The following is a 110,552-nucleotide window of genomic DNA, read 5'->3' as shown; positions in this document are numbered from 1 at the left end:
ATTCCCCCCGGGACAAAAATGGATGAGCGGGTGTTTTTAATGAATGCAAATAGATCCCTGTGTCGGATAAAGATACGGTAATCCAGTTCAAGCGACGGCGTAAGGAGCTAAATGTCAGATTGATGTTTGTCACTTTGCCAAAAAGTGAAGATGAGGGATGTTCATCTCTCCGAGACAAGACGAACACTACCAAACGACGCTTGATGAGCTACTTCTACCAAGAAAAGCATATTTGCATAAAAAGAAAAAAAATGACAACATAAGTATAGTTAAAGAGACTTTGGAAAGATTTTTCCAAGCAAAAGCAGAACAAGACAAGCATATAATCAAGAACCTAGTCCGAAATTATCTCCAAGTCCAAGGATGTCACCGAGTCCATAGTTCGAGAGGAAGGAGATATGGTAAATTTCCGAATAGTGCATTTCCAAGATTCACGAATTGACTTGACGACGATTCGGGAATTATTTTGATTTTATTGCACTACATAATTTAGACTAACTTATTGAACTTTTGTACCAATATTAGATGGAGAACTCTGGAATGCACCCCCTCTAATATATATATATGTGTGTGTGTGTGTGTGTGTGTGTGTGTGTGTTATTCTTATGCCTTACATACTCGGTACATTATCCGTCTTGACTCCGTTCTCGGGGGTTTGCGTTCATGCCCACGAGGTACGGGAAGCCCGGTAGGCGGTCCGGCTCGATAGGACTCCCGATTCGACCATAGTCGGCGCGCTTGTTTTCTGGTTCGGAGTTGCAGTTCATTTTGGTATGCCTTTTTGAGATGTACATGTATGTATGGGTATGACGGGGCCCTGTCCCGTCCTTTCTACAGCTTTCTGTTCCATTAGAGGTCTGTAGACAGTTGTATGTAGTTGGTACATGATGTAGCCTTGTCGTCTCTTATTCCTTTTGTGTATAGTATATATATAGCAGTCTAGTCGGCTTACACTATTATTTCAGTATTTTGTGTATATATATATACAATTGGATATGAATCAGATTTGGGCCACCCTATTGTTATGTGATAGTTAAGCAGGTGTATGGGTGTCTGGTCATTAGGGGTCAGGCACTCGTCATGACTCATCGGCTTGGATCGTGATAGACTCTCTCTCTCCTTATCTCTTACACTTAACTGAACTCTCACGAACTTCCACTGCTTTGCTTTTGCCTTCTGTAATGTCCCCAACAACGGGTAAGTTGATAAATTGATATATTTCTTTTCTCACAAATAGCTATGTCGCATGAGCAGCTTAAACTTTGTATTTAAATTTATGACTACCATAACTTTGTTATGAATATATTTTGGAAAAGCTGATGGATTGGAATTACCCACCTATCACCTTCAACCCCCCTCCCCCCCACCCATCCCAACCCAACAAAGTGACCCTTTATTAATGTGACCCTAAATACCCCTATAATATCACTTATTTTGAGATGTATCATTAGCATTCCTAAATCAAACACTTAAAAACTTTATACTATGAAAATCTCTACACCAATACTAACACCATTGTATTAGTATAAGGGCGTTCAGTGTTTAATTTACATATACATGGGATGAATCTAAGATTATGTAACATAATAGGGATGTTCAAAGTAATTTACAAAAGATTGTATATCCATCAATGCTTTTTCTTATTTTTTATAATTATCATATTCATTGTTTTTATTACAATCATTATTACTAATTTACCTTTAATTATCTTATAAGTATCATAAAAAGAATTTACACTATCAAAATTCAAAAGGATACGGTGATTTGATGCCCCCCCCCCCCTCCAAATTTGTAACCAACCCTTTATGCATATGTAGTAGAATAGTGATTAGACAGAAAACTCAACTACCATGCAATCACCATTCATTGGGTCATTGTTTCATTGTGAGAGGAACAAAAAAAAATGCAGAAAAGATGTTTAGGTTGAGCAAATATATTTTTATTTCATTCAACAACATTTGACATAGCCTTACAAGGCAAACGTAATACGACAAACTCTACGCCACGTGTGTAGAAAATTAGGCCAGGCGAATTACAAAAATACCCTTGGTTTCAATAGTTATTGTTAAAATAGAGACAGGGACGAGAATTTAGAGAGACAAAAATAATGGGATAATTCTTTTTGCCTTGTATTCACCATAATGACTTTCTTATACAGAAGAAAGGTCTTCCTTCTCCTCATTTAATAAGGTAACTCTATTCTAATATGACTACATATTTTATATTACCATAATTACAATTTACCATAAATAAAACTATCACAATTTGACTAGAATAGGGTTCTATACACCCCCCCCCCCCTTAGTTGGATCATGAGGGTCTCGAAAGCCCAACTTGCCAATCAAATATTGATGTTGCGATTTGCCCAAAGACTTTGTGAACACATCGGCTAATTGTTCACTGGTTGACACATGACTGGAGAGTATTATACCGGATTGGAGTGCGTCTCGAACATAGTAACAGTCGACTTCAATGTGTTTAGTCCATTCATAAAACACCGAATTTCGTGCAATATACAATGCCGCTTGACTATAACAGTACATTTTCACCGGAGATTTATGGTCAACGCCCAAACTATGCAAGATTCCCTTTAGCCATTTCAATTTAAAAATTGTCATTGCCATTGACCTGTATTTCGCCTCCGCTTACGAGCGAGAGACAATGTGTTGCTTCTTGTTTTTCCATGATATGGGTGAATTCCCAAGGGAGATAAACCAACCGGTAAGTGATTTTCGAGTCAACGGACATCCGGCCCAGTCCGAATCACACCATCCGTACAATTGGATATCACAATCTTTTCTCATAACAATACCTTGTCTTGGGTTCTTCTTCAAGTAGCGCACCACACGTAGAGTCGCGTTCCAGTGTGCTTCCTTCAGTTGCTGCGTGAATTGGGGCAGAACATGCATGCAATACGACAACTCAGGTCTCGTAAAACTGAGGTATATGAGTCTGCCGACCAGATGTGGGTATGGTTTTGCATCTCCCAAAGGGGTTCCTTTTTTCAACGCCAAACTGTGATTTTGCTCCATAGGAGTATTGATTGGTTTAGCTCCCAGTAAACCGAACTCAGAGATTATATCCAAGGCATATTTTCATTGACAGAGAAATAACCCAGTTGGTCCGCGTGCAACTTTAACTCCCAGAAAATACTTCAGAAGGCCCAAATCCTTTATGTGAAAGAATGTGCGGAGATAGTCTTTGAATTGCTCAATGGCACTATGGTCATTTCTAGAGATAATCAAGTCATCCACATAGACTAAGACGTTAAGCTGCATACCTCCACGGTGCATAGTGAATAGAGAATAATCTAAGTACGGCTGTTTGAACCCATATTTCATCAAAGCACTTGACAATTTCGCAAACCAACACCTTGGATCTTGCTTCAAACCATACAAAGATTTCTGGAGTCGACATACTTACCCCGGATTAGGACCGCAGAATCCCCTTCTCCGTAAGGTCACTGTGCAAGAAGGCATTATGCACATCCATCTGATGCAACTCCCAATTTCTCACAGCCGCAGCTGCCAAGAAGGTGCGAACGGTTACTACCTTAGCAACCGGAGCAAAAGTTTCGTTGTAGTCAATTCCATCCTCCTATTTATTTTCGAAAATGACCAAATGAGCTTTATATCACTCGATTGTACCGTCGGAGTTGTACTTGATTTTATACACCTATCTACATCCAAGTGCTTTCTTATCCGGTGGAAAAGTTTCTAGTGTCCATGTTCCATTATCCTCCAATGCTTGGATCTATTGTTGCATGGCTATTTTCCAATGTTCCTTTTTCATTGTTTCCAAAAAGGTTTTTGGTTCGGTTCCTGTGGTAATTTCTGCAAAGAACCTTTGTTGTTACGAGAAAAAATTATCATAGGATATTTAGTTAGCTAAAGGATAAGGTGCACCTGAGGGTTGCTGAGGATCAGACGGACACGTTGATGGACTTTCTTTTCAGAACGTTTCAGTGACGTAGTCGTGCAACCGAATCGATTCATGCTTCTGACATTTAACTCAACCCAACTGTTCCTTCAGTGGCATTTCGCTGGCCCGGATACCTTCCGTCTATACTTCCTCAACGCTTTCACTATTTGGACCGACATCTGTCCGGTCTAATTCTGGTTGATCCGTAGGTTCGGTATCCGTTGTTCGTACTTCTTCCATTCGAGTTTCATTCGCACCTACATTATCAGTCTGGTCTTCTTCAGAATTGTGTTGGTTTATTTCTTCCTCAGTTTCTTCCACGATCACTTCTATGTTGTGAACCAAGTTACCTGATCCATCGGCAAAGGGAAACTTAGTTTCATAGAAGTTCACATCTCTTGAGACTAAGTATTCGTCCTTCTCTAAGTCATACAATCTCCAACCCTTCTATCCGTAGGGATATCCCAAGAAGACACACCTACGACTACGACTCTCAAACTTGTCCCTCATTCTTCCCTTTGTGTGCTCGTAGCAGAGTGACCCTATGACCCTTAAGTGATCATACCGGGGCGCATTCTCGTACAAAATTCATAGTGGGGCTTTCCATTCAAAACAAAAGATGGTGTTCTATTGATCAAATAACCCGCATTCAAAACACATTCTCCCCAAAATTTGATCGGAAGATGACCCTGAAATCTCAGTGCTCGCGACACATTAAGAATGTGACGGTGTTTTCTTTCGACTCTTCTATTCTGCTGAGGTGGCCCAGTGCAAGATTTTTTTAAACAAAATTCCATGTTTGAAGAAGTAAGTCTTTATACACGTGAACTAAGTTCCGTTATCACTTCTAACTATCTTCACCCTTTTTCCGAACAACCTTTCCACAAAAGCAAAGAAATTTTTCCATGTTTGGGACAGTTCTTTCTTATCAACTAAGACAAAAGATCCATACGGATCATGAACGGTCATTGTTGAGACCTAATTTTTGACCTCCCGAGATCTATTTTAAGTGCTCAGAGTCCTTAGACAATAAATAAAATTAGTTGTGCACCCCTAAAGGGGTCTAGGTAATTTTATGGAATTATTTGGGACAACATGTCAACCTTTTGAGTTGATAAAGAAACATTTAAAGTTTTTAATTTTGTGGAAATTTATTTTGAAGAAATTGTAATTACTCGAAGGGGTAAGAAAACCCCTTTTGAATAATTATTCATTCAGTTAATTAAATCAGAAAAATTAGATTAATGAGCAATTTTATTCCAGTTTTATTGTCCAAGGCATTTTGAGTGATTAAAAGGGATGACCATTTTAACCTTTCCCCCGCGCGCTTGCGTAATCGGTTAATTTTCTTAACTTAAAGACCGTTATCTGCAAAATGATTTTTAAGCATTCATTATCTGCAAAATGATTTTTACTTTTATTTTAAGGCTTGTTCTTTTAAATTGTTTAAGGCCTAATGGACTAACAATTGTTTTTTTTTTTAATTATTATTCATCTATGCATTAGTTTTTCCTACCCTCTATATATGTATGTATATACACCATGTATATATCAACATACATGGTGCATATACACACATGTATATATATGGGACAAGGCCACCTTTTAAAATGGGTAGGCCAGGCCCAGTCCAAAGGGACCTCGACCCGGCCCACTCAGCAAATTAAAAGAAAGAGGAGAGTCTATTACTCCCCCCTCCCCCCCTAATTTTTTATTTCATGCCCTAAGGGGGCCTCAGTGCAAATTAGAGAGAAAGGGGGTGCTCCTGCCTTCCACCACCTGCCCGCCACTATTTAACGTCGCGTCCCATCAATTTTGGAGCGGGGAGGAGGCAAAGCATTCAAGGCTTTGTCCTTCTCCGCTTAAATTCAGGCCAAACAAACCCAAGGTATACCCACCCCCTTTTTATTTATATGTATCTGTAGATTTGAGTTTTTGAGCCTTTGATTTTGTCTATGTGTTAGATCTGAGCCGTTTAATTTGGGTTTATGTGTGAGACTTGCACAAAACTTGCAAGTCCCACATCAAATATTTGGCAGTTTCAATGTTTTGGGGTTTCTATAAATAGAAACCCCCATTCACGAAAGAAAGAGGTCGGGAAAAAACCAAAAAACACTGAGGATTTGAGATATTAGTCTTTAAAAGTTGAAATTTGTTCAAAGTTCTTAAGGTTTTTCGATTTGCTCGAAAACCTAGTTCTAAAACTTTTTTTTTTTTTTTTTTTTGCATTCTGGGCTTGGGTCTTGGAGGAGGTGTTGTACAAATCCATTTTTGGTCTTAGCCGTGCCCACAAAAGGTAACACTTACTTTTGTTATTTCTTTCGTTTTAATTTTAGCCTTTTAATACTTGTTTTAGTTATGTCTTGTAGTTGTTATGGTCTTTGCTAGCTAATTATGATTATAATGGTGGTTTGCTTAGGTTGGGAGTTGGTGTTAATTATTTGATGACATTGTTTGGTTGATCTCTGTTTGTATCCTTGCAACTTAGTCATAGTTTAATTTGACATAGACGTTGGAAGAGCTTGTTGAACTTGGACCATTGTATCCCTTGGTTTTGTCCGTGGTTTTCTTTTGTAGATAAAAAATGGGCTTTGATGAGGAAGTGAATTTGTTTAAGAAACAGTATTTTCCTTTCTTCCTGAATTAGTGAGCATGGGACTTGTGTTTGAGCTTAGTTTAAACAGTAGGTTTGTGAGGTTCCTTCTTATGATATCTGTCTATGTCTTTGTTGGTTCTGCTTGACTGAGGCTTGTATTAGAGGCAGGCTCATGTTCTAACTTGAAATGTCTACGGTCTTTACTTTTAGTTTTGCAACTAATGGTCCATGGCTAAGGTATTCATGGTTATAGTCTAGCTTAGTTGATAGTTGACCCTTGGGAATTGGTTCTTTTATGGATTGGTCCTGGTTTGAGTTCATGTATGTCAAACTTGGTCCATTTGATTAGTCATTTGTGATGCTATTGAGTTCCTTGTTTAGTTTGGTATCATGTGATCTAGGTTGAGATTGGGAGTGCCTAGCATAGGCGTGGTCCATTTTTCTTTCCCCTCTTTCAAAATTGTGTTTACATTTGCTTGCTTCCTTTTTCCTTTAAGTTTTGTCTGTTCATGATGGGGGTCTGGTCCTTTTCTTGAATCTGCTTGATCATGTTGAGTGGATTTGGGGAACTTACTTGATCTAAATTTGCAACTGGAACTGGTTGTGTGTGTGTCTAATTAACCAACTCCCTTATTATTATTGTTTGTCTGATAACTGCTACCTTTTTCTTTCTAAAATAGCTTGATTGGAGTTTTGCTTAAATATGTATGAATTCATTCATGACCTGTTTGGACTCTTCTGAGTGGTCTAGAGTGTTTTTATTTATAAGGGGGCTGTTTCCATATCAACTTGCTCCACCTAGACATAGAGTAAAGGGGAAACTGAGGAAGAGGGTCTGAGGGGTAGATTTCACTCTAGTTGGCTTTTATTTTACTTATTTGATTAATCACTCCTCTTAGCCAAAGAGGAAGAGTCAAACCTGTTTTCTTGAAATTTTTACTAAGTGTTGAGGAGTTTTGACAAAGTTGGCACAAGTTTGGTACCTAGTCTTTTATTTGACTAAAACAGTAGTGTAAAGTGATAGTGGACTTTAAAAGATGAGGGTCTTTGCTCATGTGTGTTGTGATTACCTAAGACAGACTGCTTTCCTAAAAATCAAGTTGTGTGTGTGGGCTGGGCTATTTTTCTAATGGTATCTTGCTTGTCCCCTCCCCCGCTTTTTTGCCTGAATGTGATAAAGTCCGTCTCATTGGGATATAATCACCTAGTACACTGAAAAACTGGGAGCAACTTAGAATTAAATGAGGTTTTGTGTCACTTTGCTTGTTTTTCTTTGTTGTGATCACTTAACTAACACTAGAAGTTAAGAGAATTGGTTTGGGCCTTGACTGTTTCATTATCTATTCTTGTCCTCCCCTTTTGTGTCCTTTCATTTAGTCTGCATTCACAACATAATCAGGCTGTTTAAGTCAAAATATTGATCAAGTTTGAAAATTACAAGAAATAGTTTTCTTAGATATTTGCTTTGTTATCGAACTTTCAAAAAAAAAAAGAAGTTGTTTCTTCAAACTTGTTTGGTTGACAGACCTTCTTGTGATATCTATGTTCTTTGAACCTACCTATAGATTAATCTTGAGTTATGAGGCTGCCTTACTTCAGACTCCCCTTTTAGATAAAATCTTGGCAAAAAATAAATAAGTCCTCACTGCCATAGGCCTAGCCTAGACTGTAAGTTTCTCCTTTTTTCTGAAAACTGGTAAGTATTGTAGCTTTGTGATTTGGTCCAAGTTTGGTTTGTGTCATGAAGTTTAGTGTCCTTTCTTTACACTTGCTTGACCTCACTGCTGTAATAAACTAGTCAATTAGGCTGAGGTTTCCTGATGATTGACCTTGCTTGGAATTTGGTGAAGTCTCATTGAGGTGTTTGTGTGTACACTTTAGGCTGGAAAGCCATATGGCCTCACCAAAGGGTAGGTTAGTTCTTGCATTTTCCTGGAATAAAACTATGTTTTTGGCTTGTGCTTTTCTCCTACTTTGCTTGTTTTCAGTCTAAAGTTTCTCCTTGTGTTACATGGATTTACATTCTTCAAACTAAGAGTGCCTCCCTTCTTTGTTTGACTTCTTTTGCTTTTCAAAATCTTCAAAATTATCTTGTAGCGTCCATGTCCCACTTGATGTTAGATTCTGTCTTACTTGTGTGGTTTGATTCTGATAAATAAAAGATTGTGTCCTCTCTTCTAAATTCTGTTGTAACTGGAAAAAAGAGTCCCCCCCCCCAAGCCTTTTTTTGATTCAATTTAGAAGTGTTAAGACTGATTAGTTTGATCCCACCTATTTTGTGACTAAGAAAATGCTTGTGCCAGTGCTTGTATTTGGATGTGATGTCAACAATCTCTGAAACCTGAATCTAGTCTACATGAACTAGCTAGTCTGCCACTGTTTGATGTTGGGCCTCTTAGAAGTCTGGCCCTAGCATTTACCACTAAATTCAATCATCAGGAGCCTATAGAACTGGACCACTGAGTTTGTTTAAAAAGGAAGGTGTGACAGGGTTGAATGTGTGTAAGCCTGCCTATAGCCCTAGTGTTGTTACTGGATAATTAGGGTGAGTACATTAAGATGGGGGAAAGGGTTTTAGGAGAGAAAAAGGTGAACATGGGCATGAGCTGGAGGTAATGACCAGTGGGGCCCAGGATCCCTTTTGGCTAAAAGGAGACCCACGAAAAGGAGATGGGGAGGTGATGACCCCCACCCTATCTTGTTTCCCTTTCAGGGGCCTGAAACTCTTACTTCCATTTTTTTTAACCTTCCCTTCATGATCTTGGGACTCACAGAGGCTTCAGGTAGGGGAGAGTGGTTTGACTATGCCTCAAAGGGAAGGAAAAATGGCCTAGAATTGAATTCTACTGCAAATATTATCCAGGCTGGTGCTATGTGATCCCTTTTGCTCTTTCTGGTTCAAAAACCTTTGGTCTGCAGGGTTTAGGGGTTCCTGAACTTTGTTTTGACTTGAAACTGGTCTAAAGTATTGTCTGAACCTCCCCTTGTCCATGGTTGTATCTTTTCTTGGCCCCTCCCCTTGCATTGAGTTAAAACCAAGCTGTCCTAAGTTACTAGCCTGTCTCCAGCATTGTGTCCTACTGCTTCTATAACTATGTGACACTGATTTTCAAAACTTTCCTGTTTTACATATGAGGATGAAACCTTTCTTTATCATGTTGTGATTTTGTTTGGCTCTTTGCATTAGTGTGTATGATTCCTGCCCCAAAGACTGTCATGACCCAAATCGATGAGTCGTGACGAGTGTCTGACCTCTAGTGACCAAACACCCCTAAACACATATCTAAATCATACTGAACATCAAGGGCCCATAAATCGCATAAGCTGATCTCATGAAAGGAAAACATCAAAAACTCTGTACAATCTGTGTACACCCATACATACTGAAGAACAGTGCAAGCCAGCTAGGCCACTACATATACTGTACACAAAAGAATGGGAGCCGACAAGGCTACATCATTTGACTAATACATACAACTGTCTACAGACCTCTACTGGAATGAAAGCTGTAGAAAGGACGGGACAGGGCCCCGTCATACCCATCTATATACATCTCAAAAAAATGGCATACCAAAATAGGCTGCAACTCCGGATCAAATGGAGTGCACTGATCACTACTGGATAAAGGTCCTACTAAGCTGGACCACCTGCCTGTCTGCCTGTACCTGCGGGCATGAACGCAGCCCCCTGAGCAACGGGGAGTCAGTACGGATAATGTACTGAGTATGTAAGGCATAAGAACAACATATATAAATAAGAATCATGAATAGAATTTGAACTCATAAGCTGAAATAACTGTCTGCATGTACTTGTATGAACTAGTTTCTGTATGTATCTGCATGAATCTATATAACTGATAATGCCACTATGGGCACGTATTATGCATGCTCATGCCTATCAATGAAGGTCATACATCTAGATATATGTGCGTGTATAACGCCTGATATATATGTGTGTGTATAACGCATGTCAAGCCTCTATGGCATCTCATCATATCATATCAGCTCCTCTACGGCCATAATAATCATCAATATCATCATCACTGTGCACCAGCTGATCAGGCGGTAATGTGTGTATAACGCATATCTCTTTTCTCATACCCTACATATATCTAATATTCGCGTATATAACGCCTTCTGGTCACGGGTCAATGCACATGGATATATAATGAATGTAATGCATGAATAAACTGTGCACATAGAACTAGATACATAAAGCGAGACCCATGAACAGAAGGAATCATCATGAATGGGGTATATAAACGTAAAAGATTGAAGTACTCCTAATGCTTCTAAGAGTAGAGTAATATGGAAGCTCGCTTACTCGCTCGTTGGCTCATATCATAGGACCATGCCAAAAGAAAGAAAGGATAGCCCATATCATAGGACCATGCCAAAAGAAAGAAAGGATAGCCTTAACATACCTTGAAGTATATCCAATCGTCCAACTTCTACCTCTTGAGCTCGTAAGTCCACAATTAAGATTATATAGGCCTTCATTAGACTGTTTACCTTGCTTACTAATCCTCTTTAGATACACATAGAGCTTAACAAATTATAGACAATATTTTCCTTGTAAGCTCAACAACTCTTCAACTTCCTATTCAATCCAACATCAATCACAACAACAATACAACACTCATATATATATATATATATATATATATATATATATATATATATATATATATACTCAAATCTATTCCCAATCATCTCTTAAAATAACTCCAAATCACTATCTTACCCTTCATCAACTTACCACTTCCATAAGCACCCTTCCTTTACTTAAAATCACAAAAAATCTTGATAATTAACTCAAATACAAGGGTAGAAATCATTCACATACCTTGAGGGGTCTAAGATTCCAAGAATCAACTTCAAGTCCAACTTCCTAAGCTTCACAACCTTGAAGAAACCCTAGAAGCAACCTTCTTCTTCACAAATTCGAGTTTTACGGGGTTCGGATCTTGCCAAATCATCACCAATATGATAGGAAATATTGGGAGAGAAAATATTAGGATTTTTTTTATTTGGAATGGAGGAAAATAAGAAATAAGGTCGTGAACCACATATTTATACTTGGAAGCCAAAAGTTACAACGGTCCAGTTTCGACGAGCGGGTCGACGGCCTATCGACGGTCCGTCGACTTGCTCCGTCGACCTGCGCCTGCAGATGCAAGGCTAAAGAACCCTGTCGATGCTGCAAAATGATGGTCCATCGACCATGTCAACGACCCATCGACGATGACTGGTGTCTGCAGACTTCTCCAGTTCAGTTCAGGTCGCATCGATTCGATTCGTTCAACTTCTAACTTTGTAATTTGCCAAGAATACCTGCTGGTACCTGTGTACATGGGGTAAGACACTTTCTATCTCCAAAACTCAGACACGAGTCTCAATTCCAAGGGCATACCCGACTATGAATCAATAGGCCCTACTACGGTGAGAACGAGAGGCGTAACAAAGACCTATATTTATTCTATGCCTGTTGACTTCTCTAGTGGCTTGGTTTCTGCCCTTTTCCATCTCCAGTGTCAATAGTAGCCTACCACACCACTTTGTGCCATTGGTCCCCTGTGCGTTTTACAAGACTTTCTTGTTTACTTTTTGCTTGTTTTTCTTCCTTCTACTTCTCTTCCTTCTGGTGAAGTAATTTTGTAGGCTTGCTCCTGATTGATTATTTCCTTTTTTGTTCAATATTGGTGACTATATGGGATCATTTATACCTCCCTTCACTTTAATATACCTGCTGGACATTGCCAGCCTAAGTTTAATCTTGTTGAGGTTTGGATTAGTTAATCACTTGTTGGGTGTAAGATGTTTACATGAGTACATTTTGAGATTGGCTGTCATTTGGCTAGACTATTTTTGGGGGCCTATGCAAGTTTTCGATTTGTTGCATTTTTCCCTTGGAAACTGTTTGCCTCCTTTCTCTGCATTTCTGTTACAGCTGCTGGTACTGCTTGCCTTTCTCTTTTTAAAAGAAGTTGTATTTGATTTGGTCAAGTGGTGTGCTGTGATGTCTAATTTTCTCTAGGAGAATTGTCTCAATGTAGATGCCTGTACAGTGTCCATGACTGTTCATTTAAGCTATTAGTCAATTATTTGTGTACCCACAGCCTCTGATTATGTACTCTCTCTGCCCACTCTCAGTAAGGCCCAATTAAATCTAAGGCCAATCGTGGTAATTCGGGGTTGTCTTAATCTCCCGGTGTTAGCCATGCCTGGAGTTCTTTGAAACCCCTTGGACCTTGTGCGACACTGGATATACGGGATCCAGACCTAGTCCCCATGCCACGCCTAACTCTAGGATAACTTAAGCTTTGCTTAGAGTAGGCAAAAGGGGCAAGTATGGAATAAGTGTAGGCTGCCATATCTATATATGTATATTGTGTGCATATTCTACATCATCCATGTGTGTGTATTTAATTTTAGTTATTTACCTTAGTGATAGGTTCAGTGATTATAAACTAACCCATGTTCTCTTTCTTTCCTCCCCCCTCCCGACTATCACGCGACCACTCGGGTCACATGAAACCACCATCTTGGTCCTAAGACCCAAGTAGGAATACTACTTCAAAATAGAGTCCGGGAAGACAAAAGGAAGAACGTGAGGCGTGCGGAAGGCCCATTCATGGGTGAAATGACCAACTAGGGGCTTGGTACGCCCCTAGTCTAACCCTGTCTCCTTACATTTTTGTTAACTTATTTTCAATATGATGTATCTGTAAAAATGTATGCAAACCCATATTATAGTGGAAAAACCTATGGTTGGAATTAGACGTCTTAGGACAACGGTTCTTATGCCGTTTAGTCGACTTTAGGTCCCCGTGCACGTTTTCGAAAAATCATGGACTAGACATAACATTTTATATAACTGAGTATAAAATTGGAACTTAGCAAAACTGTTTTCCTCAAACAACAACTGATTTTTCTAAAGTCTCAAATGGCCGTTGTATTTTGTAAGCAAAAGTTGTTTTCAAAACTAAGTTATTAACTCAATCAGTTTTTGCCACAATCAAGAGATTTTTCCCAAACTTAGCTTTTTAATAAACGGGTCCAATGCCCCCAACTTATACATTTTTTCACCGAAAAAACAAATGGTAAATCTTTAACAAGATTGGACCCTTTTTTTTTTCTTTTTTTTTTTTTTAATCTAAAACTAGGTGCTCTTTTACAAACCTGCAAAAAAAAAATCTGTTTTCTGTTTAAGTATAAAATGGGACTCTTGAGACTTGACGCTGTTTTGCCCATAGCAGGATAAATGAGTATTTTCAGATGAGATATACTCATTTTGTAAATATGAAAACGCCCTTATAACGCATAAAAACCAATTCGTAATACATAATTCTAGACAAAGTTGAACATACCAATACAGACTAACCTGAACCAAGTGTATGAGTATAATAAAGACTTAATTTATAAACCGCGACCCATTTTTTTACAATACCTTTTATAAACATATACTCCTTACACATAAATGAGACTATTTCTACACGAATGTTATAAATCTGGAACTACGATACCCTATATATAAGGGAAATTTATTCAAATTTTTCCAAAAAAACATGATATGCATGACAGTTCTTTTTTGAGGGAAAGTAAACACAAAATAAGTAGTTTAAACAAATACTCATACACTAGAATTTGAAGGTCAATCATATAGTACGGATCCTTAATACTGGGGTGCCTAACACCTTCCCCGGGGGATCACTAGAACCCTTACCTAGAACTCTAGATTACGAAGGTTTTCTCACTGCATTTGAATAAACCCTTTGAAACCGGTTTTCCTAATTTCCTAAAAATTAGGTGGTGACTCTTTTTTAAAACAAGTCCGAAAGAGCGTCAATGAGTTCGTAGTAGCCTTTTTGCGCCCTAAACCCGCGCAGAAAAGCGAATCGTTACAGATGGCGACTCTGCTGGGGACTTAAAGGTTCTAACAATAAGGATTTCAGTATAATATGAGTATATCTGTTATAACATTCTTATGTGTTTACTTTCCTCGCAATTATTAACTGTTATTGCATGCATATCATAACTCCGCTACTCCTGACATTTATTTTACACTTTGTTCCAAAGGCGACTTCGTGGAGCACGCGGTCGTTCCTTCACTATAAAACCAAAACTTTCTCTTGGAACCGTTATGAGGCGGGGTTGGTATGCGGTCATCCAACAGCCCTAACGGTTCAGCCCCAGTTGTCCGCTCGGGTTCCCGGTCATTCGTGAAAAACCACTCTAGAAAAACTAGGATAGAGCTAAGCCAAATCCTTACTGGACTAGAGCATTTATACCTAGACGGGCCTTGGGTATCTCAAACCTACCTAAGGCTCATTAAGAATGACTACCCCGTGTTCGGACGGTCTATGACCCGAAAAACACCGCATCTCATCTATGTGTTATGTGGAAACATGTTTGTGCCTATGTGATGAACCATTGATCCTATGGGGACGGGGGGGATCTTAACCGTGTTTTGTTTTGTAGATGGAGCGAAGAATCCATTTTGACATCGTCACTGAGGCTCCAGAACTGTTGAGGGTCTGGTCTAAATGGTTGGGGGATACTCACCAAAGGACAATTAACTACACCTTAGGACACCTACCCTCTCTTATGATGATGAAAGGTCGCACGGAGCTGATAGAGGTATTGGCGAAATTTTGGGATGACAAAGAAATGCTGTTCCGTTTCGGTGATATTGAAATGACTCCTACCCTAGAAGAGATCAGAGACGTTATAGACAGCAACCTGTCTGAGGAGACGACACAAGCCGAACCACAATCTGTTGTTCCCACACAGGCCCATTGTCAGCCAGATTATGAGATTTCTTTCTCTGACCGAAGGGTCCTAGGCACAAGGGCCCACGGTGGATCTATTCGTTTCGGAGATGTCACCGGATATACCCTATATTAGAGAATTCAAGAGACGAGGAGAGTGGGAAGCTGCTAGACCTTTAGCCTTTGCCATAGCCTTGTTAGGCATTATGGTTTTTCCACAGGATGAGTCGTTGGCCATAGACACTAAGGTGATATACCTGGCCCATGCAATCTTCCACGGGATAACCAAGGATCAAGAGACGAGGTATTTTGACTTGGCACCCATCATATTGGCCGACATCTTCCGAGCTCTTGACAAATGCCGCAATCGCTTCCGATACTTCCAAGGGTGCAATATGTTGCTGTAATGGTGGATTATCAAACACCTTAACATGGCCAAAGAGGTTCAAGGTTGGAGCCGACAGAACCGGATAGACCGCCTCGTGAATTACTGCCCAAATCTCGAGTACATGTCCTAAAATTCCTGGGCTGAGTTCTTCACTGACTTGACTGAAGATCGGATCCGTTGGATGTTCCCCGACTTTATATCCGAGACTGTGGTAGTTCGAGGAAAGAATTGTCCATTCATGCCGCTAGTCGGGATTCGGGGAATCCGTCCTTACTATCCGTCCAGGGTTTTGAGACAGTTCGGCAGGAGACAAGTGATCCCTCAGGTGGGAAACCCCGAACAATTTATCATCGAACACACCGAGCAGAAAATCAGGCACGCTGGGGTAATCCTCAGGGAATGGAATGGCCGAGCGAGTTGGGGCCCAGAAACTCTGGCTCCTGATAGGTTCGAAGTAGGATGTGACCCCGGGTATTGTGCGTGGCTACAAGGACACTTGGCTCTCACACCGGCGCCAGAGTCCGCACTTCCTTAGAAATCCCAAGAAGAGGAACGCATGAAAGAATGCTTGGAAGGTACGGACGAGCATCTGGCTAGAATCTTGGAAGAAACAGACCCGATAATTGTCAGAATGGAGCTCTATCAGGCACGCCTTCGTATCCAGACTACCCTTCGAAGGGTCAAGAAGGCCAGGACGAACCAAGCCTCGACATTAGCCGCTAGAGGACCTCTTTGACTGCTGATTTTCTTTCTTTTATTATTTTTAATCCCCATGATGATTTTTTGTCATCACTTTTGTAATCCTTGTGGGAAAAGATATTATTATTATTATGAATTATGATGGCTTTTTCGGGGCAATGGTTCATCTTCACAGATGGAACTTACATGTTTCAAATGACTAGGAAAGTCTTGACTCAAGAAGCCTCAGGAACGCGAGTAGTATAAATAACTGAAAATCACATGCTTATAAGCTACGTGCTTCGCATGCTTACCTGCTATATGTACGATCGTGTATTGAGCTTGAGTATAATTGATTCAATAATCTAAACCACGTACCCGAAAGAAAAACCCTGAGGTTAAAAAACTTACCTAGATTTATCTCCACTAAAGGTTGACTTGCAATGGCAAACCAAGATGGACAAGAGGCACGGACTCTAGGAGAGACGGTTGAGATGCTTTAGGGCAAAGTGCTGCAGATGGAAAAACATCTCCAAGAAATAGGGAGAAAGATTGAGGAGGTAGATAGATTACTGAACATGGCGGGGAATTCGCCGGAAGGCATACCCCAAGAATAGTACTACGAAAATGTCCCTAAAGAGGTGAGGGAGTTGGTGCTAAACTACATACCACTAGAGAGAAGACCCGTAACTCCCAGGGAAGGAACCTGGGAGGGGACCAATGGAGAATGAGGGGCAGGGTCGGACCCATGGGTGTTCGCGCCAAACCCACAAGAGGGAGCAGAGCCCTGGGAAGAGGACCCTGAGCCCGTTGAGGAAGAAGAACCAAAGAAGAAGAAGAAGAAGAAGAAGAAGAAGAAGAAGAAGAAGAACCTCAAGACATGGAAGAGCCTGTCGACGTAGGGGTCGAAGGAGAGGAGAACCCGTTTGATATGTTCCCTGAGTTCCAGGGAAATAACGCGGACGGGGATACGGTTATTATGCCCCACGAGGAAGGGAATGGATTTCTATGAGCCTTCGCCTATGCTGATGCCCGCCACTTCTACTATGGCCTCAGAGAACTTTGGAAGGGCAAATCTCCCCGCGCCAGCTCCGTGGAGCATAGCCTTCAAGGCTCGATCTTTCCGTTCAGGGTAGCCCCACTGCCTGTCACTTGTAAGGAAGTATTCAGGAAGATGATGGCCGCCGGGATGGATTGCACTACTAGGGCTAGGTTGTCGGTCCCCGACTTGGTATACGCCTACAAAAGGTGCCCGTTTCATCTCAACCAAGCAGGACACACCTTGAACGAGTGCTTAGCTTTAAGAAGGAGAATTGTTAGTCTCATAGACGACAAAATCATTGGAACTCTATGGGGGCCGCATACTTTGCTGGTCCATGACCCCATCACCCCAGGAGAGGGAGTTACCCCCGAAACCCAGATATGGCGGTATGATTTCACTGTCTTTGAAGAATCATATGCTCGCCTCTTCTCGACTTTGGCCTCATTGAACAGAATCAGGCCTGTGGAACCTGCCTACGAGCCCGCACCGTTAGGGCCCAACAGAAACAAGTTCTGCCTATACCATACTAGGGCCAGGGGATATGATATTGAAGGATGCCATGCTTTCAAGCTCAAACTTGAAAATATGATCAGGACCGGACAGATTTTGGTCCTACTCCCACCGTGGTTCTGAGCAAAGGGAGATTCGATAGAGAAAGCAAGTCCGTAAGGACAACGGCTTGCAAGAATTATACTTTTGGGTAGATACCAGGTGTCCCATCTTTTGCACAAAGGAACTGCGCCGACCTGACGTCCCAATGGAGGGATACGTGGGAAGCCCTAGTTGGGCCTGGTCTGGGAATTTCTGTAGCTAGGATTAGACAAAGGATATTTAGGAGAAATGTATATCCAGATTTGTATTCGAACTACGTAGGGCCTGATTTCCCACGGCGGGATACGTAGGCAGTCTGCGTAAGATTCGGTCCCTTCATGTTTCAAATTTTAAATTCCCCGTTCGCCTAAGTGATAAAATCGAGGGTTCGCCGTTCTAAGTCAACCGCAAGGCCACCAAGCCAAGACCCACCCGAACATAAAAGCCCATGATATCCAAGAATTTAGAACATCGGATCAAAAGTACTCAAGCTTCAATATACGATCTTATGTGCCACTTGTATGTTTCATATCCATATTTGATATTTTGTTTTATAATTGATGCGCGGAAACTAACTCTCTTTACCGTTTGAGTTATTCTTATCTTATAGAAAGGGGGCCGATTAGTGTGATATTGAAAGTTGGCATATTTCATGAGATCCAAAGCCGCATTAGCATCCCTCTCCGACAAAGGAAAGGAAAAAATGACTGGTACTCCCGAGGAAACAAGAAATGACCTCGCTCTCTGCAAAAGAGACACCTAGGACTCGCAAGAGGCCGCAGCCCAAGAGGATGTGATCGTAACACTATTGAATACCGTCGCTACTCTCCAGGAGAAAGTAGCTAGGACACCACTGAAGGAAAAAGGGCCCCTCCTCCCTTTCCTTTGTTAAGTTCCACAGTGCCCGGCCATTTTCCCGTCTACCCGCCAGCAACCATGCCCCCGCCACTAAGCATTGCCAACCCAAACTATGCGAGCCCCTCTTACTGTATTCCACTGCCAGTTAAAAATGCTCAAGCCCCAGGGACAGCTCACTCAGGCCCCGCGTATCAAGCCCCTCGGCCGGTATTCTTCAATCAAACAAGCCAAACACATGCACCAGCCCCACCTGCCATGTCACGACCCAAACCCCGTAGGCCATGACTAGTGCCCGAGCTGGACACTCGTATACACTTGTTATCTATAGTCATACACTGCTAGCATGAACGAGCTGATATAAGTATAAGGGCAAAACATATGCAAGTCGAAGCTACTATTTCCCGAAGAGTTACGACTTATAACGATTAATATCATACCAAACACGGTGCAAGTCGTCATATATATATAGGGAACGTTCCAACAAAACATAAGCCGAGAAGGCTACCTTCATACACAGCTGTCATGACAAACATATATAGCTACGCGAGCCGACAAGGCTGCCACTACAATGGGTACGCCCCAGACACAAGTCACAACCATATAACAAAACAACATCCATACGTAGACCCACACTTGTGACCACAGACCTCTAAGAGTGACAACGACATCATATGACGGACGGGGCCCGCCGTACCACGAACAACAACGTATATATACATATCAAAAGGTTATACCACGAAACTATGCTCCGGAACAAGGAGCACTGCGAAATAGTGAGTAGATACCACTAGGGGGCGGATCTCAAGCGTGTGTCTCGTACTGCGGGCATGAAACGCGACCCCGAAGAAAGGGGGTCGATCGAAATATATGCGAGTATGTAAAGCGTGAAACACCGTAATAGAATCATATCTGAGACAAGGTGTATAGGACTCAATGCAACAACAGAGTTTCATAAAACTTGCCTTTGAACATACTTTATTTGTATCGTTATCATATCAATGTCAATATAATGCTTTATAATCAAAACTGCATAATCATTCTGTATATAACATATATAACGTGTCCCGGCCCTTTAGTAAGGGACTCGGTATTTATAATCATAACATCATAAACGTAAACATATTCGTGTCCCGCCCTTTAGTAAGGGACTCGGTAATAAGGAATATATGCCCTCCGGCCTCCATCTCCAAATCATCATATCATCACATCATCATCATCATCATATATATATATATATATAACGTGTCCGCCCTACTAGCCGAGGGACTCGGTGAATAGTATAATAGATCGGCGCACGAGAACGTACCCGGCGGGACTCAGTGAAGGATATTGCGGTAGCACGAGAAGAGTAATAAGCAACCACATAAAAGTAAAACATCTTTAAGACTCAATGAATAGTAAACTAAATCAGCTCTCGGACATCAGGACAATAACCATGTCCAATTCTTTTAAATCTCATAACCATCTACAACCGAAACGTTTCGCATTTCATGTACATTCGTATCCATTTAACATAGTGTAGCTTTTGAAAGTCAAGTATGCCTCTAGTCGTGCAATTCTTTAAGAGTAGGAACTTCTATACATCATTCATTAGTCAATCATGTATTAGGCTCGTGACAATAACATTACAGAATAAAAGAATCACAAATTATGCTTGGAACTAGAGAGTAGAGTTTACCCCAAGGTTCATATCATTTCATACCTACGTCTAGGACATGCCAAAAGATAGAAGGAGTAGGCTTTACGTACCTTTAGCGTTTAGTCGTATATAACTTGTACTTGCTGCCCAATAGCACTTATCCTATATCAAGATATCAAGAACTACAGTTAGTCTACAAAGGATTTTAATACGCACTCTAACGCGCTCAATCCCTTTCAAACATTTAGACGACGTTTCGTTCGCATTCAAACCAACTAGTGCTACAAGCTAACATTGCTACTCATTCTTTTCTTATATCATTCCAAACTTGTTTAACATGACTTAGGGAACTTGGACAGTCCACACACCCTTCAAAACAGTTCCATACACACGGCTAAACAACACACATAACGTTTTCATTCTCGCTAAGCAATTTTCCAGTTTCGACTTACAATAACAACAATACGTTTAATGACCTCACTTTCATGGTTCTTGGAACTGTTTTAGCATCATCTTCATCCTTACAACAGCCCACAATTCATTTCGCTTTTAGCTTGAATCATTGCACTTTACTTTCACAAAACACTTGCAACAAGAATCAACATTCAACACACACAAATTTAACTCCTAGTACCAAAACAAATCCACGGTTTGGGACCGCTTATACATCTCAACATGATTTGTTTCACTAACACCTTATTGCACATATTCAACATACATACAATATACCACAATGTGCATAACAACAACAATCTAAACTTGGCACAAAACAGCCCATAAATTTCCCTAAAACGATCTCCTTACACCGGCTTCCACATTACTCCAACAACTTCATAGTTTTCATCCATTTATCCATACAACGACACATTCAATTCACTTCGATACATGTACAAGAAGATTAAGCATTCTTTCATTTAATCTTATAACACACGGCTCACTTCAACTTCAAGAAAAACAGTCCAATACCAACATGCACAACCATACGAAAACTTCTTACAATTCTTGTTCATTTTCATATATTGATATACATTCAATTCATCCACAATACATGCAAAATAAAACCAAGCATGGCTTCTCCTAAGTTCATGGCTATCTCAACTTCAACCACAACAACAATCCAATAACAACATATACAAATTATACCTTCAAACCATCATACAACACATGAAAAAAAATAATCATTCTTACCTTACAATTTGCTCCTCAATCTTGACCGATCTTCAACATTATTGACATGCTACACCCCCTTGTTTCTTTCCAGCAACTACTACACGTTTTTGTGCACTTAGTAGGGAGTTGAATTGATGGGAAAGTTTATTTTTTTGATCCAAACTTTGGAGTTCATTCTCGGCCAGCCATGGCCGAGAGCTCCTCTATCAATGTCTTGGCTTCTCTCAACTTGTGAAGGTGAAAAATGAACTAGTTAGTGAAGAATGATTCAGCACCTTGCTATATATATAAGTCCTATGGGTTGGACATGTGTCCCACCCAAGGTTTAAGCCAATAAGAGTTGGCCAAATCATAAGTGGGGCCCACACGGCCACTTAGGCTCCACTAATGGTGTAATCAAGTTCTTAATCTCACTTAGTCATCCAATCTTGGTCAATTAATCCTTATTCTCCAATATTGTTCTTATACCAAACGAAATCCATAGGCAATCTTGTGCATCGAAACGAAATCGGGAGGCGAAAACCCTTACGGAACCCTAAAAGCATGCTTTTGTCTCGTAACTTGTCGCACTTAGCTTTATAATGTCCCAATGTAAAGATACGGGACATAACATGCCAGACAAAACGCCACTACCCCTTTTAATCATGTCATCCCGCAGGGGTCCTTCTTCACTCCCACCATGACAAATTAGTCCTCCCCGGGACACAATGAACTAGTTACTACGAGGAGATGTAAAGGATTTGGAGAGCTGAACAAGATAAGCGAGAGAAAGACATAAAGAAAAATATGGAGGAGTTGCTAGAAAAGTCCACGAGGTCTACAAGGAAGGCGACAAGCCTAAGATATGACGACCTATGCATGCACCCAGATCTAGACCTACCAGAAGGGTTTAAAATCCCGAAGTTCAAAATGTTCAACGGGACAGGGAACCCCAAAGCACACCTCCATTCATACTGCAACCAATTGGTCCGAGTAAAGAAGAATGAACCCCTAATCATGCGATTATATAGTCGTAGCCTGACAGTTGAGGCCACGGAATGGTTCGCCATACAGGACATGCACCAGTGGCTCCACTGGGAAGACATGGCAGAATCCTTCATGGAAAGGTTTTGGTTCAATATCGAGACCGTACCAGACCACTACTACCTTGAGAAGGTCAAGAAAAAATCAACGGAAAATTACAAAGAATTCGCCAGCAGGTGGAGGGCCGATTCAGCCTGGGTGCAGCCACCAATGAGCTAGAGAGAGCTCGTCTCCATATTCATCAGGTCACAAGAGCCAGATTTCTATGATAAGATGCTGTCAATGGCTGGAATATGCCTGCTGGACATTGCCAGCCTAAGTTTAATCTTGTTGAGGTTTGGATTGGTTAATCACTTGTTGGGTGTAAGTTGTTTACATGAGTACATTTTGAGATTGGCTGTCATTTGGCTAGACTGTTTTTGGGGCTTATGCAAGTTTTTGATTTGTTGCATTTTTCCCTTGGAAACTGTTTGCCTCCTTTCTTTGTATTTCGTTCACGTCCGCCGGCATCGCTTGTCTTTCTCTTTTTAAAAGAAGTTGTATTTGATTTGGTCAAGTGTTGTGCTGTGATGTCCAATTTTCTCTAGGAGAATTGTCTCAATGTAGATGCCTGTACAGTGTCCATGACTGCTCATTTAAGCTATTAGTCAATTATTTGTGTACCCACAGCCTCTGATTATGTACTCTCTCTGCCCACTCTCAGTAAGGCCCAAATAAATCTAAGGCCAAGTGTGGTAATTCGGGGTTGTCTTAATCTCCCGGTGTTAGCCATGCCTGGAGTTCTTTGAAACCCCTTGGAACTTATGCGACACTGGATATACGGGATCCAGACCTAGTCCCCATGCCACGCCTAAGTCTAGGATAACTTGAGCTTTGCTTAGAGTAGGCAAAAGGGGCAAGTATGGAATAAGTGTAGGCTGCCATATCTATATATGTATATTGTGTGCATATTCTACATCATCCATGTGTGTGTATTTAATTTTAGTTATTTACCTTAGTGATAGGTTCAGTGATTATAAACTAACCGATGTTCTCTTTCTTTCCCCCCCCCCCCCAATCACGCGACCACTCGGTTCACAAATGCATGAAACCACCTTCTTGGGCCTATGGCCCAAGTAGGAAAACTACTTCAAAATAGAGTCCGAGAAGACAAAAGGAAGATAGCGAGGCGCGTGGAAGGCCCAATCATGGGTGAAAATGACCAACTAGGGGCTTGGTATGCCCCTAGTCTAACCATGTCTCCTTACATTTTTGTTAACTTATTTTTAATATGATGTATTTGTAAAAATGTATGCAAACCCATATTATAGTGGGAAAACCTATGGTTGGAATTAGACATCTTAGGACAACGGTTCTTATGCCATTTAGTCGACTTTAGGTCCCCGTGCGCGTTTTCGAAAAATCACGGACTTGACATAACGTTTTATATAACTGACTATAAAATTGGAACTTAGCAAAACTGTTTTCCTCAAACAACAATTGATTTTTCTAAAGTCTCAAATGGCCGTCCTATTTTGTAAGCAAAAGTTGTTTTCAAAACTAAGTTATTAACTCAATCATTTTTTGCCACAATCAAGGGATTTTTTCCAAACTTAGCTTTTTAATAAACGGGTCCAACACCCCCAACTTATACACTTTTTTCACCAGAAACAAATGGTAAATCTTTAACCAAGATTGGATCCATTTTTTTTTTTTAATCTAAAACTAGGTGCTCTTTTACAAACCTGCAAAAAAAATCTGTTTTCTATTTAAGTATAAAATGGGACTCTTGAGACGTGATGCTGTTTTGGCCCATAGCAAGCCCAAATAAACGAGTATTTTCACACGAGATATACTCATTTTCAAAATATTAAAACGCCCTTATAAAGCATAAAAACCAATTCGTAATACATAATTCTAGACAAAGCTGAACATACCAATATGGACTAACCTGAACCAAGTGTATGAGTATAATGAAGACTTAATTTATAAACCGAGACCCATTTTTTACACTACCTTTTATAAACATATACTCCTTATACATAAAGGAGACTATTTCTACACGAATGTTATAAATCCGGAACTACGATACCCTATATATAAGGGAAATATATTCAAATTTTTCCAAAAAAACATGATATGCATGACAGTTCTTTTTTGAGGGAAAGTAAACACAAAATAAGCAGTTTAAACAAATACTCATACACTGGAATTCGAAGGTCAACCGTATAGTACGGATCCTTAATACTGGGGTGCCTAACACCTTTCCCAGGGGATCACCAGAACCCTTACCTAGAACTCTAGATTACGAAGGTTTTTTCACTGCATTTGAATAAACCCTTTGAAACTGATTTTTCTAATTTGTTAAAAATTAGGTGGCTACTCTTTTTCAAAACAAGTCCGAAAGAGCGTCAACGAGTTCGTAGTAGCCTTTTTGCGCCCTAAACCCGCGCAGAAATGCGAACCATTACAGTCATCCACAATAGTCAAAAAATATGAAACACCACAAGAGGAAGGGGTTCTATATGGATCACACTCTCTATCCAATCTATCGCCGCTCTCTTTTAAGCCTAGTACTGTAATAGACTTCGTTACTTGTGTTGAATGATGACCCAACCGTTTGTGCCAACGATCGAACCAATCAACTATCTCTGCCTTCATAACCTGTATCAGCGGCACATTTCAAAAATCGTAAAGACCACATCGGCGCTCACCCTTTCCAATCAGCTTCCCTGCGGTGGAGTCCAGTATAGAACACATAATTCTATTAAATGTCACATCACAATCTAAATAATCAACTAGTTGTGATGCTGAAATTAAATTGCATGTCAAATTCGGAACATTAAGGACATTCTTCAACCATATCCTGTCATTCAGCCTCGTTGTTCCTTCTTTTGTGGCCACCGAGCTACTTCCGTCTGGAAGACCAACCGGACACATAGGAATGTCTTTCTTATCGCTTAGTTCCAACGGATTACCTCTCACATGATTGGTAGCTCCAGAGTCTATGATCCAGGATGAGTTTTCGGTCTTACTATCCATCTTCCGATTCGGGTTTATTCTCTGGGAATTCAACATGTGAATCACAGTCTTCCGGATCTCATCCCTCAAGTTGTAAAGTCCTGTGCCGCCTGTGTTCACTGTTCTTGTCTCCACTTGAGTTCCTTCTTTGACAACTACGATATTAGCCCGATAATTGCCACTTCCACTACCGAATCCCGGTCCACCACTCTGTTGTTGTTTTTGTCCTCGTCTTCTTCCTCCGTCTTTCTCATCTCCTTTTTTATTTCCTGGCCACCAATCCGGATAACGAATAAGTCAAAAACATCCGTCCATAACGTGTCCGAATCTCTTGCAATATGTGCAGAATGCACCATCATGTTTTCCTTTACCTTGGTCATGGTAAGGGTTTCTTCCTTGTACAACAAAAGTCATGGTTTCACTCCGGCCCTCTGTTTTTCGTGTGATTCCTCTCACACGCTCTTCTTGCACCACCTTCGAATAGACCTTGTTTAATGATGGCAACGGTTACTGGGGCAGTATGTTTGACCTCACTGTTCCATACTTTCCCTCATCCAATCCCATGAGGAAAAGATGCACTTTTTCTTCTTCTCTTTTGGCTTCTAGGACTATTCCTAGATTGCACGTGCACTTTTCGCACGTACAAGTTGGGATATGTTCATAATTTGCCAATTCCTCCCACAACTTACTGAGTTTTCCATAGTAATCTACTATGGTCCTACCTTTTAGCTTGCACTCCGCTAGTTCCGCCTTTATTTGTTGCATCCGAGGGCCGTTAATAAGGGCGAACAGCTCTCGGATGCTTGTCCATAATTCTTCCGCTTCCTCTTTATGTGTAATCGTTGAGCGAAGCGTCGATTCTATGGTGTTGCGAATCCACAACATTAACAGTGAGTTTATAGTCCACCAATCTTCTAAGTCTGGCGACTCTTCATCCGGCTTCTTGATCGTACCATCAACGAAGCCGAATTTCTTCTTTGCTCTTAGGGTCGTCCTCATAGATATAGCCCATTCTTCATAATTTTCACCCTTCAATTGGACTTGTGTCACCACAATTCCAGGGTTATCATTCGATGTAATGTCGTAGGGAGAGATTGTTTTTCTTTGGGTTGTGTTTTCTTCACCGGCGATTCCTTTGCTGGTATTGCTGGTTTCTTTATTCGTCACCTGCCATGGTTTTAGGGTGTTTTGTGTTCTTTTCAACGTGGCTCTGATATCATGTTAAAATAGAGACAGGGACGAGAATTTAGAGAGACAAGAATAATGGGAGAATTCTTTCTACCTTGTATTCATCATAATGACCTCCTTATATAGAAGAAATGATTTCCTTCTCCTAGTCTAATAAGGTAACCCCATTCTAATAGGACTACATATTTTATATTACCATAATTACGATTTACCATAAATAAAACTATCACAATTAGACTGGAATAGGGTTCTATAGTTATGCCTTCCAAACTTTTTACTCAAACTTTGATAACTCTCAAGTAGTGCTGCTTAATATATTTCTCCATTCATCTCAATTTATGTGACAATTTTGTTTCTCGAGAGTTAATTGGATTAATCTTTGAAGCTAAATTGAATTAGATCAACTTAATGTTTATATTAAATTTTAGATATTCAAAAACTATACAATAAGTACTATAAATTGCAATTCTCTTCTCATGTTAATAGGAGAAAAAGATACAATTTCAAATACTGGACAATGTTCACGTATTTTAAATTTTAAAGAGCAAAAATTATCACACAAATTGAAAAAGACATGAAATGTAATTTTCTGTATAGGAAGAACTCAACATCCCACTTTCTATTGCAAATACTAGCGAGAATTCAAATACTACACTTGTATGGTTTCTGTTGATCTGTTTCTTTCAGCTCAAATCAGGTCCGAGAGGGACATGTCCTTTTTTGGTCAGGAGGGGACTGAAGAAGACTGAGAGTTTTTTTTTCTTAAAATTAATTATTTCTCATAGTCAATTAATGAATGCTTTGAAATCTGAAAACGATGGCTCAAGTTTAGGCCTGTCTCAGACCACCACCCGGCATTTGTGCTATCTCTCTCTCTTTGTTCTCTATACATAATCACTAAGTAAAATTATACGCAACCAGTACTAATATTAGCATTACTACTACCACACCCTAGCCATTTTCACTCCCTTTTCTTCTTCTACATTACAAACAACAACCAACAAAAAGGTATAGCGATTAAAGTGTTTTTAGTGATGAGCAGCTTTGAGTCACAAAGGCAAGAATCAATAAAGAAAAGACTAACAGCCTTAGAAAAATACTATCACATGAGCAGTAGTTCATCCCATTTGTTGATGAAACCAAGATTTGATGAGGATAAAGATCCACCAGCAGTGACAGTAGTACTCGAAGGGCGTTCGATTTGCCAGAGGATAAGTCTTCATAAACATGGTAGCTATCAAAGCCTTGCTAAAGCCCTTAGGCAGATGTTTGTCGATAGTGGTGACATTATTGATGCTGTTAATGTTGTTGTTGATCTTTCAAATGCTGTACCTGGTCATCTTATTGCTTATGAAGATATGGAAAATGACCTCCTCCTTGTTGGTGATCTCAACTGGAAGTAAGTAACTACTCCCACAAATATATATTTACAAAAAGTAAAAACACTAAGATGAGAGAGAGCACACACGAGCAGAAACTACTTCTATTTGTTTCTTGTGAATTAAACAAAAGAACTTTAATTACGTGAAAATTTTGGAAAAAAAGTTGATATATTTTTATGTTTCTTTTAAAAAATTTGTATTGAGGGTCTATCCGAAACAACCTCTCTACCTTTACAAGATAGCGGTAAGGTCCGCGTTCCCCAGACCCCACCTGGTGAATTATACTAGGTATGTTGTTGTTTAAATTGTTGAAAAAGTAAATTAATTTTGTCTAGTCTACTCTAAAAGTTGTTAGATCTATACTAGGAAGCTAATTATTAGACAACCACAGAAATAATGGAGTAGGACATTCTGTTTTGAAGAAAGATTCTTTTAGTTTCAATTAGCCGAAATATGCATGATCTTTAGTTAAGTTTCGTTAAATTGGGATTTCTCATACTTTTAAAGGTTTGAAGGATCCTTTTCTTCAAACCTACCTGTCTTTCATTACATAATCTACCTTTTCACTTTCAGATCAAAATACTTACTAATACTTAAACTAGGTGAAAGACAATTTTAGAAGGTCTACGAAGTGAAAAATGTTGGAGAATAATTGAATAAGGTTTGCTTAACCACACTTTGTCTGGTATTTTTTGCAAATTTCTCTCTTTAGACGTGAGATTTTGATATTTCAGAAGTTAAATATGTATTTTATATCTTGATTAAACCACCCAAAGATATACTATATAGCTTTTTCTTGTAAGAGAAAATGTGGTGAAACATATAATTGAGTAATCTTTTACCTATTTGCTTTGTCATCATACCGTCAAAGGTCATAGTCAAGACTCAAGAGTATTTGAAATTCTCCGAACCTAAGATTGTGTCCCACTTCCTACCTCTAACTCTATCTAAGTCATATGCATATATTCATCTGTTAAATTGAAGTTATACCTTTCTATTCCAGAATGATTGTTTACTTTTCTAGAAGCATTTTCCGCTAGTGCTTTCAGTATTCTGAAATGAAAGCACTCAAAATTTATATCTATACGAAAATTGTTGGTTTTTTAAGACATGGTGCAACAAAAACGTTAAAAGTATTGATTGAAAATGGCTTTTAATTTTTAGCTAATAAGCTACTTTTAAAAAGTCAATCCAACCACCCTCTAAATAGTCAACTTAAAATAAAAAATTCACATAGTTTAAAATTCAAAAACCTAAAGTGTCTCAACTAACTTAATCTAATAGAAATTTAAAATCAAATCCATCCTAAAACTAGTCAACTTGTTATGCTAAAAAATTACTTAGTAACTTAAAGGAATTTTTAACATATATGTGTGTGTGTATGTATCAAAGTACGGTTGTTTAATTTCACACCTAAAATCTGCGATATTGCCCCATAACAACCAAAAGAAACTACGTATAAAATTAGATAGAGAAAATATATGTCATATTGATTTCCTCTTTGAATGTTATCCAGAGATTTCGTCAAGGTGGCTAAAAGAATCCGAATTTTGCCGGTGAAGTCAACTTCAAGGAAGGGAAGAGTGGAGAATACTATGTAATATCTTTGGTTTTGTTTTATTTCTTTTCCTTTTATTTTTATGTCACATGGTTGAGTCTATGTTGGAATGTATCCCCAAAAGATATGCATGTCACTAAAGCATATTTAATTTCGTTAGTACTAAGTTTTACTAGTTTTTTGTAACAAATGGATGTCTCAACACTCAAACTTTCTTTTTTGTCCAATTTAATGTTTAGCTCAATAGAAGGGACAGATAGTAATTAATTTAATATTTATTTTGATATTTAACATGCCAGCTTGATTCTTTTTTCGTCTATGATTTATGAATATTTTTTTGAAATTCGAGGACCTTTAATATTGTACTTTATCCCAAAACTTGTTGCCTTCACGCTAAGCTGGATCACCCTTCCCTTTAATTTCCACCTGCAGTAATCCACCTCATCGTGTGCATTTTTTTTTTATAGAATTTAAAATGCAGTATTTCATATGTTTTTTTTACCAACTTGACAAAAAGGAACTAAATTGGTTATAAATCAGACTCACACATCTAAACATATTCTAGTAGTATATATTAAATTTAAAAGTTAAAAAGATCTAGAGTGTTATTCTTTAATGTATATATTTAATAAATTATGCTGCATTTGAATATTTGGTATTCAGTACTTGATAAATGTTTTCTATTTTTCTAGTGTTGAATTGCTCGAAAGATTATATATGACTGTCTAGCACACTTTCTATGTTAATATAATTCGATATGCAATACGCTTAAATGAGATAATTTCATAAATCTCCTTCAAGTTTGACTTTTAATCATGACCTTTTTTGTGGTTCACAATATTATGCTAATCTCTCTAATTTTCTTGTTAATAAAAAGTCTTTTACCTATTTATTTTTAACTTAAAGAATTATGATCCGACTAATTTATCATTTTAATATACTTTGTAAATGTTTTATTAATTTTGCAAAACATAAGTGCTGGAAAAAATCATTTACAGTAAAAACAACGATCGCTGACGAAATCATAGGCAAAAAGAATTTAATCAGGATCATACCATACTGAATAAACTACACAAGGTTTGTTTGCTGAAGCAATTGATAGTTGGCGAGTAAATATGACTGATTTGATCAGGAAAATGGCACTGAGAATTAGTAATGTTAAACCAAAGTATAATATAAGGGATGAAATAAAGTTGGGAGTATCAGAAGAAAAAAAGATTAGGCATTAATTTGGAAAAAGAATTCTTTCAGGTAGAGTTACAGATCGCAAATACAGTGTTAGCACCCAAATGTTCCACATTATGAACCTTGCTTTCGCATGGTTCGGATTGGAGAAGGGTACCTGGATTTTTTCCTTCCATATATCAAGTTATTGTTAATTTCTCACGAATCCAGTAGAATTCACCATTGATCATTGCTCGATTGAATCACGATTCTGTTCCATTGCATGCGATGAGAAAAGAGAAACATAGTAGAGAGAAATATTGGAAATGTTGTATCGAGCTTAAGAGATTACAAAGAGCTGTACAATCACATATATCCCATGATCACCGACTTAGATAACTGAGCAAAAGTAAATAATATTGCTACTTAATTACTAATAACAAACCCTAACAAAATACTAATAACTATCCACTGATAGTCAGTTGAGTGAGTGCACATACACACGTGCCACTAACTTCTACAACCCTTTTCAAGTTAGGGGTTATGAAGATGTTCTTCCTCCCTAGCTTGAAAAGAAGATAAGAATGTTGGTTCATGTTGAGATCCTTAGTCAGAATATCAACCTGCTAGTCAAGAGTGGCTAAGTCGGTGGTAAAAACAAGGCCTGATGAATATTCTCTCGAATGAAATGGCAGTAGATATTAATGTGCTTGGTCCTCTCATGGAACAATTGGCAACAATCTGAATTGTTGATTTGCTATCACAATACAAAGGAACAGACAACTACAAAGGAACATCTCGTTCTTTGAACAACCCCAGAAGCCCTACTAGCTCAGCAACAATGGAGGTTAGGCTTCTATATTCAGCCTTTGTTGAACATCTGGAAATGGTACTTTGTTATTTAGACCTCCAGAAATTAGGGATGATCCACACTTAACAAGGTAACCAGTAACTAAATTTATAGTTTTGGGACAAGAAGCCCAATATGCATCACAAAAGGCACTCAACTGAGCGGAAGCATCTACTGACATTAAATTCCCAAACCAGGGTCAATCTTGACATATCTAACAACCCTGAGATGAATCTCCATATGAGAGTGTCTAGGAGCATTCATAAACTAGCTAAGACACTGAACATCAAAAGCTCTGTCAGACCTTGTAATGGTCAAAAATAATAGCCTACCAATTAATTTCTGGTAAGCACCAAATTTGAGAGAAGAGGATCAGGTTGAACCTGTTCACCAACATGAGCATCAAAAACTGCAGAAGTCAACTCATATTTCTGTTCCGGAGGAGTACCAAAGGGCTTGGACCCTGAAAGTCCAAGTTCAGAGATAAGCTCAAGGCAATACTTCCTTTGATATATAAGAATGTCGGTACTACTCTTGCCAAATTCAATCCCAAGAAAATATCTCAGATCACCCAAGTCTTTGATTTTAAAATTCTTATGCGAGATCTCATTAGTCTCATGTATTAATGATACATTATCTCATGTACTGAGGAGATCATTAACAAAGACTAGTACTATAATCATACTATTCTCAGCCTTCTTAATATGCAAATAGTAGTCTAAGTGACTTTGTACTGAATCAGAAGTTATCAAAGCTATTGAAAGCTTGATATTTCATTATTTTGAGGCTTGTTTCAAGCCATAAAGAGATTTAAGTAATATGGACACCTTCTGCGGACCCTCTAGATGAGCAAAACTCTGAGGCAATGGCATGTAAACTTCCTAATATAAGTCTCCTTAAGTAATATGCATGCCTTCTGAGGACCCTCTAGATCAATATGGAGCTGGTTCTTAGGGGAAAGATTGTCAACATAGCTAGAAGTTGGTCCGTAGGGGGAAGATGCACATGAAGATTTATGAAGCTGGTAGAGTTCACATAAAGAAGTATGAAGCTGATATGGGTTTGTCATCATAATAAAAAAAAAAAAAAAAAAAAAAAAAGGAATTTGTTGAGCTGCATTGATCTGAATCTCAATTTAAGATCTTATTAAGTTTTGACGACTGATAAATAATGTATAATTGGAATCAGTATTCAAGAAAGTTGGATAAATATATACAATAACAAAGTCCTTAACAGATCTCCAAAAGGAATTGGTAAAACTGGCAACGAGGATGCACAATCGCTGGAAGAACCAGGTCCTTTGCATAAGCACTGGAGTTTGGTTGGTGTAATGACCCTCCCAATCGTTATGGAAAATCTAGGATCACCTTACCAAATAGAACCCTTCCAAGGGTAGAACGAGCTAATAGAAACTCAAATGTAAAAGTCTAAGAACTAAAAACTTGGCTTGTTTGTGATTATTATTTGATTGTGTTGAGTCCATTGGAGGGTGACGTAGGAAATTAGACCTCCATTGGGGATTCCGAGGCCACAGGTGAGTCTGTATGGTGTTTTTGCATTAATGTGCATGTTTAGTTTGTGTTTATGAGGTCTCGGATGAAGTGTTGTGTGGTAGAGTGAAAAACTGGTGGAATTAGCGAGCCCACCTGGTTCGGCACCTTTCACAAGGGCAGTGTGCACTGCCGCGGGGGGCCGTAGCGGCATATTGTTCGCCCTCGCGGACATAAGGGAAACGGGGATGTCCACTCTGGCGGACACTGGACCACTGTAGCGCTTGCGCTATGGCGGGTCCATTCTCGCCATAGTGGAGATGGACAAAAGTTAGAGGTCCGCAATTTTGGGTGATAATTTGGGCATAATGCCATTATCACTCAATTATCCTATCAATCTCATAACACTTAATGCCCAAATTACTTGAGTGATAATTTGGGCATAATGCCATTATTCGATGTGTTGTGGTCTATAATTTGATGAAAATTATGGTGAGAAGTTAATATGATCTTCTTGATAAGAATGAGATACTACTAGATAATCGATCATTGAAAGTGATGTGACATATATATATATATATATATATATATATATATATATATATATATATATATATATATGAAAAGGCACATTTGACAGGGGGTGAGGATTTGACCAAGATTATGGGCACATTTGACAAGGGGTGAGGATGTGACCTAAATTATGGGCCCATGATTCGAGGCGATTCCGAAGCGAGTGGTACATGGACACCATGGGTCCCCTGCAGGTCATAGCTATTGGGCAAAGACACCAATTAGCATGTATGTACACGAGTGATCAATGACTGAGTACGTAAGAATGTTGTGGCGAGGTTTATTCCATTGCTTGCTTCCATTGACTTGATTGATAATATCATTGGTGGACTTGATTTGTTAATATCATTGATTGACTTGGTGTTGGCTATCTAACTATCTGTTGTTGACTGGTCTGTCTATTTTATTGATTTTATGATTCATGTATGATACTAATCTTAGTCGCCCTATGATATCTACCGGTACATAGTGTTTGTATTGATACTACCTTGCTGCATTCTTTTTAGTGCAGATTGTGATCCAAAGACAGCTACTCGACCTCATATTTAGCTTGAGGCCACTCGCTGACAAATTGAGGGCGAGCTTCTATCCGAATCAGGCTGCCTGAAGATCTTCCTTTATTTATTGTCTATTCCATTCCAGACATTGATGTTTGCTTATTTCAGACAATATGGATTCTTTAGACATGTTTTGGATTAGAGTCCCTATGCGGTGACTTTTGAATTTTGGGGTTGTAATAGTTTAGACTTTCGCATTTACATTATTTTTTTTATGGCATGACTATTTTGATTTAAATCTTGCGTTTAATTTATTGTGAACTGAATGAATTGACTAAGTAAAATGGACTTTGAATGAGTTGTTTGTTAAGCGTGTTGGTTCGCCCACTAGAAGTTAGTGTGGGTGCCAGTCATAGCGGGTTGGGTCGTGACAGAGTTGGTATCAGAGCATTAGGTTCATCGATCTCCTCATACAAGGAGATGTTTAGAGTCTTGCGGATCGGTACGGAGACGTCTGTGCTTATCTTCGGGAGCCTACCGGACACTAGGAAAATTCCCTTCCTTTCTTTCTTTCGTGCTACTTGATTCCAATTGGTATCTGACTATCTTTCATTCTCTCGTAGATAGTGAGAACACGCGCGGCAGCAGCCAGCAGTAGAGGTGGAGGTAGAGGAGCAGGTAGAGAGGCAGCGTCAGTTGGGGGCGGAGTTCCAGCAGTTGATCCCGTGCCTCCAGTGGCCCCTAATGAGGCCGCGGAAGATGCAGTGGCACCAGCGCAACCAGTGGCAGTGCCTGCAGCTGCTCCACAAGATATGATGGCTCAAGTGCTGAATTGGTTACATAGGTTGGCACAGACCGGAGCGATACCGACCGTTCCGGCGAGTGGGGGTGCGAGATAGCGACCCTGTGTCCCGACGAGTTCGGAGCTCGGAGTTCGAAGTCGCAGTCGTGTCTCCTCGCTTGGATGAAGTTCTGAGTTTTGAGGCATTTTCGAGGCCAGTTGCAGGGCCGGTGATGACCGGTGAGGATCATGATTTATTTTGGAGGTTCACTAAGATGAAGCCTCCAGTTTTCTATGGTGCTCGGTCAGAGGATGCGTACGAGTTCATTATAGATTATCATGAGAGGCTCCATAAAATGGGGGCAATGGACAAGTATGGTGTAGAGTTTGTGACTTTTCAGTTCTTGGGTGATGCCAAGATGTGGTGGAGTGCAGGTTAGCGGGTTCACCTCCGTTGACTTGGGTTCAGTTCTATTCAGTGTTTTTGGAGAAAGATGTTCCGCGTACCTTGAGGGACAGGAAGAAGGATAAGTTTGGTAATATCGATCAAGGGAACTCGTCTGTTGCTGTATATGAGTCCCGCTTTCATTCCTTGTCCCGATATGCTCTTCAGTTGTTGCCCACTAAGGACGAGAGGATCAGACGTTTTGTGAAAGGATTGAACACTGGACTTCAGCTATCAACTCTTCAGCTTATAGCCACTGGGGCTTCATTCCAAGAGGTAGTGGAACATGTCCGTGTTGTTGAAGGGATTAGACAAGATGGTTATGCAAAGCAGGCAGAGAAGAAGGCCCGAAAGGGTGGAAATTTCAGCAACTCTTTCTCTAGGGGTCAGTGTTCTCAAGTGTATTCAGGGCGTCCGGTTTAGTCCGCTATGCAGGTGTCTGTTGGGGGCCCATCAGGGGCCAATTATCATTCTTTGGGTCATCATGGGGGCACGTAGCCCCGTTACCCAGAGCATGGGGGCTATACCGCTTCATCAGCTTTTGTTCAGCGACCTACGCTGGACTGTTCTTGTTACAAGTATGGTGAGCGAGGGCATCTTAAGAGATTTTGCCCCAGACTCAGACAGGGTGGTCAGGGGACTTAGTATCAGGCTTCCCGAGCTCCATTCGCACCAGATAGGGGAGGCAAGGATCTTAAACAGGCAGGGTGGGGCAGCCATACTGCGAGTAGGGGTGGCGCTCAGCCTAACCGAGGCGGTTCTCGAGGGCGATCGAGAGGTGGACGGCGGCCGGCAGGGGCGGGGCTCGGGACCGGACGGTGGTAATCACAATGGTTCACAGGCTACAAGAAGGCGCGGTCACTTATACGCTTTCCCAGGCAGACCCGAGGCTGAGGCCTCTGATGCTGTTATCACAGGTACTATCTCAGTCTGTGACCGAATGGCTTCTGTTTTATTTGATCCGGGTTCTACTTTTTCTTACGTGTCTTTATATTTTGTTGTGGGTTTGAATGTGATTTGTGATACACTTGATGCCCCTATCCATGTATCTACTCCGGTTGGGAATTCAGTGGTGGTAGACAGAGTTTATCGTTCTTGCGCTGTCACATTTATGGGGTATAGTACTTGGGCGGATTTAATGCTCCTAGACATGGTAGACTTTGATGTCATCTTGGGCATGAGTTGGTTATCCCCGCATTATGCGATTCTAGATTGTCACTCTAAAACAGTTACCTTAGCTATGCCCGGGGTACCTAGACTTGAGTGGAAAGGTAACCTTAGTCCCCTCCCTAAGAAAGTTATATCCTTCATTCGTGCTAAAAAGCTAGTAGAGAAGGGTTGTTTAGCTTATTTGGCACATATCCGTGATACCAGTGCAGATACTCCACCTATTGACTCAGTTCTAGTGGTACACGAGTTCGCGGATGTGTTTCCCGCGGACTTGTCAGGTCAGCTGACCCTGACATTGACTTCCAGATTAATTTAGACCCAAGGACTCGTTCTATCTCTATTCCACCCTATAGGATAGCGCCAGGAGAGTTAGGGGAATTGAAAGAGCAGTTGCAAGATCTATTGAGTAAGGGGTTTATTCGCCTGAGTGCCTCTCCTTGGGGTGCTCCCATGTTGTTCGTTAAAAAGAAGGACGGGTCTATGCGCATGTGTATTGATTATCGTCAACTGAATAAGGTTACCATCTGAAACAAGTACCCCATCCCCCGTATTGATGATTTGTTTGATCAGCTTCAGGGAGCTTCTGTGTTCTCTAAAATTGACTTAATGTCAGGGTATCACCATTTAAAGACACGGGCAGAGTGTTGGCTTGTGTTGAGGCTAGGTCATCATTTCTGGAGCAGATTAAGGCTAAACAGTTTGAGGATGCTAAGTTGTGTAAAATTCGTGACAAGGTGTTGCGTGGTGAGGCCAAGGAGGCCATGATCGATGAGGAGGGGGAGTTACGGATTAAGGGGCGAGTTTGGGTCCCACGTGTGGGTGATTTTAGGGGTGGGCATGGTATGGTAGATAACGATTACCATACCGAAATCGAAATTTTTTATACCGCGGTTTCGGTATTATGGTATTTGGTACGGTATTTGGTATGCATTTTTAAAAAGTTTGGTATTCGGTACGGTATTCGGTATTCATAAAGAAAATACCGAAATACCGAATACCATACCGAAGTATATGGTTACATATACAGTTCATAGACCTTAGCGTTATAATACGAACAAATATATAAACTAGTATTATTAGAAAACTAATTGCTTAAACTTTGGAACTTTATCAACTCTATCTTGATTTAGATGTCTTTTTTTGTGTAATTGATTTACGAAGGGGATTGTTTGTATTTTCTTTTGAATATTTTTGCATGTGTAAAGTGTTAGTACAGTATAATTGAGAAATTTTTTGAGTACCCAAAGTCATAATTCTCTACGATATGAGTATATGTAAGTCGAAGCTGAATAAACTATGGTACCGATTTACTGTATCGCAAAATACTGAAATCGAACTTAAAAATACCAAACCGTACCGAATTAATTTGGTCTGGTAATGGTATAGTACTTTCAGAAATTGAAAACCAAAATTACCATACCGAACTATCAAATATCGTACCATGCCCACCCCTAGGTGATTTGATCAAGACTATTCTAGCAGAGGCTCACAGTTCGAGGTATTTCATTCATCCTGGCGCTACTGAGATGTATCGAGATCTGAGACAACATTACTGGTGGACTAGGATGAAGCGTGACATAGTGGAGTTTGTTGCTAAGTGTTTGAACTGCCAACAAGTTAAGTATGAACATCAGAAACCTGGGGGTACACTTCAAAGGATGCCCATAGCTGAGTGAAAGTGGGAAAGAATAGCAATGGATTTAATGGTTGGTCTTCCAAAGACTTTGGGGAAGTTTGATTCCATATGGGTTATCGTTGACAGGTTGACAAAGTTTGCTCATTTAATTCCGGTTCAGATAACTTATGACGCTGAGAAATTAGCCAAGATCTACATTCGTGAGGTTGTTAGACTACATGGGGTTCCTATTTCCATCGTATCCGATAGAGGCACGACATTTACATCTCGATTTTGGAAGCATCTGCATTTGGAATTAGGTACTAGGTTGGACCTTAGTACAGCTTTCCACCCTCAGACTGACGGGCAGTCCGAGCGGACTATTCAGGTTCTTGAGGATATGCCTCGGGCTTGTGTGATAGATTTTAGTGGCCACTAGGATCAGTTCTTACCATTGGCAGAGTTCGTATATAACAATAGCTACCACTCGAGCATCGACATGGCTCCATTTGAGGCTTTGTATGGGAGGAGGTGTAGGTCTCCTATTGGTTGCTTTGATGCATTTGAGGTGAGACCTTGGAGTTCGGACCTTCTGAGAGAGTCATTAGAGAAGGTGAAGGTGATTCAAGCAAAGCTTTTGGCAACCCAGAGTAGGCAAAAGGAGTATGCGGACCGAAAGGTCCGAGATCTTGAGTTTATGGAGGGAGAACAAGTTCTGTTGAAAATTTCACCCATGAAGGGTGTGATGAGGTTTGGGAAGAGGGGCAAGCTTAGCCCGAGATTTATTGGGCCATTTGAGATTCTCAAGCGTGTGGGGGAGGTAGCTTATCAGTTGGCTTTACCTCCGGGCTTATCAGGTGTTCATCCGGTATTTCACGTTTCGATGTTCAAAAAGTATCGTGGCGACGGTTCATTCATAATCCATTGGGATTCGATCTTACTAGACGAGAACTTGACTTATGAGGAAGAGCCTATTGCTATCTTAGATAGAGAAGTTCGCAAGTTGAGGTCGAAGGAAATAGCCTCCGTGAAAGTTCAGTAGAAGAATCGCCCAGTTGAGGAAGCTACTTGGGAAACAAAATCGGATATGCGTAGCAAGTATCCTCAGCTTTTCGCCGAGACAGTACCTTTTTCCTAGATTTCTCATCCTTGTCCGTTTGGAGACGAACGGTGTTTTAATTGGTATTTGATGTAACGACCCTCCCGGTCGTTATGGAAAATCTAGAATCACCCTACCAAATAGAACCCTTCCAAGGGTAGAACGAGCTAATAGAAACTCAAATGTAGAAGTCTAAGAACTAAAAACTTGGCTTGTTTGTGATTATTGTTTGGTTGTGTTGAGTTCATTGGGGGGTAACGTAGGAAACTAGACCTCCGTTGGGGATTCCGAGGCCACGGGGGAGCCTGTATGGTGTTTTTGCATTAATGTGCATGTTTTGTTTGTGTTTGTGAGGCCTCGGATGAAGTGTTGTGTGGTAGAATGAAAAACTGGTAGAAATAGCGAGCCCACTGGTTCAGTGGCACCGTTGTAGCGGTGTGATGTTCGTCGTCGCGGACATAAGAAAAACGGGGATATCCGCTATAGCGGACACTGAACTGTTGTAGCGCTTGCGCTATGGCGGGTCCGTGCTCGCCATAGCGGAGATGGACGAAAGTTGGAGGTCCGCTACAGCGAGCCCTTACCCACTATAGAGAGACCGCTGCAGAGACAGAACAACAGCCGCAGCGGTCAACGGGGATAGAATCTCGATTTTTAAACACTTAGTTTTGAATTCTTTATTCATAAAACTCCAACACAGTTTCCAAGGAGCACCTTGGGCGAAATTCTAAGGCTAGGGCAAGAATATTCTTGAGAGGTAAGTCTCAACGCTTCCTTCCATCATTACGCATTCATCTCTAACATTATCATCATTCTAATAGGTCTAAATTGCTGAATTGAGACTAGTAACCCTAGAACTTAATAGACCTTTAATAGTTGGTGGGTCATGAATACTATTGTGGGGTTATTATCTAAAGGCTTGGGTTATCACCTTCTAATCAAGAATTGAACCATTAGAGACATGAACTAAGTGAATTGAGATTTAGGGTTTCATAAAGAAGGTAGCTTGACTAGAAACTGCTTGTAAGAGATAACTTGAATGAATAACCTTATGAATTGATAGTTATGGTTGCTAAGGCCAATGTTACGATGATTTATACCTAGAAAGCATTCACCCATTAGAAAGGGGTAAAGTGGAAGGGTGTTCATTGAATTAATATTGTTGACTAGAGTGATTGTGACTTGTTAGCATCTTAATAGCTAGACTTCGAGCGTTCCGAGGCATTACGGAAAGGAAAGGCTATAGCGGAGTGATTCGCGTTGTTCCAACTCTGCAGTTGAGGTAGGTTACGGTTTACTAGAGTTAGACTTTGATTAGTTGATTGTATGTGTTATGAGATTGATAGGAGAAAGCATGTCTAGTCTTCGGGCATAATGTGTGGTTGAAATTCCTATATGCTATTGATTGAGTGATAATGTGGGCTTAATGCCATTATTCGATGTGTTGTGATCTATAATTTGATGAAAATTGTGGTGAGAAGTAAATATGATCTTCTTGATGAGAATGAGATACTACTTGATAATCGATCATTGAAAGTGATGTGACAATATATATATATATATATATGAAAAGGCACATTTGACAAGGGGTGAGGATGTGACCTAGATTATGGGCACATTTGACAAGGGGTGAGGATGTGACCTATATTATGGGCACATTTGACAAGGGGTGAGGGTGTGACCTATATTATGGGCTCGTGATCCGAGGTCAGTTTCGGAACGAGTGGTACATGGACACCATGGGTCCCCCTGCAGGTCATAGCTATTGGGCAAAGACACCAATTAGCATGTATGTACACGAGTGATCAGTGACTGAGTATGTAAGAATGTTGTGGCGAGGTTTATTCCATTACTTGCTTCCGTTGACTTGATTGATAATATCATTGGTAGACTTGATTTGTTAATATCATTGATTGACTTGGTGTTGGCTATCTGATTATGTGTTGTTGACTGGTCTGTCTATTTTATTGATTTTATGATTCATGCATGATACTAATCTTAGTCGGCCTACGATATCTACCGGTACATAGTGTTTGTACTGATACTACCTTGCTGCATTATTTTGAGTGCAGATTGTGACCGTAGACTGCTACTCGACCTCATATTTAGCTTGAGGCCACTTGCTGACAGATTGAGGGCGAGCTTCTATCCGTGCTAGGATGCCCGAAGATCTTCCGTTATTTAATATTTATTTCCATTCCAGACATTGATGTTTGCTTATTTCAGACGGTATGGATTCCTTAGACATGTTTTGTATTAGAGTCCTTGTATGATGCCTTTTGGATTTTGGGGTTGTAATAGTTAGGACTTCCGCATTTACGTTATTGTTTTATGGCATGACTATTTTGATTTAAATCTTGCGTTTAATTTATTGTGAACTGAATGAATTGACTAAGTAAAAATGGACTTTGAATGAGTAGTTAGTTAAGCGTGTTGTTTCGCCCACTAGGAGTTAGTGTGGGTGCCAGTCAGGGCGGATTGGGTCGTGCAGTTGGTCTATGCAGGAAAAGTTGTTCAACGCACAGAAAAGGAATCCTTGGAGAATTAGTATGAAGGCTTTATCCAATTCTACGAGGAACACAAGTTCAAGACATGAAAACATTACCATAGTTAAACACATGAAATAAGAAGCGGATAAGGCCGACGTGGTTCGAAACCAAGTCAAACTTAGTTTTGGTTGTTGGATTTCTTGAACCTATTTTACTAGGATTTGGAGAATAAGAAGCAGGTATCCTACTCCTGTATAAAACATCTCATTGATGTTGAAGACACCATTACAAAGATAGAGACTCTAGAGCCTATAGATAGAATCTTTTACGAGTGTCTTCAAGTGAGGGAAAATCAACTGCAACGAAGAAGAACATGTTCCTATCAAGTTTTATTCATACAGTTCTTTGAGTTGTAATAGTAAGATTCTTTTGGTCCTAAACTATAACCTTTTATATTCATAGTGAATTTGTTTTAGGTGTTGGTTTTGAGTTGTAAAGGGCTTCTTGAACTGAGTAGAGTGGTGCCTACAATTAGTGAAGAATTGTAGAGGTGAGGGATAGGTACTGTAGTGGTCAGTTTCTTAAGTGTATAAGAGTTTTCACCTTAAAATTGCTTGAGTTATAGTGGAGATTTTGGGAGATCCTATTGGAGATAGGTTGTGGTTTTTGCCTCTCTTGAGTAATGAGTTTTCCACGTAAAAAATTCTTATGTTGATTTATTATTCCGTAATTTACTTTGTTGTTGACGAACTTGGTTCTTCAATTTATAGGTGACAGCATAAACTATCAATAGGTATTAACACATAATTGTCAGATTTAAATAGAAACCCTAACTCAAAAACTGAACTCAGGAAACCTTAAACCAATTAGCCTCGAACCCTAACACATACAGAGAATAACTAATATCAGGTATCTCAACACGTATTTTCAAGATTTACTAAGAAATTGAAATTCTAAGTCGAAATAATAACTCAAAAAACCCAGTTGTGATGCTCGAACAAGAGCCAACACAGTGACCCGATTTCTTTGTGTTTTTTAATACTGGTTCAATGATTCTTTTTCGAATGTTGTTTGTGGGATATTTGGAGAGATGGGTTTTGGGCATGGTGTTTCAATGGAGGAAGGAGATGAAGAAGGTTGGGGAGATGGGTTTTGGCTTCAATTTAGTGGGTATTGGGTCGGGTCAAAAAATTAAGGTGGGTCCGAGTCTTAGGTGGCATGTTGACTAGGTCCTATGTGGACTCATTAATTGACATGGCAACGCAGTGGGCAGCCGTTAGGGATGGGGGTAAATTTATATAGTTTGTTAACGGTGAGGATATGGGCTAGTCGTACAAATATTTTCTCAAAGTACAAGGGTAAATCTGACCCTTGTCCCTACTTTTAAGTTGTAAGATAGGATTGTTACTACTCCCTCCGTTTCAATTTAAGAGAGGAAAGAAGATTTTTGTATCTTGTGGTCTTAATTAAAGATATGTAGAATGTATCAAAATACAATTTAATCTTGTGGTCTTAAACATATAATGTGAAAAGTTGGAATTCAAGAGTTGCCAAAAAAGGAACGAAACATCATTTATAAAACAGATTAATAAATAAAGTAAGACAAACAAATTAAACAGGGGAAGTATCATCTAACTCTCTCAAGGTAAACGTGTCGAGATGGGTTGAAGTGAATCAACCCTATTTCATATGCAGGTTGACTTTACCCGTTCCGAAAACGACGTGACAACCAGTTTTTATTCATTTTCAACATATAACCCACACGTCATTATAAATGAGTAGGATTACATTTGAGGCTTTTGACATGTAACCCCATATGACAAGGGAGAGATAACCTACTAGGGAAAAAGGGCCAATTGGATTACGCTTCAATTCATTTGTCATTGTCTGACTCGGAACGAAATTTAAGAAAATAAAGAAGGCTCTCGAATCTTGTGGTTTTAAACTAAAAATATGTGTAATGCACCAAAATGTTATTTGAATCATGTGGTTTTAAATATGTCGTGTAGGAGGTTGGCGTAACGAGTTACTCCCTCCATCCCAAAATAAGCGTTGCTCATTATCACCCATCAAGAAATACGTGTAGTTTACTAAATTACCCTTAATAAAGCTAAATTAATTTTTCCCTCTTAAATACTATGCATCTTATTAATCATTTGACATTGAAAAACACTCTTCACAGATTCCAACTATATCAAATTACTATGTGACTTTTCAATCATCATTTTGATATATTAGGAATTTCGGATGATTGCAGGACTTTGACAGGTCTAAATTTTCATTTTCAACTTTACCTTGATTTTTAAACTCTCTCCATTTTTCTCAATTGTTTATACTCATACAACTTGAGTATATTTCGTTCAAGAATCTTATCGTAAAAGAAACTATTCATAGCATGAGATAAACAATTGAATGTTGAAAAGACGAATTCCATATGGTGTGAATGGTGTTGGATCTCAAATTATTGTCATAATTCCAATATTTTGACTATTAAATGTTTTTGAGAATTGAGCACTATTAAGAAGCGGTTCTTCAATATAACGTATAGTTGAAAGTGACAATCTTTTTTTTTTTTTAACAAAATAAAAAGGAAAGTAAGACAAACAAATTGAAACGGATGGAATATTTTTCTGGACAGTATCATGCTGAGCATACATGAGTTGCAATACAACGAATCCTCAATCTCTTCATTTTAACAGCCAAAATAATGAGTAAAGCAGAACAATATATGAATACCAACTGGAGGCAAACCCCAAAACTCTGAATATATAGGCTCCATTTGGGAACTTAAATATCATCATCAAACTAATCTAACTTGGTTGATGCATTTTTAAATGGCGGCAAACCCCAATCGGCTGGGTTGAAATCAAGTAAAGAAGTCAAAACTTGATCAGCAACTTGATGATATGAACTATCCAACCTTGCATCTGGAACCATAACCACTGACCTGCATGCATGCAGTAACATAAAACCCAAATTAGTAGATGATAGGAGATTCTGTACCTTCACATTTTGTCATAAGAACATAAGTGCAAGGAACAGGGATAAACGAGACCAGAATGCAACCAAGTAATCTTCTATATCGATGAAAATCATAGTGCAACTTCAGGACCCACTTGGCATACGTTGTTACATCTACAGAAGTGTTGGAAGTACGTTTAGGGCCCTCCATGTGGGTCAACCTAAAAGGGAATAAATAAAATAAAGGGAAAAGGGTCAAAAATTTTCTACTTTGGAAAAATTTAAAAAATATCATCCTTATTTTCAGCCAAAATACCTCTCTCATCCTTAAAGTTTTCAAATATACCTCTGTCTTGAATGAAATTATCCTCCAAACCGAAATCATTATTTAAACACGTTCCATCATTTAAACCCGACTCAACTAAATAATAACCCATAAGATCCCCTTATTCTCCCAATTCCCTCAAACTTCAAACCTACGTATTGGGGGAATAAGGGATCTTATGGGTTATTATTTAGTTGAGTCGGGTTTAAATGATGGAACGTGTTTAAATAATGATTTCGGGTTATTTTGGAGGATAATTTCATTCAAGACAGGGGTATATTTGAAAACTTTAAGGATGAGAGGGGTATTTTTAACCCAAAATAAGTTCGAAGGATATTTTTAACCCTTTTTCCAAAGTAGAGGGGTATTTTTGACCCTTTTCCCTAAAATAAAAGGAGAAGAGCACAACCCTTCCCAAAGTTTTGTTTATATTAGACTCTTCTTTTTCAAAAAGTGCGTTTTTCTTTTCTTCATCTGAAAAACAAACTATTTCTCTTCCAAAAGATAGAAAATAAACTCTCTTCTTCTCCGTGAAGAACTACGGTGGTAGATTCATGAAAGTGATCTTCACCGAATACTAGAACAATCTTTTGTAACAGGTACGACTTAGATTGTGAACTATACGACTTAGATTGTGAACTATACGATACAATTCCCGTTCTTTATACATGTGACTGTGTTGTTGACTCGTGAAACAAATAGTGAATCTTGGGCGAACTATGTGTTCTTGTGGATTGTGTGTTTTCCTTCAAGAAGAAACCCTCGTCAATGAACAGAACTTCAGGGATTTTAGTAGTTAAAGTATGTTATTGGCGTTTAATCATGCCTCATAGGACAATAGTTACCAATTTCAAAACAAAAACAAAAAAATCATGCCCCATTGGACCCAAGAAACGCAGTACTAATAGTAGCAAACAAGAATGAGGAAGTTCAAAACTCATGAAAACGGCTAATGTTCCAGACTGAACACACCTGAAGAAATCAAATTAAGGAAAAAATATAGCCTCATAATGGATAAAGCATGAAAACTATTAGGGAAAACAAAAAAGCAGAGCAAACACCAAAAAGGAACAATATTGAGAAGAAAACATGGTTCCATCACAGGCAAAACACTGGTGTTCGTGTGGGTGTCAGAGAAAATACCGGGTCCTAGTAAAGTAGCAAACAACTGAGGCAGTTGGGGACGGAATAATGATATGTATCTTTTAGATTATAGGATGACCCTGAAGGGACCAAAGAAGAATATAAATCAGACAGAAAATTAGAACAGGAAGAACTTTCAATGTTGACAGGTTGAAAGAGATTCTTGAAAGTCAAGACAAAACCCCAAAATAGGAGGAAGAAAGAAGCAAGGTCCTGAAGGAGGATTGCTCCTAGACCAAGTAAATTGACTTTTCAGACATCCAAAATGAGGAGAAAGGACAAAAACTAGCAGCTGCACATAATAAGTGCCATCAGTGCAACAGAAAGAAAACCATGCCAGATGAGATCAGGATCAAACTGAAAGGCAAAGTTTACAAACATATTTTGGAGAACATTAACTGACATACAAAGGGTTCTAAGAGTCCTTAAATATGAAGGTAACCTTGTTGTCATAGTGAGCACATAGTTCAGACATTGAGAACCAGACCAAAATCATATTGCTTCCTCAATTACTAGAAGTTATCTTCAAGAGATTTACACCACCTATGAGTTAATCAACTAAACATAGTCTTAGTGCCAAATTGTTTACATGAAGAAAATAAAAAATATATCAGCAGAAATTAAAATTTTGGGAGATAAAGACTTACATTCCAGCATTCTTGGCTGCAAGGACACCAGAGGGCGCATCTTCAAATACAAGAATCCTCTGTGAATCTACCGGTCCACCCTGTTGATGCAGGATAGAATCATTAATGGCAGAAAACAGAGAATAAGAGAATATTGCTACAGCTAAAACTAGACTACGGCTACAGAATGCTTTTGATTGATAGGTTTCCCAAATGGTATCTTACATTATATACCCACATTCTGACTCTAGCTGATTCAGCCTTAGGATTGAAATAGGATAGGATTCATACTAATTCCATAACAGGATTCAAGAGAGGTAGAGGTAGGCTGAAAAAGTATTGGGGAGAAGTGATTAGACAGGACATGGCGCAGTTCTAGCTTACCGAGGACATGACCGTAGATAGGAGGTTATGGAGGACACGGATTAGGGTAGAAGGATAGTAGGTAGTTGATCGTTGGTCTCCAACTGACATTATATCTTCAACTTGTTGGTCTTCTCTTGGATCTTGCTCTCTTCCTTGATTTCTTCGCTTCTATCTAATCCAATCTCTGAAACATACTAGGACATCATTGCGTTGCTGCCCAATGAGTGTAGGTTGTCTCCGAGCTGCTGCCTTCCTTGGCTAAATGCGTTTTCTGATGCAATAGTTGACATTGGAACATTCAGCACATCTCTAGCCATTGTTGAAAGAACGGGAAATTGCCTTCTGTTGTTCCTCCACCAATCTAGTGCATTAACTCCATCTTCGAAGGGCTCCAACGGCTATCTCAAAAAAAATTGAAGCTCATCAAGGTTTGTATTTCTTTGTTGAGGTGTTATTTGAGACCAAATAGATAATCTAGGAACACCCATGATAGGCACACTTTGTGCCTGTCTTTTAGAAGATGAAGCTTCGTTAGAAGGAACACATGGGACAGAAGTCGGTGTACCATTATCAAGTAATGTACAATAATGATTATATAATTGTTGCGCGTATTCATTTGCATCACACATAGCCTTAAGAAGAGATGGTTCTTCATTATTTCTAATTTCTAAAGAAGTTTATATAATACGGGCCAATTCTAACATAATAACATATTTAATACACGGATTTAATACAGCACCAACAAAGTAAATAGGAGGAATAGGAAAGAAATACTTTTGAATTTTACTATCATTGCAGTAACAACATCTATGTAACCATCTTTAGACGTGCTTTAAGCAAATAAGAGATATCAGCTGGATAAGCTAAAATGTTACAAATAGTAGGATAATAAGCACCGGAAAATTCCAGAGTAGCGAAATAAAAAAATTCTAAAAAATCTACAACATCCTTAATTTTGACCCAATCAAAATCATTCAACATTAACTCAGGATATCCAGTTGCAAATTGGTTAAAAGTTGCAGTTATAGGAACTTTATACGCATAACAAGTTTTTAAGAAATCATAAGTAGAATTCCACCTAGTGTCTACTTCTTCAGCCATAAATTTTGGTCTAACATTATTTTGCCTGCATTTATTTTTAAATTCTGCAAGTCGCTTCATGCTATTATTTCCTTGAATAAAACCAACTGCGTGTCTAATTTTCTCACACAGGCTCAAAGAAAGAAAGACCATCTTTAACAATTAAAATGTAAATATGACAAGCACACCTACCATGAAATATTTCAGGTAAAGGTGGAGACAACTCAGATTTTAAATTATCGATAGTAGATGTGTTGTTAGAAGCATTATCAAAAGCCATACATAAAACTTTGCTTGTAAGACCATAATATTTTGCAATGACCGTGACAGTATCAAATATAAATTGTGCAGTATGTCTACGGTCTTCGTCATATTGAAAAACTAAAATACGTTTTTGCATGTTAAAATTATCATCTATCCAATGACAAGTAACTGTTAAATAATCATTTATAATAACAGCACGACCAAGATCCGAAGTGAGAGAAACTCTACAAGGAAGATACGTCAATAAATAACGTAGATAAAACAGATATTGTCCATGAAGTCTAAAAATATCAGATCTACAAGTAGTTCTAGGAATACCGCTAAACATAGGATGATAAATTTTTTGTATATAATGAATAAAAGCATCAGAAGAAGCAAAGGTGAAAGGCAAACAACCCACAGCTATCATTTTTCGACTCTTCACGGTTCTTCATTTTATTATATGATCCACTTAATTTACCAGTCTTTAGGTCCAATCTTGTTTGCATTAATCCCCCAGCAGCACCCTGAGCTTCTGCTATCTCTTCTTTCCAATTTGGGTGTATTCTATCCAAATGTCTAGTCAATTGACCCGTCCCCCCTTTATTATCCCGTCTCATGCTTATAAGGTTTGTTACAAATTTTACATTCAACATAACCCGGACTATTTTCTATTGGGCCAAAATAATTCCACACTAAACTAGTTTTTTTTTTGGGTTCATTTAGGCAGTGGAGGACGACACTAAGCCTGAGCAATATCATTAGCGGGACTAATGGGTGTATTATTATCATCATCGTCTACTTCTACCTCAACTTCATTCTCTTCTTCTATACCGTACATTTCTTGTATTTCTATATAATTCATATCATGTACACCCACACCTATGTCGCCTATTTCACTAGGTGGTGCTTCCGGAATCCGAGTATAATTTCTAGTGCTAGTACTATCGCTACCGGATTTTTTTCTTACCGCTACTACTACCACAGGGACATAAAGTTTTTACCAACTCTTTTTAGTTGTTCCATTATGCAAATTAAAATAACGAAAATTTAAATGCAAGAATTAAAGTACTAATTAATGGAAGTCCTGAAGGTTTTTTTCAATCTAGCAGGGGTTTGAGGCAGGGGGATCCCCTGTCACCTTTCCAATTCTTATTAGCCATGGAGGGGATAAATTACATGATCAGAAAAGCCAAAACTAATGGATGGATAAAAGGGTTTGGAACCCAAACCAATAGGGGTGAAGACATGGAAATTACACACTTATTGTATGTTGATGACTGTTTGGTGTTTTGTGAGGCTAAGATTGAACAAATCAGACACCTTAGGGCAATACTGACCATCTTTGAAGCCATTTCAGGTCTCCATGTTAACTGGAATAAGAGCTTCTTACATCAGGTGAATCAGGTGACTGATCTACAGTTTCTGGCAAGTAACTTGGGCTGTCAAACTGAGTCACTGCCCACAAAGTACTTGGGAAGGCCTCTAGGTGCTAACCACAAAGCACATGAGATATGGAATGATGTGTTAGAAAGGTGCGAAAAGAAATTGACAAGATGGAAGAGTCAATATTTATCTCTTGGGGGTAGACTAACTTTGATAAATTCAGTCTTGGATGCCTTACCTACTTACATGATGTCTTTGCTTCCTATTCCTAGGGGCATAGAGAAGAAGATTAACAAAGTAAGTAAGAAGGGAATTTTTGTGGCATGGTAACAAAGACAAGAAAGGTTATAACTTAGTGGAGTGGGAGATTGTGACGCTCAACAAGCAACATAGTGGCATAGGGATTAAGAATTTGGACTTCATAACCGAGTCTACTCCGAAGTGGTTGTGGAGGTCTTTGTAAGGAAGACGGATCTCTCTGCGGAGGAAATACGAGGTATGTTCATCATTTTCGTCATCGTTGCCGATATTGGGAGCCACGTGGTCGTGATATGATATGATATATATATACATATGTTGGCCCCGTGAGGCATTGTTGGTATTTCTGCGTGCGGATTTTGAGATAGTAACAATTGCGGAGGAAACTCGCTAAAATTTTCCTAAAGATAAAAAGAAAGAATGAGATATAGGTTTGTAATATGTCTTGAAAGGTCGTGCTAATAGTAATGATAGGATTTGACTAAATTGCGAGTACCGACCTCGAGAAAATCGAAAAGTTAATTGCGGAATTGAAGTAATAGTATGATTAAGACAAGAGTACGGAGAAAAGAATTGTGATGGATAGGAATGTATTGATAAGACGACTTGCATAGATATTAAGGATAAAGTTGATCGAAAGGGTAAAGGGTTAAGTGTTACATTATAGGATTGATTACGAATAAGAGACAATGATGGATATAATGAGGATTGTATGAAAACAAGTAGAGCAGTGAGAAAGTGGAAGCTACGATGTGATCTAAGCGTAGCTAGAATATAAAGGCAAGTGTAAAACGGAAAAGCGAGCTATGGGACGAATAAGGAAGGCTTATCGAAGTTACGCAGGGGAAGTTTGGAATAAGGGTTATATAATAACTAAAATGATAACGAGTGTAAGAAAAGAAGGGGTAATTGGAAGAAGGAGATAAGAATAGCGAGATAACGATTAGTAATAGACCGTGACATATTGTAGCCAAGGACACGAGTACCGTAGTGACGGAGACTCGGAAGACTCGCTCGGTTATAGAAAGGATGAGAACGAGGGTAAAATGAGGCGAAATCGATAATGGCCGACTAATGACAGTATTTATAAGTAACGGCGATCGAGGTTGTTCATCACCGGTGGAATCTGGGAGTTGGGACGGAAAATAGTCATATCCATAGGTGAAGGGTGAATATTGAGGATTGAAAAGGGATTAAAATAGTAATTGTGGGGTCGGAAGAGTAAGGAGACCCTTTGGTCGGAGGGAGATGTGTTATGAGAACGTTTCGAAATGCAGTTAAGACTTCAACTTACCCAAATTACGTGATGAAAGTCATGTGGTGAGTGGACGCTATCGTACTAAAGATTAAAGCACCGAATTCCATCGAGTTTCAAGGTTAAGCGTCTTTGCAACAGCAGAGAAATCTTAGGATGGGTGACAGAAATGTTCGAAAGTTTTATAGATTCGGACATAAGGAGCGAATGAAGAGCGGTAGGGGTAGCCTAAGGGAAGTTAGGTATGCGGCGTGGGCGAAACCCCGAGGTCGCGTAGGACGAGGCGGATTAGGCCGTAAAGAAAGAAAGGTGCGTGCGACTCCTAGAATTAGGGTGAGTTTGAGTAGCGTTTGGGAATATTTTGTGAACGAGATGCTGTAACTATGTATATATAGAGGTGTGCGTATGATGGCCCCGTACGTAGGTATATCGGCGGATATGTGGATTCGACATCCGAACGTTGCGGTGTATGGAAGGCATTAATCGGACAGGGTAACGAAGTTCAAGTGAGAAACAATATATAGATAGCACAATTGTTACAAGGCAAGCTGATGTTGTTTCACTACGGGTTAAGTTTGGAAAATTCTAATACAATGATATTCGGAAAAGAAAGAAAGTGTGTAGATGAACGGCAAGGGGATCAGAATGTCAGAATAAAAGTGCCGCCTAATTGAGATTGAAAAATGCGGACATAGGGCAAGGTATGATCGGGTAATAGTATAAGTACACCCGCCCAGGGGAAGCGAGTGTGAATCACAAGTCAAAGATGGAGACAATCAACCTACAATATATGTGATACGGGTGCTCGAAGCACGAGGTAAGATTTTTTGTCGAGACAAGTTAGTAAGATCCAAAAGCGAGCAAAAGTGATAGAAGCTAGGATGGTAATTGAGATAGTGCCGAGAATTAATTGTGGAGATCTTAAATGATATGACATTGGAGAGTGAAGGCTTAAAGGAGAATACGACAAGAGAACGATAACGAGTAACTTAAAGAGACATTGTGAAAGATAACAATCGCTTATCTTTGGATTAGAGCTAGGCGCGAGCCCGATAGTTGTTCGCTAATGATCACCGCGACCTTATAAGTAGCAAAGAAGAAAGATAGAAGACCTCACCATAGTAGGAAGTGAGCACATCAAAGGGGTGAATGAAGGAAGGGAAAAGAGTATGTCAGGATAGGCTACCAGCGAATGTTAGGACGGAAGGAATATGTGGAGCAGAGTGAACCAGGAAAAGGAAAGGCTATAACTAAGATGGAAATACTTCATACAAGTCGTATAAGAGTGATTATGTTACCCATGAACATTTATATGCTAGGGATGAGACCAAGCGAATGTCTAATGAGAAAAGTTTGGATTCAGTAATAACAATACGGTGATAATATTTTTTTTAGAGTGCAAGAGCAAATTTAGCTGGAAAGTAAGGGCAAATATATCAAAAAAGACCTCTCTCTAAAAACCTCTCTCTCTTCTCTTGCATGATCTGACGTATGGTAGTACACCTGCGGCGGAGATAACCATGGGAAAGGGGCGACGCCGTGGAAGAGGACGAAACAAGAAAGCCACTATAGTAGCTTTTGGAAGCTCTGTGGGAGCTCGTGTGGTCATCGGAAGTTCGAGTAAAGATGCAGCAGCACCACCGCAACCTTCCTCACCGAAAGAGGCAAGTTCTGAGAACACTGGTCGAAACAATGCCAGGACAGGTTCAATTGATCCAAAAATGAGTAGAAACCCCAACGACAGTACGAGTGGTTACCCCACCACACATCAAGGCGGTAACGGGTCGCACGAGCCCAGATCTGACTATGCAAGAGGCATTGAACATGAATTTAGCACAACAATCTGCAATGGAAGGGGTGCAAAACCATGTGAGTACCAATCCAGCAGCAGATGAGACACAACAGCTCCAGAGCCAAATCTACCCAGCACGTATTCCAGATCCAGAACAAGCGGTAGAACTGGAGCCAACTGCAGCACCTTGGACAAACCTCTTCAAAGGGAACCGATTAGTGGAGAATGGTTTGTCCCTTTCTTATATTCCTCCTGCAATAGTCAATGGGAATACTGTGGTGCAGCTTGAAAAAGAGGAAGTAGATGTAGAAACTGAGAAATGGAAGTGTGCTATTATTGCGTATGTGATAGGTGAGACCCCTGGGTATAAGTTTATGCAGAAATATATTGCCCAGATTTGGAATGACATAGCTGCTCCAGATATTTTCCTCCATGAGGAAGGATATTACGTCATTAAATTCCAAACACTGGAGGATATGCAGCAAGTTCTCTATTCAGGACCATACTCCATTAATAATAGGCCAATGATTATCAAACAATGGGCTCCGGACTTTGATTTGAATAAGGAATTCCTTACAGAGATACCATTGTGGGTGAAATTCCCAAAACTCCCCTTGAATTGTTGGAGTCCTAATTCACTCAGTAGAATAGCTAGCTCAGTTGGGATCCCCTTGTATGCAGACGAGTGTACTGCCAAACAAAACAGGATCTCCTTTGCAAGAATGTTGATAGAGGTGAACGTCACTAAGACCCTTCCTCTAGAGGTGACAGTGATGGACCCAAATGGTCGACAATTCAAGCAAACAGTGGCTTACGACTGGAAACCAGAATTTTGTGAGAAGTGTAGGAAAATTGGGCATAAATGTAAGATGCCACCTCCCCCAAAGCAACGGAATGAGCAGCCCAAACCACAAAGGAGAGTACAAAAGTGGTCAGCTAGGCCTCCAGGCCCTCAAGCTGGCGTACAAATACAAGAACAACCACAAGACCAACCTAACGTGCCAGTGGTAGTGCCGGAACCTAACAAATCAGCTCCTAGGCAACAAGTGATAAATGCCGGGAAATCAATAGTACAGGTGCCCGAACTGAATCTTCAAGAGTTTCCTGAATTGAACAGCGCCTCAACAAGCAGGAATAGTTTTGGTTCGGCACAACAGGGGAATCATAGGAGAGCCACACCAATTCCTCCAGATAAAGGAGGAACAATTCCTAATAATCAATGACTTGGCTCATATGGAATGTGAGAGGCCTTAACAAGAGGTATAAGCAAAAAGAATTGGTCCAGTACATGAAATCTAAAAAGGTGCAGCTAGCTGGACTAATTGAGACTAGAGTTAAAGAACACAAAGCAAAGAGGGTGATGAAAAACATAGCTCCTAGATGGAGTGCTTTGCATAATTATCAAGGTGCAGAAAATGGAAGAATATGGCTAATTTGGGATCCACAAGTGTTTATCGTTAATCTACTCCAGGCTGATGCTCAGGTGCTTCATTGTCAGATAAGTAGCAGGCTAGATGGGATGTCTTGTGTTCTCACAGTTGTTTATGGATATAACACTGTTGAACAAAGAAGGGAACTATGGCACACTTTATCTACTCTTGCTCAAGTGATCACAATGCCATGGCTAGTAGGAGGAGACTTCAACTCAGTTTTATACCCTCAAGACAGGATATTTGGGAATCCAATCTCCCAAGGTGAAATCCAGGACTTTTCAGAATGTGTACATGACAGCTTCCTTTGTGAACTCCCATGGAGGGGTGAATATTACACCTGGACAAACAAACAAGAGGGTGACGACAAGATTTATAGCAGAATAGATAGAATATTTGGGAATGATGAGTGGCTGATTCAGTGGGGACATGTTATCACACATTATGATCTATTTAACTTCTCAGACCACTCACCAATGTTACTCAATATCCGAGCAACTACTGGGAACATTAAGGTACCCTTCAGGTTCTTTAATGTATGGGCAGAACATGATGATTTCCTCCTAATTGTGACTAGAATATGGCAAAAACAATTCACTGGATATGGGATGCAGAAAATATGGCTGAAATTAAAAGCTCTGAGATCAGAGCTGAAAATTCTTAATAATGCTGAATTCAGGAATATTACTCAGAAAGTGGAAAAAGCTAGAGGGGACTTAAAACTTATACAGGAACAAATGCATCTCCACTGTGATGAACACCTCTTTGATATGGAAAGAGAAACCTTGCTAAATCTGGAAAAATGGTCCCTTCTTGAAGAGAGTGTAATGAAACAAAAGTCAAGAGTATCATGGATCAAGCTGGGGGATTCTAATACTAAGTACTTTAGTGCTGTCACAAAAGAAAAGAAGCAAAGGAAGCAGATCCTTGACCTCACCTCCACCACGGGAACCAGACTAGTGGATCCTAAAGCTATTAAGAAAGAAATTGTAGAGTTCTATAAGGGGCTGATGGGTTCAGCTGGCAATACCCTATCTGCAGTCAATATTAAGGTGATGAAGAATGGTCCATCTTTAACCACTGACCAACAACTTGCCCTTTGTGCTGATGTTACTGAAGCTGAGATTGAAGAGGGACTCAAGTCTATTGGAGATGATAAATCTCCTGGAGTTGACGGTTATAATGCTTTCTTTTTCAAGAAAGTTTGGCATATTGTGCGGGAGGATATCATAGAAGCTATCAGAGAATTCTTTCTAACAGGCAAGTTATATAGAGCCATCAACTGTACATCTATAACACTGATCCCCAAAGTTCCAAACCCTACAACTATAACAGAATACCGACCTATAGCATGTTGCACCGTACTCTACAAGATGATCTCTAAGATACTGGCATCAAGACTACAGAGGGTGATAGCTAGTCTGATATGTGATTCACAAGCAGGATTTATCCCGGGAAGGAAGGTGGCAGATAACATTATCATGACATATGAACTTGTTCAGGCATATAACAGGAAACACATTTCCCCACGTTGTATGATCAAAATCGACCTTCAAAAAGCGTACGACTCGATTGAATGGGTATACTTGAGGCAGGTGATGAATGAAATGGGGTTTCCAAACAGATTTACTGGCTGGGTGTTAGAGTGTATGCAAACAGTCAACTATTCCATCTTGATCAACGGAGAGTCCTCAGAACCCTTTGACGCAGCCAAAGGTTTAAGGCAAGGGGACCCTATGTCCCCTTTCCTATTCGCCATTGCGATGGACTATCTCAGTAGGAGCTTAGCAGGACTGAAGTACAACAAGCGCTTCAAGTATCACCCTAAGTGCAAAAAACTGAACATTACTCATCTGTGCTTCGCAGATGACTTAATGTTGTTCGCAAGAGGTGACCTAGACTCTATTGCTGCTATGACTACGTGTTTCTCCCAATTCTCAAAAGCTTCGGGACTTCAAGCTAATCTAGCCAAAAGTTCAGTGTATTTTGGAGGGGTGACACAAAAAGATAAGGATCTGATCCTCAATCATCTCGGATATGTGCAAGGGGATTTACCGGTAAAGTATTTAGGGATTCCACTGTCCTCTAAGAAGCTCACCCTATTACAATGGCAACCCCTGATTGAAAAAATCGTCGCAAGGATCTCTTCATGGACTGCAAAAAAACTCTCATATGCAGGGAGAGTACAACTGGTGCAAACTGTCCTGTTTGGAATACAGGCCTACTGGTCCCAATTATTCATATTGCCCACTCAAGTTCTGGAAACTATTGAGGCATATTGCCGGAGCTACATTTGGTCAGGGGTTAATACAATTACTAAAAGAGCTTTGGTATCATGGGAACGAGTATGTACACCCAAGTCAGCCGGAGGATTCAATATCATCAACTTACGCTTGTGGAATCGTGCTGCTATAGCTAAAACAGCTTGGGACCTATCTCATAAACAAGATACACTATGGATAAGGTGGCTTAATGCCTATTATATAAAGTCTCAGCAACTAGACCACATGCCGGTACCAAACCAGGCATGTTGGATGGTCAGGAAAATTTTTGAAGCCAGAGCCACTGTCCAACAACTTATCGTCCCAATTAATGACAAGAAAAGCATCATTAGACAGATCTACTTGCAACTGTTGGGGGAGGCTCCTAGAGTACCTTGGAAGTGTTTGCTATTTCAAAATGCAGCAAGACCGAAAGCCCAGTTTATCATGTGGCTTGGATTACATGGTAGATTACCAACTGCAGACAGGTTAGCTAAATGGGGCATTCAGGTGAATCCTACTTGTGCTCTCTGCCAATCTCTCCCTGAATCCAGAAATCATATGTTTGTTGATTGTGTTATGACAAAGGAAGTGTGGAGGAAATTATTAGACTGGATGAAGAAACCTTATATCACAACAACAACTTGGGACCAACACATCCAATGGGCCGTACACCATGCAAAAGGAAGGACTCAATCAGCACAGATCTTCAGACTTGCCTATGCAGAACTCATCTATGCTTTGTGGAATGAAAGAAATCAGAGAATTTTTGAAGGAAAGAGCACTGAAGTGGACAGGATTGTTAGGACTATTGCTTATACATGTAATGTTAGGGCCCCTCTTGGGGTTAGAACACTTATTCAGTCTTTGTTTATTTAGCTCCTTTTTGTTTGAGCAGGTTCAATGTTTTGTGAGATGGTTGTAGGCATAGAAGATACCCTCCTGAAGGTGTGTGAGCCTCTTCTACCAAATAGCACCTAGTGGTCAGGATAGACTGAATTCTGAGAAGCTGTCTTAGTTGGAACAGCTTAGCTATGTATTTTTCACTGGTGGTTAATGAAAGACGTTAATTACCAAAAAAAAAATACGGTGATAATATTCTGGGTGCATTCAGGAAAGATGTAAAGATGGTTAAGCTAAGCCACCGAGATAGAATTGGTACTGCGGACAAATAGGACATGGCTATAGTTGGACCACAGATTTATCCCGATGCCAGTTGTAAGGTAAGAGAGGCGAAGACAAAGTAACACATAAGGATTAGTGAAGCCACGCTAAGGTATTTCTTGGGCTAATTTGAGCACCTTCGCATATTCGTGTAAGGATTGCCACATAATGTGTGTGGAAAGTTAAGAGCAAGATACGAGCAAAGGAACAATAGAAGAGTTTGAGTTAAAGATAAAGAGATGACACGAGATAATGTGCTTAGAATGTTACAAGTGGAGTAAAAGAGGATTATAAGGCGACTTAAGCGAGATGATCAGACCTAGCTGGTTACTAAAAGCTGGTGAAGTTATATGTCGAATTCTTTCCGAATTATACCGGTGATGATAGTTAGAGCAGGGACGGCTATTAACGACTCGAGTCGATAGAAGTCATATGCAGATAATCGACGTCGACACTTAGGGTTCCAGATTGGCGAGTGAGTATTCTTGAGGATATCACCCATGAAAAGTGTAATAAGATTCGACAAGAAGGAAAAGCTTAGCCCGAGATATATTGGACCTTATTACATTGTTCGTAAGGTAACGAAAGAGCTATCGTACGAGGAGAACCCTGTAATTATATTGGATCGTCAAGTAAGAGGGTTGCGTACTAAGGACGTGGCTTCTGTTAAGGTATTGTGGCGGAGCGATAATAGGGAGAAGATGACTTGGGGAAGCTGAAGAGAAGACGAAGAAGAAAGATGGTTGGGAGACGAGACGGCATGTTATAGCAATAAAAGAAACCCCCTGAGATCCTTATAAGACCTTATGAGACTAGCTTAACATTCGAGGACGAATGTTCTAAAGGGGGGAAGGATGTTATATCCCGTATTTTGTACGTTGGAATATTTTAAGCTAGTTGCGACAAGTTAAGGACAAGGCCATTTTTTTCGACTTTGTTTAATGCACAAGTGCTTATGAATTTTGTTGGATGGAAATATTAGGGAAATTTAGGGGCTAGAAGTTGCAAAATAATATTTCATGAAAATGGCCAAAAGTGGCCAAGTGGCCGTGTGGGGTATGGGTCTCACACATGACTAGCCAATTGTCTTAAGCCATAAGGGGGTGCATGTGTTCATCTTGTATTTGTAAGAACTATATATATATATATGTAGATGGTTGATGACAAAGCAAGAATTATTCATCTTTCACACTTAAGAAAATTCAAGAAGCTTGGAGAAAAAAATGAAGAAGCATTCGGCCAAGGGGCTGGCCGAATATGGTCTCTAAATTTTGATCAAAAAAAAAATAATTTTCTTCTAGTATTCCAACCATTGGAAGGTCCTTGTTAACGTGAAGTAGTTGTTGGAGTCAACAAACCATTCATTTTTGCAAGCACAAACTCTAGCCAAGTTGAGAAACTAAGTGATAAAGGTAAGGTTTAATCCTCTTTTTCATGTGTTATGGATGATTTGTACATATTGTAGTGTGTAGAAATGGATGAAAATCATGAAATCTTGCATAGTGATGTTGAGCCGTGTGTGTTGGGCTTGGCCGTGTATATGTTGTGTTGTGTAGGAGTGAAGAACTAATTTTATTTAGTATGTTTGGGTTGTTGTGTTGTGGGTTCTATGATGCAAATGAAAGTTTAATTGTTCAAATTGAAGTTATAGTCGTTTGTGTCTTGTTATAGAAGCTAATGGAATTTTAAGATAGTTTCTTGTATCTATGGGAATGATGTTGTCAACGTGTGAATTGTTGGTGTAGTTGATGAATTTGGAAGAAAGAAATGTGTTGTTGTTGCTCTTATTGGGTTTGGAAAGGTTTCGGGTGGAGTGGTATTTTGAATGGGTTGTTTTGAATGTTGTGCGGATTGTTTAAAGTGTTCTTAAGTCTTGTTTGAATGGTTTCGGATTAGTAGTTGAATGTGCGAGCATTGATGTTGACTTAATTATATGTAGTTGAATTGAATGTAAATGGAATGCCGTCGAATTATGTGGAAGAAGGTTGCTAACGTTAGAATGTGATTTGGATTGATTGTTGATGTTGTTATTAGGATTGTTGGTATTGTTGTTGATGATTTGGCCGAGTTGAATTCTCGGGGTTGTTGAATTTATAGGGGAAATGCTGCCCAAATTTCTGTAGATAAAGTGCTAGTTTGGGATGGAATTCCTAAGTACCTGTGACTAATGTTTAGTATCCAACGACGTTGTTGTAGATCTTGAGAAGCCGAGACTTAAATTCGGATTAGCTTAGGAAGCGGACGAGGTATGTAAAGCTTACTCTTTCTTTCTTTTGGCATGTCTTAGACGTAAGTAAGATATGACATGATATGAGCCTTGGGGGTAACTCTATTCTTAAGATCCAAGCATGTCTACGATTCTTATTCACCTCTTGATGTTGGCACTCTTAATATCGTCGAATTATGGTCCTTAAGTCTTATGTATGATTGGATTTCAAATGTTGCATAAAGAATTTTTGTTCGTAAAAGATTCTATGTCTAATAATGCCGTAACTTTCATAGACGGAACCGGATTGCTTTGATATGTTCGCAAATAATTCTATAACGTATAATGCCCGTAACTTTCATGGGCGGGCTCGGATTGGCTTGATACGTGTCTACGATCCCTCGCATTCCTTTTAATGCGACTTCTAATGATATTTAGAACGGATTTGATATGACTATCGTTTGATACTCGACGTTGACTTGACTACTTATCTGAGTCTTAAAAGTGATTTTTATGCATATGGTTTCTCACTACTGCTCCGTGCTAGGTTGTTATTACTTCTTTCGGCTGCGTCCGGGCCGGGCATGTATTCGTGCAACTCGGCTGCATTATTCACCGCGTCCCCCGCTAGAGGGTCGGGGCACGCACCACCGCGTCCCTCGGCTGTAGGGGCGGGCACGTTATATGATATGATGATGGCGCCGCCACGGGATGGGCCGAGTATGATTTACATGATGGAGACATGATCTCATTCACCGAGTCCTTCACTAGAGGGCCGGGTACGGTATATATATATGATATGATATGATGACATGATGTATATGTGTATGATGATTTTATTTACCGAGTCCCTCACTAGAGGGCCGGGACACGTTATATATGCATATGTACAAGATGATTATTCACTTCTGTTTCTAAGTCCCATAATGAATTGGATATGATATTGACAAGCATGATTTATGTTCCAAAGGCAAGCCTTATGATTTTCTGGTTATTGTACTGATTTTCTATACTCCTTATTTCAATATGATCCTGGTTACTGTATTTCATGCTTTACATGCTCAGTACATATTCCGTATTGACCCTTTTCTTCCTGTGGGTCGCTGCTTCATGCCACGCGGGGTGTATGCGGATGAGTAGAGGATATTAGTAGAAGATGTTCCCACCGGATTGGCGAGCTCGATTCCTTCCGGTGAGTCTTTGCCGAGTCAGAGTATCTATGTTATGGCATCTTGAGTTATGTTAGAGGCTTTGAAGACAGAGTCACGTATGTAATAAGTCAGTCTTGTAAGCGGCTCTGTAAGCCGATGTATCATTATGCATTATATTACAGTTTCATATGTTCGCATTTTCCTCGATTTGAGAAATTTAAAAGCATGTTTTTTTGAAAAAGTTTACATTGTGCACTCGTTTCATGGTTTAAGGGCCCGGTATGATTATGAGTAACACGAGAGTCGAGCGGGTTCGCTCGGCCACAAGTAAGGGTCGGGTGCCCGTCGTGCCTATCACGTGTTAGGGTGTGGCAGTAGCTACCGTAATCTTAAAACTTTATTCCAGGACTTACACATTCTCAGTCTCCAAAAAAATGATAAAATATCCCAAATGTGGACAGCACAAGGGTGGAATCTTTTGTTTAGAAGGGTACTAAATGATTGGGAAATAGGGGGAGTCACAGATTTGCTTTTGGTACTCAATTCCTTCATAGGAACCACTAATGTTCCAGATAAACCAGTTTGGAAACTATGCAGCAAAGGGAATATCACTGTTAAATCAGTCTATTGGGAGAAGAACAAGGTTGTAAATCCATCTCTGGTTTGGTCATGGAAACTTATTTGGAAAGTTAAAATTCCATATAAGGTTTCTACTTTTGTTTGGTTAGTTTTGAAGCGGGCTGTCTAACACAAGAGGCTCTACAAAGAAGAGGTCTTCAGATATGCTCAAGATGCCTACTTTGTGGGAAAGATGCAGAAACAAATGAGCATTTATTCCTACATTGTCAGATAACTGCACATCAGTGGCACATGTTCTTTTGTATCCTAGGGGTGAAGTGGGTGTTACCAAGATCAACTCTAGAACTCCTATGCAACTGGAAAGGAATTGGAAGAAGGAAGGCGAAGGAAGATTGGTGGCAGTCCATTCCAGCTTGTATTTGGTGGTCAATTTGGAAGCAAAGAAACTCAAGACAATTTGAAGATAAAGCTAACTCCATCCAGATAGTTAAAATGAAGTGTCTTAGTTTCTTTTATTTTTGGTGTAAACAAGATATAGTGGGGGAAGTAGGTGATTTGGTAGATTTTCTAGGCAATGTGTAAATTGTAACTAGCATCATTACCTTCTGGCCACTGTTTTTGGTGGCTTTACCTGTAAAGTTTCACATCAGCATTCAAAAAAATGCTGATACTTTTGGATGGAATACAAATGTTACCTTATTCAAAAAAAAAAAAAGAATTAAAGTACTAAATAAAAGTAAGAGATGGAACGAAGGTACCAAATTGTCGGAGATAACGAAATAACAACGTGATCGTAAATTGATGAATTGAATACTTGAAGCCTTCCACTTGATCTTGTTAATTGCAAGTTTGCAAAAAAAACTAAAGTGGAACACTAGAATTATAGAAATTGCTAAAAAATTAAGAGAGAAAGTGAGGTAAAATGAGAGGATTTTAGTTAAAAATGATGAAATGTATGAGGTATTAAACTGTAATTTTTTAAACTTAAAGGTTAGAAGTAATTTTAGGGGGTTTGGGGCCCCTTTTTTGGCAATTAGCCGTTGGCCAAACGGCTGAATTAGCAAACAGCCGTTGGCAACGGTCACTGGGCAAGAATGGTCACATTTTGTGATAAAAGCCCAAAAAGTTAAACCTGCGAGGCCCGGCTACAAGCTTTATTAATTCCAAAAAAATGCCAAAAAATGGACCCACTAAAATTACTTTTAACCTTTTTAAGTTTAAATATTACAATTTAACCCATTTTTCACCTATAAATACCTCGTACATTTCATGATCTTTTTACTACAATCCTCTCATTTTATCTCACTCTCTCTTAATTTTCTAGCAATTTCTATATTTCTAGTGTTCTACTTTAATTGTTTTTGCAAACTTCAATTAACAACATCAAGTGGAAGGCTTCAAGTATTCAATTCATCAATTTACGATCACATTGTTATTTCGTTATCTCTGGCAATTTGGTACCTTCGGTCCATCTCTTACTTTTATTTAGTACTTTAATTCTTGCATTTTAATTTACATTTTCGTTATTTTAATTTGCATAATGGAACAACTAAAAAGAGTTGGTAAAGCTTTATGTCCCGATGGTAGTAGTAGCGGTAAGAAAAAAATCCGGTAGCGGTAGTGGTAGGGGTAGTACTAGCACTAGAAATTATACTCGTATTCCGAAAGCACCACCTAGTGAAATAGGCGACATAGGTGTGGGGTACATAATATGAATTATATAGAATTACAAGAAATGTCCTGTATAGAAGAAGAGAATGAAATTGAGGTATAAGTAGACGATGATGATAATGACAATAATACACCCACTAGTCCCACTAATGATATTGCTCAGTCTCGAACTCAGGCTCAGTGTCGTCCTCCACTGCCTAAAGGAACCCAAAAAAAAAAAAATACTAGTTTAGTGTGGAATTATTTTGGCCCAATAGAAATAGTCCGGGTTATGTGGAATGTAACAAACCTTATAAGCATGAGACCGGGGGTAATAACGGGAGGACGGGCCAATTGACTAGACATTTGGATAGAATACACCCAAATTGGAAAGAAGAGATAGCAAAAGCTCAGGGTGCCACTGGGGGATTAACCCAAACAAGATTGGACCTAAAGACCGATAAATTAAGTGGATCATATAATAAAATGAAGGACCGTGAAGAGTTAGCGAAAATGATAGCTGTGGGTTGTTTGCCTTTCACCTTTGCTTCTTCTGATGCTTTTATTCATTATATACAAAAAATTTATAATCTTATGTTTAGCGGTAATCCTAGAACAACTTGTAGATCTGATATTTTTAGACTTCATGGACAATATCTGTTTTATCTACGTTATTTATTGATGTATCTTCCTTGTAGAGTTTCTGTCACTTCAGATCTTGGTCGTGCTATTAATATAAATGATTCAGTTACTTGTCATTGGATAGATGATAATTTTAACATGCAAAAACGTATTTTAGCTTTTCAATATGACGAAAGACTGTAGATATACTGCAAAATTTATATCTTATACTGTTACAGTCATTGCAAAATATTATGGTCTTACAAGCAAAGTTTTATGTATGGCTTTTGATGATGCTTCTAACAACACATCTACTATCGACAGTATAAATCTGAGTTCTCCACCTTTACCTAAAACATTTCATGTTAGGTGTGCTTGTCATATTTACAATTTAATTGTTAAAGATGGTTTTTTTTTTTTAGCCTATGATTGAGAAAATTAGACACAGAGTTGGTTTTATTCAAGGAAATAATAACAGGAAGCGACTTGCGGAATTTAAAAATAAATGCAGGTAAAATAATCTTAGACCAAAATTTATGTCTAAAGAAGTAGACACTAGGTGGAATTCTACTTATGATTTCTTAAAAACTTGTGATGCGTATAAAGTTCCTATAATTGCAACTTTTAACCAATTTGCTATTGGATATCCCGAGTTAATGTTGAATGATTTTGATTGGGTCAAAATTAAGGATGTTGTAGATTTTTTAGAAAAATTTTATTTCGCTACTCTGAAATTTTCCGGTGCTTATTATCCTATTGTTTGTAACATTTTAGATCATCTAGCTGATATCTCTTATTTGTTTAAAGAATATAAGTCCAAAGAAGGTTACACAGATGTTGTTATTGCAATGATAGTAATATTCAAAAAGTATTTCTTTCCTATTCCTCCTATTTACATGGTGCTATATTAAATTTGGGTATTAAATATGTTAACATGTCAGAATTGGCCCGTATTATATGTACTTCATTAGAAATTAGAAATAATGAAGAACCATCTCTAGTTAAGGCTATTTGTGATGCAAATGAGTACGCGCAACAATTATATAATCATTATTCTACATTACTTGATAATCTTTACACCGACTTCTTTCTCATGTGTTCCTTCTAACGAAGCTTCATCTTATAAAAGACAGGCACACTTTGTGCCTATCATAGGTGTTCCTAGATTATCTATTTGGTCAAAAATAGCACCTCAACAAAGAAATACAAACTTTGATGAGCTTCAATATTTTTTGAGACAGCCGTTGGAGCCCTTTGAAGATGGAGTTAATGCACTGGATTGGTGGAGGAACAACAGAAGGCAATTTCCCGTTCTTTCAACAATGGCTAGAGATGTGCTAAATGTTCTAATGTCAACCATTGCATCAAAAGCGCATTTAGCCAAGGGAGCGGCTCGGAGACAACCGACATTCATTGCGCAGCAACGCAATGAATGTTCTAGAATGTTTCAGAGATTGGATTAGATCGAAGCGAAGAAATCAAGGAAGAGAACAAGATCCAAGAGAAGACCACTAACTTGAACATCGGTCCAAACATCTCCAATGTATGGAGATGTCGATTACAAAAATTTTGAGCCAATTCCTCCTAATGTTAATATGGAAGAATTGAATAAAATAGTTCAAACTGTGTAGATTTAAATTTGAAGAGTTGTCAAATTGAATTTTCTTTTTCTAGTTTAAGTTTATGAAATCAGAGAAAAGTAGTTGTATGTTTGTAAGCTTTAAAGTTTAAATTCGACTTTGCAATTATCGATTAATAAAACTAAAAGCTCATTGAGCCTTTGAATTTCTTTTCAAATTTGTGTTATAATTTTATTTGTAATTTTATTAAAAACAAGATTAATAATCTGTACGCAATCAAAATAGAACTGTAAATGTAATTGGATAAAACTAATCCTACATAAGCAGCAACTCCAAGATAAATTTTATGCAAGGAGTAACAATTTTTTTTAAACTCTTGGAAGCCGAAATAAGTGGTATTATTTCCATCAATTAAGGCCGAAATAGTTTTTAAATATAGTTCATTAATACGAAAACTTCAGTTTAGTATTAAAAACAAGATTAATAATTTGTATGCAATCAAAATAGAACTGTAAATGTAATTGGGTAAAACTAATCCTACATCAGCAGCAACTCCAAGATAAATTTTCTGCAAGGAGTAACATTTTTTTTTAACTCTTGGAGGCCGAAATAAGTGGCATTATTTCCATCAATTAAGGCCGAAATATTTTTTAAATATAGTTCATTAATACGAAAACTTTAGTTTAGTATCTAAACTCATGTGCATTGTTCTCATTTCGTTACTGTGTGATTTCATTTCAACCATTTTTTTTTGGGTTAAAAAGATTAGCTTATTTATAGCCAAAAAAAGTTCCTAATTTGTGTATTATCTTGTATATGTTAATTGTATATTTGAGTATATCTTGCATATGTTGTTGGAATGATGACTCTCAACGGCTATTTAAGTGCTAAAAATTATAAAAAGTTGAGAGTGTGATACAAGACTACATAAATAATTTAAAATAAAACTTCAAAATTAAATTGATGACATTGCAAATTCAAAACATACATACTTGAACTGTTAACTTATTACAAATCAAAAGTTCAAAACGCTAGCATAGATGGAGAAATTTAAAGAAGAGATAAACTTCAAAGTTCAATTTTGTGTCTTTTGTCCAAGTGCCGACGTAACGAACCGATACCCCCAAAAACCGGTCAGGACTTATGGAGATATATTTGACCACAATGTTGACATTTAACATGTTCCTCGTCTACTCGCTCAAAATGCAACACACCAGACTTGAAATTGATCTTCGGACTCGAGGAGGAGGTGGAGGTAGAGGATTATCCATGGAAGTTGAAAGTAGAAATGTACACTAGTTGAACAACAAATTTAGATAAAGAGAAATGTGGAAGAATTGTGTGAAAATGAAGAAGAATGGGAGATAGTTTGGAAATAGGGCCAAAGTGTAGTTTATTCATAATTTAGGGGTTCAAATAAAATTGGGAAGGTGTGAGCAAATAGAGAAAAAAGAATAGTGCCACAGATATTTTATAGTTTGTGGACAAAAGGATATTTGGACATAAGTGCCTTCTAACATTTCAAGTGGGACCAGGAAAGGTCTTGTCAATATCAAGATTGAGATATTATCAAAAACGACTTGTATGTCTTGTTTGGATACTTCTGACTTTGTCTATGTATTGTATATGTTGTTTGCATATTTGTGTATATCTTGTATATGTTGATTGTATATTTGTGTATATCTTGTATATGTTGTTGGAATGAAGATTCCCAACAGCTATTTAACCAAGAATAGCCATTGGGCAAACAGCCAAAACCCAAAAATGACTTCGTTTTTTTAAAAAATTTAATTCATTTAAATATAAGTGCTAAATATTATAAAAAGTTGAGAGTGTGATACAAGACTAACATCAATAATTTAAAATAAAACTTCAAACATAAATTGATAACACTGCAAATTCCAAACATACAAACTTGAACGAGTAACATTGCAAAATCAAATCAAAACAAACAAACTTTAAGTGAAACATGAAACAAACTAACATTGCAAAATGAGAACATACAAACTTGAAATTTGAAACTTGAAACTTGAGTCTTGAAACTTGAACCTTGAACCTTGAAACTTGAAAGTTCAAAATTCAAATTCTAACGAAGAGTTGCATATGCATTTGGGTGCTTATGACCCAAGTGACGGACCAAGACCGACCGGTCCACATCCCAGTTCGGACCTATGGTTCATAGTTTGACAAATTCTACATCGAATCGTATCTTCTTTTAATTTATCATAATAACTTCACACTGGATGCACTCCTTGAGCTAGAGGAAGAGGCGGATTGTCATCATCCATTAAATTTTGAAATTTGAACTTGGAAGTTGGAAGAGAGAGAGAGAGATTTAGATGAGTAGGAAATTTAAGGAGAGAGAAGAGTAGGGAATTGTGTGATAATATGGAGAAGAATGAATGGTATTTATAGATTGAAAATAGGGCCAAAGTATAATTTAAGGAACTTGATGGTTAAAATAAAGTTGGCAACAACTAGATTTTAAAGTATCAAAATTAATAAATTTTAGTATTAGAATTTTTTTTTTTAAATAACTAAAACCCGGCCCGACCCAGTTAGCCCACTATGTACCCCTACCCACGTACGGGCTAGGCCGGACACCCTTTCCCCTCCTCAAACCCGGCCCCTTAACTATGGCTTGGTGTGGCTCGCCCGGCCCGTTTGACAGGTTTAACCTAAACTTCATCACATCGAACTCCTCCCAAGTAGCCTGCTTACTTGACATGTCCATCCATTGCACCAGAATTTGAGGAACAGCCTTGTCCCCTTCTTGATTAAACTCCTGCCCAGAATTTTCTGAGGCTCAGCACAGTAGGGACTAGCAAGATCCACTATAGGAGGATGATGAAAAGTATGTGGTAAACTGTGACACAATTTGAGTTGAGCCACATGAAATGTAGGGTGAATGGCCACTCGAGCTGGCAATGAGAGCTTGTATGCCACTGATCCAATCTTCTGCAAAACTTGAAATGGCCCATAATATTTAGCTGATAACTTGGTGAAAGTGGGATTAGACAGAGTCAATTGTCTGTAAGGCTGTAGCTTAAGACACACCCAATCTCCTACCAGAAGCTGCCTATCACCTCTGTTCTTATTTGCTAGAGATTGCATCCTCTACTGAGCCTTATGCAAATGAAACCTGAGTAATTGAGACTTAAACTCCCCAGATATCATGATTATGTCCACATCAACTTCTGTTGTCTCACTGGCTAAATATTGCAAAGGAGTGGGAGGTGGCTGTCCATGTAAAGCTTCATAAGGAGTTGTTTACATAGCTGAGTGAAAAGTCGAGTCATACCACCATTCAGCTAATGGTAAGTACATTGACCACTCTTGTTGATTGTCTGAGCAATAGCACCTCAAGTAGGTTTCAACAGTTCTATTCAATACTTCAGTCTTTCCATCAGACTGGGGATGACCAGATGATAGGCTGATGAGACACTCAGTGTGACCCCATGTAGAACAAACAGTTCCTGCCAAATTTACTGATGAAAAGATCCCTGTCACTTAGTCAGGCATGCCATGGAGCTTGAATACTTGATCCAGGAAGATCTGTGCTACAAAAGCAGCAGTACAGGAGTGACTGATAGCCATGAAGTAATTTTATTTTGGTCAGCCTATAACCACTAGAATGGTAGTTTTTCCCTTTGATTTGGGCAATCCATCAATGACGTCCATGCTAATGCAGGACCAGGCTGTGTTGGGAATGGATAAGGGCTGCATAAGACCAGGAGAAGCTGCAGCGTTATATTTACTACAGAATAGCTCCTGACATAAGAGTTAATATCCTCTCTCAGCTTCTCCCGGTAGAAGAGAGTAGATATCCTTTTTGTTAACTCGCTGCGACCTATGCACTCAAATAACTAGGTAGTTCTTTGAGCAGCTATACAAGAAGGTAAAGTGCGGAATATGTAAATCAACACAAGTATGCTCACGTGGAAAAGTCTTTGCTCAAGGGAGGAAAACCACGACCTACCTCTTATAGGATTTTCCCAAACTCCACTAAACTCAAGAGTTTTAAGGTTACAACTCTATATACACCTAAGAAACTGTTCCAAATAGTACCTACCCCTCTCCACAACAATTGCCTCAATTGTTGGCTCTCTCACTAAACTTCTTCAATGACTCTACCTACCAATGAAGTCCCTTACAACAGAAAACAACGCCTACTACAATCTATAAGAATGGAATCAAGATCTTGTCTTGGAACCACAAGAACCTAACTATTACAACTCGAAGAACGGTATAGATAAAACTTGATGGAAATAGGTTCTCTCGTTGTAACAGGTGCTTCTTCTTCGAGACTTTGTGTAGAACTCATCTAGAGTAGCGTCCCTTTGGTTGTGGTTAGGCTCCAAAGCTTTATGACATGATGTATTTATAGGAGCAAAATAGCTGCTTGTAGTTCTCCAAATCCAACCAAGACTTGATTCCATTAACTGTTCGAAACCAATCCTTGTTTGACTAGGATTTGAACTTTACGCATAGACGACTAATTTCTCCTAATTTCAAGCTAATTCCATCTGTCAATTTATGGTAATGTTTCCATATCTTGAATTCCAATTCCTTGTAGAATTGGATTAAGCTTTAAAACCAATTCTCCAAGGTTTCATGTTAAGCGTATGGAACAGACTCTTCAAATAGTCTCCAGCTCTTGTTCAAAGGACCAGTTCCTGCCCTATCAGCAGTTCCTCTTCAGTGTTGCCTGCTTTACCAGCTCTTTTTGGAGATCTGTTAAGGACCTGGTTCTTGTACATCTTTGTCCGTCTTTCCTTGTACATTGATTGTCATTTGTACATAGTTTGTCAATCATTAAAACTTCATAAGCTCTTGAAATATTATTGAGATCACAACATCTCAACACTTCTGTATGTTTTGTCCATCCAAGAATTTCCTCCAACAAGACCAGCATGACAGTTGAATGATCTCCTGCTTAAGAGTTTTAACATTTGCCAACCACTAGCCTTCCATACCTTCTCGGCTGCTGATTGAAGAAAGTGTATCCCTTAAGACCCTCTTCTAGTTCCTTGTTCCTGCCAATGATGTCTACCAATTCTGAATCCTTGTCCCTCCCTTACCTTCTGGAAGAGTGAAGGATCAACTGGATCCATAGATGGCATGAGCAACTCTGCAGTAGGAACTCTAGACAATGAGTCAGCAGCTTTATTCTCCCTTCCCCTCTTATACTCTTATCTCAAAATCAAATTGCATTAACTTGGCTATGGCTGTTTCTTTTTTTTTGAAAACTGGTAAATTGTATTCCTCAGCATTAAGGATATGCTGGAGACCTCCAAAAAGTTATCCACAAAGAGCAGAAAGATAAATATTTACATGCTTCCTAAAAAGTCTACCTAAGATAAATATTTACATGCTTCCTAAAAAGTCTACCAACTGTTCTGCTCCCTCTACATTTGCTTCTTTACACCAAAAATGAAAATTTGCAATGCAGTTCCACTTAATTTTCTGCAGAGTATTAAATTTATCCTCAAAACACCTCCCATTCCTCTCCTTCCAAATTGTCCACCAGATGCATGATGGGACTGCTCTCCACCATTTCTTTTGAGATTTTCTTCCTCCTCTTCTAATCCAGCAACTTAGTAAATCAGCTGTGTGTTCTGGCATGGTCCAACTGTTTCCAGTGAGACTGAAGAACAGTGACCAAAGATGGGCTGTCACTCTACAGTGCAGAAACAAATGACTGTTTGTTTCTGCAGTCTCATTGCAGAAATAGCATCTAGAGACCAATTGCATTCCCCTCTTCTGTAAGACTTCATGGGTGAGACAGGCTTTTCTGGTCACAAGCCAAGTGAAGCACTTGATTTTGGATGGTACCAAACTTTTCCACAACTTTGTCCATGGACCTGTTCTTCCTCCTGGTTGCTCCAGCACTGCCAACTTGTGTATTCTTCTGACTGAGAAACTCCCATCACTGTGATGTTTCCAGTTGATTACATCTGGAGTTGGAGAAGTCCCTCTAAACTTATCAACTTCCTTCAAGATTATCAACTTCCTTCACTTGGCTATGGCTATTTCATTCGAGTGCCAGTGTGAACCTTTTGTTCAAGTAAGAATTTGAGTGCCTTCTGATCTGTTCTTACTATGAAATGCGTTCCCAAAAAACACTGGGACCATTTAGTGACAGCCAACACAAGAGTCCCTTGTCATATACAGACAACCCCATAAAATGTCTGTTGGATAATCCTTTACTAAAATAAGCTAAAGGATGGCCTTCTTGCATCAGCACTGCTCCCACGCCATAGTCATGTGCATCTGTTTCCACAATGAACATCAGAAAACTGTTGGAAAGTACCAAAACAGGTGCACTCACCAAAGCTCCGTTTGAGTGGTCAAAAGCCACTGAAGCCTTGTCCTTCCAATGAAATCCTTCCTTTTTCAAGAGATCCGTAAGGAGTTTGCTGATTATGCTACCTGTAAGACTTATAGGCATGATGTCTTTTAAGTTCTATAGCCACTTTCCTCTTAGGAACTAGAGTTATAAATGATGCATTAAAGGATTTGACCATATGGCAACTTTGGTGGAAGTGATGCAGAACTTCCATAATGTCATGTTTGAGGATATCCCCGGTTTTTTGGAAGAAAGAAATAGTGTAACCTTCATGACTAGGGACCTTATCTAGTGCACATGTCTTAAATGTTGCCAGGACTTCCTCTTCTTCAAATGCTCAATCCAGCCAATCCTTCTCCTCAGTGGATATACAGGCCAAGTTATCAAAAGTCAACAGTAGGTTTCCAGTGCTTATTTCAGTATAAGCCCCTGATAAAAGTTGAATATTTCCTCCTTGATGACTTCTTTGTCTCCTGTGATTTATTCCCCAATCATCAATTTGTCTATACAATTGGTCCTCCTACGAGAATAGGCCATTCTCTGGAAGAACTTAGTCTTCATGTCCCCTCCTTTAAGCCATAAGCACTTAAATTTCTGTCTCCATGATATCTCTTTCTCTCTTGCCACTTCTTGAAGCTCCAATTTCAGCCCCAAAATTTTCTCCCTTTCAGCCATAGACCGAGGCCTACCTTCAGTTGCTTGTTCCAGTATAGTCAGTTCTTCAAGGGCCTTGTTTTTCTTTGTTTTCATCTGACCAAACTCTAGTATGTTCAAGTCAGTGATGTCTTTTTTTAGACTTCTGAGTTTCTGTGCCAAAATGAAATCTGGACTGCCCCCATCCAAGATGGAGATTCTGTATTTCAATTTGCCAATAACCAACTCCAATGAATTGGGGTTGGGGGAACAGAGAGAGAGAGAGAGAGCAGAGGAGGGGGGGGGGGGGGTTTGTGCGGTGCAGCAACTCACCCTTATTCTTGATGCAAATTCTAGCGCAGAACAGATGTGACCTAGACTTCGCATCTTCGTCGATGTCGATAAAACCACCACTATATTCACCAATGAAACTGAAAGAGTCGAGATTCCAAGCATGCACTGGAATACAGAGAGCTTTTATCGTCATTTATTCTGTACACCGGTGCCGTGCCACTTTCTGGCGTCCACCATTCCAGGGAAAGATGCCTGCCGTTCCAAAACCAGTCACCAGCCTTGATTCTCCCAGCTTCCTACTTCGACGGAAGTTCGAAAAGGAATTTCTTATGGCTAATGGGGTGACTTTAAGCCCTACGCTGACTTTCCACCTACTAAGAAACCAGTTTTGTATCTCTTCAGGCTTAAGGCTGAGGTTGAATGGGTCATTGAAATAGCCAGTTAAGCATTTGGAAAAGAAGCTCTTGTCGATCCCTCCTTGGCAAGGGGCCTCAACCTGATGTGAAGGCCATTGACATAGTACAAGTCCTCTGACGTAGTAGAAGATACTCCAGCAAACTGGTTCAGATGGATCGAAAGGAAGAGGGGCTTCATGACTAGCATCCATATCAATCGAACATTCTCATGTGGATCTGCCATGTGATGAGGATGGCCTCAAAAGGAACTGGTGAGAATTGCGAAAAATAGCGAAACCAGCATCAGTCTTACAAGTACTCCATTTATCAGAACTTCAACAACCAGGATAGATACATAAGGATAGTGACAGTCCAAGGAAGGAGGAAAAGCCAGACAATAGTCCCTGAGTTCAAGGATAAATATGGAGGGGTTGATGACTTAGCTGGAAAGATTCAGATGTCCGCTGAAAAAGGAAGTGAACATATTCGTGAGGTAGTTCCTGTCACCCAGAGATCATATGGGAGGCTATAGGACTCATAAATGGTCTGATACAGAGATTGAAGCTAGACGGGAGTCTTTAATGCAATGTAAGAAGTACATGTTCACATGCTTAATAGCCAATGTAGAAGGGAAATCAGAGATGAAGCTAAACACAAGTGACTATATCTTGGGCCAGAAGAAGCTGGGGGTGCATCAAAGCTTGGGGTTGTTAAGATGGCCAATGGAAGATTTCTTTTGGAAGTTCCATCTGATATAGAAGTTGCCAGGGTTAAGATTGGTGAATGGAGATGGAAGGGGCAGAGAATTAATCTTGTGAATTGGACTTCGCTGACATCATGTCCAGAAAATACAAGTTCGGACGATTCAAGATGGGTTAGGCTTAACAATTTTCCAGCACATCTCTTGTCGGAAAAAGCTTTGAGACAGGGTGGCGATAGATGTGATGGATCTGTGTGCCTTGATGCTAACACTCAATTAGGTTATATTGGGGAATGGAGCAAGCAAGGAGTATCACGTATGTAAAAGTATATTTAGTATAGATCTTTTTTATACTTTTTTTGCTGATACATGTTCCAGTATTGTGCAGCACCTGGATTAGTTGAAGTTGGAGATGGCAAGACAATTGTAGAACATGCGGAGGAGGAGGCTTGGATTGATATGAGCAAGTCAGATTCATAAATTAACTTCTGAGATGGCAAGAGAATGCAACATCCTAACAAAAATTATTGACTTTACTTTCTTTATTTGGAAGCTGACAATTAAAGATGACTAACAAGTTTGATCATTGTGTAACCATAAATAGATCACAGCGCAAAAAAAAATATTAAAGAAAAAGATTATTTGAAGTTTGTTATAAGAACTAAGCCAACAGAAACATGCATATTAGAAAAGTCTAGTAGCTAAATTATCAGTTAGACCATCTTAAGGGAGGTTTATGCAATAGAAGATTGACCAAGAGCAGATTAGCATCATTTTTTTTATTTTTTTTTTTTTATAAAAGCTGTGAGATCTCTCAGATTATGCCAATCTAGAGAAAAGGAAATCAGAGAATTACCTCAAATCTGTTTGCACCTGCAAGGAATATATCAGGTGAGGGCTTCCCTTGTTTAACTTCTGGATCATCACCACGGACGATATGATGCATCAGCGAAAAAAGCTCACTGTGTCTTTGAGTTTTCAAATCAAAGTGCCGCGTGTGAGTACTGAAAATGCATTTATATTAGTTCACTTGTTGCATCTTACTTCTTAAACATTATTTTAGCGTACGTTAATTCTTACACTTCTAGTTGCAATACTAATCATGCCACCAATGTTAAACTTTCTGGTGAACAATACTAAAAGAAGATGACATACCCCGTAGCAACACAAATTGGTATCCCATTTTCATGAAGGTGATGAATCAGGCGGCTGGCCCCTATAACAGGACAAAAAATTAAAACAAGCAAGGAAATTCGTGTATACAAATCCAATTTTGCATTAAATGGAATCTAAAGATTGAAATGAACAGTATGTAGATTGTATATATGCTAGTATTCATACTTAATATCCACTCTACTTCAGAAATAACTGTTCTAAAATAACATTACTGAATGCAAACAACCTGAAAACATAATTATCCTTGAGGTGGTTGGACAGGACTCACAGGGAAGGAGAATGAGGAATTAGATTTATTATCATGGTGTAAATCTTGCAAGAGATTGTCAAGTTGATAGGTAGATTTACTCACACAAACTAGAAATGTTGATTTCAATCCTTTTCATAAGTTTGAATTGTGAAATTTGGCCCATGAACACATTTTTTTCCGTATGTATAAGGTTGGCCCGTGCAGACATTGTTGTCTACATTATGCATAGGGACCTCTTGAATGGTGAATTTTTCCCACCGAGTTAAAAGGTGCACAATACGCATAATGAACAGTCAAACAATCATTTACCAATGCGATGGTAGGAGCAAAAAGTAACCTCTCAAAATCATTTCTCATGTGCGCAGCAAAAGATTTTCCAACTTTGTAGAGTATACAACAAGAGGGTAATGAAGGTGTTTTCCTTGATAATTAGGAAATCATACGTTCCAAGTTACTTAAAAATAAGCTTTTCTTTTCTCAAGTTTCAAGGTTGAAACATTTTTGATTAAACTATATCGAGGCTAGCTTGCAACACACCTCAACTAAAGTCCATCTGGTACCTGTTACCTCCCACTAGCACAGGTACTGGATAACTCTACCCACCAAAACTTAGACAAATTGGAAGTTTCATCTAGGGTTGCCTCTGCTGAGATTCGAATATCAATTGATCAAGGTTGTTATTCCAGCTCTCAACAGCTAGGCCATCCCCGGGGACAATTTCAAGGCTTTAACATGCAAAATAAACCATAAATGTTAAGGAGGAACCTTTAATTATGCATCTAGAGATTACATATCCCCTTTATATATTGGGTGAAGAAAGAAAACCGACCTATTTCCATCAAGTAAAGCATAGCCTCTCCAAAACTTCAAAACCACTAAATTCATCCTCTATTTGTAGTTCTTTGTCAAATATGATAAGCTAGGGCCCAGTAGTTGGCAAAGATGGAGATAAAGAGTACGGATTGAAACCCCATTAGCAGCTTGTATGTTCACACAATATGGGTGTCTCATCCTTAAGAACTGGTTACTCCCTCAGCAAAATTTGGAAAGTTGAAGGATAAGATCTTGTTTCATCAGAGATTCATGAGAACGTGACCCCCCACCACCGCCACTCTTTTCTTTTTCAAGAATTTCATATAGGAATTTTGGAATCCAACTTGAATATTGAAAGGATTAGCTGATATAACACAAAAAATTTCCTCCTGTCCCTGCGTGTCTATTTAACATAATTCAGAATTTAAGTCAACACCTGCTGGATCAATTATACTTCCCTGCAATTATACTTCCCCGCAATTATACTTCCCCATTGCTTTTTGCACAAGTCATGGAGGTAAAAGTATATCTGGGGTTGAATACTCCAATACAGAAAGTAACAGGTGAAAAGTAGTATGATTGATCCCAGATTGTTCTGGATCTAAAATTCATCATACGACAAGAAAAAATGATCTTGTTGAGAAATTGATGTCTTACTTCATAACTTTGAGGAAACAATAGCCTGACAAAGGGTTCAGACCAATTTGGACGTAGGAGGTAAACTATATAAATAGTAAGTGAAGTCTTCAGTCAGGAAGATTATATAGAAAGTGAAGAAATTGATTCGATTATTTGATCAAGTTCCGCAAATTTATGCCATTTTAAGACATAGTCATTTCCATAAGTTTTACATCATGTGCAAATGTCTGCTACCCTTATGTACAGAACTGAGGAAGGGTGAGAAAGCTGAAACTTAAGAAATGAATAAACAAAAATAATCTACCTGGCATTAGGTCGCTTGTGGGAAACATATTCTGCAACATTTCCTCTCTCTCAACAAGAAAATCTTCAGCTGTAAGCGAATCACTTATTCCTGTCTCTTCAACAAAGACCCTGGCAGCCTCTATTGCCTTCTTTCCCATCATCTTTGCCTTGAGTGACCAATCAAAAGTCTTATTATACCTAGCAAGTATAATCTCCTGGACCTCCGTATAGAATTTCTCGGTGTCTGATACACAAAAGTAAAGCAACAAAGAAGCTAGTCAACCAAGATTCGTCTTCAATTAGCATCTTTCAACCACACAAACATTCACTTGTTTCTTTCGATAGCATCCAACAAACGCGAAAGGCCTGGTAAATATCAATCTTCCCTTTGATCCCCTATGTTAACAATCTACCCTCACACCTTCTTCCCATTACTTATTTGCTTCGATCCTTAGAAGCTCCCTTTTTTTCTAAAACAGACTGGAGTGTCTTAATGTATCACGTCATGGGATAAATCCATATCAAATAATAAGCCGTGCAATGTCCGCTGTGGTCAAACTACATAAGTATACCCAAGGGGCATAAGAGATTTGGCTTTGTGAACTTGTTTTGTGGTTACTTAAGTTTATAACTTGGGTAACAATAGAAAATCCAAATAACAAAACTCCTAGAATGAAAAAGTAAGTGACCTCACAAAATATCAAATGAACTAGACCATGCATCCTTTTTCTAAACTTTAAGATCTCCAGTAATAAATTAATATCAATCTTGCTGTTGCTTTGAGAGAACAAGGGAGCATAATTTTTTTTTTTCTTTGGTTGATAAAGAGGGAACTAGATTTCTCTTGAATATTATAAATCTCAAAAGGCGCACAACAAGCTGTCTAGGTATAAGAGTTAATTGTAGCATTGTACATCTTTAAAAAGAATTCGTAAAAGATAAAACAATATAGTGGAAGGAACTTTCTCCAACTGACCTATTGCAAACTTTCCCACTACAGCGCGCACCAGTATAAGATTTTTATTGAATAAAAATCATAACAGCATACAGGCAGTGAGTAATATATCATTTACAAATAGAATGCAATTCTCTTCTGTGGTGTCATGCTTTCAGAACTAAATGCGACTGTCTTTTCTTTGGTAGGTGAGAAATGCCTTAGTTCTTGAGAAGCTTATGTGACAGATATGTGATGTCACAGACATAGAAATACAAATGCGTTCACGTGCTTGAGGAACACACTTATCATACCGTCTCCACCTCAATGTGGGGTGGCTTAGTCTAGCAATAAAGAAAAGCAGCAAAAGACTCTTCCTTTGCATAAGAGATGGCCTAATGGTCACAGGGACACACCTAAAGAGACTAGAAATTATGGACTTGTTCACCTATATATTATAAATTGACAACTAACAAAGGAAACTTCAAACTCCAAGTCGGATAATTCCTTCGAGCATTGGCTGATTTTGTTTGGCACACTGCACTCGCCCAACTATCTTCCAAGAATGCAATATTACCCTTCAAAAGATTTTCTAAATTTTGAAAATGCCTTACATAATTCCCCTTCCTCCGCGAAGATTTTTATTCAGAAGTCAGTTAAGCCTTTTTCCAAAATATAAGCTTCCCCTCCCTATCTTTATAAATCTTGAATCTGCCACCGCTTTCAAAGTATAACATCAAAAGTCACAGTTCTCTCAACTCTTCATTTTCAATCAATACTCCCATATTCATTATCTCCTAAGAAAAATAAGGGTAGAACACATCAGTGGAGGATGTAGAATACGATTTATGGATTCACGGGAACCCAATAGCTTCTGCGCATACCATGTATACATAATAACAAATCCACTAAATATCTATAAATTATTTGACTGTGAACCCGGTTATTATTGTATGCTCCCTCTGTTTCAATTTGTTTGTCTTACTTTCCTTTTTAGTCTGCTTCAAAAATGATGCCTCTTTCCTTTTTTGGCAGGTTTAAGACCAAAATAGTAAAGGGCATTTTGGCACACTTTACGTATTTTTAATTTAAGACCACAAGATTCAAAAGTCTTGTTTACGCTCTTAAAACTCTGTGTCAAGTCAAAACCAGACAAATAAATTAAAACGGAGGGATTATTAATTCAAAATTGTTGCAGGAACCCATAAAATTCAAATTCTAGATCCGCCACATCACGCTCAAAGTTTGAACTTCAGTCCCCCAATCCTTGAGAAACTACTTATAGGCAATTCCCACGAGCACATCCCAGTTATGAGTCAGGAAAAAAGGGTGGCATTGCATTCTCAGTTCATTCAGATTTGGGAAATGAGGTCACAAAAAAATTAAAGTACAGTAAAATGCAATAAAGAGAGATATTGATATACCTAGAAGAAGGCCATCCATGTCAAAGATTACATGAGTTATTGAACCTTTTCTTCCACATGAACCATCATTCCCAGCCATCTTCCAACGCTTAATCTTCCTTTTTCGTAGTTGTAATAAAATGCAGTAGTGGTGGGGTTTAATCAAGTTTTTAGCCTACTTTTGCTCCTTTATGTATTCCCTTCTTTGTTTTCCTCTTTTTTCTTCCTAGAATCTAGGATTGAGTTGCTCTTTTAAGATATAATATTTATTTTAATTTTTACTTTAGTTTTATTATATTACTCCCTCCATCTCAATTTGAAAATTAGTTAAAAGGGGTTGAATGGAGGTATATGACCCTATGTATACATGGGCGATCCTGACATAACACAGAAGAGATCTGTTATATATTGTAGAGGGTCATTTAATCAATTTACCCCTCAATACCATGAACATAATCTTGGCCCCTGCATATAATAAAGCATAACTCATATCATAAAATAAAGTAAATTCCATTCTTACATGCCATGTGAGATCAGAATAGAAATTAAAAAAAATATATATATAAGAGAAAATACATAAATCACCCTTAAACTTATCACCAAAACTCACTTTAACAATGTAACTTTATGAGTGATTATATACTCCCCATTCTTATCTGAAGTGGAATAAACACCAACTCAAATGTTGATGTGGCAAAAAAAAAAAATAGGCGCATATATAAATTAAAAAGAAGGTGGGGCCACTAATATGTGTATTATTATACAATAAAAAATACTTAAAAAATAAAGATGGGCCCCATATACCCTGGCCTATCAGCTTTCTCCTTCTTCTAACCCTCCCCCACCCCACCCCCACCCCCCGCAACCTCCTCCTTTTTCCCCATTGTTTTACCTGCTCTTTAAATTCTCATCTTGATTCTTCTTCTTTTTCTGTTCCGATCTTAGAAAGCTTCCTGTTCAGTAAACATGGGAACCCTATCATTCCCACGTGTGAAGGGAAGACCGCGAGGACACCGCCGGCATTGGATAAGAAAGAGACGTACAATAAAAATGATGTCAGAGAAAATACCAATGGTAACAAGAAAGAACTTTTGGTCACGATTACAACAATTCTGGAGCTCCCAATTAGGATTCATGCTTCTTTCTACAAACCCAGTTGGTTAAACCCTCCAAACCTTCAATTATTTTGCTCCTATCCCAAATTAATTGAACCGGCTATACAAATCTCAAAATTCTCTTTGCTTCCACCAAACAGTAGAAATTGTAAACAAAGAATAAAATAAATTTTACCCAATGATGTTAGATAGCCGAAGGTGTCAAACAAATTGGGATGGACGGAAAAGATTTCAGTACAAACAAATCAAGAATACAAGTTTTAAAAAAAATTGATTCTTTGAGCTAAAACAATGAAAGTCTAAAGATTGTTATAAACACAGAAAATTGGGGAGAAGAAATGGAGGGGTGGAGGCGAAGAAGAAAGGGATAGGTGGGGCGAAGAAAAAAGGATTAGGATTAATTAGTGTATAAAAATGTAAGGTAAAGGGAAAATAGTGAATAAACAAAATAAAATGAAAAAAAAAATAAGAAAAATCATATTTAGATAATTGTTGACATGGCTCTGACGTGGTGCTGACCTGGCAATGACGTGGCGCGTGTGTAATACACCTGTGAGATTGGTATGATAATCTCAGGGTGGTATGTATTCCACCTCAAACAAGAATAGGGGGTATTTCAACGCCTGAAAAGTTAAATCGTTAAATTGAGTTTTGGTTTAGGAGTGATTTTATGTATTTATTCAAAATATAATTCACGATTGACTATGCAGCCTCTATAATATAAATGCTCGAGTGAAATGGCCCCTGTTATATTTGCCACAGTCTAAATTTGCACTTAGAACATGACAGGGTCACCCAACAAGTCACTACTCTCGTCAGTCGGGCCTTCTTCTCTAAGCGTATTAAGATATGCTTTAAATAAAGAGATTTAAAAATATAACTAGTTCATAATATATATCTGGAAGGAAAATTCAGAATATAAGTTCAACATATAGCCCATATTATCTGAGACAATGCAAGTGATGGAGTGACTCTAGATTTGCTAATACATATTAGGAAAATAATACAATATTAACAATAAATTGATATAAAAAATAGAGGAAAACATATCGAATCACTATGCCTTGAAAGCAATTTCGGGCCGACTAAATTAGTTGGAGTGTTGGGAGCACTGATTATGAGACAGTTTGAAGAGTCAGCATCACATGCATTGCTCATGATTCTTATTTGGGAATATCATCTATGTATGTTGATTCAGTTTATTTTATATCCTGTTTAAATTTGATCTGTGTAACCCCTAGTACTTTCGAGCTAAGGATTTGACCCGTTGAGAGTGGTATGAGGAGCGTATTAGCATTTAGGTTCTGATGTTTTAGACTGTTCGTCATTCCAAACCCTATACGAAAATTTATGCACATTCCACAGATTAATGGAGAAAAATATTTTAAGTGTAGAACTAAGCTAGGGTTGTGCGAGATGAGGCCCATCGCTCCAAAGTTTTGCGCGATGGAGGTGGCATCGAGATGAGGGGGGCATCAGGATGAAAAGTTAAAGTTTTTAGCTAAGATGGAAAAGCCTCAAGGGGACGTGACGCGTCATCCATCGCATTGAAGTTCCCGGCGATAGATGACGTGATGACCATCGTGGCTAAGGTCATAGTGATGGCCATCGCGCTGTGACCAAGTTAGAGGGTTTTACGTCAGTCTTTAAATATGACACTTGTGCGTTTTATTTCCATTCAAACCCTAAGCACGATAATTCTCTCCTCCTCTCACCCTCTGGTAAGTCAATTCTAACGACCCTCATGTTATTTTGACATCAATTTAACACAAATCATCATCCAATCATAGGGTTCTAAGGTAAATCCCTTCAAGGAGTTCAAATAAGGTTTTAGGTGTTCTTCATCAAGAATCATTGTTCGTTTGATAGTTTGGAGTGATTAAAGGTATGTAAGGCTTCTATCCACGTGTAGGAACATCCTTGTTCTTCCCCACACTACATTCATCCATGATTCTTCCACGAATTTTCATCAAAAGTAGGCCTTTGCCCTAGCTATAAGAAGTCTTAATGTTCATGTGTTGTTAATGGTGAAACTAGTATTCGTTCATGTAATTTTGTTCCATATACCATGAGCTCCCTATGTAATTCATGAATGTCCATATCTTGATTTCCATGAGTTTCAAATACGAACTATGAAATACATGTTGAACTACTATTGTTCCAAGTTGATGAATTCTAAATGATTCCATGATCTTATGAACTCATGCTACATATGATTTACATGAAAAACTATGATAAGAATTATGTTATGAAAACCATGGGCGGCCATCATTATTCACTAATGTTTTGGGAGTAGTATTGGTTACTGAGAAGGTGTTAGTTTATGATACACACGCCTGAAACTACGTATGCCAGCGTAGGATAAGGATCATTCCGTTGGTTCGGGCGATTCCTTCATGTTATCCCATTGAGGATTTATTTATATATCCAATCATGTCATGTATGTCTCATACCTCGGTATGAGGTGGCTTAGCTGATCGGGTAGAGATCAGACTCCATGTGCTCACATAGTGGACTATATGTTGTTATTATATGACTCTCACAAGAAAATGATTTATTTATGATTGCGATATTCATGTTCAGGTATACTCGTGTTTCAGTAATCCATTTTGACTTACGTTTATCAATTTGGGTTGTCCGTTCCCTCGTGCACCCCTTTACATTCATTTTATTCAGTTGCTTTATATACGAGTACTATCCTACAGTACTTACGTCCTTTTTACCGGGGGCGCTGTATTTTACGAAGCAGGTATAGACATTTAAGACGACATGAGTCCATGCTAGGATCTGCTTGTATTAGCTTATTGGTGAGCCCCATTTGAGATCCAAGGTGTTGTATTCATTTCAGTCTTTTAGAAGTTTAGGTATGTGGGTGTCACACCCCGATCTCACTGGGGTGTGATGGGCACCCGACCCCGTAACCGGAGCCGAGCGAACCCACTGACTCTTTCTACGTACTAATTTTTTTTTTTTGAAATCTCTACGTCAAATATACATAACAAAGGTATGGAAATATTCTTTTGTCGCTTTAGAATCAAATAAAATATGTAACTATACGTAACTTGTATCGTAGTACAATCGACTCCACCGAAACCCACGACTGCGTCACGCAAAGTCTCTAACTGTACTCAGAAATCACGGCACGTGTCTCTCCTCGACTCGGCACACTCCAGGCCAAATGGAGCTTGCCAACTTCGCTGGAACGTCTTCTATATTAGCTTCATTCCGTCTGGGTGTACCTGCGTGGCATGAACGCAGCCCCCGAAGAAGAGGGGTCAGTACGAGCAATGTACTGAGTATGCAAGACATGAACAGTAACAACATAGTAAGAGTTGTAGAGCATATCACGTGTAAAAACGGTAACCTGTGCAGAGTAATAACTGTATGGAAACGTAGACAGTATCATAGGATAAAGGAGTAACCTGTACATGTGAGTGCCACTCAGGGCAGAGGCCATGCATGCCTAGCTTTTTCTTTTTCTGAACACGGTGTTTTTATTCTTGTACATGGAAAACAGATACTTTTCGGAAAACGGTACTTTTACTCACGATTCAGAGACGCCGAATTCATCGGCTCTCCACCCCCTCCCCAACAGTGTCCCAAATATATCATATCATATATATATCAAATATCGAATATCAAATATCAAATAACAGACGCCGCGTACGGCTCTCCCATATCCCGCGTCCGGGCATCCCGCGTCCGGGATGATAAGCCAGCTGAATCAGGTGGACACAGTTGCCCTCCCCATTCCCCACATATACAAGTATATACATATATATATTATATCATATAAACAGCATGCATGAGAGCCCAAGGAAGGTCATGTGTCTATCGGAGTGACGTAAGGTCGGTAACCTCCGATTACATTATGAATTAACCGGGATTGCTTTGTCTCACCTTGAAAGAACTAATGGTAAGGCGAGACTATCAATGGAGAATAACTTCAGGGACAAGCATAGAATAGGATCGTAGGACAACATTTCATATACTTCTTCCATCTCTGGCATCATCATCATCGTGGAATCATAGTCGCCATTTTAGTCGCTAAAACTTTCAATGTTGTAAAACTTGGTTTCCGGAGAAAATTAAATATTTTGGAAAACATTTGTAAACTTTCAGGAAGGAAAATCACGCTTTGGGGTCAAGGGTTTAATTAAAATAGTTATTGTTTTGTAGTCGAAATGATGATCAAAACCTTCATTGACTATAGTACGGAAATAAACCTAATGGAACAATAAGAGGGAATTCGGGAATAGTGGGCCCACCTCGGTCGAGTGAGGCGGCGTACACAACTTACGTGTAATACATTCCGTGACATTACTTAGGGAAGTCTTACGGTAATCGAGTCTTATTCTCGCAAGTTCTAGGGGGTTTAGACCTTCCCTTCACTATTCATGAGCTTTGGGTTCAATTTTACTGAGTGAATAGTAGAAAATTTCAATCACGGATTTCTAGAGTTAGGAAAGTCCCCGAGGCGCGAAACCAAGCCTACACGTCTAAGACATGCCAAAGAAAGGAAATAAAGTCTTACATACCTTTTTCCGCTTCTTACGCTCCTCCAAATTCTCGTTCCAATTCCATCAGAATCTACAAATTGGTCACATTTACCAAACCTTAGTTAGGACATTCATGAGTTGATTCTTCAAAATAACACTTTGTCTGCCGAAATTTCGGCAGCATTTCCCCTGTAAATACACCATCCCGAGAATATGGCTCGGCCCAATTCAACAATAACAACCCGAGAATGGAACTCGGCCATAATATCAACAACAATGCCAACAATTATTCTAACAAAACCATAATACTCATAATAATCCAAAGTTACCCGAATCCTCCATCTTCAACAAGAAACATTCATAACACATTTTCTACTTTCAAATTCATAGACTTGTGTCAACAATTCCATAAGTGATTCAAAACGTATCAATAATTCTTTTCCACACAATTCGACAACATTTCCTTTATATTCCACTAAACTACATATGATCAATTCAATACCAATGCTCTCAAGTTCAAATACCAATCCAAAGTCATTCAAACATAATTTAAGAACTTTCCAAATCAGCCCACACGACTACAACTTCGACTTGGATCATTAAACCTTTATTTTTTTTCAACATAAAATCCACAACAAGCAACAACCAAAATACTAAGTAAATCCAATTCATCCCTTTCATACTAAGGCAGCCCCTCATTCGGCCACTTCATGCATACACACAACCTCATGAATTTCATCCATTCCTTTACATTACAACATGCACAACCATTCATAATACCATCATTCAACAAGCTAAATAAATTAGTTTTTCACTTCTATGCCATACTACACATATACGGCCATACAACACAACATCATAATCTCATGAAATTTATTTCTTTCTACACACCACAACATGCATAAACACCTATAAAACATGCAAGAAAGATTGAGCCTTACCCTTTCTTTTCACTTCCCTTTTTCTCGGCTAGAAGTAGCTCTAGCAACAACGGATGATTTTCTCGCTCCAACAACTACTCCACATCGACGAGGACCTTCCAATTAGTAGAGAAATAAGGAGAAAATATTTTTTCCAAGACCAACTCAAGGGGCTGGTTTCGGCCAGCCCTTGTCCGTTGCACTCTCCCTCTCTTCTTTCTTTTTCTCTTCTTGAATTTTCTTGAATTCCAAGATGATGACCTACACATATATATATATACATAAGTGGCACATGACCATGCACATGCCTCTTTGTCTTCCAAATTTTCTAGAATTTTCTTCTTTTTTTCTTCAAATTAAAAGATGACTAATCTAGTTGGGCTTGGTCATCTTTGGTCCATAATCCAAATTGGGCTTAGTCATGCTTGCCCATTCATACATATATATTTAGCCCACAAATATATAATATACACTTGTGCCATTTCATGAAATTATTTCCCCCACTTTTAGCCTCCAAATCTTTCTTATTCCAAATTTATCCTTAACGCTCCATTCCAATACAAAGGATGAATAAACAACTTACGCATTCTAAGAAAAATTTTAACCTTGTCCTTAGCTTCCCGACATTAACTCGGAATATTCAAATGCACAAAACGCGAGGTGTAACAGTGGGGGCCTTGTCCCGGTACAGTTACTCATGTTTATGTCAGAAGCTTTATAGACTATTATATTATGTTTAGCGATATTGTCTTTAGCCATTATGGCTATATGCTTTATGTTTTGGAAACTATTTCAGTTATTAAATTATGAGACTTATAAAGATTTTCAGTACTAAATTTATCTTATGATTTATATTTCCGCACAACCTATGTCTTATGTTATGTCATATATGTGGTCTACTCATTCTAGTTTAGGCATCGAGTGCTAGTCCGCCCATGCCTACGCTCGGGGCGTGACAAACTTGGTCGGAGCACTAGGTTCAAGTGTCCTATGGAGTTTATGAAGTCGTTTCTAGTGGAGTTTTCTTTGTATGTGTGTGCGCGCCATATATATAAATGGTTAACTACCAAAACATTTAAGATTGTCTCACTTCTTTCATACTCTAGATCGTGCAAATAGAGCTATGCCTTTAGGAACGGTTCTAATTCGTGTGTATTGAGTTTTTTTCATAAAAATGCCTACGAAAAAGAAGTCAACTATGAGCCAAATAAGGGATACCTTTGATGATCCCCAGAGGTGAACTCTCAGACTGAGGGAGTTCGAACCAGGGCTTAGGGACTTGCATCGGGTCAAGCACCCCAGACTTCATCCCTACCAACTACCGAAAGGCCTGCGGAGGTCTGTAGTACTACAATTACTCTGCTGTCCTATTCATCTGATATGGATGCTAGGAGAGCTATCTAGTTGCTCACCCATATTGTTGTTACTCAAACTCAACGTCAGGGAACAACTCCAAGTACTGGTTCTAATGAGGGGTCATCCAGTTCCAAGATCAGTGAGTTTGTTCGTATGAACCCTTTAGTATTCACAGGGTCCAATCCAGTTGAGGATCCACAGAACTTCATCGATGAGATTCAGAGGTGTCATGCCCTAAAATCTACGGTGGCGCAACAAGCATCCGATGCTAAGAAACCACATCGGAAGTACCTTATAAAGTTAATAATTACAAACAATGCCCCATACTTATTAGTTAATCCAATTATGCCAAACTAGTGGATTAATCCGCGCTTGGCGCAGTCATAAGGTTTCCTTAAATTTATTATGTAAATTTTTTTAGTTATCTGAATGGTAAGATAATCACAAAGTATATTTTTTCGGAACTTAAAAGTAATTTGTCGTTTAGTTTGTCTTTCAAAAGATAATTTTTTAAAAAAGTTTACAATTTTAATCCGTGTGTATCTTGCGTTTGAGAAATAGTGACCACTAAATTATATATCCATTCACATTCCAAGTGAAATAAAATTGCAAAGACCACAACTTGATGATTTTGTGATGTCAACAGTATTGATCCCTTCTCAACTTACCTTACTCTGTTTCTTCTGCCTTCATAACAATTTATAACAATGGTTAAATTTCACGGTTCTTTAATCATAAAGCGATATTGAATAAATAGTTAACTTTAACAGAACTCCATGTACCAAAAGTAAGAAAAGTTTACTGAAAGAAATTACCATCTCAATACCTTTTTCTTTTTAAGCTTTCATTTTACTATATGTTGTTGATCTTTATAATTGAACATATTTTAAATTATGTTTGGTTGATGATTATATTGTTAGGTGTAACTTGTAACAATAAAGATAAATCTTTCAAAAAATAATTGATAATAAAATTTAATATTTTATGAAAGATCTCCTTCCATGGAGGCGGAATCTTTTTATGGATCACCACAGCAATATCAAGTAGAGCAATACATCCAACAACAAAAAAACATAAGAAGATAAAATACTTGAATAGAGGCATATATAACTTAGTGTGAGAGTTCAATTTTTGAGGAAGATCTTAATCGTCTAATTGTTAGTTACCTAGAGTTGGTGGAGAATTAATTCATTTATAATCCCCTTCGCATTTCCCTTTCAATCTTTCTCAACCAAAAAAAAAAAAAGGCTTTTTGGTGGAGAATTAATTCCTTTATAATCCCCTTCCCATTTCCCTTTCAATCTTTCTCAACCCAAAAAAAAGACATTTTTTAAACTTTAATTAACAACAAAAAAGATAAGATGTAAATTAAAACATAAAATCATGAAATAATTGCATAAGTAGAGCAATTCAGCAATGCTAATGCAAACAATTTTTTTTTTTTTTTTTTTTTGGTTTCTCAAGTTGAATTAGCTTTGGAACAGAAGACGCATCAAGATTCTCCAAATCAATACTTTTAAGACTCCTCCAAAACAATATTTTTCTTCAAATTATTGTCTTTACACCATAAGACTACTCTCCTATTTAAAAATTATAACTTCAAACAATAAATTTATTTACATCAACCCAAAGAGATGTCCTGTTGTGTAGCTTCTTTCCAGTTTCACAATAAATGCCACGCAAAACATCATTTCTTGTTAAGAAGATAGATTTTGCCTCTATTTCGTATTATTAAGTTTTAAAATAGTCTACGAAATTATGTTGTATCAATTTTTAACCAGCTCTAATCATATTCCTGAACAAACCTAAAAAGAAAGTTATGCATAGTAAAAGAAATAAAACTAATTAATAGGAACAAAGAAAAATTTATGAATTTAGAAAATGCAAAAAATTTATGATTTTAGAAAATGCACATTACTACCTTAAAAGTAATGCATTCAACGTTAAGGTAGATATCATCGAGTGTACCAGACTTTTCGATGCAGATGCCATAGCACGAATTACCAAATTAGCAAAACTAAGGAATTATGTGACACAAATGTATAAATTACGGTATCAATTTTTAAACAGGTCTAACCATATTCCTGAACAAATCTAATAAAAAAATTATGTGTTGTAAATGAAATAAAACAAATCAATGGGAATAGAGAAAAGTTTATGACTTAGAAAGTGCATGTAATTGCCTTAAAAGTAATGCATCCAACGTTGAGGCAGCTATCATCGAGTATACCAGACTCCTCGGTGCAAATGAACTAGCACGAACCACCAAAATTTAGCAAATACTGAATAAGAAAAATTATGTGGCACAAAAGTATAAACTTTTCAATTAAAACGTTGGCAAAAGAAATTGGTCCATTTAAATTTGCTGAGAAGATAGCATATGAAAATAAGTTCAACCAAGATAAAATATTCACTAACACATAATCCTCACAAAACAAATTGTTACTATGCAAAAAAAAAAATTACAGTGAACTTCATGTTGGAGAATGTCTAGTTCACCGTTGGAGCTATAATGGATGAAGCATATATGAATAGCGTGGCAGTATGAGGAATAGGTTAATTCTTGTCTTTTTATCCTTTTATAATAAAAAATAGTTAAAGGGAAGGGAGAAGAATCATAGTAGGAGTAACGTTTTAACCTCCTACCCTCAGCTCATTACTACACATTAAATGCACAAATAGTTATAGAATGTTGCTGATACAGTCGTGGGATCTTTATTTGTAGCATAGATATTTGGAATACTAAACCACCTATTTATAGGTTATTTAAAGCACCCATAATGCTTACAAGAACATTGAAAACTGATAAAGTCGTGGCTGTTATTTGTAGTATGCATGGATATTATATAGCCTATCTTCATAACTCATAACTTTTCATCTCCATAACTTCTTATTTCTTAAAATATGAGTTTATTGCAATTTAAAATTTCTGCCATTTACTCCTCCATAAGCATGGTGTTATAATTAAGAGAATTAAAAGAAACCGCTTTTCAGTTTTTTAACATAGTACATTAAACATAATTAAGAGAATTAACTTTGTGACTTTTGAGTTTTTTTTTTTTTTTAATACAACACATAAATGGGAAAAGAGAGAAAAAATGTCAAAAAAATGAGAAAAAAGATAAATGCCAATGGAGACCATAGAGAGGTGTCACATAGGATTGTCTATTCCTAGCTTTATATTATATATTGATTAAGACAATAATTAAGCCAAGTAACGACTTTCACAATACTACCCACAATATGACACTTGTCTATGGAGATTTGAAGAAAATAATCTAACTCAGGACAAAGCCCAAAATTACCAAGAAATAATAAATGACTCAATGGAACCCCACAAAAAAAAATGTGGGCTCACCAACAACTCGAAAGCAGTAAGTACACCTAGTCTGTGCGATTTGCATGTACCTACTCTTCTCCTCTTCCTAACATACCATCAATAATAACAATGGTATGTCTGAGTACTGAGTACTCAGTGAATATCTAAGAGGCAATATTTAATTTGATAAAAGTAATCATAATATATATATATATATATATATATATATATATATATATATATATATATATATATATAATCGACATTAAATTCAACATCGGTAATAGAGTAAATCATAAAACTCAATAAATTCATAAATAGAGAAATAAGACAATTTTTGTTCATTGTGTTAGAAAAACATCATATCATCCCAATCACCACAATAAATCATGAAAGTCTCGTTTAAATTAGTAATGACTAAACAGTCAATTCCGATTCATTAAGAAGTATCTCATATTTAAGTTCTTTTCCTTTGAAGTCAAGTTCATCAATGTGACAGCTCATAAGCAACCACAAACATGCCAATACAAGCCCATGCTAATACAGGCCCAAATAATTAGTACCAAAGGGACAACTACTTTAGGCTCCCTAAACAGCTTAGAAGTACCATATTGGGGCTGTCAACCCTCAATGGCTACCCTTCCCCCCGAATAGCTAAGCAGAAACCAAACTAGAATTACCAACTCTCGATGGCCATTCTTCCTCCTGAATGGCTAGGCATGAACTACACAGGGGATACCAACCCTCGATAGCTACTCTTCCTCCCGAATGGCTAGGAAAACCACGTTAGGATCCATAACAACTACCTTTTCTCCTGAGTAGCTAGGCCAAACACAAACAATAAATATCATGGCATATTAGTCAAATCACAAGTCACAGCCTGAAAGCCGAATCTCAAATCATAGCATGGAAGCTGAATCACAAGTCATATCATGATAGCCAGATTGCTCGTTATGGATTATGTTCATCATCCTGTTAATAGGGTATATCAAGTCATTAATCAGTTTAGAAACTATGTTCAATCATTAATCCAATTTTAGCTCACCAAAACCCGTTCATAGGGCAAAACACATCAAAGACCAATGCTTTAGAAACCAAATTCAATTATAAGAGCAAATCACGTTTAAAGATTATCACTTTATCCATAGTAGGGGCAAGACAGTTTGAAGATCATCTATTTCAAAATCAAGTTAAATCATCCCATTGTAGAAGAACAACACGATTATGTACATAGACCCTGTCGTGATCGTGATGAGTTGGGCTGGGTCAAGGGTCACGTTCGTAAGGCTGGCTCGCGTTCGCGAAGAACAATAGGCCTGGGACAAAATACAAACCCCCATTTCGTGTTTCACTTTCCTAAACACATTTAGAAGTTATAAAGCTCGAATTAAGGTGAAATCAAGTGGCATTTGGAAGTTTCTTCATTGGGGTAAGTTCTAAACCTTTATCTAAGTGTCTATTAATGATTTTTTCCATTCATTTATGATTCTAAACATGATTCCTAAGTTGTAAATTGAGGGCTTCCATGGAAATGGGTTTTGATGGGATTTGTGAAATTTAAGGATCAATTGTGGTTAGAACTTGATGATATTTAGGATATGGACTATCTAGACTACGGGTAAGATGAATTTATTATGACTTAAATTCCAGTTTTACCCTTGTGGGGCCGGGGTTACCTTTTTAGGTTTTTTTTGGGGATCCGAAGTAAAGTATAGCAATATGGATATTGTTGGATTCATGTGACCTCGTAGAATATTATTTTGACTATGTTGAATTTGATTTCACGATAAATTACCGTTTTGACCTTCGAGGTTCGGGACGGGGTTTTAGGTTGACTTTTTGAACCCGAATTCCCTATATGGCTTTATGGCTATCATTAGACTCATATTTTCATGTATATATCATAAATGAACAGATTGGGCTCGTTCGGAAGCTCAGAGGAAGGGGAAAGTCGCGGAGTGGCTCTTCAGCTTTGGATTCAGGAAAGTTAAGACTTACTAGACCCTTTATGTAGTGTTATGTGTAGGTTAATCCCGTACTCGTGAGGTGATGAGCACTTGTGTGGGTATCGGTAAATCTTTATGGGTAACTAAAACATGAACTAATATGACTTGTGATGGAGTTTATGTGTTTAGCCTTCGGGCCATGAGAAATAGTGGATACATCCATTTAGGTTGGTATGATTGTTGTTCATTTGGGTGATGACCACTGTTGGATGAATAATGACTTGATTTGCATTCAACACTCCACATCTCGTCTAGACTATGAAAAGGACATATATATACTTGACATTGACTTGTTATTATGAATTTGCATGGTGTACGCATATCCATTCATACCTTCATGATATTATTGGCATTTCGTTAATGAATATACAAGACAAGGGTCTAGAAGTCGAATATTGGATATGGTACATAGATGGAGTGATGATGATGATCTTGTAGCTGAATGGCTGAGACCCGATGTGATCTGGGAGATCTAATATTCCGGGTGGGTATATAGACCTCATGAGTCCCCCAGGGGTCACATGAAATACAATAGAAGTGTGTGTGTACTAGTGCATATGGCCGTGGCATTGCATAGCATTCACTTACATTGCATGCATTCTTTACTTCTCATGCTACTTATACTTGTCTGACTTGATGCATGCCATATTTGTGTTGGAGGATATAAAGATGGGATCTTTATGTTCATACTTGACATACTTGATATAAATATGGGATCTTTAGATTTACTATTGGTTTATAACGATGAAAAGGTTGAACTTTCACGATTATTCTTAAAAGGAATGGATTTCTAGGTCCGATTATAATGTGAGACTCTTATCTACTTAGTGTATGCTTATAAACTATGAATTTGAGACTAACTAAGTAAGAAGAGGAGTATGGAAAGTACCAACCCTCGTCATCACTATAGTTTAGGGTCGATCAACAATGTTGCTGGGTACACGTGCTTCCCGTACTCACTTTACACTTGCTACACCTTTTGTGTGCAGGTACAAATTAGGGCACGAGTGGAGGCTTTTAGATCCTTTGGAGCATTTCTCAGCGTTTTAGGGTAAGTCAATAATGGTTCCACGGCGCCAGACTCCTTCTTATCTTTAGTTCCTGTTTTTCTTTACTTTAGACAATATTATGTATTATTCAGCTTTGTATTCGGATTAGTAGCTCTGTGCTTGTGACTTCCAGGTTTTGGGGAGTGATTTCAGTCTTGGAAATATTTTCTATCTATGTATTATTTAGACTTAAGTACCTTAGGTTGTCGATTTTATTTTCGTATTTACTTATGTTATCTTGACTTGCATGTATTTGGGTTTTTGCCTAAGGGTTGGGAGCCCTTACGGAAAAAATGGGATTTTGGATCATGAAAAATTTGGTATTAGAGCTCTAGGTTCAATAGTCTCACAAGACATAAGCGGTGCCTAGTAGAGTCTTGTGTATCGATACGATGACGACTGTACCTAGCTTCGAGAGGCTACAGGCTACTTAGGAAATTTCAGTTCTTTCATCCTTATTATGCATTCTTGACTTTATCAAATATTGAGTTTCTTGTTTCATGCTCTCTCACAGATGGTGAGGACTAGATCAACTGTGGCTGAAGAGCATGAGCCCGAACCTGCACTTGCACCTGAGCCCCTTGCTAGGGCTACTGTTCTAGGCAAGAGTAGGGGGCGAGACAGAGCCAGAGTTTGCGTGACGGCACCCCGAGGCCGAGCACCAGTGGCACTTCAGGGCCGTGCTAGAGCAATATCTCCTGAGCAGGAGGTGATTGAGGAGGATAAGCTAGTTCATGCCGAGGAGGTTGGACGGGGACAGGTATCTCCGGGTTTCAGTGCTACACCTATGCTTTAGGACGCCTTGGTTCGAATGTTAGATTTCCTTGAGAGTATGGCTCAGACAGGTATTCCACCGACTCTGATGTCTCACATACTAAGGGTGGAGGATAGAATCCTGATCTTATGACTACTCTCAGATTTCAGACTCCAGGGGTTAGGCCAGCACCTTCTATGGCTCGTCGATTCATGGGTATGCCAGTTCCTGGCTTTGCTTCACCTCCAACCACTCAGCCCACGATGTCCGTGGAAGAGCAGAAGATGTTTGAGCATTTCAAGAAGATAGATCCTCCCAAGTATGATGGAGACCACAAGGATGATACTATGACTTTCTGATCAGTTGTCATGAGATGTTGCATAACCTTGGGTTAGTGGAGTCACGTGGGGTAGACTACACCACTTTCCAAATGGTTGACCTTGCCAAGTAGTGCTGGAGTTCGTTTGTTGAGACTAGACCAGCAGCGTCCTCTTCGTTCACTTAGGCTTCATTCACTTAGGCTTTCTTAGAGAAGTTTGTACCTCATAATGTGAGGGAGAGGAGGACGGCTCAGTTCGAGGGGTTATGCCAGGGGCGTATGCCTGTGACAGAGTATGAGACCAGTTTCACGCTTTATCTCACCATGCTTTGATGATTCTCCCTGAAGAGGTTGAGAGGGTGAGAAGGTTCACCAATGGGTTAACTTGTCTAGTTTGTTTAATTGTCTCATAGATGGCTGCCACAGGTTCTTTTTTTCAGCATATTGTGGACGCGGTTTGAGAGGCTGAGTTGACGTGAGGACTATGAGAAATGGGTGGTCAAGAGGCCCCACTTATCCCCTAGTGTTGGTACCTTATCTAGAGGTAGGGGAGATATCATGGTAGTGGTCATTACCGACTGCCCAGTAGCCCAGTTTATCTTTGCTATGCCGATATCTGAGAGGGGTGAGTCATCACGTATTTCTTATGGTTTAGTGTAGTTGACTCCGAGTACTTATAGACCGTTTGGTCGTGGTGGACATTCGGGTGCCAATTCTTTTTCTCCGCAAGCCACAGTTCCCAGAGGTTGTTTTGAGTGTGGTGACCTTGGGCATTTCAAGAGGGATTGTCCCAAACTTAGGCGTGGTGGTCAGCACCAGAGTTCTCAGGTTCCCACGACTAAGATAGAGGCGTAGCCTGCTAGAGGTGGTTCTCAGACAGCTAGGGGAGCACTTAGTCTAGTCGAGGTGGTGGTCGTGGGGTTACGCAGACTTCTGGTGATCGATCTCATTTCTATGCTTTTCCAGACATACCTAAAGCAGAGGCCTCTGATGTAGTTATCGCAGGTATTTTTTCGAATTGCCATTATTCCGCTATGGTAATATTTTCGAATTGCCATTATTCCGCTATGGTAATATTTAATCCAGGCATTACCTATTCTTATGTGTCGACCTACTTTGCTTCGAGTTTGGATATGATGTGTGATTCTCTAGACTTGCCTATTCATATTTCGACACTTGTTGGGGATTCCGTAGTGGTAAACCGAGTATATAGATGTTGTGTAGTTATTTTGATAGGGTTTGATACCCAGGTAGATTTGAAAGTCTTGGATATGGTAGATTTTGACGCTATTCTTGGGATGGATTGGTTATCTCCGTATCACGCGATCTTGAATTGTCATGCCAAGACAGTTACCTTAGCCATGCCGGGTATTCCTAGATTGGAGTGGAAGGGTGCTCTTGGTCAGTATGCGAAAAGGGTTATATCATTTCTTAAGGCTGAAAGGATGGCAGAGAAGGTGTCTCTCCTACTTGGCCTATGTTCAAGATACTAGTTCAAAGACTCCTCTATTAGAGTCGGTTCCGGTAGTGAGAGAGTTTCCAGAGGTGTTTCTGGAGAATCTTCTAGGCGTTCCACTCGATCATGATATAGATTTCGGTATTGATTTGGAGCCGGGCATTCAGCCTATTTCCATTCCCCCATATAGAATGGCACCGTCTGAGTTAAAAGAGAAATTGTAAGATTTGTTGAGCAAAGGGTTTATTTGGCCTGGTGTTTCACCATGGGGTTCTCCCGTGTTGTTCGTGAAAAAGAAGGACAGATCCATGTGCATGTGTATTGATTATCGACAATTGAACAAGGTGACTATTAAGAACAAGTATCCGATTTCTCACAATGATGATTTGTTCTATCAACTCCAGGGTTATTCCGTCTTTTCTAAGATTGACTTGAGATCCAGTTATCACCAGTTGAAGATTAAGGCTGAGGATGTTCCTTAGACCGCTTTCTAGACACGTTATGGGCACTATGACTTCTTGATGATGTCTTTTGGGTTGACTAATGCTCCCGCAACCTTCATGGATTTGATGAATGGGGTGTTCATACCCTACTTGGATTCCTTTGTGATTGTCTTTATTAACGATATCTTGATTTACTCCCATAATAGAAAGGAGCATGAGCAGTATTTGAGGATTGTGCTTGAGTTTTTGAAAGAGAAGAAGCTTTAAGCCAAGTTTTTGAGGTGCGAGTTTTGGCTTAGTTCAGTGGCATTCCGGGTTATGTGGTGATTAAGCATGGTATCATGGTGGATCCTAAGAAGATGAGGCGATTCTTGATTGGATTAGACCTGCTTCGGTCACCGAGGTTCGAAGTTTCATAGGTCTCGCAGGGTATTATCGTCATTTTTTAGATGGGTTTTAATATATTGCATCCCCGTTTACCAAGTTGACTCAGAAGGTGGTGGCATTTCATTGGTCTGATGAGTGTGAGGCGAGCTTTCAAAAGCTCAAGAATCCATTGACTACCGCTCTGATTTTGACCTTATCTATCAAGAGAGAGAGCTTTACGGTCTATTATGATGCTTCTGGAGTGGGTCTTGGGTGTGTGTTGATGCAGATAGGAAAGGTGATAGCTTATGCTTTGAGGCAGTTGAAGACGCATGAGACGAACTGCGACGCATGAGAAGAACTACCCCACTCATGACTTGGAGTGGCGGCGACGGTGGTGTTCGCTTTGAAGATTTGGAGGCATTATCTTTATGGGTGCATTGTGAGCTATTCACAGATCATCGTAGCCTTCAGTATATTTTTCAATCAGAAGGACCTCAGCTTGAGACAACGTAAGGTGGTTGGAGTTGCTTATAAATTATGACATGACCATTCTTTATCATCCAGGCAAGGCCAATATGGTGGCAGATGCCTTGAGTAGAAAGGCAGTGAGTATGGGGAGTTTAGCATTGTAGAATGTGGGAAAGCGTCCTTTTGCTATGGATGTTCAGTCCTTCACTAGTCGGTTTATGAGACTTGATATTTCAGAGCCTGGTAGAGTTCTATCTTGTGTGGAGGCATAATATTCTTTATTAGAGCAGATTCGAGCTCAACAATTTGCTGATGCGAAATTATGTAAGATTTGGGACAAAGTGTTATAGGGTAAAGCTAAGGAAGCGATTCTTGATAGTGGTGGTGTTTTGAGGATTAAGGGCCAGATTTGTGTTCCTAGAGTGGGAGATTTGACTCGATTGATCATAGAGGAGACTCATTGTTCGAAGTATTCCATTCACCCAGGGGCTACAAATATGTATCATGAGCTGAAGGAATATCATTGCTGGTGCCGAATGAAGAGAGACATAGTGGAGTTCGTGTCTCGGTGTTCGAATTTCCAACAAGTGAAGTATGAGCACCAGAAGTCTAGTGGTGTGATTAAGAGGATGCCCATACCTGAGTAGAAGTGGGAACAGATTGCTATGGACTTTCTGTTAGGATTTCTTCGTACTTTAGGCAAGTTTGATGCTATTTGGATTGTTGTCGGTAGATTGACCAAGTTTGCCCATTTCATTCCAGTTCAAACTACCTACAATTCAGAGAAGTTGGCCAAGATCTACATTTGAGAGATAGTTAGATTGCATGGGGTGCCTTTTTCAATCATTTTGGACCAAGGTACTAAGTTTACCTTACATTTCTGGAGGTCTATGCAGAAGGAGTTGGGTACTAGAGTGGAGCTTGGTATAGTTTTTCACCTCAGACCGACGGTCAGTCTGATTGGACTATTCAAGTTTTTGAGGATATGTTGTGGGCCTATGTGATTGATTTTTATGGTCATTAGGATCAGTTTCTACCTTTGGCGGAGTTTGCTTATAACAATAGTTACCATTCGAGTTTTGAGATGCACCATATGAGGCATTGTATGGTAGGAGGTGTCGTTCTCCGATTAGTTGGTTTGATGCTTTTGAGTTTAGACCTTGGAGTACTGATTTGTTTAGGGATTCTCTGGATAAGGTTAAGTTGATTCAGGATAGACTTCTCACGGCTCAAAGTAGACAAAAGAGTTATGCGGATATGAAGGTTCGTGATTTAGAGTTCATGGTTGGGGAGCGAGTTCTGTTGAAGGTTTTACCCATGAAGGGTGTGATCAGGTTTGGGAAAAAAGGGAAGTTGAGTCCGAGGTTTATTAGCCCGTTTGAGATCGTTCAGCGTATTGGGGAGGTAGCTTAGGAATTAGCTTTACCTCTAGGTCTTTCGGGTGTTCACCCAGTTTTTCATGTTTCGATGCTGAAGATGTACCATTCAGATAGCTCTGATGTGATTCGGTGGGATTCGATGTTGCTTGATCAGAATGTGAATTTTAAGGAGGAGTCGATAGCCATTCTGGATAGACAGGTTCGGAAGTTTAGGTCGAAAGAAATAGCTTCGGTGAAAGTGCAATGAAGGCATCGTCTAGTCGAGGAGGCTACTTGGGAAACCGAGTGTAATTTGCGATCCCGATATCCCCAACTTTTTTAGGATCCAGGTATCTTTCTATTTTTTACCATTTGAGGACGAATGCTATTTTAAGTGGTATATAATATAACGACTCACTTAGTCGTTTTGAGTTTTTTACAGCTTTTCCCTAAAATACTCTTCTTGTAGTTCCATATCGGTACCTATGACTTGCCGGGATGGGTGACACTGTTCCTGAGGCTATCGGGTGAGTTTTGGATTGGTGTTAGTGGAATTTGAGTTTTCTAAGTTAACAAGACCAAAGTCAACATCGAGGGTAAATGCGTCATTTTGGAAGTTTCGTCGATTCCTTTAGGCCAGGAATATGATTTTCGACTTAGTCGAGCCTTTGGTTCGGGTCCCGAGGCGTTTGGGTGCGATTTGGGTCATTGCTTTGAAAGTTGAGTTTTCAATGTGGTGGAGTTGACCTTGGTCAACCCCGGGCCAAGGTGACCTTGTTCAACCCCGGGTTAAGATGACCTCGTTTGAGAAATCTAAGTGCGCGAGCAAGTTCGTGGCGTGTTTTATAATAGAAAAACATATTTGCTTTGTGCCCGGGGGATTCCGAATGAGTTTCGAGTGTTTGATCAAAATTCGTGAAAACCAGATTTTCAGGTTTCCAACTGTTGCTGGTTTCACGTAGAGGATCACGTTCGCGAGAGGTGGGGGCCAGGAGATCTGGGAGATCTGGTATTCCGAATAGCTATATGGACATCATGAGCCCCTCATAGGTCACGTGAAACCTACTGCAAGAGCGTGTATATCGGTGCATATGGCCATTGCATTGCATACCAATCACTTACATTGCATGCATTCTTTACTTCTCATGCTACTTATTCTTATCTGACTTGATTTCATGCCATATGTGCGTTGGCGGATATAAAGATGGGATCGTTATGTTCATACTTGACATAATTAATGTAAAGATGGGATCTTTACACTTACTCTTGGTTTATAATGATGAAAAGGTTGAACTTTCACAGTTATTCTAAAAAGGAATGGACTTCTAGATCCGATTATAATGTGAGACTCTTATCTACTTAGTATATGCTTATAAGCTGTGAATTTGAGACTAACTAAGCAAGAAGAGGAGTATCGGAAGTACCAACTCTCGTCATCACTATAGTTTAGGGTCGGTCAAAGATGCTGCTGGGTACACGTGCTTCCCGTTACTCACTCTACACTTGCTGCATCTTTTGTGTGCAGGTATAGATTCGGGCATGAGTGGGAGCTTGTAGATCCTTTGGAGTGTTTCTTAGAGTTTTAGGGTAAGTCGATGATGGTTCCACGGCGCCAGACTCCTTTTTATTTTTAGTTCCTGTCTTTCTTGACTTCAGACAATATTATATATTATTAAGCTTTGTATTCGGATTAGTAGCTCCGTACTTGTGACTTCCAGGTTTTGGGGAGTGATTTTAGACTTAAGACATATTTTCTATCTATATATTATTAAGACTTACGTACTTTGGGTTGTTGACTTTATTTCCGCATTTACTTATGTTATCTTCACTTGCATGTATTTGGGTTTTCGCCTAAGGGTTGGGTTGGGAGCCCTTATGGCACAAATGGGATTTTGGATCGTGACAGCGACAACCAAGTTTTTATTTTTTATTTTTTTTATTTTTATATATATATAAAATATACGTAATACCAACAATGTTAATTCAAGGTAAAATGGCCATATCTCCTCATATGATATCGAAATGCAACGATTCTAGTTGTTACAGTTCCGTAATTACGATATGGATCTAACGGCTCAATAGAAAACACAAATCAAAGCTCTTTTGATCAATTTGGTACGATTTATGCTCAAAATGACGTCGAAACAAAAAACAAACACCATACAACTCAGACCCATCCGAAACTCATTGGAAGCTAACCAAAATTTGTGGACAAGTCCAAAATCATCATACGAACCTGCTTGAACTCTCAAAACATCCACACGGGGTCGTCTTGACCCGATGTTGACCATATCGTCTTGACCCGATGTTGACCGTGGTCAACTCCAAATCATCTCAAAAACTAGTTTCTCAACCAACCACTTAAATTGCATCCGAAACTCTCGGGGACCAAACCAACGACTCGACTAAGTCATAAATCACATTTCGAACCTAATGAAATCGATGAAAGTTTGAAAATGACTCATTTACCCTTGATGTTGATTTTGATTAATCACTTTCATTTCTTACCTTATAGATTTCCAAAATATCCTTTTCCTTACCCAAAACTCACCCTAAAGCCATGGGAATCGTGTCACCTATCCCTGCAAGTCATAAACATCAATACGAAGCTAATGGAACCATCAAATTTCCATTCCGGGTCTACTTTCTTCCCGTGACCGTCTTTTCACCATAAACAAACATATTAAATACTAAAATGAACTTAATTGTCAAAAACCAACCAAACGAACTCTAAAATTAGTTTCATCTCAATTTCTATAGGTCATAAATAATTATACAAATCTAACAAAATCTTCAGGTCGCCAATCAGAGCACGTTTTTCTAAAATGAGCAATTAATCCAAATAATTAAATACCGAAATTTCCAAAATGAAACCTTCTCCTAAAGTGAACCAAATGATATCTGTTTGACTTTAAAATTTTCAAGCAAGTCAAAATATTTATTACGAAGCTTCTAGAATAGACGACACGCAAAACAGAGCATTAGTTCTCAAAATGACTGACCGGGTCATTATAGGATCTGTATATATCATCTGTATATGCTAAATTTGTGAATTCTGTGAAACTTGATTTTAAGTGTTTGTGCTTGACATCCTTATATGATTTCGTGTTTATCTGTTGTTGGGATGACATTATCCTTCATTTTGTCTTCATCATATCTGTTGTAGATATCGATGAGTAAGATAGGTTAAAAGTAAGTTTTCTAAAGTTTCGCCACTACTTTGCTAGAGTCGATCTATAATACTTTCTAAGCATGCATTGTTTTTATACTTATGCTATACTTTTCACTCTTATCTTTAGGTTTGGATGTGAGTTGTAGCGTAATATACGGAGATGATTAGAGTCCTGCTACTTGGAGTTTCGGGGTAAGCTGTTGGCGAATCCACAACACCGGAATCTAACTTTGTTCCTTGTACTTTATTTGTCTTTCTTTTCCTAGATTGTGTGTTGTGTCAAACACTTATATTTGCTTTTACTCTTAGCTGATCTTAACTCATATCACCTGGTTTTGGGGTGTTCGATTATATTATTTCGCACTTATGTTATTCTCGACATCTTTTATAACTTATCACAATTTATGCTTACTTTATGCATGTTCAAAATGAAAATGGATTAAAGATATAAAATTAGTTCACCTATTGGGTTGGGTGTAGGTGCCATCATGACTTAGGAAATTTTGGGTCGTGACATGTCGGGCTGACAAACAGACCTATGCAATCGATTTATTATTTAAATAACTGAAAAAAATTGACCGGTCGGTCGGTGGTTTGGTCAAATGTTCGGTCAACTCATTTAAGAAAAACCAACCAAATTACCGACCTACGGTCAGTGATTTAATTTTTTTTTAAAAATTGTCTCGATTCCATCGGTTATTTTCACATAAAAGTGCACTTGAAGAGTATAAATAAAAAAAAATAAGAATCTTAAACTAATAAGCACCAACTGTCTAATGGTAGAATGTTATCCTGCCACGGTGAAGAACTCGGTTCCATCCCCGATGGTGTATCGTTTATAATTGTGTAATTTAAGAAAACCAACCGATTTCATCTTATTTTATCGCCAGTTAATCGACCGCATTCGTCGGTTTTCAATACTGATGTGTTACGTTTCGACACCTCCATTTCGATCGGGTTTCTGCTGGTAACTCAAAAATACCGACCGCAGGACCGTTGGTTATTTTATTCTGTAACGGATTTTCCTTTAGTAGTGTGATCTATGAAACAAATATTATTATGTTATTCAATTGCCCTGACCAATGTCTTAATTTAATCGTTTATAATTCATTATATAAAGCTAGCTCATTACTGAGAGTTGACAGATTCTATCCTGATCAATCATTATTTTCACTAGTATTTAATTATATCAATATCCTTTCAACCATTGCCTTAGGGCTTGAGTGTTGGATATTAAAGCACACTGACTGACCTGTCCATTTTTATGATGATCTTGATGGTGATTTTCTAATCTCGCAGAACAGAATGTGATATGATGAGATAGAATGCAACAGAAACAAAGACAGGGAACGGGCAGTTCAAAGAAATTTTTACATCACATTCTTCAAGAGAATATCCTATCAACAATTTATGGTAATTCTAACCATTAGAAATTATTCAATGAATTGGTTCAATGATCATATTACTATCCGCATCATTTATGTATGTGATTTAGTTTGAGATCCCTAATTTTTATCCGATGAAGGTTACCACATACATATTGATATAATTGGATCACTAACGTCCTAATTAATGATCCACCGATCAAGAACAAATTTAGATTAAAATTTAAGATACTTTGATTCTCATTATCATAATCTCCATTAGATGACATTTCTCAAAATTTAATCAAAGATCTTATCAAATTAATCAATCGATTAACGATAACTATGATAAAAGAATTTCAAATGCCAAATAGTTATATCAAATAAGTCACAAAAATATTTTTCAAATCATCATATATAAAATAGGCATATCAACTATATCCCTAACCCTAACCCACTGTGGTGCTGGGATTTTCATAGCATTTCAACAGACTTTGAACCGCTAGATACACCATCCGCAATCCTCATTAAATAGCTAAAAATAGTTATATATATTTGAAGTCAAAGAACTTGTGCATTTGAGTCATAAGAGAATCAGAATTTAATTAAATATTCTTGAACCTTTATCATCACAACCTGCTTAATATAAAATGAAACCTTTGATTGGTATATTTCATCCTTTTTTTTTTTTTTTTTTTTTTTTTTTTTTTTTTCTGGTGGTATAAATCTTAGAAGTCATAGCACATGCGGATTACTGAATTACTATTAAAAATGTAAGATGGAAAAAGAAGAATATCTTCTTTATTATTTTCTACGTCAACCTAGTTCAAGCAAAGGGTATTTAATATAATTCACATGTTGTGATTTGTGACAGTATTTTATATTCAACTGAACAAATTCAATATCTGATGCTAAATGGTATTCTTTCATGTGGTGAACCCTCATTTCCCTCTAACTTCTAAAGGCAATCCATTTCCTTTGTGGCATGAGACGTTTTCTTTTGGCATTCACAGCACTATATTTTTGTGGTCTCATGCCATCCGTTTCTAATTTTTTTTTTTCCTCTCTAATTCGTTCTCCATTACTTTTATTCACATTCTATAGACCTAGCTCTAAATTAATATGGTAAAATAAGTTGAAATCTTACGTTTAACCATTCACATAAGCAACCAGGGTCAAGGAATCTAAATATGTAAGAGTACAAAAAAACAACATCGGTATTTTGTCAAGTTTGAAAATAGCAAGGCCTTATGTTAGTGAAACCACAACTAAGTTAAAGGGAAAGGCCGAATCCACAAGCTCACAGACTTTACAAGTCTTTTGTTATTTAATGATCTACTAGAGTCTCAAACCTTAAAATTGAAGTCATCATCACCAGTCACCTAGAAATAAATCTTTGTTTATGGATTTAGTGTCAGTAATAATATATACCACGACATGTTTGTGACCATCTCTAAAAAGTAAAACAAGATAGCAAATGTCTATTAGATATGGTTATATTTCCTTTTGTATATAAGAACATTAATAGTATACATAAAATAAAAAAGAGTTTAATTTTGGGATATACTTGATCATGTCTACTGGTCGATGCGCACCCACATTCCACGGCTAGGCACGCCGCGGTGAACAACAAAGAGTAAATAGTAGCCTGGTGGAGCAATTCTGCCTGAGCGCGGTGCTACTACAGTGACCTCTTGGTTTGTCACAGATTTAAGCTGCAAAATGAGCAACCTCTGTCCCTGAGAGTAACCATGTGTGGTAAAAGGTGGTGCATACATGGTGACCCTAATGTCAGTCTCATCCACAACTTCATCCAACTTGATATTGACCTTGAAATCCTGGCCATATTTCATCTCATTGTTAGCTCCATTCTCAAGAATTTGGGGCCTGTGCTGGTCCAACTCAGGTGCCAAGTAAGGAGGTGAAAATTTCTCTACTCTCAAATCAGTTGGATACTTAGCCTGAAAGTCATACGTAGCATGGGTATTGCTTCCTGCCACCAAAATCTTGCCATCTGGCAAAACAGCAGAAACAGAATGGTACATTCGAGGAATCTGTGAAGGCTTCAATTCCTTGAACCTTTGTCCTTTTGGTTTGTTTGGGCTATACAGAAGTGGCACAAGATTAGGTTCCTCAGCAGCATCCCATGCAGAAGTCCCTGTCTTTGCTCCATTGATGATCAAGATATCTCCAGTTGGTAGAAGCAACATGTCTCCCATGACTCTTGGTGAGGTCATTTCTTCAATATCCCATTGAGATCCTTGTTTGTTAACAAATATCCTTCCACAATCTTTTAATGCTGGGAAGAATTGTCTCGGTGGAAGCTCAGAATATTTGAAGGCATCATGGGTATTTCCACCACAAACAATGACCTCAACTTCAACATCCTCAGGATTAGGAGTATTGAGATTGATTGGCAAAAGTGCGGACATTCCTGATGCTGGATAGTTTCTTGAACCTCCAGGAAGTACAGGAAGTTCGCCGACGGTTTTTCCACTATAAGGGTCAATGATTATTGATCTGTCGTTGGCAAAAATGAATACATTCCCATCAGGGAGAAGATTGACGAATGGGTAGAGATTGTTCTCTTTCTCATCTTCGGTCTCGACAAGAAAGTTTAACCCAAATTGTTGCACCTGGAATTGCAGTTTTCCTGGTGGAATGATTTCGTAGTTATGTGCGCCGCGACCTCCAACAAGAATGAAGCTACCATTCTCAAGCATATGTTGAGTAGCATACCTGTTATTTGATTCACAAAACATAAAGCTTGTTGATCATTTTTGAAAATTGTGAGTTTTCACTTTGAAAAGGGATTTATCTTATATTACTGATGATGCCATTTGCATTATCAGTGCAAATTAACATATTGTAGAAAGTTCTTTACCACTTTTTAGGTCACAAGTTTCACTTATAAATAATTACCTCTAAGGTGATCTTATAATAATAAATAGTAATTCTTTTATGTTGACGTTGCATAGAAGCTATACTATTTGAAAAATAAGAATGAAATTATATTTGTACCATCTCATAGCAGCAAGACCATTTGCATTTTCCTGAAACTCGCAGTTATCACATGGATTCATGAGTCTTATACTGCGAATCCCTTCTCGATAACCTCCCGTGCTTACTAGATCACCATTAGAGGACAAACCTCCGGATGAGCACCATGTATCGGTCATTAACTGAATAAAAATACGAATTATAAGAGAAGAAAATGATACCTATGGAACTTGGAGATCACAGAGCATTCATTTTGTTTCCTTGACAATCATGTCAAGGGTAAATAATGTTCATTTTAAGTTTTAATGGCTTTCTAGTTTTACTCAGCTGGTACATCTTTTCTATGTTGCTTTTTGAGAGATCGTAGAAAAAGAATTTCTCTTATCAAAGAAATTTTTATCCTTAAAGGTGCGTGTAATATTTATACCAAGCAAGAAAAAGTACAAAATCTCTGTATTGATCTTTAAGTAAATAAAGCTTTCCCTTGAGAAAATTGGAAAAGGTTACGGAAATAAAAAGAAAACAAATCTAAAGTAATTCAATATCATTCTAAGATACAACTCTCAAAAAAGTTATAATTTCTTGTAGGAATGAAGAAATGTCACATACTGATAAAAGTAATTAAATAAATTAGTGATCAAGAAAAATCTACTTAATGAGGTCTGTTCCAGCAATTTCACATGCAGATGTATATGCCTCCTAAGCATATGTATGTATATATCAGCTTATATATATATATATATATATATATATATATATATATATATATATATATATATATATATATATTAATGCGCATTGTGTATGCATGTGTGATGTGTCCATAATATTTTGCATGTGTTACTAAAATGAGATATAGAAATAGGAACTAGCAAACCTTCAATGTCCTGGCTTGACCACTCTCAATGTCATATTGAACGCCATGAGCCCAGCAATCTGTCTCACCAGGCCTGTCTGGAACTGGCTTGCAAAATGGAGGGTTGTGTTGAATTGCAGATGGTCCAAGATTTGTGGTATCATACCAAACAGCCTTGTTATTTGGCATCAATTGTATATGCATGGCTGCAACACCAGCATTTGGTGAATGTATTATCCAACCACCAAGATTTTCCATCTCGAAATCGGGCTTTTTATTGTATTTTCCCCCCCCTTCATCTCCACCGACGGCTGGATCTTGTGGTGCTTCTTCTTGGTTTACTTCCTCTCCAGGAAAGGGAAATCCTGGAAATATTAATTCATGTTTCTTGCTTTTCTTCTTAGGCTTCTTGTGCTTCTTCTTGCCGTCGAGGAATTCAAAAAATGCCTTTGAGGAAGGATCAATATTGATGGCAACGGAAGAGCCGTCAGCATTGTCAAAGCCCAGGTCAATATGTTTGTTTCTAGCATAGGATGAAACAAAAAGTAAAGGAAGAAGGACAAAGGCTTTGATGTAGATAGCCATTGAAGAAGCCATTTTTTATTTCTCCAACGGCTTTTCTGCCGGATTCTTGATTGCTGCCTCTTATTCTCCTTATTTATAACCATTAGGAACAGGTTCATTTCTTTAAAAAACCACATATTTGTTCAAAGAGTACTATCAACCGTACCATCTCACGTAAATTTCGCTAAGGAAAGATTAACAAAATAGAGAGAAAAAGATTTATTAAAAAATAAAGAGAATCCAATTATTCTTTGTTAATAGTATATTGGTTCCTATTTTTCAGCTTTATCAATTATTTGCAATGGTAGTTCTGTGATTCTTGTAAAAGCTAGGAGTTGTAGTGCTATATATATATATATATATATATATATATATATATATATATATATATATATATATATATCTCTCTTTCAAATGTAAAAGAAGGCGACCACAAAAATATCTCGAGAGAAGCGGTGGCCAGTTCCATTAGACAACAGGCAATGCAGATGCTAGAGCTTCCAAGTGTGTGGATCATTTATTCTTTTAGCTTTCACTTATTAAGGAACAAAAATTAGCTCCTAAAATTTAACCCTCTTGCGCTTTATATAAAGCCAAAATAATCTATGTTTGTGATTAAACTTTGTGCACTTTCCTTTTTTGTTGATTTAATATCATTAGGCGTAGCCTAATTTAAAAAAAAATTAATAATCAATTAAAAGAAAACAAAATAAAGTGATGCATGTCTATAATTTAAGCTATATAGGAGTAAAAAAGTTGTAACTATAGCTACAATGAAGTGCAAGCACCCTATAGCAGTTTTACAGAAAGAGTTCAACATATAGCCTAAAATGTGATTGACTCCAAGGTGATTTGGAATATGTAAAAGCTGAAAGAGTTCGATGTATATCAAAATTTGCAGGAGGTTCGTCATTTGCCTTGAATCTGTTTTTATTTGATCCTCCAATACGGCAGCTAGTTCTTGTCCATGTTGATGATTCTTTTCCCTATGCTAGCATGGACCAGAAGGTATGAAAACACATTGTATTTGGTACTTCAAAAGCATAATTGGCTAAGTAGTTAGCCAACATATTGCCTTCTTTGTATATGTGATTTATTCGAGCTTCCTCGCAATTGAACGGGTTAAGCCAACGTATGTGTTTTTGCAATCTGAATCTCCTAAACATGTCTGCAAGTGACCATGGAGTATCCCAACTTCCATTTATGATCTGCTTTATTACCAAGGAATCAGTTTCCAGCTGATCAGTTTGTTTGTAGTTTGCTTGAGTACAGTATCTAATTATAGGAGCCTCCGTAATTGTTGTTGCCTCCGCTTCTATGTTGGCTGTGCTATGAATCTCTTCGGCTTGAGAATAGATCAAATCTCTGGTAGTGTTGGTCGTGACAGATCACACTCATTCTCTACTCATCAAATCTCTTCGTGTCAATTGCTCATACTGATTGCGGACACATTTGTTACACCTCGAAAATTTTCGCGTCGTTTGCGTGGTAAGTAAACTAACTTAAGCTCGGAGAGGTCATGGAACCCTTATAAGGTTAAGGAATACTTTTAACAAGTACTAAGCAAGTGTCTAAAGGTTTCGGGATCAAGCGAATCGAAGAAATTAAGTTTGTCGAAATTTTGGAAAACATAGCAGAATTTTGGACAGGAAATTCTGGTCCAACTTGAGGGAGGTGTATCTCCTAGAATATGAGGAGTTATGGAATGAATAACCTATGTAAATTGAATTTCATTGAGTCAGTTTCCAATGAAATAAACCGTTTGTCGATACGACATTGGAGTAGAAAGTTATGGGCGTTTCAAGATAGGCTGCCAGATGGCTTCTACGTGGGCCCACTTGGAAGGCGGTGGAACCGACCTTCAAGGGGTATAAATACCCCCATTCCCCTCATTTTATCATGGCCAGCGCATGATCTCCTATGTGTGTTGCTTGTGCGGCGCATGCCAAGTACACGGCCTGTCTGAGTTTCAGAGATGGGGTTTTTGTGCGTTGGTTGTGCGACGCGCGGCACGTAGACCTCCGGTGGTCGGATGCCTTCAAATCCGGAACTTCCTTCCCAACTATCGATCCACGTGCAAAGCCTCGGAATCAATCAAAAACCGCTCAGAAACCCTCCGTTGGTACTTGTTGTACCTGTTCACACAAGCATACCAAAATGAGCTCCTATACAACAATTTGCATTCAATCGCGATTAAAGTACTAAGAAGTGAAATGCAATGACATCAAATCAGATATTTG

General features: G+C 38.6%; 3 protein-coding genes across 4 annotated transcripts; 1 reads left to right on the top strand and 2 right to left on the bottom strand.

Moving 5' to 3' along the window:
• Positions 1–27,614: 27,614 nt before the first annotated feature.
• LOC132040229 (auxin-responsive protein IAA33) lies at positions 27,615–30,097 on the top strand. The gene is made up of 2 exons (XM_059430858.1): positions 27,615–28,263; positions 29,763–30,097. Exons 1-2 carry the CDS (start codon positions 27,899–27,901, stop codon positions 29,845–29,847), a joined length of 450 nt encoding a protein of 149 aa, XP_059286841.1. The 5' UTR covers positions 27,615–27,898; the 3' UTR covers positions 29,848–30,097.
• Positions 30,098–44,585: 14,488 nt separating this feature from the next.
• LOC132039013 ((DL)-glycerol-3-phosphatase 2) lies at positions 44,586–80,148 on the bottom strand. 2 transcript variants are annotated; one of them, XR_009410333.1, is made up of 7 exons: positions 79,947–80,148; positions 77,608–77,832; positions 75,581–75,641; positions 75,282–75,429; positions 47,258–47,796; positions 47,054–47,133; positions 44,862–44,924 (listed from the first exon to the last, which is right to left on the bottom strand). XR_009410333.1 is itself a non-coding variant. In XM_059429544.1 (6 exons), the coding sequence occupies exons 1-6, from the start codon at positions 80,023–80,025 to the stop codon at positions 44,783–44,785; spliced, it is 735 nt and encodes a 244-aa protein (XP_059285527.1). In that variant the 5' UTR covers positions 80,026–80,142; the 3' UTR covers positions 44,586–44,782. The 2 variants fall into 2 exon arrangements, 1 of the variants encoding a protein (XP_059285527.1); XM_059429544.1 differs by lacking the exon at positions 47,258–47,796 and having other exon boundaries at positions 44,586–44,924; positions 79,947–80,142.
• A 25,222-nt stretch (positions 80,149–105,370) lies between these two features.
• On the bottom strand, positions 105,371–108,404 carry LOC132040985 (putative aldehyde oxidase Art an 7). The gene is made up of 3 exons (XM_059431697.1): positions 107,770–108,404; positions 106,914–107,074; positions 105,371–106,631 (listed from the first exon to the last, which is right to left on the bottom strand). Exons 1-3 carry the CDS (start codon positions 108,343–108,345, stop codon positions 105,470–105,472), a joined length of 1,899 nt encoding a protein of 632 aa, XP_059287680.1. The 5' UTR covers positions 108,346–108,404; the 3' UTR covers positions 105,371–105,469.
• Between the last annotated feature and the right edge of the window lie 2,148 nt (positions 108,405–110,552).

This window comes from Lycium ferocissimum, chromosome 12 (genome assembly GCF_029784015.1).
Source record: "Lycium ferocissimum isolate CSIRO_LF1 chromosome 12, AGI_CSIRO_Lferr_CH_V1, whole genome shotgun sequence".
NCBI lineage: Eukaryota > Viridiplantae > Streptophyta > Magnoliopsida > Solanales > Solanaceae > Lycium > Lycium ferocissimum.
Note: the sequence above shows the minus strand (reverse complement) of the source record. Positions and strands in the feature narration are given on the sequence as shown.

Coding starts and splice junctions, on each gene's coding strand:
- LOC132039013 (XM_059429544.1), bottom strand. CDS start 80,025: ATGGCTGGGAATGATGGTTCATGTGGAAGAAAAGGTTCAATAACTCAT. Junction 77,833..79,946: donor CATGGATGGCCTTCTTCTAG/GTATATCAATAT, acceptor TTTGTGTATCAG/ACACCGAGAAATTCTATACG. Junction 47,134..75,281: donor CAGGTGCAAACAGATTTGAG/GTAATTCTCTGA, acceptor CTGCATCAACAG/GGTGGACCGGTAGATTCACA.
- LOC132040229 (XM_059430858.1), top strand. CDS start 27,899: ATGAGCAGCTTTGAGTCACAAAGGCAAGAATCAATAAAGAAAAGACTA. Junction 28,264..29,762: donor GTTGGTGATCTCAACTGGAA/GTAAGTAACTAC, acceptor AATGTTATCCAG/AGATTTCGTCAAGGTGGCTA.
- LOC132040985 (XM_059431697.1), bottom strand. CDS start 108,345: ATGGCTTCTTCAATGGCTATCTACATCAAAGCCTTTGTCCTTCTTCCT. Junction 107,075..107,769: donor GTCAAGCCAGGACATTGAAG/GTTTGCTAGTTC, acceptor ATTTTTATTCAG/TTAATGACCGATACATGGTG. Junction 106,632..106,913: donor GGTCTTGCTGCTATGAGATG/GTACAAATATAA, acceptor ATCAAATAACAG/GTATGCTACTCAACATATGC.